Here is a 144,179-nt window from a genome sequence, read left to right on the forward strand (position 1 = left end):
ATTTTAATGTCAGTGTTATCAGTCCAGACTCTTGGTTGCAAGTGACAGAAACCAGACTTGAACCAGCTTATGTAAACACAGGGACGGTTTTGCTCAGGAAGGACTGAGGAACCAAACCCTTGAAGGGGCAGGAGGGACACAGCTTTGTCTCAGGGAGAACTGGAAGCACGGATTGGAGGCCACTGCACAAATGTGAGATTAATGCTTCTCACTTTGAGAAGGAAAGATCTAGACTAAAGATGCTAGTACATCTTCGCCACTCTTGGGAAAAGCAGCAAGTCAGTGTGCTGGTAGTGTTCTTGAAACTTGAGATGGAAAAATAGACGTGATCTTGAATAAAATATGTTAAATACATATTTATGGAAGGAACCCTGAGATTAAGAATGAAACATCTTGTAAATTGACACATGTCACAGAGTCCACGGTTGCTTCAAGTTCCCTAGGTGTGAGTTGAGAGAAACAAATTGCCTCAAGCTAATTAATGCACATGATATTGTTTGAAACAAAAACCTTACGGAAGATACAGGTTATAACCTGGGGTATTCTTTCTTGTCTTTTTCTTTGTAGGAGGTGTCAGTGAAAAAAAAGGTCCAGAATGATTACTAACCTATGACTCCCAACAGTATGACAGGTATCTCTTTTTTAAAATTCTCTTTGCATGTCTCCATTTTTGTTCCACCTGAAGAGAAATACAGGGTTTCTAGAAGACCAACCTAAGAGTCTTCACAACATTATTTTCCAAACCATCAACTAAGACTAAATGCAGATATATCCTAGGAATACATCCCTACCAGTGAGTTTTGCTCTTCTTCAGAAACTATGAGATGCAGAAACCTATCGTGAAGAAATGATAATTCACAGTGAAAGGCTTGGTTTTAGCCATCCTAAGATAACCCTTGCACATGAGACACATTGACTCTTTATATTCATTCAGGTCAATATAAGAAATGGCTCTACATACTTCTCCAAAATGGGCTGTTTATTCCAGTTAGCAGTACAGTCGGGATGGAATATGATTAGATCGCATCAGGTGAATGAGGTAGAAACTCTTAGCAAGGGACAAAGGAGACAGAATGACCCCCAAGGAACATGAGGTTGCAACAGTGTGAGTTCTTTGTGCAACACACAGAGCAGGGGTTGCAAACTCAAAGGCCCCAGGGGCCAGGCAGAGGACACCAATGTGGGAACAGGTTGGGTGTAAGAGAAAACAACAAACAAAACTGGAGTACTCAGGTTCTCTGAAGAGAAGCCATTCTTCCACTCTAGGTGATCACTGACATACAGTAGGGAAGAAGCCCAGAATGCCCAAAGACTTCAACTTTTCAAAAGAAGCTGGAAATCCACATTTTAAATGAAGTATTGCCACTCATAAATATTAACAATTAACTTAATAGAATCCCAAAGACTCACAGGCCAGTCAAAATATGTCTGCTGACTGGAATCAACCCCGTGGGCTACCAATTTATAATCTCTGCTGTCTACCTTCCAGCCTAGCACCGAGCCCACACGTGTTCTTGTGGTTACCGCGACAGCAAGGCAGATACTCCTAGACCTCTGGGAGTCATGGGTACAGCTTGACCTTTGATAGTCCATTCATGTCACCTCACCTAGTGACAAACTAAACATACAGGACAAGTACTCCAAGAAACCATTCCCCAGTAGACCTGAGAAACTGAGGCGACTTAAAGTTGCCAGTCAGCCTTCTGTAAGTTTGGGGACCTCCTAATTACCATGACACTGCCTCCCTCAGCATCACTGCCCTCCCTTTATACCCACCTACCCTGGAGCTCCTGGGGCAGCAAAAAGATGGAGTGCCTGAACAGACCAGAACGATTCACACCAGTAAGAAGGGAGGGCCTCAGAACCACATCTCACCTTTTCCTATTTTTTTTTTCCTCACTAACAGTCATCAGAACATATCCACTCCATTTTTATTCCACTTCCAACCAGGCAAAATTCTTTCCCACTTCAATTGCACCTGTTCTGTGTGATAAACTCGGTCATTCGGTGGAAAATTGGCACACATCAACCTTAGCGATCTCCTTTGTGTTTACCTATGTGTGGGAATTTCAACTGGAAGGAATGAAGTATAAATCTTTGCAGGCACAGGCATGTGTGAACACGTAGATATCAAGCAACAGGTAGCCACACTGCAAAGCCTAGGGAAAGTGTCCCCCTCTGATACAGGATAGTGCAAGATCAAGTGTGACACAAGAGTGGCTCTATACTCCATGATAACTTGCCCACTAGAAAAATACTCCAAAGATAGTCTCAAAGATAGTCTCATGTAACCTTTTGAGACATGAAAATGGCAAAACTTGGTAGAAAACTGGGTAATTTAGTGGATGTCCATTGCTATGAGGTTGGTTCCAGATAGAGTCCAGAAGTGGCCATCCATCCCAGGTTTCTATAGAGCAGGGCTAGCATTTTTTTTTAAAGAGCCAGATGGTAAATATCTCTGGCATTGCAGACTACTCAGTTCTGCCATTGTAGCACGAAAAGCCATGGAGTATACATAAACAGGCAGAATATGTTTCAACACAACTTTATTTACTAAACAGGCAGCAGGCCAGCTTTGGCCCAAGGACTGTAGTTTGTGAACTCTTGGTCTAGAGTCCAATAGAGTCCAGACCATCTTATTGTTGAGCAGAACCCCCAAGGTCAACTCAGGTCATCTCCAGGACAGAGTGATGAATCTAGGCTCACTCCAGGACAATTCTAGATTGAGCCAGCTTTTCAGCTGATCTTGAAGTCAAGATGCTTTTCTTGCAGACTGAGCTGGAACCCCAGGTGCCTCCCAGTGGAGGAGGGAGTTTTTGCTTCCTGGCATTTGTTTCATAGTGTAGAAACTAACAGTACTATTTGCAAAAGAAATCTACTCCATACACACGTTTAGTGCATGTTAATGGACTCAGCTGAGAGAATTACCACTTTAGACTCCCTTGTTTGTGGACGAAATAAAAAAGTATCCTTTCCCCTCGCTTTTTTTGCTATGGTCTCAGGCTATGTGTTTATTTTAAAAAATCTAAAGAGTTTTATTGTGGGAGACCATAGTAAAGTTGTATGTAAGTCATCGGAGTTAAGTGCTTGCTTTAGGAGCATAATTTAAAGGGCAAATATATATTATTTTCTTCTTTGCAAAACATAATAGGCAATATTACTGTTATGCAGTACAGGAAATCAATTAATCTCTTTGAAAATAAAACCATTCTTTAAATGAAAAGGAATAAGAACATTGAATTTATTTCCCTAAAAGCAAGAAGACCAACATTTTCAGATAAGAGTCATGTTGATGGTATGCAATCTCTATTTTTGCATTAGCTTGCATGGAAATTTGTTTATTTTCTAGGGTTATTTAATATCAGCTACAGTGGAGACCAGTCTTGCCAAAATTTTCTGGTTGCTTTACCTAATTTGAAATTAGGACTATATGAAATCACTCATTGAAAGATACTGACTCTTAATGGAGATAGTCAGAAAGTGCCTTAATATGGTATTTTGTTAATCTGGCATTAAGCACTGCTTCCTAAGTAATCTGAGGGGAATTCCGCTAACATTTATGGCATTATAATGAGCTCTATTTTGCATAAAACCATGATTCACAGCAAAGTTTGTTCCAAAATGTGAATGAATACCTAAAAGTTCAAATACCAAAGTTAGAGGCTTTTGGCCTTGGTCAAAAAGAAACATCCTTGTGATGTTTGCCCTTTTCTTTTTCTTTCTCAAACTATTACTCTTGAGTGTATCCCAGGCACGAGGGGAGGGATGTTAGCAAGGATAGGACAGCTCTCAGTTGTTGCTCCAATGTTCCACTGTATGATATTCAGATTGTTTGCATGTTTGGGGATAGGGTCATTTGTTTAAAAAAAAAAAAAACCTATGTAATTCTTCATTTTGCTTAATTTACATTTCTCATTACTGCTCAGGTTGACCTTTTTTTTTACATGCTTCTTGGCCACTTGTATTTCTTCATCCGTAACTCACTTCATATTTATGGTCCACTTGCTCATTGTGGATTTTATGTTTTTCTCGAGGTTTATAGAAGTTTATTATATATTAAGGATAGTAACCAAGCATGTCACCTAATGTCCCTAGATCTTTAATTCCTTATTAAATGAGAAAAGGAGACTAGTTCATCTCTAATTCTGCTTCTGCATTTACAATTAGGTTATACTTCACATGTAAACATTTATAAATCACATTTTCATGAAGTAGAGCATGGGTACATTGATGGTTGGAAGAAAAAGGGATCCCCGGAGCAGTGTTTTCTGTGTTTTGAGACTATCCTAATGAACAGGTTTTTCAGAGTCAAACCAAACATTTAAGCTGGCAAAACTCAGTAATTTATTGTGAGCCCATGGCATTTTCCAGGGGTGGCTCTCCACGTGTTCCTTAGGCTTTTCAAATGATCCTTATAACTGTTTCATTCCTTTAGAAAGAGAATCACCATTGTGTTTATGTCCCACAGCCTAAGTAGACCATCATCACGGAATCAGGAGGTTGTTGACAGCAAAATTAGGACACTATCCAAAGATAATGTTAACAGTGTTACTGTCAACATATCCCGCTGTCAATACTCTTCTGAAATAGGATTTTGGTCATGGTTTCCTAGTAATCATTCACTGATACGGCCCTTGATGTTATACTTTTAAAAAACAAAAAGGTCTATTTTGAGAGAAACAGCAGGTGCACAAGCAGGGGAGGAGCAGAGAGAAGGAGAGCGAGAATTCCAAGCACGCTCCACACCATCAGTGCAGAGCCTCACACCAGGCTCGATGTCAGGAACTGTGCGACATCGTGACCTGGGCCGAAATCCAGAGTCAGATGCTTAATGACCAAGTCACCCAAATGCCCCTAGACTTTTAATATAATTTGACTTAAGTAATGTTAGAACCAACTGTGCTGTATATGCCTTCACAGCTCTAATAGTAGAGTTTAATCTCAAGGAAACAAAAGGAAATGCTAAGTTAAAGGGACTGAATATCTTTAAAAACCTTTTCTGTTGCCAAATTGTCACCAGATTATTAGACGGATTGAGATACCGATCAGCAGTACAGCACCCATTTAATCATAAATCCTCCAAGTTTGGAGCTTTTTGGTAATTAATTTTTGAGTATTAGACAAAATTTTATCACAGCTTTTTAAAACTTTATATTTTTCTTACTGATAATTTGGCTACACACACACACACACCGACCACTTAAAAGACTTTTATAACTTACCTGCTCATTTAACTTTCCTGTTGTGTCATTTATCTTTTTCTTATGATTCACACATTAAGAAAATAATTCATTGTCAATGATTGATGTTATAATCATTTTCCAATTTTGTTTTATTCTTTTTAAAAACTGATTTAAACTCAAGTTGGTTAATATACGGTGTGGCATTGGTTTCAAGAGAATTTAGTGATTCATCGCTTACATAGAACATCCAGTGCCCATCCCAATAATTGCCCTCCTTAATGCCCGTCACCCATCTAGCCCATCCCCCCCATCCCCTCCCCTCCAGCAACCCTCACAGTTTGGTCTCTGTATTTAAGAGTCTCTTATGGGTTGCCTTCCTCTCTGTTTTTATCTTATTTTCCAATTTTAGTATATGTCTCTTTTCATTTGGCAATATTTGACCGTTTTTAATTTCTCTTTTTCTTCTTTTGAAATAATTCCATACTAACAGAAAAGTCTGCAAGATTGGTTCCAAGAAGCCCTAGCTACCCTCGATTCAGAGTCCTCAAATGTCAACACTTTATCACATTTGCTTAATTCTTTTCCCCACTCTCTCTGTCCCTGTCGCTATGTCTCTATGTAATTTTTATCTTGAACCATTTACAAATAAGTTGTATACGTCAACAAATACCATGCCATCACGTTTACAAGTTTTTAGGTTCTACACAGTGAGCTCTATTGAGGTGTCATTTTGTGATTTATGCCTTTGCTCGTCTAAGCTTGATTTTGTCAAGCTTAGAAATGTCCTCTGGTAAAGACTGAGGGACACACAGCTCAAGGAGTTCTTTGCAATGAGTTAGCATTACTATTTCAACATGTAGTTCTTGTTAAGGAGACAAGGATGACTGGTCACAGTTGAGAATTCTCTCAACAAACACCCTCTCTTATTTATCCCTTATGCACCAACCATCCACCCAAAGTACCAGAGCCTTTGATGGCAGGGAGGGAGAGCCTGCCAGTGCTGGAGGCCCTTCTGTCCCTTCTTCCCCAAGCCAGTCCTGCCAAACCCCAAGTCTTTGTACTGGTTACCCCTGCAAAGGACACAACCGTAGAAGCCAGACACGATGCTCTGCATCCTTCCCCATGTTGCTACAGGAGCTGGGAGAGGTTATATTGATTTATGCACTCCTGGCATAATTCTTCCGAAAGAGCATCTAGAGGCTTCTTTCACATTCTTCCAAGTTCCTGTTTCCCTGGTGGTGGCCAAAAATAAAACATGGCCTGGGATTTCATGGAGCCAGCTATGCACATGACAAACGTTGCCACAAATAGTTCTGGAGAAGGAAAAATACCAACTCTCCCAAATAGCTAGCTCTCCCGTTGGTGGAGCCAGTTACAAAAAGGACCTTTGGTTTTATTTCTTGGGCATTTAACCACATGAAACAATGGGGGCCGTTTTGCTCCCTCCTCGGCTTGGTGTCACTTCTACAAGAAACAAAAATCTCACTGAAAGGCTAGAAAGGAAACATCAGTCTTCTCTGAAATGCCTTGAGGGCAGAAGGGAGGCTGCTGTACCCACATCACACAGAAAATCTTTCAACTCCTCCACAGACAGCTCTCCCACCGACCACTACTAATGGTAACTGCTGAAATGTCTTGTCCTCTTCTCGCTCTCCCCGCTAAGGCCAAAAATCCTGGTGTGGTGGCTCTAAACACACTGCTTCCCCTCCCCCAGGTCAGTCAGGATTCTCTTCCCTCTTCTCCTCCCTCCTCCCTCCTCCCTAGCCCGTAACTCCACCTGCTCTTTTCCTCTGAAGGTTGTGGGTCCCTTCTCTCTCCTCTCCCACTTACATCCCCTTTTAAGGCCCCACTCAGCAGAATAAATAGATCTTCCTTTCTAAGGAACTCACCTTAGAAGGCAGGAGAGGGGAAAGCCGAAAATGCTTATAATTTTATACCCCCCCCAACCCCCATCACACACAAATTGGTAGAAGCGAGTCACTCCATAGTGTCCTGTCTGGGGAAGAAAGGAACCCAGAACCTCAATTCAAGATTTTCTCCCGTTTCCACCAGAACAAGGGAGAAGTCAAGAAAACCACAAAAAGGGAGCGCAAATTCCTGTGCAAATAACACATCACCCTTTGACACAAAAGAAAATACTTTTTTCTCAGTAAACAGAACGCACAGTGACCTTTTGCACAATACAAATGGGTAAAGGGGGCCGGACCTTGCCACATATCCTAGCTAAAGAAAACCTGGCCCTGTTGTAATCTGATGGCCTCTGTCCTCCCATCTCTCACCTCTTTAACATCCTGAACTTCTCCTGGAAGATAGATTTCCTACTGAAAAGTGTGGAACTTTCTGAAAGAGAGTAGACTAATGAAATCTCACCAAATCCAGCCAGATTAGTGAAAAATTTTCCCCAAAATTCTAGAACAACTTCACCTTCCAAGTTTGAGCTGCAGCCAAGTGATCAAGAAGTTGAAATGTCAAAGAGACAGGGCTTTACAGAGAATGAATGATGGAAGTACAAGACAAAGAAAAAAATTTCTTTATCACTAACCCCTGTATTCTTTCAAGAAGAATTCCTTTACACTCTTTGGCTTTTTCTAGAGGTCTGCCCTAACCCCCAGCCCCACTGTCCCTGCTCCCCACTCTGCGCCCATTCTCAGCATCACCATCATCATCATTTCTTCAACCACCCCAATCAAGCCGTCATCAGTCTGATAAACACATCTCTACCTCCTTCAAGGTTGCCATAACCAAGAATCACCCCACACATCTTTACTTGGCTCCTGCTAACAAACAACATAATAACAAATAACAAACGTAACCTAGCAGGGTTCTGCTGTGTTGGGACTATCCTCCTCTCTATTCCCCCAAATGCCACTGAAGGTCCGGTGCAGTGGCACATTGGCAGGTGCAAGACCCTTCAAAAGAATTGAAAATAACTTTTCCGAACAAAAATGGAGTCCCTAATGAATATGTGATGTTATTTTGTTTGCAGTGAGTCAAGAGTTTTCTTTTGGGGATGCCTGAAGGGCTCAGTTGGTTAAGGGTCTGACTCTGGATTTCAGCTCAGGTCGTGATCTCATGGTTTGTGGGCTAAGTGACTTTAAGTAGTGATAGGTCTCATTTTTTTTTTGTTAGTCTTCCTCATGCTCACCACCAAGGGAGGTAAGGTGAGCAGTCTTTCCTCAACTGATTAAAGCAGAACCCCCTCTTTGATGGATGACCTAGCCTTCACCTGCTCAAACTTGCCAGTACATTAGAATCATCTTGTGAGGTTTTTAATTTTTGTTTTGTTTAGAGAGCACAGGCGCACACGCACATGTGCACAGGCACAGAAGTTGGGGAGGGGGAGAGGGAGAGAGAATCTTAAGCTCCACACCCAGCACAGGGATCAATCCCATGACCCTGGGGATCATGACTTGAGCTGAAGAGTCAGATGCTCAGTCAACTGAGCCACCCAGAAGCCTTTATCCTCTTTTTAATGTTTATTTTTTGAGAGAGCACGTGAGCAGGGCAGGGTAGAGAGAGAGGGAGACACAGAATCCAATGCAGACTCCAGGCTCTGAGCTGTCAGCACAGAGCCCAATGCAGGGCTTAAACCCACAAACTGTGAGATCATGACCTGAGCCAAAGTCAGCCACTTAACCGACTGAGCCACCCAGGTGCCTCTATCCTGGGGGCTTTTAAAATCCTGATTATGCCCATGTCACCCCAGACCAGTTAAATCAGAATCTCTAGGTAGACACAAGACTCAGCATTCTTGTAAAACTGTCTAGGTGATTCCATAGTACAACCCATTCTGAAAGCCATAAGGTGGACACAGATTCTCAGCCCAGGCTGCCCAATACAGTCAAACTAGGGAACTATTTAAAAATATCAGTGTCGGTGACCCACTCTGGAAGATTCCAATTGGCTTGGTCTAGGGTGGAGCCTCTTTTTTTTTTTTTTTTTAAACCACTCTACTTGGGCAAGTGGTTTTGTTTTGTTTTTTTGTTTTTTGTTTTTGGGGTTTTTCTTGGTTTTTGGGGGTTTTTTGTTTGCTTTAACTCCTCAAGCGATTCTGATGTGCATCTAGTGTTGAGAAAAGAGCAGTTGTCTCTCAACTTGGTGGTGAGGTATCCAAATCACTGGAAATTTTGGCTTAAAAAAAAAAAAGGCCAAACAAGCTCTATACTACCATCCAACCTAACAGCATGTACCTGAGCTTCTGGATTCTCTATGAGCTCTCCAAATGATTCTGATACACACAAGTTTAAGAACCACTGATCTAGAGGGGTTTTGTCTTCCATATTGGAAATGTTTTGGGAAATGTTTATTTTCTAACATTCATTCTAACACTTCATCTGAGTACCTACAAAAGACATCTAAAATATCACCAGTTAAGGGGCACTCGGGTGGCACACTTGGTTGAGTGTCTGACTTCACCTCAGGTCATGATCTCATGGCTCATGGGGTCGGCCCCATGTTGGGCTCAGCGCTGACAGCTCAGAGCCTGGAGCCTGCTTCAGATTCTCTCTCTCTCTCTCTCTCAAAAACAAACATTTTTAATAAATAAATGCATACACACACACACACACACACACACACACACACAGATGTCACCAGTGAATCTAGGCCTAACCTGGCCGCGATGACAAACAGAAATGTAAAGATGCTTTACTCCCAATGGCTACCTGGGTGTGCTCCGTTACTGTCGCCCATGAACAACAGACCCACGTCCCTGCAACCATGCATTTGGCTGGTGGGTGCCATCATTGGCATTTATCTAAAAAGCCCATTAGGGTAGCAACCTCTCCAGTTTAAATGATCACAATGTCCTTCAGGAGTGCACTCCTAGGGCAGCATTTTTCATAAAAAAAGAAAAATGGAACTTTACTGGACATTCTTCTTTAGTGGGTCGTTTAAAAGTTCTCAGGTGCATTCGGTTAAGAAAGGAGTTTCTTCCTGGGAGGGTGGTGGTGGTGGTGGTGGTGGTTGTTTAAAGAAAATTAAAGGACTTCCATGTGGGCCCTCAGAAGAACGTAGCTTTCTGGTGAGCAGTATCTATGGGTTATGGTGCTCAGTCTGGACTGCTCACTGGGAGAGCTTAAAAAAATCCCCATGCTGAAAACACTGAACTTTTCTCAAAAGATTGTGGTGAGGGTATTAGATTTATAGAAATCATTTAACACAGGGTGTGGCACATTGGGACACAACATAGACATTCTGAGGGAGAACCAGGTACATAATAGGCATCGCTAATGTTAATTGTGAAAAATGGCCCATATAATTAACTACAATGGGGGGAAAAACAGATGTAAACAAATGTTTTCAGTTTTTTTTGTTTGTTTTTCAGGTAAGCTTACGTGTTATCACTTTGTTTAGCTCACTCCCATAATTCATGTTTTCTCTTTAGTGTCTCATTCAAATTCAGCATCCTATTTAGGATTTCCTGAAAGACTTCTCTGTACAACAGGCCTTTCTTTTTTTAAAACAGGAGAGACAAGAAATGCCTCTGTCATTCCTTATTTAATGGAAAGACATTTTTAATGAAGCAATAATCTAAACATAACATTTGAAGCAAACAATTCACACAAAAGGAAGTACATAGTTTTTAATACAAGCTCTTCCTTTCTATAATCCTTGATAAAATAAGCATCTTAAAACACTTGCTGGTATTATTACTTCATTGTCTTAATAGGCATAGGTTCCTATGCCACCCAAGACCAAGGGGCCATACTAATACAGTATCTTCCTGCATGCTTCGCGTTCCCCAGGATGTAGAACATAAGCACATGAGGAGGAAGTGACAGCAGAAAACAAGAGGGGGAGACACATACCCTTGCAGCTGCCAATACAAAGAAAGAGCAAATGAAGATGGGTTTCCCATCATTATATTTCTTTCCACATTTATAGTGTCAAATTGTGGTTCCCGCTTTTCTGCCAAGACCCTCTTGTGACTTCCCCACACATATCTCCCTTGAACCCTATGCTTCCAAATATTTTACCTGCCAAACAGCATTTATTAAATAGAATTCATTGCGTGTTTTTAATAATCAAAACGTATGTTATAGAATATTGTTGATGAGAATAAAATGAATAATGATCCCACACTACACAGATACAAAAAAAAAATTGTGAAAAACCAGAAGGCGTAAAATTTTTCATGACAGTAGCATAGGCTGTTTCATATTGTATCATCTCCCTTGGGCCTTTCTGAACTTTAGAAATTGTTCATACTTTCCCAATACTACTTTTGTGGACCTCAAGTTAAGTGACTATTCTGCACTCCAATTTTCTCAACTCTAAGTAGGAATTATACTCCTATATTATTTAGCTAAATAGAACTATAAATGAAGCCATCAGAATACCAATTACTGCTGGCACTAACTTTAATCAAAAAAGTCTTTCAGTATTATTATAAAATCATTCTTCAAAGATTAAGTCTATGTAAATGAATATGAAATAGCCTACCATACTCAGTAATGCATAATGAAAATATTCATGAGAATTTCAATCATTTGATACTGTGCTCCAAATTAGATCAAGAAATCATTGCCATAAATCAGAACATTAGCAAAGTCTGAGTTTTTTCAATAGAAAATTCTAATTAAATTTAACATTACAGCATCTAAGATATTAGACTCTAGACATAGAAACAGAAGAAATAGTTCTTACCTTCGAGAAAATCACAGTCAAGAGATCACAGTTTCTGAACACATCAATACCGATTTTTTAACAGCTCAAAAGACTTACAGAGGTTTAGAACTAGAAGGAATCTTACAGACCATCTGTTCCAACCTCCTGAAATTACAGGTGGGGAAACAAAGCCCATGAACTCAAAGTAATGTGCTTACAGCCATGCAGCAATGTACCGTGCAGGTGTCTCAGATCTTCTCATAAATGATTCTTCACACCTCTCCTCCTTTGAGCTTCCATCAGCTCTGATTGCATTTGTAAAAGTTTTAGGAGAAGATTAAAAAACGATTTGGAATCCTATGAAGTGTAAAATGATGCTCTCTACTACAAGGAGAACACCAAAATCTCAGTGACTTCAAACAACAAAATTTTATATCTGATTCATGTTAAATCCAGTGCCACACATTGTTGGTGGATGGATAACATTCCCCACAGTCATTTGAGGGCCCAGCCTCCTTCCTTCTTACATGCCCATTCACTTCTAGGACTTCATAATTTTCTCTGTTCAACAGGAGAGGGAGAAAAGAAAATGAAAGAATATATGGACTTGCTTTAGGGGCCGGGCCAGGCCTGGAAGTGGTGCCCAATGTTCTTATTCACTCCACTGGCTTGAACTCCGTCACATGGCCACGTGTGACTAGAAGGGAGGCTGAGGAACGCAGCCTAGCATGTGCCCAGGAAGTAGAGAGCACACAGATTTCGATGATGAGTCTGTGCCACAAAGGGCTATACAAATGCATGAAAATGTTATGGAAGTAGGTGAGGTCAGGTAAGACCGGATTTTTATATTGAAGTCATTTTTGTTAATGTTTATTTCTGAGAGAGAGAGAGAGAGAGAGAGAGAGAGAGAGACAGACAGAGCACAAGCAGGGGAGAGGCAGCGGGGTGGGGGGAAGAGACACAGAACCTGAAGCAGCTCCAGGCTCCAAGCTGTCAGCAGAGAGCCCAACCCAAGGCTTGAACCCATGAACCGTGGGATCATGACCGGAGCTGAAGTCGGACCCTTAACTGACTGAGCCACCCAGGCACCCCTGAAGTCATCTTTTTGTTTAAAGATGTCTGGTACAGTCCTCTAAACCTTTCCCAGGTAATATCAGCATCTCCAGACAGGGCTAGGATGATCTATCTTGACCACCACTTCTAGATGCTTTTGGAGTTTGCATGATGATATAGTGAAAAGAACATAGACTTTGGAGTCATGTGTCCTTGGTTCAAAACCTCAGTTTTCCAGTTATTGACCTGGTGAATTTGAGCAAGTTGCTTAAAAAGACGGCAGAAAGGATCCTGGAGTTGTATCAATGACCTAGTTAAATCGGTCAGCAAACATCTATTGAGAGCCCCCTGTGTGACAAGTCTTGTGGGTATACTCTAAGGAAACAGCAGCGATTAAGGGGAGAGCACGGAGTCTAGATCAATAAGTAGTATGTGCACAGTCATTGTCACCAGCAGGCACTCCATGAACGTTAAGTGATCTGGCTTCGGACCCTTCTCGGCACACTCTGCAAATTTGTTATGATTTGTTTTTGGCCCTGTGCATCTAAGCTATGAAGACAGGTTTATCCCTCAAAATTCCAGATAGAATACATTAATGAATAATAATGCATCTGAGAGATGGAGAGGTCAAGTGGAAAGTGTTTCACTTGTTCCTGTCGTTTGGAAGTGAATTGACAGGGTGAGAATTCTAGGAAGCATGTTACAAAGCAAGGGCTTAAAATATGATTTGGGCTACGAATATTTGTTCAGTTTCAACAGGTTTCCTCAAACAGAGAGCCCTCTTCAAAGGCTGGTGGCCTTTACGTTGCAAAGCATCTTTTACAAGCCAGAGGAGGAGGGTCTTCTGGGGAGGTGACCAGGTCCCTGAGGGCACATAGTGGTAGGCTATAGCGGCCCCTCCCGCTGGCTGACAGGTCAGGAAGAGTGTGCAAGGCCCCCCAAGAGAAGGAAGAGGACAGTATCTGCACAGTCATGGCCAAGGGCTTCGTCTTCTTGCTGAGGCTCTCTCCAGACACCCAACCTGGGGGGAAGCCTCCCCCTCTGGCCCTCCTGGACTCCTGGTCTCTCAGTTCTTGTTTTGCTTCTATTTGCTTTTATCTCTTTAAGTGCAGAATAGGATGGGGGGAGCAGGCAAATAATGAGGACAATAGGTCTCTAACCCAGGAAAGTATATACCATCTTGCCCCAAACCATATGTGTATGGCTGACCCATTAAAACGCAACAGCGGGGTCAAGCGCACAGGCCTGTGGGCAAATCCACCTAGGATCCAGTGTGCCTTTGCCTCTTCCGCTGTGACCTAGGGCAAGTTGTTTTCCCTTTCTCAATACTCAGTTTCTTCATCTGTGAAATGGAGAGGATCATTATTTATCTCAATATTAGTGTTAAGGGTCAAAAATAAATCATGTCACATGCTTAGCACGACGGAAACATCATGAGCCTCAAGTAATAAATGACAGATACCGTCACCACCACCAGTAGTTATCTCCACTATCTACTACCAGTCACTATCTCCAAGCCAAATACACCACTCCTGCCAGGAAGGCTTAGGGGGGATGCAACTGTCCTATTATCTTGCTTCAAACACATTAGAGGATGGATCAGATACATCCCATAACCAAATGCCATCCAGCTCTCTTGAACAGCCCTTTCCACAGTCCAAGAAGTAAAAAAAATCATAGGTGGGAGTCAGAAATGGGTCCCCCAGTCCTTTCCAGCAGCGATCCAGAAACATCCTGAAGGGATATTTTAAATGAATGGACAGTTTTCAAGGAACGAGACACCACTGAAAATCTATTCCTAAATATTCTAGCATCCTTTTGCTGCTGGCCTGCCTCTAGAATACATCCAACTGCCTTGTTCCCTACTTTCCAGACGAGGATTTCCTAAAGATCCTTTTGTGCATGGTTCTTATGCAATCCCTGGCCTTAAAGGAACCCAGGAAATATTGACCAGGCTTGGGATGAGCCTAATTGTTTCCAGGCAGGGGCAGTTATAGCCATGGTAGATTCCCTCTCCTTGCAAACTAACAGTCCGGAGCAAGTTGAATTACTAGAGACCGGCTTTAAGATTCAATATTTCCAAGATGAAGAATACACTGTGCTTCCTGACCCTATCAGGCCCCAACCCTTCACAGGAATTTTCCGTGTGCCACAGATTCATTGAAGAAACGCCTTTGATCTCCACATGCACCAGCCAAAAGGACAGGAGTTGAATTGGCCAGAGTATGGAGCTCCTGGGCCTGGGACAGGTTGGCCCAGGGCCGGTGATAATTTTACCATACTTCATCCGAAACTCTCTCTCTTCACCACCACCACCACCACCCCCCTCCTCCCCCCGGCTTCTCTCCCAGGAACTCTTGCCATCTACGGGTCTGGTCTGTTTGGCACTCTTAAAGCTTCTCACCACTGTCCCCACCCACTTTGTGCACATCACATCACATTGCCAGAGTTGCCCCCGCCCTATAGAATACTATCGTTTGCCAGTCCCTAGGGGTGCACTGGTTGACAAAGTCAACCAGTTACCTTGACACAAGGAGCCACCTGAATGCATCAGCCGGTATGATGTCATCCTAAATAATCAACAGCTGCCCTAATCCTGAGTCTGGGTTAGAACTATGGAAGACAGGGCCTGCTAGTCCTAGAAACAAGGAGGTTGCTTCATTTGCATGAGGGCCCTCTGCCTTCACCCAGTTTCGCCCCAGACGGTCTCAGCGCTGCCCACATCACATGCACACTTTGGAGGGGGAAGGGCAGCAGTCAGGCATGGTTTTGTTGTAACTGTCCAGAGGTTTTTGGGCTGGTGTGAGCTCCAAGGTCCCTTCAAACCCCAACTATTCTCTGAATTTTGCTGCTCTGAGCCCACTGGATAAAGACCAGGTGAGTCAGTTAATTTGCCTGGAACTCGGCAAATTGCTGCACATCAACCTACCATACATGGCCCTGGCTGATGTTCAGGAGAACAGAGTAAAGCAATTCATGGAGTCACCCCAGTTTGCCAAGGTAGGATCACTTTGGCACAAAGTGATACACTCATACACTGGCATAAAGAAAAGTAAAACCTTCCATTTCTAAGCCTTCCAATAAGAAGGGACTCTGAAGCTCATCCCTACTGCTAATTATTTTACTCATGTTGGCGTCTGCTTCACTAGCTTTAAATACAAGCCTATGCAGCATGCCCTCCAAATATAGATCCACAGCAGCCCAGAGAGAAGACAGCCTGGGATTTATGGGAACAGGGACATTTCAAATACCTAACAAAAATGGGCTCTATCATATCAAAACCCACAGGTCAATATTAGCCGTGAAGAGAAAGTAAATAAGGTTTGTTTGGGGGCACAGCAAGTTTCTTCTAGTGTTTCTTCCCTTGCTGGAAAGGTGATCAATACTAAGTGCAAATAGTTGCTTGTAATAAAGTATTCATGACTATATTCCAGTGGCATCGCATCACAGGTTTGCTTATGTGTATATGACTTCAGAAGGTGAGCGGCGCTTTATAGATTTCACCATCTTCCCCATCCACTAACAATAAGTGTCCATGTTATTAAGGCACCCTCGCTAAAATTTTGCAGATTGGAGGTACATTTAGATTAAATTCATGCCACTTAAAACACAGGTGTTTCAGGGTGCCTGGGTGGTTCTGTCAGTTAAGCATCTGACTTCAGCTCAGGTCATGAGCTCGTGCCTCGTGAGTTCAAGCCCCACGTCAGGCTATGTGCTAAGCGCTCAGAGCCTAGAGCCTGCTTCAGAGTCTGTCTCCCTCTGCCCCACCCTCCGGGCTCCATTCCTGTGCTCTCAAAAATTGACACCCACAAAAAAATAAAAACAGAGGTGTTCCTGCTAGTGCTATCAGTCAGTCATACCTTAGCGTGTATTAACTCAATCAGACTTTTCCTCCTCCTGGAGTCAGTGAACGGATTGGTGGGGAGGAGACAACGGCAGGGCCAGTGTAAGAGCACCCTGAATCAGAGGCTACCAAGAAAACACTCACTTTGCAGTTTTGCGGGCAGGGTTTCATGGCCTCAGCACTGTCGACGTTAGAGGTGGATAATTCTTGCTGCGGAAGGCTATCCTGGGATTGTAAAAACTGGAGCGGCATCCCTGGCCTAGATCCACGAGATGCTGGCAGTGTGCACACTCCCCCAAGTTGTGACTGCTGAAAGGGTCTCCAGACATTGACCACTGTCCTCGGGGAAGCAAAAAGCCCAGGTGAGGACCGCCAGCCTAGGGGCAGCCTCTAAGCACTCACGGTAACTTCCAGCTCTCTCTGAGTCCGAATATGGATCCACCTAATAACCCTCAGACAACCGTCATGTGCAAGGCATGTGGGATTTTTGTTCCAGAACAGCTTCCTCACTTCGGCAATTTCTTCCTCTTCCCCACTGTGCTCATCTTCCCAGGCAAACTTATTTCTAGAATTAAGGCAGGAAGTAAAGTGCCCATTTTGCTTGAGGTAGCAATTGAATCATTTTGTGACACCTGCCACTTAATGTGCCAGCCACAGTGTCTTAAATGTAACAGTGAGAATACCCAAGAGAACATTCCCATGTGTAGGTTGTGGAGTGCTGTGACACTGCCATTTTGGTAGAACCGTTGTCTCTTCGAGAAGCTGTCACCTCTAGACAGATGCCAAACAGGATAATTGCCTACAGATTATTTTCTCTCCTTTTGGTTATTATTTGGTCAGAAAGTATCACAAGAAGCCAGACTTTCATAAAGCTGGAGATGTTTGTATCTCAAACTGACTTTTTCCCCCCAAAATCATGCCTTTCAAGTTCCCAAGCATCAGCGTTCTCCGGCACTGTTGTTCCACGGCTGAAATCAGACAAGCCTGTTCATTTGAACATATTGTCCTTCCTACACTTAAGAAATATGCCTTTTGGCTCCATCCTTTTTGAGGAAAGATTTCGTTTCCTAAAGCAGATGAACCTCTCTCGAAGGAATATTCATGCTAAGAGATGAAGGTCCACAGTAATTCCATAGGATTTCTCACCTGTCATCAGGCCAGCTTGGCCCATCCTGAGCAGGATTCCAGGCACAGCTTTGTGACTGTGGGCCAAGGTTCTACTTCTCTGGCCTGTACTGGCCTTATCTGTGAAATGTAGCATCGAGGTTATGAGTACAGCTTCCATTCACGTTCTGCAACTGCGGGCAACATCTTTAGTTCTCTCAGCCACAGATTCCTCATCTGTGAAACGGGGCTGATAAACCCCAGCTCCCGACTGCATCACTGTAAAGAGTAAATCAAACACAGCATGTACCTTCCCCTGGCATGTAGCAGGCCTTCTCCCAGGGTTAGCTCTCAAGGTCATAAACTCAAAGTGAAATTATCCTTTTGTCAGTTCTCAGTTATTTGGTGGCCTTTTAGCTTTCCAGACGGGCAGCTAGGAAACAAACCAGTTCTTCCTTATCTTGGTCATTTCGCTTGGTTGGTTGCTTGGTTTTTGCCTTCTATGTTTTTTGGCCACTTGGAGGAACAGCCCACAGCATCATAAACACGAACTTTTTGAACAGTCAGCAGCAGCAAGAGAAACAGAATCCCTTAGTGCACAGCTGTCTCTTATTTGGTAGATTTACTGGAAAAAAATTTTTTTAATTAGAAAAACAGCTCTTAATGGTTGAGGTATAGAGTGAAAATGTCAGAATTCAAAACAGCATGGAGATTGAGCAATAAATCGTTGTTGTATACTTAAAAACATGTTTTCAACTAAAAGATCATGGGAGGAAGAATCAGAAGACCCATCCTAGTTCTTCCCCCATTTGGGGGACCTTGAACAAGTCTGAGCTTTAGTTTATTTCATACTTCTAACTGTGTATATTTTAGTGGACAGAATTGAGTCCTTTGGCCTGTGGTGATCATCTAAAGCATTTGGTGCTGGCTTGCCATGAACAGGTGGAAGTGTGGCTGAGTCAGCTAGACCTGCTGGCTGGGTGTGGATCCTGACTTTTATTCTTTACGACTGTGTGACCTTGGGCAAGTTGTTTAACCTCTCTGTGCCCCAGTTTCCTCACCTGAAAAATGAGGATATTTTTATCTCCTCGAGTTAAAGAATAAATGTAAAATTCTCAGAAGAGGTGCCCGGCGTATAGGTTAGCTATTACTTTTATTATTTTGTTGGCGGTCTCTAGGAAAGAAACCTGACAAAGGTGAAATTATAACTGGGAATCTTGGTGTCTGGATTTTTCCACCTCATGTACTACATTTACCAACCAACCATTTAGGAAATAAAGACATTAGACACACTTCGCTTTAATTTCCCTAACCTGTAACCAAATATATCTTCCCCCTCTGATTCGTGAATAGGAAACCTCATCTCTACATAGTAAATATTAAGTCTTACCAAAGTTTAAATTGGGTAACCACACATTTAACAAATTCTATGTACTTTACATGGGGACTGTGCCCCTAAAACAGAGCGTCTCAAACATCAGTGTGGTTGGGAATCGCACGAGGATCTTGTTAATATGCAGATTGATTCATCAATTCTGGGGCCAGAATCCCACATTTCTAACGAGCTCCTGAGCGATGCAGATGCGGTGTGATCCTCGGTCACACTTAGAGATATTCACAAGCCACCTGAGGACGGAAGGGTCGTGGTGGCACACGTGGCCCTCACTGGGGGCACACAGGCTGGAGAGGGACGGGCCTGCAGACCCTCATTGCCCCACACCCTCTCCAGCTCTATTTTAAGCAACTGAAAAGCTTAAGAAAAACCAAAAAGGTGTGAGGAAGACATTAGAAATCCCACCCACTTCTCTTGGTTTTCCTGCACTATACAAAAAACCTTGTAGAACAGATTGCACCAAGCGGTTTGACCCATCTGCAGTGCTAAATTATCTTCCACAAGACAGGCAGGTAGAAAGCCATTTAATTCTCCCCTCCATTTCCACTCAGGAAGAACAGGTGCTCAGCCAGACCCTCCCAGGGAACATTACGTACCCTGCAGAGTTGTGTCATACCACTGGGGCCCATTTAATGAAACGGATTTAAGTATTTAACAGTGGTCAGAGAGCCTGAAAACATCCCCAAAGCATCTGCTTTCAAGGAGTCCTCACTATCTAAAACATCTCGCCTGCTAACATAACCAAGAGTAAGGAAGGGGCAAGTACCACGGCAGGGCCTCGATCCCTGAACAAAAGGGAAAACCAAAGTTCTCCAGGTTGAAATGCTTCCCCCTAAATAAGGGAAAGATCTACATTGATCTCGATCCTAGTTGATTTTCACAGAGAAATATGGACAATGATAGATTCTATGAAAACCCAGAGAAGGATGGATCCATAGCTCTATGTGTTATTCTACTTAAGCCCAGCATCTATTTTGCTGATTACCCAAGAGACACATTTTACCTTTTTATTTGAGAAGTTGTAAATCTTGGTTTGCTCTTTATCCACAAATTATACCCCAGCCCTAGCTTGCAAAGTTAGAAAGGATTCACGGGTATTTCGAGTTTGGAAACATAAAATGGGGACAGCCTTACAGACTACCTTATGTTTTTTTCAGCAATGTGGGTTCGGACTGGCAACGAGAATAAACATTATGATCTGAACTTTCATACAGGGGAAATCTAATCCTGGCAGTAAACATCTGTTCCCTTTTATGTGCATTTGTGGCTCTTTAATAGGAATGTTTTTGCAACAGCTGTAGCTTTTCTAATATCCTAAATGGAATCTCTGTAGCCTTTAGAGTAATTACACCTCAAAGTTTAAGTCATCCGACCTGAGGATTCTGATTAAATCCAGGATGAATTATGGAAAAATCAAATGACCGTTCCTAGGGGAGGATTCCACTATGTCCTCTGGAAAGTACCTTCCAAGTCTCTCGGGCCTCTGGCCAGTGCTCCAGAGGGCGGCTTGTTCCTATGTGGTTAAATAATTGTGAGATGGCCGCTGACACGTTTCCATGCAGTTAAACTTCACGTGGAGATTCCACTGTGGTCTTTGAACACACCTCGTTTTGTTGTGCTGTTTTTAACTTGGTTTCAGCTAAACTTCCAAATGGATTCATGTGAACCCCATTTAAAAGGTTCTAAACACACTTTAAAAAAAATTTAATGGTTTTAACTCATTATCAAGAGGTTATCATTGTAGTTTCTGGTTTCAGAATAACTATGTGAGGTTTCTATAGCTATGATGATTGTTTTTCATTTGGATAATGATGGCCTAATGAAATATACAGGAAAACTGGAGAAGCAGAAGCAGCCAGATAAGAAAAAGATTTGTTTCTCTCTTAGCAGCTCCCAGATCTCACTCGCTTAATGGACTGAGAATCCCTGCCAATGAAACACGAGAAACCCACGGTGATAGCAAACTTCAATTCACCTGCACACAGGGGCAGAGAAGTCCAGTCTCAACACAAAGAAAAATCAATAGGCAGGTGCTCCGTAAATGAAAGACAAAACCATATAGCAATGGAAGGCGGCCTATCTGAACAAAGAGCCTGATTTTGCAAGACTTTGCCTACAAGATGATATTCCCGAGGATGCATTTCATGTAACCAAAGGCTAAGCAACAGCCTCAGCAGATCCTCATTTATAAAGTTTCAGGAGTGAAGCACCAGATATTGTCCAGATTGAGTACACCCTAGTTGGAATATTTGAGCACATTTCATGGTCCTGTGTCTTGCATTCTATACATGCATAGATACAATGTTAACATTTCACTTCCTTTAAAAATTTTTCAAAGAAAGTATAAGTGAAAGGTCATCATTGTCTTAAACCCCAGAGTCTTTCCCTTCTGACCTCTGCTCCAGATCTTGAAATATCCATAGACACCTAGCACTTGGAAAGGGTGGAAGTGAAGGAAGAGAAGTTCTGAAGAAACAGTCTAGGGATCAAGAAAAAGATAATGAGAAATAGCACTTAGCTAAGCAGGAGAAGGGTGAGAAAGCACAAAGGGGAGAAGGATTCTCTCATTTCGTATTCCCCACTGGCCTGTGGAGGAGCAGGAGGGAGCCAAAGAGAGCGGATGAGTTTAGTTCAATTCCACACAAGGTAATGAGCATTCATGAATGTGCCAGGCCCCGTGCTACATGTTGGGGCACAAATCAAACAAGCCATGGTCCCCACTATCAAGGATCTCATCAGTCTAAACAAATGAACTCATAATTGCATTACTATAATGCCTTCGAAATAGAAACACAGGATTCTGGTAACTTCCCTCCATGCTGATTTCCTCATTGGTTAACGTGGCAGACAATACCCATCTCTCCGCATCGGAATGCAAGTTAGATACTGTAGGAAAAATGCTTGAAATGCTACCTGGCACATAGGTACTCAGCTAATAGTAATTTTATTTGTGGTGCCTACTCTCGTAGCCTGGCATATAGTAAGTCCTCAGTGAATTTTATGACTATTATCATACACATAAAGTACCCTGTAGATAATAAATGTGGTTTCCTCCCTTTCTAATCCTCCTTAGTCACAATTCCTGTAGAAGCCAGTGGCCTGGAAACTATCCCGCAAGCTGTAACCCATGCCCCCATGTGTCCTACAATGACCAGAATATTCCACTCCATTTTGCAGGTATAAGTTGTGGAGAATACCAAAGGGTAGCTGGTCACAATGTCAAGGGCCATTCCTCATACTGGGAATGCTAACATGCACCGAGGAGATCTCAGAAGCAACACATGATTACACGTTACTAGAACAAGTAACAAATGTGTTTCAAAGGAAGAGGAACTCACCACTGACTGGAATAGCAGTCCCAGAGGAGGGGAAGGGGATGACTTATAATGTTTTTGTGGGTTAAGAGAAGGAGGGAGGAGAATGGAGCCTCCAGGTTCCTTCCCACCCACTGAGAATTATGGACTTGTTCTCTGTAGTTATCAGTGTAAAATAGGAAGGCAACACTTCAAAAACTGATTATATTTCTGCTCAATGGTAGACCTTGTACATATGTTAGCTCGTTAGCTCGTGTAATCGTAACACCAATGCCGAGGGATTCTCACCCAGTTTCCTAATGAGACTCAGCAGTCATGTAACCCTTTCCTCACAACTCTTGAAAGGAGTAATGGTGAATTTCCCTTAAAAACTGTCAACAATTTGGGGGCGCCTGGGTGGCTCAGTCAGTTGAGCGTCCGACTTCGGCTCAGGTCACGATCTTGCGGTTTGGGAGTTTGAGCCCTATGTCGGGCTCTGTGCTGACAGCTCAAAGCTCGGAGCCTCCTTCGGATTGTGTGTGTGTGTCTCTCTCTGCCCCTCCCCCACTCACACTGTCTCCTTCAAAAATAGGCATTAAAAATTCAGAAAAAAAAACAACAATTTGACTTTTCTCCCATTTCGGGGAAATCTCCCTCCCTTGCCCAAATACTCCGAATACACAAGTCTTACAGATTCCGCTGACGAAGCACTGCCCCCAAAGCCCTTCATAAAAAGTGGTGAGCCAGGCACTACAGCTTAGGCTACTCGTTGAGATTTCCAGGCCAAGCAAAGCCACCCTAGATGGATCCAAGGACACTGGCAGACAAGCCAGCAGCCTGCCCTCTGGTAACTGGCCCACCCACCCCAGATGAGACGATAGTCCTAGGTCAGAGGTCCTGATAAGATAGCACTGACACCTGCAGCCGTGCTCTGGTGTCCCTTGTGAAGCTCTCCACCAGACACTTATCTGGGCAGCAAACAAGCTACACCTGTCTTAAGCAAATTCCAAAGTAAAAACAGGAAGTTCACCCAGTCTGAGGACCGGGACAAGCAGAGTCTAGATTCCCTTTCTGTCTTCTCCGTGCACAGAATGAATCAAAGGCTGACATGCATCTGATTATGGCCAAGCTACCTTTTGTTGCAGAACATTGATGCGAACCAGCTCTGGCTGACTAGCTCTCACACAGAGCGCGTGATGGCTCAGTGCAGAAGATCCCTGGATAGAATCAAGTCTTTGTGTGCTCTGTAAGGCTTCTGAAGTATCTGGACCTGTCTCTATTAGGTTAGATTATTTCCAAATAATATTCATTCTGGTCCTGTCGTGTTAAAGCCCTGTGCTTGGTGCTGTAGGAGCTGAGAGATGAAGTTGATCAGAGTCCAATAGAGGGGGGAGGGGAAGTACGGATCCCATTGACGTAATACAGGGAAAACATGGTAAGTTCTTGCCTTACGGAGGAGAGACAGACAAGGATTATAGACATTCAAGAGAGATCCAAAAGGTAGAGCAATTGGCCCAAAGTCACACGGCTGATAAATGCCAAAGCCAGAATTTGAACCTTAATCAGCAGAGTGCAGATTCTTAACCACTATTAAACCCCGCTTCTAAAAACCAACTTTTTTTTTTTTTACATTTTTGAGAGAAAGAGACAGAGACAGAATGTGAGTGAGGGAGAAACAGAATCTGAAGCGGGCTCCAGGCTCTGAATGGTCAGCACAGAGCCCGATGCAGGGCTCAAACCCACAAACCGTAAGACCATGACCTGAGCCGAAGTCAGACGCTTAACCGACTGAGCCACCCAAGCACCCCACCGCTAAAAAGACAGTTTTCATTTTCTCAGCAGTCTGGAGAAGACAGTATTGGCAGTAGAAAATCTGCATTGAAGTTGTTTTCATAGTTTTGAGTCCTCCTTGGGACTTATCAGTGACTTAGATAAGAAAACAGGCAAGAAGTCTGTGCCTAGGAAATCGTTTTCTCTTTGCAAAGTTACCAGATTGTTAGGATGGTAATTAAGGCATCGTGCTAGGCACCGTGTTCAACAAATTCTTTTAAAAAAGGAAATGATTAAATCATTGTCCCAGACTATGAGTCTGGAGTTTTCACTTTGGCCAGCAAGAAAACAGAGAATTCAGTATAAAAAAACGCTAACATCCCGGAGGAGACCAGAGCCCGAACTGCCCTTTCATCTCCATATTTATTGAGCTCACAAGATATTACCCACGTGGTGAACGTGAAGAAAACAAGATCTTACACACGTGAACGTGGAGAAAACAATCAGACAGTAATTATTAACTTGTGTGTTGAAGAACCAAAGGGGGGCAAGTGGAGTTTGTGATCAAAATACAATAGTACATTGGCGTCAGATGGAAAGTAAGTTCCTGCAGGTGATATAACAAGTTACTCGTGATTCCATTACACTATCTCGCTAGCTAACCTCGGGCGCTTTTGCCCCGTGGTCACAGCTTTCTGCCCTAAGCTTCTTTCTAACCCATTTATGTAAGTAGAACCTATTTCCCCACAAATCATGAGTTATGAAGTAGCACATGGACAGAGAAAGATACATGGAAAGTGTTAATGAAGTTTGGAGGGTGGATGGGATGGTTCAAGAAAACCTAAGTAGATCTAGGCTTTGAAGGCTGAGAACAGATCAAATCCTATGAGCAACCTTATATGGTCAGTTTACAAATGGAAAGAACTGAGGCTTAGAAAGTGGCCGTGATTTCCAAAATTGGACCCTTCAGCCACCAAAAGAGTGGGACTCAGATTTCCAACTTCCCTCTCTCCTCTGTTCACTAAAACAGAGTCGCCTCCAGGTCGATATGGGGATCCAACCTTTAGGGTTTTGTTTGTTTGTTTGTTTTGAGAAAGAGTGGGGGAGGGGCAGAGAGAGGGAGAGACAGAATCCCAAGCAAGCTCTAGGCCATCAGTGCAGAGTCCCATGTGGGGCTCGAGCTCACTAACCGTGAGATCATGACCTGAGCTGAGATCAAGAGTCAGATTCTTAACAAACTGAACCACCCAGGCACCCCCAAACCATTAGGTTTTACTTTCGATTATCTTCCTTGAGAAATGCAACCCTGATAGGTTCTTTAAAAGGGAAAATCCAGGGGCGCCTGGGTGGCGCAGTCGGTTAAGCGTCCGACTTCAGCCAGGTCACGATCTCGCGGTCCGTGAGTTCGAGCCCCGCGTCGGGCTCTGGGCTGATGGCTCGGAGCCTGGAGCCTGTTTCCGATTCTGTGTCTCCCTCTCTCTCTGCCCCTCCCCCGTTCATGCTCTGTCTCTCTCTGTCCCAAAAATAAATAAAAAACATTGAAAAAAAAATAAAATAAAAGGGAAAATCCAACCTTCATGTAAAAGGGGCAGGGGTTGGTGATCCCAGTAATTGTTCTCAATACATCAAGAGGAGGTGATGTATGGAGTTGGAAAGGGCACTCCAGGATTAAGGAGCTGACTCTGTGGTGGGAGCAAGCATCACATGTTAGAAAAAGCCCACACAGCCAGAAGACAAAAGGCAAGGGGCCAACGCCACAGGGGAGCAGCTCGGTGGGATAGGCAAGGGTAAATCTCTTGGAGTCTTTCTGGCTGTAGTAATGTATATTTTTGAAAGCTCACTCTGCCTGCTCTGTGAACAGTGGGCTGTAGGTGGCTTAGAATGAAAGCAGGCAGACCAGTTGTGAATATAAATAAGTAACTGAGGGACGCCTGGGTGGCTCAGTCAGTTAAGCATCTGACTTCAGCTCAGGTCATGATATCGGGGTCCGTGGGTTCAAGCCCCATGTTGGGCTGTGTGCTGACAACTCAGAGCCTGGAGCCTGCTTCAGATTCTGGGTCTCCCTCTCTCTCTGCCCCTCCTCAACTCTTGCTCTCTCTCTCTCAAAAATAAAAAAACATTAAAAAAAATTAAAATGAGTAACTGAGAAAATTGAATAATAAACATAGTTGATAAGGAACTTTGAAAGAATAAAATGACAACTATTAGGGCACCTGGGTGGCTCAGTGGGTAAAGCATCTGACTTCAGCTCAGGTCATGATCTCACAGTTCGTAAGTTCAAGCTCCATTTAGTGAGTTCAAGCCCCATTTCATGTGAGCCCCACTTGTCTCTCTCCCTCTCTCTGCTCTTCATGGGATTCTCTCTCTGTCTCCCTCTCTCTGCTCCTCTCTCACTTGTGTCCTCTCTCAAAAAAAATTTTTTTTAAATAAAATAAATTACTCTTATTAAAAAAAGATAACTATTAATAGGCTAATGGCTACTCATCAAACTAAGGCAAATAATGATAATATTATCTGTTAACAGCACAAAGGTATGAAAGAGCAGATGAAGTGCTTCTCTGAATGTAACGTTCCTCTTAAATCAAGCAGTGTCACTGTGTACCTCCCTGGATGTTCATGAAGATGAGTAAGAATGTCTAGTTCCATACTTGGCCCTTAGTAAATGCTCAGCCAAACATTAGTCTCCTGTTCTACCGGACTCCACAAATAAAAGTCAGTTGATATGTACATAGTATGAGAATTAGGCAAAGCTAAAGCTTAATGGGCTCGAGTAAAAAATTGAAATGGAAATTAGAGACATCATACTTAATATCCTGAGCTATACGTGATAATTCAACACACTCCCTGGGTTTGCAAAGCACACTGTATACACATTCCCCTACCACAGAGTATGGGTTGGGGTCTCAATGCCTAATACTGATGGCCTTTAATGCAAACTAAACACTCTTATAATGAGTGCCATGAAATCCCAGCCTACTCAGCTGACCCTCACTGACCAGGTTGTCATAATCCTATTTCCTTTGCCTTAGTGCTTTTCTAATGTATCAGCTTGATTTTGTGTCCTGAAATACTTGAATATTTCCATGTAATTCTCCCTTTTTTGATGGACAGATTTATTTCCGATCCTATTTAATGAAATTTCCTGAGATAGGCTGTAGGTAGTTATAATAATGAGATGTAGGTTTGTTTCTTTTTACAAAATAACTTTTTAGACTGGTGTTGTGTCATTCAAAGTCACAAGAATTGTAGACATCTAACACAAATTCAGCCACTGGATCTATACGCTCTTGAGAAACACAGGCCAATGTGTGCCTGGTTATTTCAGTAGCAGTTCACATGCTCCTATCTACTTATTTTCTCCAATTCTTCTTGGATAAATTAAATTGGTTAATTGTCTTGATGTCTAGAATATGAAGTATTAAAAGCCAGGTATTAGCTAGAATCCATTAAAGAGCAAAGGATTCACACTGCATGTGAATAACAAGATATGGTCATTCCTAGAATCCTCCTTTAAAAAAAAAATGTGGGGCTCCTGGGTGGCTCAGTTGGTTAAGCGTCCGACTTCAGCTCAGGGCATGATCTCACGGTTCTTGAGTTCGAGCCCCACATCAGGCTCTGTGCTGACAGCTCAGAGCCTGGAGCCTGCTTTGGATTCTGTGTCTCCCTCTCTCTCTCTGCCCCTCCCCTGCTCTTGCTCTGTCTCTGTCTCAAAAATAAATAAAGACATTAACAAAAAAAAATTTTTTTAAATGTATTTCGGGGCAGCTGAGTGGCTCAGTTGATTAAGCATCTGACTTCAGCTCAGGTCATGACCTGATGGTTTGTGGGTTCGAACCCCACATTGGGCTCTCTGCTGACAGCAGAGAGCCTGCTTTGGATCTTCTGTCCCCCTTTCTCTCTGCCCCTCCCCTGCTTGCTCTCTCTCTCTCTCTCTCAAAAATAAATAAACATTAGAAAATTTTTAGTGTATTGCTACTATTGTTCACATCATGTCCCAGATAATTAATGCCCAGAGCAACAGACTTTTTAGGGGAATACTTACTTACATCCGCACCCACCATCTATAAGATAATATCCAATTAATATCTGACCTTTTATTGAAATATAGTTGACACACAATGTTACATTAGTTTCAGGTGTACAAATAGTGATTTTACAAGTTTATACAATATGCTGTGCTCACCACAGGTAGCTACCATCTGTCACCATACGTTATTATTATACCATTGACTGTATTCCCTGTGGTGTACCTTTTATCCCCATGACTTCTTCATTCATATCTGGAAGCCTGTGTCTCCCACTTCCCTTCACCCATTTTACCCACCCTGTACCCTCCTCTCCTCTGGCAACCATCAGTTTGTTCTTTGTATTTATCTATCTGCTTCTGCTTTTTGTTTGTTCATTCATTTTGTTTTTCAGATTTTACCTACATATAAGTGAAATCAGATAGGATTTCTTTCTCAGTCTGATTTATTTCACTTAGCATAATACTCTTTAGGTCCATCTACGTTGTTGCAAATGGCAACATCTCATCCTTTTTTATGGTTGTGTAATTTTTCTGTGTGTGTGTGTGTGTGTGTGTGTGTGTGTGTGTGTTTGTAGAGCACCTCTTTATCCATTCATCTATCAATGAACACTTATGTTACTTCCCTACCTTGCCTATTGTAAGTCATATATTATACATATATCTTTTTAAATCAGTGTTTCTGTTTTGTTTGGTAAGTACCCAGTAGTGGAATTAGAGAATCATAGGGTAGTTCTATTTTTAAATTTTGGAGGAGTCTCCATATTGTTTTCCACAGTGGCTGCACCAATTTAAATTCTCACCAGTGGTGCCCCAGGGTTCCTATTTCTCCACATCCACACCAACACTTATTGTTTCTTGTGTTTTTGATTCTAGCCCTTCTGACAAGTGTGAGGTGATATCTCATTGTGCTTTTGATTTGCATTTCCCTGATGATTATGGCACTGAGAATATTTTCATAACATCTGACTTTTAAAGCTTCACACAGCTGATCCCAAAACAGTTGATGAATTGTTTAATTATAAAGCAAATTTACTTCAAGGCTGTGTAAAAACATCAGGGTGTGAGATGGAGACTATGTCCTTACCTGGAACCTGCCAGTAATTTGTTTTCCTGCCTTCGGTTTTCTGAACTCTGTGGATCTCAAACTCTTTTGGGTGTCAGAATCATCTGGAGAACTTAGTAAATAAACAAACGCCCTGGCCCCATCCCACTTCAATAGGCCTGGTCTTCTGTGTTCTTTAGTAGTGCCTCAGGTGATTGTCACTCGCTAAGGTTTGAGAATGGTTGACTTAATCTGTTGCTATTTCAGTCCCTCTACGAAGATATGGCTCATTGATTTGAGTTTGGGGGGAAGCAAAGGATACGAGCATTAGACATAGAAATAGCAGGGTACCCCTGAACACCAGCACTGCCAAGCAAACACACGTGAGGTAACTTATGGGCAGAATTTAAGGAGCGCGGTGTAGTGGGTATCTTATCCCTCCTTTGGAATGGAATAGGACTTGTATGTGTTGCCCTGTTCATGGAAGGATAAGAATCAAGAATCCTCCTTAAATAGAATCCTCTCAAATTTTCCCATGACCCAACCAAGAGTTCTCAGTCCCCAGGTTTCCCAGCAGGTGCCCCAACCAATAAACTTGCCAATTAAGTGGCTGAATATCATTATCATGAATGTAATTACAGACAGTAATTTACGAGCCCATAAATGCCTCCCATGAATGAAGCCCTTTCCCCCAACCATCTCAACTTCTTTTCTTAGGAAAATGGATGGCAATCTTATCCCTTGCCTCACCCCAAACATAACCTCCCTTGCTTAGAAGAAATCCCTGCTCTTGCTGGCCCAGGGGACACGCTGAGCAAGCTTTAATAGGCTGTGCTTAAGGAGGAATGTCCCCTTGGGTGGAGTCCCTTTCAGCATCTCTCATCCAAGCGTGGTCACTAGCTCCCTTCACTAGGGAGCAGTAACTACTCACTTTGGCTGAATTTCTTAATTTCTGTTTGATCAGGGAAATTGATACCAAATTTTAAGAATTTCTGCAGAAAAATCAAATGTTGGAGGCTTTACAAAATAGTGTGATAACTTTAGCATTACTTAACATGGAGCTTTACAGGATGCAATTTACCAAGGATTTAGAGAGTCCCTGAAAACAAAGAAGACATATAGAAACATGCATTGGTCAGAAACCTTTTTATGTATGTAGAAATAAAATCAATCTCTTTAGGCCCAGAATTAACCCTTGCATTCAGTAGCTTTATATTTAGCTCATGAAAACCTCAAACCCTCGCGGATAATAAACTTGAATGGATTCTACATAGATATGTTTAATTTGAATGCAATACAATCTCTCACGATTTTAATCTGTTGTTTTCTTTTAATGGATAGTGAGAATAGGTACCTGTAATTGCACAGTAGCTGGCTGTGGTTGAGTCCAGATTTCTTGATTCACCATGCATTGAATAAGGCCACGTAATCTCCAAAGAGAAAGGACCCATGACCTCACACAATGCCTAGCACGGCCGTTTGCATACAGTGAATTTTCAGGGCTCTTCTCTGAATAAGATCAAATGTTGTATCCAAAAGCTGTCACAGTAGAATTTTTTTTTTTTTTTTTTGCAAGGACTTATTGCTTACTGGCCTTGTTATTTCAAGCCACACAAAGAAATCATGTGTTGATTATTCGTTGTCAATGTTCACAGTCGCCTCCTGGAGTAGAAAGAGAGTGTATGTGTGTTAGAATTTCCACATAGTAACCTGAAATCTCACAGGGTAAATGTGGCCTCCAAAGTGACTGAGAGTAGGTCACACTTTTAGAGACACCGTCCTAACTAACAACAACTGAAAACGTTTAGTCCTTTAGAGAGGGTGCTTACGAAAACCTAAAGCATTTTTAACCCTTGCGTTAAATAATTTAAAAGTCGTTTTAAATGTTAGAAAGGCAGCTTACTTAATACTCCCAATACTGGGGAGCCTCAGTGGGTTAAATGTCCGACTTTGGCTCAGGCCATGATCTCACGGTCTGTGAGTTCGAGCCCCGTGTCAGGCTCTGTGCTGACAGCTCAGAGCCTGGAGCTTGCTTCGGATTCTGTGTCTCCCTCTCTCTCTGCCCTTCCCCTGCTCACACTCTGTCTCCCTCTCTGTATCTCAAAAATAAATAAACATTAAAAAAAAGAAAAAAACCTTCCAATACTATGCACAGATCAGGATGGACTCTTCTCTCTAATATGGATATCTTTGCTCCTTTGGTAATTTCTGCATAAAGGAAAAATTCACTTATAAATTACAGTCTTTCAATCACTGTATATGATCAATTTAAAAGTATAACTCTATATTGTATTTTTCTCATTTTGACAGTAGCCTAAGAATTTCTAGAAATATGGATGACCAGATGGATTTTGTTTTTAATTTTTTGTATATACAAATACATACATTAGCCTGTTCATTTTCACTACCTTATATCCATGTACAGTAAAGATATTCAAGGAGGTAAAGTTTGCCACCGGGGAAGATCAGTGTGAGAAAGTTTTCATTATGTTATTCCACTTCTTCCTATTTTCTAGAGGGTAGATTTTCAAGTCCCTATAAATTAAATAGGAAGAACAACACCATATACATAAGTAATTCACTGCCTCTACCTCAGCCAAAGAGATCCGGAGCTTATTCTATCATTAGGGCTGCTCATCGGCCCCACAACTAAAGCACTGTCTGCTTTCCTTCATTGGATCTCATTGCCTATTTGGGACTACATTTACAAATATCCATTTGAAGATCCAGTCCCTTTTATCAGGCTGTTAGGGAAGAAGGTGGTAGGGAGGACTGAGTCGTCACTCTTTGAGGAACCACGTGAGCATGTCCCACTTAAGTAACAAGGGTGCCCCTCAGGTCAGCCTGTGATGAAACCAAAGTCAAACAAGGCTGAATCCTGGATGTTTTATGTCCTAAGGATCTGAAAAGTGTACATGGCCAGCCCTGACCCTCAAGACCTCAAACGATCGTCTAAGCAGTAACATAAATTGGCGTAAACTTGCTCTTGGGCTATTGCTGTGGAAGCCTGGCTGGCGAAAGCACAGCCTTTCCATGGAGGAACTAATGTCTTTCTAGGCACTAAAAATAAGGGGGAATGTGTTGATTACTCCGACAGGCAATCCAACTGCGGTGGCTAAATGCCCAAGGCTGACAAATTCTGCATCTTATCACTGCCGTCAAGTGGAGGTGCATGTGAATACTGTCAGCCCCAAAGAATTGAGAAACAACTTGCCTTCCAAAACTGCATCTCAACAAAATCTTGACAATGCCAACAGCTCGTCATCTCGTGTTTTTCAACCCTCCAGAAAATGGCCTTCCAGCCTGGGACAAACCAAAGCACTGTCCAGACCGAGAACACGACTGGAAGCTAGTAGGAATGTCTGAAGCCTGCCTACATAGGAAGAGCCATGCGGAGAGGCGCAGCGCATTGAAAAATGAACAGACATCACCACATCTCATCCAGGCCACTTGGACTAGCTCAATATTCCATCTGGACCATGACGATGTGACTGATCAGAGTGTCCCAAGTGCCCAGACCTTCCAAACAGAAGAGAAGAAATGTAAAGGTAACCCGATTTTTATTAGACCCTACCAAGTTGTTTCTTCAACAAGCAGAAAAAAATCTCTGTTGTAAATGTGTGCTCAGCTCCATTTATTCCAATGCACAGTGTCCATGTGTTTTCCCCAACTGTTCCGTTGCAGGGTTTCTTTATCCCCAAATCTTCTTTTGAACATAAATAAATGAGTCCCAAAGGAAAGCAGTTAATTTCAGTTTCATGTTGTGTTGGACACTTGAGGAGAAGACATTTTTATTTCTCTAATTAGCAGATGGGTTGTTAGCTTTGGCTTTAACTCTGCTTTTGAATCTGAGTAGAAATAGACATTGCTATCGTTCTATAACTACTTGCCTTTGATACGCGCGCGCGCGTGTGTGTGTGTGTGTGTTTCTTTTCCCAATGGCTAATGGGATCTCAAAGACTACCTTTAACCAAAATAGACAATTCATGCTCAAAAGAGAGGTTTTAAGTTGTTTTCTTTTACTCATTAAATCCTTGTGTCATCTTCCTGAAAGGCAAGATTATGGTGTTAGGAGGTTGTCACCTCATAAAAAAAGTGTTAAACTGGCCTTAAGTTCCTGATTGCATTAGATTTAACTGGTCTTTACCTCAGGTTGCCTCCACCCTGACAGATGTCTTTGTGCTGATCGCTTTATTGTCTTAGGGCTCCCCAAAATGTGTGCTTTGTAAATTCATTTGTGCTTTTAAATGTCCACGTTCATGTGACTTTCCATTCTTTTTCAATTTAGCATGTAGGGGGAGAAGAGATCTTTTTGGTTCTTCTTTAAGGACTTTGACTCATGACTAAGTTTTAGATTGTGTTTTTGGAAATCTGGCAATCACTCAGCAAGATATATTAACAAAAGTCTGTAAAGTCTTTTCTATATGAGCCATGAAAGACTTTTACATACCGTTTTAACTTGAAGATAAACACATGATCATTCTATCAAAAAACGGCTGGTCTTTTAGCTTTTCAGAGAACACATGATAATCTCCTTAGAACTACCAGTTGACCTGGGAAGTTGAGTGTGTACATTGTTTCAACTGAAAATAGAATTATCTAAGAATAATAAAATAGTGGTATGAGCTCTGATTTGAGTGTAGTCAAAACTATACATGTTCTGAATGGGAAGATTTGTGTTTGAACTGCCTCTCTATTATTTGGGGATTTGAGAAACTGAACGGGTATTTAGAAAAAGAACAAATTAAGGTTTTTTTGAAAGAGCATATAGGACAAGAATGTGTGCCTGTGTGTGTGCATGGGCACACAAATTTGTTTGAGAAACAATTGAGATTTAGTCTTAGAATTTGCAACCAGAGTGTGTCTTCAGAATTTATGAGCTGGCATCAAAACCATGTCACTCCTTGGTTTACAGTGAAATGCCAACATGAAATTGTAGTATCCTCGTCATCTAAGAACCTCACAAACTAATTTGATTCATTCACAGTTGGTACCCATACTCATTCATTCAGTCAGTCACTCATTTATTCATTCATAGGCTCCATCTATGTCTCCATCATTGACAAAAAATCTTGGCCTTGGGTACCCAGAGTTCCCAATACTGTAGTTTTCAGTTTGTAGTTATACCTTAAAAGCAAAAGGAAACAGTCTCTATTTGGATCCAAGGCAGTAACTATGGTACAGTGGTTAAAGTCACAAGTTTGGGCTAGAATCCTAGCCCTTCCGCTCTGTCCTTGAGCAAGTTTATACGATTGTTGATAGAATTAAATAAGATAATATATTTAAGCATTTAGCATAGTACCTCTCATAAGTGCTCTCTAAATGGCAGCTATCATTATTACTGTGATCAGTATTATTAGCTATGCACCATTAAATCGCATAAATTCCTTGTGCTCCACTGTGTGCCTAGTAAGGTATGGAGAAGGAGAATAGGACAGATGAGTGTGGGGTAAGGCATGACGTATCGGGGGGATTAGAGTTGATAACCCATTTTGCATTCATTAAGCTCTCCTTTGCTGAAAGAGAACTATTTAATAAGAAAATATAATTAAATTATTACATTAAAGTCCTTCCTCAAGATTCTAGTATTAAAAGGAAAACAGCTACTAGCAACGTGGATGGAACTGGAGAGTGTTATGCTAAGTGAAATAAGTCATATAGAGAAAGACAGATATCCTATGTTTTTCACTCTTATGTGGATCCTGACAAACTTAACAGAAGACCATGGGGGAGGGGAAGGAAAAAAAAAAGAGAGGGAGGGAGCCAAAGCATAAGAGACTCTTAAAAACTGAGAATAAACTGAGGGTTGATGGGGAGTGGGAGTGGGGGGAGGGTGGGCAATGGGCATTGAGGAGGGCACCTGTTGGGATGAGCACTGGGTGTTGTATGGAAACCAATTTGACAATAAATTTCATATTAAAAAATAAAAAAATAAAAATAAAAAATAAGAAATAAAAAAAAAAAAAGGAAAACAACTAAGGAAAAATCTCTGGTAGTTTCTACAGTAACCAGCAGGGTTCACCTTGGCATGAACATGAGTCAATGGCTTGGCTGAGCATGAAAATGCCACAGGAAGCCCAATGTTGTCATGGCCCATGAACCGTATAAAGTGAATTTTACTCATTCACAGTGGACAACTCTATTTAGGGAGGCACCTGTGAGGCCAGAGAAACAACTTGATTAGTCGCTCTTTTCTTCTTGGAGTTGGTTCTTGTTCATCTGCTCTGCCCGTCTGCCACCTGTATAAAATCACTGTGAGGAGAGTTCTGTTTTAATATCCATTTATGCTGGATATTTATTTCCTGGCTATCTCTTTCCAGCCCCCAAGCATGCTTGATACCTCAGTCCTGGGCTACAATTCCATGCGTTTATCCCATCAGTGTTTATTAAGTGCCTGCTATATGTAGGACATTACCCTTGATGTCTGAGTATGAAAAATAGCATCAAGGCCAAAAGTATATCCAAAGAGCCCCATTTCAAGGAACCAAAATGGAATTAACAAGAACTAAATGGTCCCGAAGGATACAAAAAGTTAAGGATCTACAGTGCAAGAGCCAAAAGAACAAATTGCCTGCTTGAGTTACACAATAGGCCTGTCTCTCAAGTCAGTAAGTAGCCCATCTAGATCAGTGCATCTCCAAGGGCGGTTTGTGGATGAGTACCCTTCTACAAATTGTCATCGTTACTCTCTATTGATGCAAATACAGACTAACAGTAAGCATTAGAAACTTTTCTAGCAATTTGACATTACCACTGACTTTCAAATGCATGATCAGTGGATTCACATCACTGAACAGAGACTGGACCAGTCAGGAATTGTCAAACTTGCCTGGTCAGCCATGCATGGCCACAGCTATGTCACAGTCGTGTGCAGTATAACCACACATTGAGCTATAATGGACCAGATATTTTTTAAATGGTCCTTCGGTTCAAATAATTATGCTTTATAGAATTATTGATGTTTTTCTTGTCGCTTATTTATGGTATATATTCAATGTCTTGGTTTTCATTTTGGGCTGAACACCGGTTTCATTTTAATCTGCATATACCTGTGTTTCTATCCGCTACAGTCCTTCTAAAGAAATTAATTGGTAACACATTTAACTAGAATGAGAACTCTGGCAACCTAACATTCTGCTGCAAAGCCCACAATTCAAACCTGCTCTAGTACCAGGGGCTATTTCCAACCAGAAGCAAGCGACCCCATTCCCTTCCCCAAGCCACCCTTCTGTCTCCACACTACACCTCCCTGGAGTTTTTGTCACAATCTGAACTGATTGCTTAGCCACAAGGACCACATCCTACTCCTGCCCACCTCCTTCCTTCCCAGAGTCTGAGATGATATATTCGGTGGTGCTCAAAGTGCACCAACCAGTGGCACTAACTACACCAGGAGCTTGTCAGAAATGCAGAATCTCAGGCCTCAATCCAGACTGCTGAATTGGAAGCTTTGAAAAGAGGCCCAAGAATCTGTTTTTTAGCCAGCCCTCTGGGTGATTGTTAAAAACAATCAGGAGGAAATGCCTAAGAATGCATACTCTTAAGCTCTTAGTATAGGAGAGGTCCTGCCACCTAGTGGACATTTAGGGAATGTGCATTTTTCTTCCCTCTCTTGACTGGGACTGGAGAGCCACCTACGTCACTGGTTTTGATAATACTTCCTTTAGGCCTGGTTTAGCTTTTTTTTTGTTTTTTTCAAATTTCTTTTAATGTTTATTTTTATTTCTGAGAAAGAGAGAGAGCGTGCACATGCGGGGGAGGGGCAGAGAGAGAGGGAGACACAGAGCAGGCTCCAGGCTCTAAGCTGTCAGTGCAGAGAGAGCCCGACGCAGGGCTAGAACTCATGAACCTCAAGATCATGACCGGAGTCAAAGTCAGTCACCCAACCAACTGAGCCATCCAGGCACCCCGAGGCCTGGTTTGTCTTAATTGCCAACTGGATGTTCTATTTAATCACTCAGCCTGGTAACACATCCCTCTGGGACTTGAACCCTTCAGAGAATCCCACTCTGTTTGGCTGGGGCCCTGATCCTCCTCTAAGTACTTAGAAGGCTTCTTCATGCAGACCTCTCATGCCTTCCTGAACTTCTCTTCAGAACCACAGGGTCTCACCAGTCCCACAAGGATGAGTCCCAGATGGATGTGTGCGCTCCTGTAGCTGGTCCAGCAGGGTTTGGATTCAGACAATCAGACCTCCATCCTTAGATGTTTGTGCTCAACGTCAGTCAGGGACCTCCCAGTAGGAGGAGAGAGGCAAGGACTGACCCACCTCCCCTGCTGCGCCAGAAGAAAGTGAACAGCAATCTGGTGATCTCACTTGAATGTTCTCTGTAGGTCAGTTCTATGCTTAATATCAAAAGAGTTGAGTCTTAGATTGGAGGAAGACAAGGAAAAAAAGAGTTAAAATAATTTTACTAACGAGTTATTTTCTCTCATCATAAAATCCTCCCATGTTCGTGTACAAAGTTGAAAACTTCAACAAAAATAATTTTTATAAATATTTTAATTCCATCTTCCAAAGACAAGCAGTGTTGAAATCTTCAGTATATCTCTTTTTTCTATGCATCTCTATTTTTTCTAAACACGGGATCATACTGGCATACCATTTTTTAACCAGCTTTTAATGTTTAACAACATATCATGAACATTTCCTTTGTCATTAAGTATTGTTCTGAATTCTGACTTTTATTGGCTATAAATTATTCTTGCTTATAGATACACCCTAATTTTTTAAGCCAGTCCCCAAGATTTAGACAAGTTAAAGTAATTTTTAAAATAGTATCTTATGTCAGCAAAGGGCCAGACTATTAACTCATGCTCTTCATAAGGGGAAAAAAATGAATCAAATCAATGATGACAATTTTAAATGATATATAATTCTCATTTACGAAAATAACAAAGTGTTCTAAAAATGAGAGCCATTGTATGCATTATAATCCTTCAAGTTAGACATTCACATTTTCAGCGGGTGATCGCTATCTTTGTCCTTAAGTAAAATACAAGGACATCTTCAGGTAAATGAGTATTTTAGAAGTTAGGGGATGAAAAAGCTTGAGCCCTTCCACTAGTACGACCATCTGTTCCATCCATCTCCACTCTCCACTCTGCCCCTACTCACCATACATCATGTGTGCAGTCCCAGCTGAGAGCACAGTGTGATTCATATACCTCAAGGGCACTCTAGGAGCCTTAGCCATCAGCATGAGAATAAGTGCTCTCTACCAGCTTCTGGTATGTGCAGGGGAGTTGTGGGACTTGATACTTCAAGTGCAGGAAAGAGCACCCCGTAAGTAGATCAGGACAGACAGAAATAGAGGGCAAGAGAAGAAAGGAAAGTCATCAGCTGGAGTGGAGGGGGAAAAAACTGGAAACAGGGCAATAGCAAAGAAGGGAAGCATCAGAAATTCAAGGCTCTTTCATCCAACTTCAGTTTTCATTGAGATACAGCACAGAGCAATGGATAGACCACAGGCTTTCCAAGGCCAATTTAGCAGTGTCTATCACAGCATAAAATGCATACATGGTTTGACCCAGCTGTCCGTCTGACAATACTCTATCCCATAGAAATACTCAAAGCGGACCAAGATCTGTGTTCACCCTGTTTTCTTTGCCCCTCTGTTGTTGTTGTTGTTGTTGTTGTTGTTGAAAATTAATAACAATCCAAATGTCCGTCCACAGGGGAATGCTCAAATAAATTATGTCATATCTAAAGTATCCACTAGAAAAATAAACAGATTTTTTTTAAAAAATTTTTTTAACGTTTATTTATTATTGAGAGATGGAAAGACTCAGAGCGTGAGCAAGGGTTGGGTAGAGAGAGCAGAGACACAGAAGCTGAAGTAGGCTCCAGGCTCTGAGCTGTCAGCACAGAGCCCGGTGCGGGGCTCGAACTCACAAACTGTGAGATCATGACCTGAGCCGAAGTCGGTCACCCAATCAACTGAGCCACTCAGGCGCCCCTAAACAGATTCTTTAAAAGAGGTCCTTTCAGGAATACATAACAGAGAAGCAACCACACATTAAGTATAGTCGGATCCCATTTGGAGTTTTAAAAGTCTGTATCGGGGCGCCTGGGTGGCGCAGTCGGTTAAGCGTCCGACTTCAGCCAGGTCACGATCTCGCGGTCCGTGAGTTCGAGCCCCGCGTCGGGCTCTGGGCTGATGGCTCAGAGCCTGGAGCCTGTTTCTGATTCTGTGTCTCCCTCTCTCTCTGCCCCTCGCCCGTTCATGCTCTGTCTCTCTCTGTCCCAAAAATAAATAAACGTTGAAAAAAAAAAAAATTAAAAAAAAAAAAAAAGTCTGTATTATTGTGAGTGCACAAATGTGCACAGAAAAAGGTCCTGGATACACATCAACCAGTGACACTAGGCACCTTAAAAAGGAAAGAGTAGAGCAAAGGGGGATGCTAAAACTAACTCCACATACAACTGCATTCAAGAGTTTTTTACAGTAGGAATGCATTAATGAATAACTTGTACCGTTTCCTTTAAAAGTTAAGATCATATGCTTATAGTCAGACAGACTTAGGTAAACTTCTTGCTCTTAAATTTACCATCGCAGGGCAGATTTTTTTAACCTCTCTGACCCTCAGTCTACTTAATTTTAAACGGGCTCATAATATCTGGCTTTCAGATTTGTTGTAAAGATGAAAGTTAATGTGTATAAACCACCCAGCATAGCACCTGCCATTTAGTAGAGACTACATAACTGTTCTTGGAACAGAAACATTCTTTCAGCCTCAGGCTCCCCTTTTCCAGTTTTTGTTCCCCTTTCTGACTTTGAAATACATTGACAACCATATAAACATAAATGAAGAGAAGCAAAACAAAACATCACATACACAGCTACAGTAGAGACACAAACAATTGAAAGAAGGGTCTAAGCAACAGCCAAGATATTTTTCAATCTCTTTCAAAAATTAAAAATTCAGGGGTGTCTGGGTGGCTCGATTAGTTAAGCATCTAACCCTTGATCGCAGCTCAGGTCATGATCTCAGGGTCATGAGTTCAAGCCCCACATTGCACTCTGTGCCCAGTGGGAAGTCTACTTAAAAAAATTTTTTTTTTCATTTAAATAAGAAACCAAGAAAAGGGGGCGCCTGGGTGGCGCAGTCGGTTGGGCGTCCGACTTCAGCCAGGTCACGATCTCGTGGTCCGTGAGTTCGAGCCCCGCGTCGGGCTCTGGGCTGATGGCTCGGAGCCTGGAGCCTGTTTCCGATTCTGTGTCTCCCTCTCTCTCTGCCCCTCCCCCGTTCATGCTCTGTCTCTCTCTGTCCCAAAAATAAATAAACATTGAAAAAAAAAAAAAGAAACCAAGAAAAGTATGAAGGAGCTGAACTGGAATTTTAATTCTGGCAGTCCGGCTCCAGTACCAGAGCTCTTCATCATTATACTTCCTTATGACACAAAAAGGCAAAGAAACTGCTGGCAGCCCAAGGAAAGAATCTAAGCCACAGAGAAAACACTGGCCTACATGCAGGGGAAGGTGCAGGGCAGTCAGACCTAGCGTGACAGGAGCAGAGGGGTTCAGCACATATCTAGTCCTACAGTCCAAGGTCAGATTCTGGTGCTACTGTTAATCAGCCACTGAGCCTTGAGCGAATCTCTTAGCCTCAGTCTCCTCATCTGTAAAATGGGGATCCTATCTCCCAGAACTGTGGGATTCTGTGTGTATTATTTTTATAATGAAGCTTAGAAAGACCCGAAGCAGACTGGATGTTAGGGATGTAGAACGCAATGTGAGAACAACCGCTAAGTAGATAATGACAGAATTGAAGTTTCTAATGCTGAGGATACTATGGATACAAGGGGAACAGATACAACAGCCAAATCCCTGGATGCTTCCAACGGGTAGTTTTCAAACAAGATAATGTACAATGTGGATGGTTAACTTGTAGAGCTTGCACTGAAGTTGAAAAGGTGCTGTTGGGAGAGTCAGTCTTACAAAGACATCATAGGTGACCACTGGAATCTCCCTGTGCCAGACATTTCCCACAGGTTGTCCTGAATTCCCTGTGGTCTTTCCAAATGCAAACCTTCTGGCTGGATATCTTATCGAGTCACTAGTGTCTCCAAGTGGATGAACTGGGTAGGATTCCTTTTTCCCTTGACAGGGTCCAATAACGGCAATGGAAGGAATGGACTGGAAGGAGCCATGAAGGGGTGAGGATAGCAGGGAATGGATGAGACAGAGAGAGAATAAGGAGCAGGACTGTCATGTGCATGCTTTCAGGTTGTGTGCTGGGCGGTAGAGGTGGCATTTACCCACGGTTCAGTCTGTGACGCAGTGCTCTAAAGAACCGCATCACCTGTATCACCTCTTGCCAAAAAAGACACTGAACACAGAGGTTCCAGTAAAATTTGGGCAAATGTTTGAATGGCATGTTGATCTGGGGCTATCAAGATATTCCAAGATTGATAGCACTGTAATGTCTAAGGAAATTTGCTAAAAGAGGAGAATTTAAATGTTCTCAACAAGTATATGTGTATCTATACATTGTGTACATTTATATACAATTGCATATAAAAATGTATATAAAATATTTGAGGTGACGGATGTGTTAAATCACCCAGATGGAAGAAATCCTGTCATAATGTATGTGTATAGCAAATCACCACAATGTATACTTTAAATACCTTACAATTTTGTTTGTCAATTGTACCTCAATAACCCTGAAAAAAAACTTATTTCAAGAATCTTCAAATTACTTAGCTGGCCTACTGCATTAAATCTTAGGAATGTTCCCCGGCATTTGGTAGGTGCACAGGGAATAATGAGAACAGAAGACCATGGTTTGGCTCTTAGGCATGACATTTACCAGGTATTTAACCTTGGATAAATCACTAATTCTCTCCAGCAAAGAATATAATCAGAGATTGATTGACCATAAAGAACCAAGGACATTAATCTGCACTCCATTAATCTGCTACTCCAATACAATAACCATATTTCCCCTTGTGGGGAAAACAGGACAAAATACACTAAATCAGTACTAACCCCCAAAACCTAAACTGTGATTACCAGATAAACATAGCAACTCCAGGACAAATTAGGCAATCAGTTGCTTTGCACCGTCTTACCTCCCTCGGAGAGGAGCACAGAAGTGTTCAGTCTGTGTAGACGCCCATTCTCAGTTCCCCAGTAAGCCTGGGCTTTTACCCCGTCAGTTTCTAAAAGACGTACTCATGCTCCATAATAAATCTATTCTCTGAAAGGATTGGTTACCTCTCCAGGGCAGAGGCTTTGGGTTTGAGTACAGCCCCTGGAAATGCAGAGACTCTGCACCAAAGGTAGCCTGCATTATAGTGACACTGCAGACAAAATAGGCAAGAGTGATATTGGGAAACCATTTCACCTGTACTTACGACCCATATTGACACAGGGATGGTTTCTCTCCGTAGTTAGTCTACTCTGTGGCTGATGCTACTGAGGAGTTCTATTTAGAGACCAGTTTTTCAAGTTCTGGACCAATTCATCCTCCTTAACTTGAACAGAAATAAATAGGATCCCGCTTCTCCATCCACACCAGAGAGACACCAGAAATCCAAAATCAACTGGGCTTTGGAAATGAGAATCAGAAATCCTCCATGGTCAAAAGCCATTCTCCATGGCATTGACTGAAACAGAGTTGTTTTTGGTGAACCTCTATCCCCATGACATTTGTCAGTATTGACTTATACAAGGGACTTGACTTTATTGAACTTTACTGCCTCTGAAAACATAGAATGGTACTGCAAGTATGACTATTTAATTCAATTATCTATTCTGTTAGGTTACTTGGCATTTGAGTTAAGAGTGTTGGGGGGGGGGGTTGATGGTCTATTAGTCTAGATGGCAATACTTGATGAGTGGCAAATTTTACCTCAACTACTCATGTTGCAGCTTATACAGGTCCTACTATCATAAGCCCAGCCTCAGAATTAATGAAAAGATATTTATTTGGCTCTTTGTTTGCTTAGATCTGGAAAGAACTTCTTATACTAAGCCTAAGATATAAAACTAAAGGTCAAAAATGTGTCAGTAAAAGATGTTCCTGCCGTTTAAGGGAGAAAAAAAAATACATGTTAATTTTTGCAGGATTTTCAATTGAATGGGTTTCCAGGGAAACAGGTGTCTGCAAGGAGTTCGTCCTATTTAATATTTATGGTCAAACATAGGGAATAGTGCTTTCTTGTTATCCCTTTCTGGTTACACATGATATGCTCATTCTTAACTTTCCTTTGAAGTGATCATTGTATGTCTGAGTCTTATCTCTTCCCCAAACAAAGAAAACAAATGCCCATTCTATGATTTAAAAAAAAAGTTTTGCAATATCAATAATATAAGACTGGCAATCACCACTAATATATATATATATATATATATGTATATATATATATATATACACATATATATATACATATATATGTACATACATACATATATATAATTAATATGACACACTTTTCCTAGATGAATGGAAGGCTATTTGATTGTTTGTTGTTTTATTGCAAATTTGCTTACTTTTTTTAAAGAGTTTTTAAGAGTTTTTTTAAGAGTTCAATTGGAAAAACAAAACTGGTAGAAAATGACCATCTTCAAGTGTGAGTGAGTTGCATGTTTTCTTGGAAGATCTGCTAAGGCAAACCTATAAATTCAATTTTATGTGTGATTTCAAAGTACTCTCAGCTGAAATGTTGGATAATGCAGAGAACTCCCATATAACCTTTATCTGGACTCACCAGTTGTTACCATTATACCACATTTACCTTACCATAGTGTGTGTGTGAGAATATATGTATGTGTTTGTTTGTATTTGTCAGAATCAGGCAAGAGTAACTTGCAGACATCATACCCACCCCTTGAACTCTAAATACTTCAGAGCGCCCCGTAAAATCAAAGAAATTCTCCTGGAAAATTTACATTACAGGGGCACCTGGGGTGGCTCAGTCAGTTGGGCATCTGACTTCGGCTCAGGTCATGATCTCACAGTTCGTGGGTTTGGGCCCCGCGTCGGGCTCTGTGCTGACAGCTCAGAGCCTGGAGCCTGCTTCGGATTCTGTGTCTCCCTCCTCTCTCTGCCCCTCCCCTACTTGCACTCTGTCTTTCTCTCAAAAATAATAAACATTTAAAAAGAATTATTAAAAAAAAAGCTTACATTGCAGTGCTCAAAATCAGGAAATGTAATATTGATGCATACTATTATCTAATCTATAGACTTCATGTAAATTTCATAAAATGTGCCCACGTCTCTTCCCTCCCAGGAGTGGGGGTAGAGACTGAGACCAGGGCTGGAGAAAGGATTGTCTCTGGAGGCTTTCATGGGTTTGCTCTTTTAGCAAACCATGCTACTCTTTTAGCCTCCTGACAGGGCTGATCCAGGCTACGATCAATTGTTCTTTATTCCGGTTTGGTTTCTGGTCCAGGATTCAGGCCAGGATTATGTATTTCATCTAGCTTTTGTGTCTCTTTTACCTGCTTTAATCTGTAATGGTTTAACAGCCTTTCTGTGTTTTTTTGTGGCATTGACATGTTTGAAGTACAGGCCTATGATTTTGTAGGACGTCCCTCAGTTTGAGTTTGACTGATGTTTCCTCATGATTAGAATCAGATTCTGTACTTTTGACCAAAATGCTAAAAAAAAAAAAAACAAAAAAAAACCCTGTATCATGTGATGTTTGTTCCTATAAAAATTTAAGTGTGTGATTCAGAAATAGTTCCCACTTTTCCAAACCTCCTTCATCTTCATGTGAAGAGGTTTCCATCATTATTGATAAGCTTGTACATTATCTCATTGGGTTGGAAGGAAGTGTATTTTCTAGAAGCCCTCTTATTAAGCATCCATTCAATACGCTACAGATGAACTTCTCAAGAGTAAAAGTTATTTGCTTCTCTGTCACTTATGACATTTTTAAAGTTGGCATGACAGTATGATGCCTGGGGGACACGTTTCTTTGTGGTAGGGACAGAAAGCAGATTCTCTGCAGTCTGAAGATCTCTGAAGATAGCAGATACAGATGCTGCCTCTTTATTCTCTTCTCATGCTTTAACTGGACATTCTTTTCCTTCCACAGGCCAATCCTATTACATTACAAAACAATAAGATTGGAATGTATCTTAGGTTAATCTTGATAGCAATTGTGTATCTTTCTAGGCTACTCTGATATTTGAAATAAAATGAAGAACCATTTCTAGATTTGGCTCTCCGTGTACCAACATGAGGTAGATCCAATTTTTGAAAACTCTTCTACAAGTCCTCTTTTATTCACTGCTTCCCTGAAGGCCAGCCCAAATATCACTTCCTTTCTGCTTATTTCTCCATTCCCCCTCGGAACGAATCATTTATTTCCTTGTGCTGCCATGAGATGTTACTAGAGCACTTACAGTGCATGCACCACCTCTTATTACAGCTTCTGAACATGCCTGGGTAATTCACCAGATTGGGATCATCTTGATTGACACCAAAAATGTTCCTAAGCATATTCTGTGTGCCCAGCGCTGTGCCATGTGTTGAGAATAAAAAGTTCACTGAGACCAGCATGGGGTTTCCAATTAGACGTGCTGGGTGAGCTTTGTGTCTAGACTGGAAATGAGCAGCATCTGTGTTGACGACCAAGCTATAATCAATATTCTACTGGATGACTGGCATTTGTCTTAGGGAAGAGGAAGAAAGAGTGTAACCGGTGTTGTTTCAGAATAATTCCACTTCACTCCACGTTCACTTAACACACGAAGCATTCCGTGTATCAGATACTGTTTTCTGCTTGTTGATATGTCTTTTTAGTTGGGTTGCAATTTTCAGAGGAAGGCTACGTCTTCCTCCTACACATGATATTGATATATAAATGGTTCGAACTTTTAACTCTGTTTATTTTGATGATCAGTTTTAATTAGCTCAAGCTATTTGTAACCCCACATCTATTTTTATAAGGCTTTATTGAGATATACTTTACATACCATAAAATTCCTCTGTTTTAAGTGTAGAGTTCCATAATTGGGAGTATATTTGCAGAGTTTTGCAATCATCACCAAAATCTTATTTTAGAACATTTCCATCACCCCAAAGAAACTTTGAACCGATTTACAGTTACTCTTCACTCCTGCACCCAGTCCCTGGCCACAACTCATCTACTTCCTGCCCCTACAGATGTGCCTTTACTGAGCTGCACAGAAATGGAAGCATGCAAACGGACCGGGTCCGCTTCCACTTAGGTCCATCCACACTGTAGCAGGGATCACTACTCCATCTGAACCTTTAAATTATTCTTCATAACATTTTTAAATACAAGTGAAAGAATGGAGCCTTTAACGAACAAAGAATAAATCTTTCGAAAACTACATCAATTGTGGCAGAGCCTAGATTTTGCACTAGCTGTTCTTAAAGATGAAAAAGCAAAGTAAATGCAGGTGACTCGATCATTCCTTATTCATTCATTCATTATTCCTATTATTAGGGAAATTTGTTTTAAAATTAACCTGTGACATGCTATTCTGCAATAAAGAAAGTTTATGATAGCTGTTAAATGTCAAAACCACCCCACTCAAACAACCACTCAACTTTTCAAATCAAGTCCATCTGTGTGAGTTTCAATGAAATCATCATCTCAGCACATTAAGCTAAGTCAAAAGGGATCTACTTTCTTTCATTAATTAAAGAGTACATAATAATAAATGCCTATGTGATATTCATGCTAAGCATAAAGTATATTCATAAAAGTGTGAAATATTGAAGAGGTTTTCTTTCTAGAGATAGAGGAAAACATTGATCAAAATAAATATACGAAGAGGCATTAAATTAGGCTCCTGTATGGAAAAACGGATAAGTCATTTTAGTGACCTTGAATTTATGTTGAAACATATAATTAGTGGCCCAGAACTTTCAAAACATTGAAATAATTTTCTTCTTAGAAAAGCAGTGCGGAGAAGTGGGACAAGCAAGTTCTAAAATAGCAAATCAAGAGCCAAAAGCTACGTAAGGGTGAGAAAACCAACCTCTCAGTTTCCACTCTGTAAAGTGAATGGAAATACTTGCCTACCAGTCTTATTGTTTGGTTATGAAAATAACATGTGGTAGACCTCACCAATAATAGTGAGGCTAAATAATTATGGCTAAATAATAAATTTAGCCAGGGTTCTAATTAAAGTCACACCAAACTGAAGCTTTATTGTATGTTTTCTGGACTATGATGCCCAAGCTTCATCAGACTATATCAGCCATTAAAGGTTTGCTTTTCAATCAAATGTTCATTCGTGGAAAAGAGCAAACATTCCACTGTTGGCTTAGAAGAGAGAAGAATCAATGCTGATAACATTGGTCTAAAATATATTTCAAAAGCTTTTCTTTTCTTTCAACTCCCAGCCTTACAGGTGCTAGTCTGTATTCGCTTCTGCATATATACGTTTTTCATTTGGCCTAGGTCCTGGTTCTCAAACTTTAGCCTGCATTAGAATCCCTGGCCTCACCCCACAAAGTCTCTGTGGGACTGGAGAATTTGCATTTATAAGAAGTTCCAGGAGATACCAATGCTGCTGGTTCAGGAACCACTGGCCTAAGGCCTGACCCAATCTTTGTGGAACTACAAAGGGCTTAACTCACTCAGTCTATAAACTGACACGTTTCATCTAGTAGAAGGCTGTTGTAACCGCGTTTGTGGTATCTTTTGCATGACTACGCTAGGGAAACCGCTCCACCTTAATGAAATAAAACACAATCTCCAGACCTTGGGCTTGGAAAGAGCATCCAAGTTGGGGAGGCCACCAGGACTGCCTTCTGAGAACCTCCATATCCTTGGACAGCTCTCAATTCAGTTACTGGGGCTGCTTTTGACGTCTTGGGCCCCAGGAGTGTGTTGTTCCCACCTCAGTGTTCTCATCAGAGCCCTCTCTCCCATCACACCAGATCGGAATCCATTCCCTTTATGCTAGTAAACCATGTTGTTGCTTTTTCAAGCACATTTTTGCAAAAGCAAATTGTTCTTGGTGATGGATTGCAAACAAAAGCCTCCCCTTAGTATCTTTTAGTAAAGAGCTATAACAAGCTGGAACTATCAAAAAAGTTTTACTCAAATACTAACAGAGAAAAAAAGCAAAATTAGAAACAAAGAGTACAAGTTGTTTTAAAAGAGGAGGGCCTTGAGCTTCTATTCCTGCCAAACAGACTCAATCCCAGAGCCTAAAGGCCCCAGTCTTGTTCTGTGGCCACTTGGGATTTGCATGACCTTGTGTCCTGCCCACCTCTTCTGGCTGGTCGCTTTCCTCCTTTGTAAAAACCAAAAACATGTCTGCCCTCGGTGCAGTCTGGGAAAAAAGACCGCTCTTCCAGGTGATGTATCCTTATAGATGGTCTTGCTTCCAGCAATATATTCATAGAAAAGAATTCTGTGTTTCTCAAAATAGGTTTCATGGAACACTTGTAGCAGATGTTACCAGATACATGGGGTTCTATGATCAGATGTGTTTGGGAAATACTGAGTTACATGAAGTCATACAAAGTTTGGCACTTTTCTTTTCCAAACCTCTAAAAGAGGAATATACAATGCATTATTTCCCAAACTCATTTGACCACAGAACCCCTTGTTACTGCTTTTTCTTCAAAGCATCTCTTGGGACACTGTGTGGTATTGTGGATCACTTTGGGAACATCATCTGACTGTTAATCCAGTGCCATGGTGTCCAGTTAATCAGGATCACACAATTAAAATAACCAAGGAAGGGGCAGCTGGGTGGTTCAGTCAAGTGTCCAACTTCCGCTCAGGTCATGATCTCATGGTTCGTGAGTTTGAGCCCCACGTCCGGTTCTGTGCTGACAGCTCAGAGCCTGGAGCCTGCTTCAGATTCTGTGTCTCCCTCTCTTTCTGCCCCTCCCCTGCTCGTGCTCTCTCTCAAAAATAAATAAACATAAAAAAATTTTTTAAGTAAAAAATATTCAAGGGGAGAGTGATTCATGCTAATTAACGTACCTGGGACTGAGGAAGTAAAAAGTTCCAAAACGGTCGGACTTGGGCATGAACCTATCAACTCCAAGTTTTTTTATAATTCTTGAGGTGGGAATGTCAAATCCCAGGCCTGGAACAAATCCCCTTAATTCTCTCTCTCCCTCCAAGGCAGTATATATTTTGGAGGAAGAAACAATGAACTTGCTCATAGGTTGGATGTAGATAGTGAGGGCAAGTAAGGAGTCAAGGAGGCACCAAGGCTTTGTGCTTAAACCCCCAGGTGGATGGTGGTACCTAGATGGAAAGACTGCAGGAGGAACAGATTTTAGAAAGAATGAAACTGTAGATGCCTATTCGTTGTGCCAAGGGACATGTCAAGCTGACAGCTGGATAGCAGATTCTGGTTTTAGGAGAGACATCTGGGAGGAGACATACATTTGGATGTCATTAGCATTTACCTGTTTTTTAAAAGCCATCAAACCAGATGAGTTCAATCACCTACAGCAGACGATGGCAAACTTTTTCTCTAAAACATACTATATTTTTTTTAATTTTTTTTAACATTTTTATTTTTTATTTTTGAGACAGAGAGAGACAGAGCATGAACGGGGGAGGGGCAGAGAGAGAGGGAGACACAGAATCGGAAGCAGGCTCCAGGCTCTGAGCCATCAGCCCAGAGCCCGACGCGGGGCTCGAACTCACGGACCGTGAGATCGTGACCTGAGCTGAAGTCGGACGCTTAACCGACTGAGCCACCCAGGCGCCCCTAAAACATACTATATTGAGGAGGGCACCTTTTGGGATGAGCACTGGGTGCTGTATGGAAACCAATTTGACAATAAATTTCATATATTGGAAAATAAATAAATAAAATAAAACATACTAAATACTTTTAGCAAGCCATATGGTCTCTGTTACAACTATTCAATTCTGCCACTGTAGCAGAGTAGATATAGAGGCAGCCATAGACAGTATGTAAATGAATGAGTGTGACTGTGTTTCAGTAAAACTTTATTTGCAAAACAGGTAGTGACCCACATTTGGCCCATTGGCCAAAGCTTGCTGACTCCTAACCTACAGTGAAAATGTCAACTGAGAAGAGGAAGTCTAAGACAGAGCCTAAATAACTCCGATAATAATAATTATTATGTATACATAATTCTATCACTTACCATGCCAGTCACTGTTCTAAATGCTTTACTTAGGGGTAGCTCACTCAGTTAAGCAATCAACTCTTGATCTCGGCTCAGGTCACGATCTCACAGTTTGTGAGTTCAAGCCCCGTGTCAGGCTCTGCACTCCTCCCCCACTCACGCTCTCATACTCCCTCTCAAAAATAAATGAAAACTTTTTTTAATTAAAAAAGTTAATGCTTTACTTATATTGACTCTTAATGGTACCCACCTCATCAGTTATTGTGAAGATTATCACTATTTTACAAAGGAGAAAGCAGCTACCTAAATGAAATGTTCACTTCTCTCTCCTGTGGAGAAAAAACAAACAAACAAAAGTCCCGAGGCTCACAATCTAGACTAGTATGGCAGTTCTGTGGAAGTTCTAGGTTCATCAACCTAGATTCCTTCCAATTCATTCTTCTATCACCTGGAGTACAGCTGTCATTCTAATGGGCCAAAATCATGGCTGGGGCTACAGACATCATGTCCACATTCCAATAGTTAGAAGAAGCAAATGAGACGCACCAGTTGTTTCTTAAGTTTCCTAGAAACTGCCTTACAACATTTCTTCTACCACATCTCATTGGCCAGGAGTTATTCCCACAGACACATCGATGTGTGAGGGAGACTAGGAAACAAAAGTTTCTTCCCAAAGGCCGCTGCACAACTAAAATTTAGATATTCTATTACTAAAGCAGAAAGAAAGAAAAATTATTAAGCTAGCATTAACATTGCTTTCAGGTTTATTAATTATCTTCATGTGCTTTTTTGCAAGTGTAGTTGCTAACACTCTCCCTAAGACATTTCTCCTCAGCTGTCTTGTATTTCTGGCGTCTATTGTTGAAATCCTGTGTACTCTTCAAAAGCCAGTTCACAGGTCACCTCTTCATAACGTTCTGCCCAACTCGCTAGGCAGATTGTTCCCTCATTCCCATGTAACAGCTATCACATTTCCTTGGATTTAGTTCTTTCTTGGTATGTCTCCTTGGCCTGTGGCCCCTGCTTGTCCAGGGAACTCAAGGACAGGTGGAGCCAGGTCGAGGTGTGGACGGTCAATTTTTAAGAACTAAGGGAAATATGTAGCAAAACTGCAGCTGCGCAAAAAGAAGTTTGAAGGATGCTCTGGCACGTGGTAAAGGGGCTATGGTTGAACACCCAGTAGAACAGCAGTTCTCAAATTTTGCTGCCTGTGAAAATAACCTGAGGAACTTTAAAAAATCTTGATGCTCGGGCGCCTGGGCGGTTCAGTCAGTGGAGCATCCGACTCTTGATTTCAGCCCAGGGCATGATCTCACACTTCGTGAGTTCGAGCCCCGCACCAGGCTCTGCACTGACAGTGTGGAGTCTATGTGGGATTCTCTCTTCCCCTCCCCTGCTCTCTCTCTCTCTCTCTCTCAAAATATATAAATAAGCTTAAAACAAACCTTGATGCTCACGTTTCACCCCACACTGATCAAATCAGAATTTCTGAGCGTGGCACATAGGCATCAATGTTTTTTAGTGTTTGGGTGATGCCAATGTGCAGCCTTATTTGAGAATCAACACAGCTGACAACAGAGGAAAAGAGACTGAAAGAAGCAGCTTTCCTCCTTCAGAGACCTTGAGGGTTTGTTGTTTACCTACGAGGTTTTCCAAGCAATATTATTAGTCTTTTCCTTTTAGGTTATTTCCTTCCAGCTGAAGACAGAGATGTATTTACATAATAAATTATTATTGATTGAAACACTTCTAATGAGAATTATTAAAGCCCTCCCAAGTTTATTTCAGGCAGTTTGATGCACTATGGGTCAAATAAGTCTTATTTAAGCTTCCCTTTAAGTAACTAAATTAGAGTAGTCAGCCTGGGAAATAAGAAAACAATCTTACCAAAGCTCACCTCATTTGTGACACATAATATGTTTAAATTGCTTTATCGACTTCACAAAGAAGCATGCCAGATCGATCACAAGTGACAGCACTGTGATTGCTTTCCTCAGGGTGTGAGGGGCCATATTTCAAATTCAGCGTGAGCGCTGGACTCCATTTTCAACTCACGGGAATGAGAGTTTCGTGCACCTATTACACGTAAAGAATATCCCCCGCTTGGAGCAAGGAGTGCATTCAAGAAAATTTTGTACTGTGTTCTCCAAAAGATAACAGTTAGTGAGAAAGTGAGTTCTCTTAAATATGGTCTGGAACTTTCACTTCCTATTCAGAGATTTCTGAGGCAACTCAGGATTGTTTTGATTCAGTAAAAATGCCATTGACTCTCGGAAGTCTTCTACGTGTCTTGTAAAACTTGAGGAAGAAAACGTTGCCAGAACCATTCCTTCCTTTTTCTCTGCAGTATGTGTATCCAGTTCTGGGGCAGAGTACCACCCATTTGTCTAAGCACATTTGGAGACTTCTGGAAGGTGTTTTTAAGTGTTCCTTTGAAATGAGAGTTGAGGCTCTGGCTTTGGTTGATACCGTTACTGGTGAAAAGCAAGAAATTGCTTGGATTTGTGCCTTCGGTGAAATAGAAAGGGAGCCAGGAAATGTAGTGGGCAAAACTGTAGAATTGGATGGATCCGACATGCGGCTCCTTACCAGAAAAGAGAGGACTCAGAACATGCACGTTTGCCAGGAAAGAAAACTGCTTTACTGAAAGGTTAATTTTCAGATCAGTGTGGGGAAATTTGAGATAAATAAATGAAATCAGACAAAACACATAAGGCCCGGATCCTTTTTCCTGGGGTTTTCGGAAAACAGTCACTGCTTCCAATGAAATGTTTTGACATTTTCAGTAGGGGGAAAATGTTAATTGTAATGTTATGTGTATGTGTTCTTAAAAACACTTGCAAATAAGTCTTTTATTCGTTTTAAGAGTAATCAGAGAGTAAAAACACTATTAAAATGTTAGCTATGTTTGTTATTCCTTATGGTAATTTTCCTGCTGTCTAGGACACTGCAGTTCACTTTCCTGACTCAAACGTATCAATTTGGAGAAAATTCCTTTGCTTGTCTTATAGTTCAGTTGCAGTTTCTCTCCAGGAGTGTTACTAGGAAACATCCATGAGGTCTGCCTGGGTTTCTTCCCTTGTTCTGTCTCACCTTTTGCTTATTCTCTTCCCTTGAATCAATGGTTCCTTCACTTTGTTTATAAAATCACCAGCGCTTAAAGACTCTCTTGAGTATCAGTCTGTATATTGAATACATGTGCTACTAAGCTACTTAGTGGCTGGGGTGGGATCAAATTTGGGGACAACCATCTCTGCTCTCCCCCCGCCCCCGCCACAGCCACCTCCCTGCTGTGCACTTAACAGACACCCCATAGGTGTTTGCTGAATGGCTGTCACACAGCCCTGTCCCAGAATCCCATGTTGCAGTTGACTAGAACTTCATGTCCAAAGAGGAGGTCTCACTATTGAGTATTACAATATTACAGTGTCTGTGGTCCCTTAGGAGGGAAATACCAACAAGGTCATAAAACAAGGTGTAAATGTCACCACCTGAGTCCCAGCCCTGCACACTGAGTCTCTGGAAGGAAGAGAAAAGAAAGCAGCTTTGGCCCTTACTGAATCATGACCTAGAACACACACATATGGTGGGCATACACATGCTTATCCACCTGGAGAAAAACCCTTAGTAATCATCTCAGCAAGCATTTAGGGTGTAATTCGATATTTGTTAGCATCTCAGTTAAAAGATGTGGTGATTCTTATAGAAAATGCTTTTTCTCTTTTGATCGCTGTCTTTAAACCTCAAGCACGTGAATACGACTTAAATCACAATTAAGCTCGAAAATAATCTCAAAAGCAGATTTGACTGGAATAAAATGATAGATGTACACAGCTATCCACACACTACTTCCAAGACTGCTGTTGTACAAACAGGGGAGGGAACGGGGGTGGGGGGCGGTGGTGGGGACAGTGCTATTAGAGTAGAGGCTCTTCATTTAAGGGCACCGGCACAGACTCTCCCTCGTGCTCATAAACAAAACATAAAAGCAGAATGAGCAAAGCTAATTTAAGCTTTAGGTCTCATGTAGATTAGTGCTAATGATGTAGAAAATCATCAGCTGCAAGGAACAAAACAGAACTCATTCACAGACACCCGTGAAAAGCATTTGCAGAAGTGGCTTTCCTTGGCATGTTTCTACAACCTGTAGGGCCTGCGTGTCATTAGGAAGATGGTTGGATCCTGCTATTAAAAGCCCATCCGTTACATCCAACAGATTTAACCAGTAGCACTTGCATGACTAGATTAATGTTTTGGAGTCAGTCATCTCGTTACTACTGGGATTTTCTCTGGGTCGTGCTAATAAACTGGATTATTGATTTTAGGATTTTGTGCGTATCCAAGGATATTCTCTAAGATGTCTTTATGATGTTTCATGCTTAAGTTGTCAACCAAAATGACATCACAATGAGTAATCATTTTCTAATCGCGTTAAAAGCGGTTAAAAACAAGCATATAAAATGGATCTTCCCAGCTTCGGAATAACAGGAGCGTTCTTGCTGTCACTCTTCCAGCTGAGTGACGGTCATCCCTACCTGTGTGCCATCTTCCCCAGGAATTAGCTGCATTCTCTGCTTAAGACCTTTGACAGTCAGAAAGCTGCTTTCCAATATGTTTGAATGGCAGGAGCGCTCAAAAGACACCTCAACCTAAATAGGATTTTAGCACATCAGGTGCTATTCCAAAGTAAAGCAAGCTGAGTTGCTGTGTTGGTGGTGGTGTTTATTCATCTTCCCTTCTCATTTCATGCGTATGGATGGACGCTTCTCGGTGTATATGCCCGGCTCTCAGGGTGTATGGGGCTGGTGAATGCATGCGTAGAGTGTGTGTCTATGTAAAGTAGAAACTGAAGCGGGGTAACAAAATGAACTACTGCATGCAAGAGGTATATGAAGTGCACTCGGCTGCCGGCAGCAACTGCTACATGCAGGCCACTGATTATTACACGTATTTCGAAGATAGTCCGGGTTACAGTGGTTGCAACGCTCAGGCTGTGCCCAGTAACAACATATATATGGAACAGGCCTGGGCAGTGAATCAGCCTTATACCTGTAGTTACCCTGGAAACATGCTGAAAAGCAAGGACTCTGACTTGGACATGGCCCTGAATCAATACAGCCAACCTGAATATTTCACTGAAGAAAAGCCTACTTTTTCTCAAGTGCAGTCGCCATCGTACTCTCAAAAAAAAGGTAGGGACCGTTTTACTTGAATTTGTTAAAAGTTTCCACGTCGGTTTCCGTTGTGTTTTAAAGTTACAGTTTGCATCAGCTCTGTCAAATCTTTGACTCTGAACGCTGAATGTTCGAAATTAAAAACAGCAGTAAAGAGAGAGGTTGCTAGGTGATTTGAGAGGGGTCTGTGAGCAACAAAGATTTCCAAGCACTTTTTTTCCAAGCATATATGAAAGCTGGGTCGAGCTGATTTTTTAAGCTGTGTGTGTGTGTCTGTGTATAGTGTGTGTGTGTGTGTGTGTGTGTGTGTGTGTGTGTGTGTATATCTCAAAATGAATATGGTCAGTTTCTTTGCTAAAGAGAATATGTAAAAGGCTTCCCCTTGGTGGATAATAGGCACTCTGGCTTTTGAAGTAGGCTAATTCTCCCCAGTTCAGGTTCAGATTAAAAGCTCATTTGATTTTTTTTCTTGATATTTCATATTCAAAGTTTATTATAGTTAACTAATAAAATAGTTTAGTGACTTTTGATAATAGTATAACATTGATGTGTTGGGATTTATAAATGTTCATCTTAATATATTTACTTACCCATGTTAAGCTAGAAAGAACCCACTTGTGACCACAGTAAGCCATAAGAACATAAAACTCAGAAAGGAACTAATACACTTTCTATTGCCACTTTGTCCCTAAAGTTTCACAGGTCTGGAATCATGTCAAATGAATTCTCTATATGAAAGCAAGTGTAATATCCTTCAAAATATCCAAAGTTAAGACAAGTGCAATATCTAGTTATTTTAATAGACACTGTGGCTTTACAATGCTGCTTAATTTTCTATCAATAGAACATTTCTTGCACTCCAAAAAATAAAATAAAAGAAGCAAACAGGTAGTACTCAGGGAAAGTAGTAGCCTCTGCCAGATATTTTGGAAATATCTTAAATTCTAGCACAAATATGCCAGAAACTGTTTTTTCCCTGTGTATGACCTACAGGATATTGCATAGGAAATCAAATTTACAGGTTTCTGTAATTAGCAAAAATATGATGCCCATTGATCCTCAAAGGTGAATTTCTTTGCAAAATTATCTTAGAACAGAATATGGCTTAGTTGATTATGGCTACTACAAAAATTATCATTTGCTTTTCTTAATGTGACTCCGTAATTAAAAGTGGACTGTTTTGAAAACAAAATCTAAAAAACATAAAGCTCAAACTCAAACCCCTGTTTAGTTTTTACCATACACTGAGTTCGGATTTTCTGTGCTGTTCTCTAACTTCCAAATATGAAATATAAAGGGAATTACAACATAAAACATTTTCAGAGTAATTGTCTGCATTTTCATTTAATTTCAAGGATATCCTTAATCTCCCCTGTAAGGATGCCCAAATTTCTCACCGATTACAAGGGGCACACCACGTAAGTCCCCTAATGGGAACATTTGAGATAGATTGATTGTGTGCTTTCTATTTCATTTGGTATTACACTTATAAGTAACTTATCTTTGAAAAGAAGTTAACACTGCCTCATTAGACATGCCTGGAAATGCCTCTCATAAGGTTGTAGGAGCGCAAGACAATAGGGTGCCTGCCCCTCTATTTGGGCATTCTGCTATTCTTAAAAATTCCTGCAAAACTTTTCAGGCTCTTTTACTCTGTTTTCTTTTGTCTTTTCACAGTGTGTTCTTCAAGCAGTGCTGGAGAATATTTGCTCATAAAACGTTAAACCAGAGATTCTTTGCTAATTAATTTGATGCTTGAACTAGAGGCTAAGACACATTGTATGCATATATTGATGTAATTTCCCAAAGCCATATGCCATTGAAAGGCCACTGCCACCTGCCAAACTCACTAAATCAAAGCAGGCAAATATTCTTAAATGCGCCATTATTTACTGTTACAAGTCTTTAAGTAAATCCCAGTAAAACTGAACCCAGCTGTTAACTGTCTCTTAGGACAAAAGGTCGTGCCCAACATGTTTATCCATATTGATCCATTATTGATTTTTGTTGTTGTTGGAGGACATCAGTAGTATCTCCTTAAGGCAAAATTAAGAGTATAAACAGGTGTTCAGTGGGGCACAGCTCATTATTCCAATTGGATTTTTATCTATTTTCATGAAATTCATAATTGTTTCATCTGGGTTTCTTTCTGTCACTACAGCACTACAAACTCAATAGCACAGCTGTCTTAACTTTTTCATTTTTTTTTAAGGATGGCTTATTCTTTAGCCTTTAATTGTGTTTCTAGTATATAGAAAAGGATCATAATCTTGTAAAAAAAAAATTTACCATAAGTACCCATACATGAAATAAAGGAAGGCTACAGAACCCAATGTCAAGACTAGTTATCTTAGTGGTACACTTCAGAATGACTTTTAGTTCTTTTTGTGTTGTTTTTGTTTTTACATTTATAGCCAAGAGGGGGAAACGTTATCAAGCTCCTGAAGCATGGAAGACATGAACTAAGGAAGAGTCAGAATTCAGTTCCTTGAATGAAATTTAAAATAAAACTTTCAGAATTGGGGCGGGGGGCAGAGCCATATCATTTTCACATTGAGGAAGGCTGAAATGCAGAATGTAATGTCTGTCTTATTTTTCGTAAAGAATATGAGAAAATACATTTTTACTTTTTAAAAGTTAGAGACAAATAAAAAGAACCCTAGCAATCACAGAAGATACCAGCTCCTTTTTTTCTTTTTTTTGTCTTTAGAGTAACATAGCCTTGATTTGTTATGTTAAAATCAGCCTTCACGGCCAGTTCTGATCACACACTTCACCCTAGCCCCTAGCCCAAGAGGAAGAGAAAAGTAGGTTTGGAAATCAGCCAGAGGGGAAGGGAACTGGCAACCAGGGTGTTGTGCCTTCTCCTTTGTGACCAGGGTTTCAGCATAATTAAAAGTCAATATCTTTTCTTGTCTTTTGGGGGAAGGGGGTGTGGGTCGCTGGCTGTTTCCACCAGAAATTCCACTTACATTCCTAAGTACCCAAACAGCTTGAGTTTGGGTGCCCTGTGGGGAGCACAGTCAGACTCTGGGTCTGTTTAAATAGAGTCATTCCCTGGAGTGTCTGTCCTGTGCAACCCCCTTCCACAGGATTCTTTGCTTGACATTCTATGTGCCATCTTTATAGGCATTGTATGTCCGAAATTTGCCGGTGTGTTTGCATCAGAGTTGGTTATCATGTCCAAGAGGATAAGAAATTCCTGGTTTTGAGCCAGGATCAAAGAGATGGAGTATTTTTGTCCTGTTCAGTTTTGCTTTTGATTGCACATGCTCTTGTTCTAAAGTCATAATATTGGTGTTGCAGAAAAAAATATTAATAACTGAAGCAGAAACTGTACATAGAACTGTCCTTTCTGAATCTGTTTTCATAGCCCCTCTGTCTCAGGGATAGGAATCTAAACCTTTTTTCATGTCCTGTAGTTCTTCTGACTTCATGTGAATAATTGTGTAGACATTAGAAATGGAAATTAAATGGTAAGGTGGGGGATGTTTGAAGTGACCCACATCAAGAGGACTGGATTAAAAAGAAGAGTTAAGCCCCAAAGAAATATGATCTCTAATTAGAATTTCCTTGGCCTCTTTTAAAGTTAGAGAAGGATTGCTATACAGTAGAGTGGACATGGGGAGATTCCAAAGTCTGCCCAGAAAAAAAAAATGTTCCATGAGAAACAGGTACCCTTAAGCCCTAGAATCACACTCAGTCTCTGGAAAGGCAAGCAGGAAAGGAAACCAAACAAGGGGAAGATTCATGAGTCTCCCAACCACATCATCACTCCCAACCACAAACCTGAATGTGAGATGATCACACACTATTTCCATGTCTTTCTCAACATTTCCCTCTCCTTCCCTTCCTGCCCCTCTACCTCCTCTCTGTCTCCCCTGCTCCCAACTTCCCCTTTACCTCTCCCTCACTCTCTTTTGCTGCCCCTCTCTCTCCTCCCTTCTCTCCCCCACTAGTTTAATTTGTTTAATTTAAACACATATGATTAGTCCACCCTGTGCAACAAGTGTTGTAGATATCATGTCTTTAAAACATATTACTTAAGAAGTTAATGCTTCAGATTTTTCTATAATGCTTATGTAATGTAGGGGTGCTGACATAAGGTTAGCATTTCAAATTAGGCACTGCTACCTGTATACTATTAAGAGACACCACCAGTCTAGAAAACAATAGAACTACTATTTTTTTTTTAATGCAAAGCACATTTGCTGTTAAAAAGGTCAAATAAAAGTGCCTCTTCTCAGTGTCTAGAACTGGAAGCAAAGTAAAGAAGAATAGTAATTTCTAGACCTAGTCCAAGTGCAGACAAAAGCATGAGCTGACTCTTCTTTCCCTTCTTTGCCAAGAATTAGAGAACTGTCTTGTCAAAAGCATGTCCTTCAGAAGTTTCACCGGATGCCCTAACCTCATCCTACAGCAACCAGTGTGATTGCTCACGATGAAAGCTAATAGCAGGAATCCAAGGCATTATGAGAAACTGATGTCAGATGATGGACAGGCTTGTGAGAAACTATTGGTGCTGTTTATTTCCTGCATATGGAAATGTCCACCACCTTGCATCCCTCTATAAATACTTTCCTACAAACTCAAAGTTTTTTTTCTCAGCTCTTGGCATTCAGGTGCATTGAGCCTGAGTTCCCGTTGCTTTCTACTCTACCACCTGCTCTGGTCTAGCTTGTATGATATGACCCCTCATCTTCTTATACTGATACTAAGTACCAGTGCTCACTTAGTGTCTATATTCTTCCTTTTCCAGATCTTCATGACTGCTGAGCTTCCGTGCGCTGTCCTTGGTACTACCCTCATCTCCGCTCCCTCTGTACTGTACTGGCTGCTTTAGAGAATTGCCTGTTCTCCTGGAGACATGTGCTTTTGAGTGGTCACCCCACCCTCCCCCCATTTCTTCATCTGCAGATACTTCCTGCCATGTTGCCCTGTCATCTTCTCTCCACGTTCACCGGCCTTCTCAAAGCCTTCTGCTTCCAGCCACTCACTGGCACTGATTCCCTGCTCTCTACAACCACCAAGAGGCTCCTCCTCAGAGTTCCAAACCCTTTTCCGTGCCTTATTAGATCAACACTAACTCCACCAACTCCTCCCTCCCCACAGGGAAGATTCTGGCTTCCCTGCCCTAAAGGGAAATTTTGATTCTGGCTTTTGCCCTCTTTTCCAGAAATCTTGGCCAGTTTCTCCATGGATCCTTCTCTCTGCCATACTTCCCCAAACCAATGATGCTCTTTTCCCAGCTACCAGCCACTGTCACCCATACCCCAGTATGTGCCCTGCCATTCTCAGCCTGCACCACTTCAGGTCACTAACTCAGCTCACAGCCCATAAGCTTCTTCTACTTAACCAGCATCACATTTCTTCAAAACCCCAGCTCCCAACTGGCCCTGGCTTCAAAGGCAGGTATCCCTTGTTTTATACAATAGTGCTGAATCATTTGTGTAAACCACCTTTAAATTTTTTTTTATATAGGTGCACCTGGGTGGCTCAGTCAGTTAAGCATCTGACTTTGGCTCAGGTCATGATCTCATGGTTCATGGGTTCAAGCCCTGCATGAGGCTCTGGGCTGAAAGCACAGATCCCGCTTCGGATCCACTGTCCCTATCTCTACCCCTCCCCTGCTCATGCTCTCTCTCTTAAAAATAAGTAACTTTTTTTAAAATTACATAATGCATATTAGACCAGAGTGTCTCAACCTTGGCACTATGGACATTTGGCATTCAATCATTGTTGTAGGGCTGACCCGTGCCTTGTAGGATGTTTAGCAGCATTCCTGCCTCTATATATGACATTCCAGTAGCATACAACTGTTCACGCCTTGTTGTGACAACCAACAGTGTGTCCAGATATTGCCAAATGTCCCTCTGGGGCAAAATCACTCCTGGTTGAGAACCACTGCATTAAAGGACATAACATTTAGAGAATATCTGCAGTAAAAGGATCTTTTTGTAATGTAAAAATCTCTCCTCAGTTTTCATATTGAAAAGTCTAGATTTTTGTACACCGAGTTGTTTCAAAATGGACTACACTTGAACATATATACATATATATGCATATATATACATATATATATGCAACATGCTACTTACATATATGTGTTAAAGATCATTCCTATAGTCTGGATTTGGGTTCTCTTCATCATATACGCTTGTTTATGTCAACTCTATCTAGATCATTAGCACCATGAGGGCAATAACCTCCTTTACTTCACACTCTGTGAAGTACACATCTATCATGACTACGAGGCATACCTGCAGGGAGACCAGTAGAGTTTACACAACAATGATGTTATCCTGATGACAAATGCAACCACTCATTCCTCTTCATTAAACATCAGTCTGAAGAGCTGATAGTCCACATTTTTAGAGCCACTTGAATCTCATTCTGAATCAATTTCTAGATGAAGAAAAGGCGCCCATTTTTCTCAAACATGCAGGACCTGAAATAACTGTGGAAGCCCAATGCCATAGATTAATTCTCAGTATAAAATCAGAGGCAACTAGTGCCCATTTCTGGTGACCCTTTCTGCTCTCCTCCCCTCCCACTCTTCTAATACAATATACCTTCCTGTTTTCTAACCCATCCCCTCTTTTAAAATGGGAAAAGACCACATTAGTATCGGAGTTCTAAAACTCCAGTGCCTACAAGTGCCAGAGTTGATATTAATGAGAGAAAGGCACAGTTGTTTTATAAAAACTGCTGAACTTAAATTTTTAACCAATATACATATTGTGTATATGTTATATGATAAAAATATTTTTAAATTTCACAAAGAAATATATTCTCTCTCCTTTTCCTTGAATTACTTTTGTCTTCCCATTTTTGACAAAAATTAAAATTGTGTGAAATATTTCTTTACCTATAAAAAGATACAATAAACACAAATGGCATTTATAAACATAAATAGCCTCAGGGTTGGGGTGTAACAGGAAGTGGTGTGGACTGTGATGAACTAGAAAGTATATCTCTTTCTTCAGAGATGGACTGCCCTTCTCAGTTTAGTTGATCATCACCCTGTGCGAATTTGGACTCAGTATTGCCAGAGCTTCTGATTTTGCACATGAAGCAGGAAATCTGGATGTCATCTTAAATATTCTGGTTTTAAAAATTAGCTGAGATTTTTGAACGCTCCACAATCCAAACACTGTGGACTGCCAGTGTGTGTGCCCCTTTGATTAAAATCTTGACCGAAACTCATTATACCAATCTATTCCCTTTCCTAGTGATTTGCATCTTCAAGTGTTTTAGCTCTGATTATGGATCAAAAGGTTATGTCAGCTACTTTACTTGAGTCTACAGAGACAGGGACAAGAAAGTTTAGCTAGAGACTTGTACATGAAACTGGACTATGAAACTTAGTCCTAAAAATGGATATATTTTAGTTTCAGGAATTTTTGAGTCAGAAGAAATAATCTGAAACTTGCGTTGCCCCTTTTCTGTGCTAAGATTTCCAGATGGTGGGATCCCAGAGTCCCTTGTCATCATGTCTTCTCCCCTTTTCTGAATCAACAACTTCTATCTGGTCCTCCTCCTGCTTCCTTTTCCCTTCTTTCCCCACGGTGGTTTAGAGTTGGAAGACTTAGGACTCTATGTTATCCATCCCCCAGTAGCAAGGGCCTAGCCAGCCAGAGGGCAAGGAGGAAAGCAAAGATGTTCAAGGATCCCATCAGGGTAGTGGGGAACATGGAAAGGTGGTTGCTGTTCTGGGGAAAGATTTGGTGAAACGGGAATTTCTGGGGCAACTCTGCTGGAAATGTGCAGACTGCAATGAAAGAATATCTTTAAAGTTAATGCCATTTCATGTTTGTACCAAGTGTCTTACCCACTAGGCCCATGCATGTTTGTTAAATAAATAAATGGCTGGCTGGCTGGAGAGATGGATTAATATTGTGTTTATCAGAGAGTAAAAATAAACATGATGCAAAACTTGGTGCTTAATACTAAAAATTAAATGTAAAAGGAATCAGCATTAGTATGTTGGGAAAAGACGAAGAGATAAGCCATTCAAGATTTTTTACATATATAAAGAAATGACATGGGGAAGAAGGTGCTAGTGGGGGAAAAAGCTTAAATCAGAAGGATCTGAGCTATGGGATGAAGTGAGAAGGTTCAATATAAAATTGAAAGAATTAGGGGCTCCTGGGTGGCTCAGTCAGTTAAGCATCCAACTCTTGATTTCAACTCAGGTCATGATCTCATGAGATGGAGCCTGCTTGAGATTCTCTCTCTCTCTCCCTCTCTCCTTCTGCCCTTCCCCCCTCTCTAAAATAAATAACTAAAATAAAATAAAATAAAATTTAAATAATGACTCAGCTTGCCAAAGACTTAGCTTCCTTCGGGGTGTTAATATATAGTCTCATTTGATAACCTGACCCAAACTAGTTAGAATCTTTCGATGGTTTTAAGTTGATAGTTCCACAAGATGAATCAGCAACATGGACCTCTCTAAACTGTCCAAAGTATTTCCCACCACCAATGATAACCACTGCTCCTTTTAGACAGTTTTGCTTGGCAAAGGGTCCCATACCAAAGGTAAAATTGGCCAGATGGGGAATGGTTTCTGAACTCTGCTCCTCTCCCTTCTGTGAGATCTACCTTCCCAGGCAGCACCTTCTGCCATTAAGATTAATCTGCCTTATGTTCTATTCCCTAAGGGTTGTGTGTTTCTCCTCCAAGGACCTGAGATGCTATAATTTACTCAAGAGAATTAAACTAGACAGCCTTCTGATTTTACTCATACATGGGAAAGGCTTGAATCTAGTGCAAACCAAGAAGCCAGGCTTACTGCCTGTTGCATGATTTCCAGCATAAATATACACAACTTTGCCTTTTCACACACCAGGTCCCTCTGAGAATCAAGTTTTTGAAATTAATGTTAGCTACAACATGGTTAAACCTTGAAAACCTTATGCTAAGTTAAAAGCCAGTCACACAAGCCACAAAATGTATCATTTCACTTGTAAAAAATATCTAGAAGAGGGACATCTGTAGAAACAGAACATAGATTTGCAGTTGCTTAGAGTAGAGGGGGTGAAAGGGATAGGAGGAACGGAGGTGACATCTAAAGGTACAGGGTTTCTTTGGGGGATGAGGAAATTGTTCTAAAGCTGATTGTGGAGATGATTTCACAACTCTATGAATATATAAAAAGCCATTGAATTATATGGTATGTGAATTAGATCTTAATGAAGCTGCTAACAAAATAGGTTGAAAATGTTAGTAATATTTTACCATGTCAACCTATTCTACATGCAGGATAATATTTGGCAATTAAGCAGACATTGCCAAGTGTCAACTAAAAAAAAAAATATCTAAGTCTTTGTTGAACAAACAGATGGAGTTTGCTTTCATAATAATACGCTTGATAAAGTGGCAGCATAGTTTATTAGTCTAAAATATAATACATCTGAGCATGTAAGAGCTGAGGAAAACATATCACCCTTGGATTACCACATATTGGTCTTGTTTTATGGGGTGTTTGGTAACCATTTTTTTTCAACAGTCACTTGGGATAATGTGCAGATGCAGTTCTCAAATGAGCAGCATGGCTTCCAGGGTTCAGTTTCTCATATTTGTTTCTAGACGGAACCAAATACGGACATCTATTTAGTGTCCATTCCTGGTGACAAAACTTGCACTACATGTGCATTTTCCTTAGCAGGGCATAGTGGCCAGCATGCAGCTTATTTGATAAGCATGGAAAAGTAAAAAGATGGGAACATAGAAATAGGAGAGCAAGAAATGGTAAGTTCCCTGGGAGAATTAGTTAGCATGTGATGTTGTCAACTATACTCTAATCTTAAGAGAACCTCCCTGGGAGAATTAGTTAGCATGTGATGTTGTCAACTATACTCTAATCTTAAGAGAACCTCACCTACCTATTAATTATGTGTGGGATGTTACTCCCTGATGGAAGTTATCTAATCATGAACAATGGACTTATGCATAATAATTGATGTATCATTGCCTGTGGTGGCTGTTTTGGGTAAAGATTATGGTTCTGAGTTATATTTTAGAGAAAAGAAAGAGACGGGTGGGGTACACGGGTATGACCATGTGAACAACTGCTACCAACTTAATTTCTGTAAAAGTCGTGATGATTTTACTAAAGACATACTCAATCACCTATTCATCTACCCACCAAAAACATAATCTAGGAGAAATAAGAGAACAAATCAAATCATCTATCAGAATAGAGTCAGAAAATGGAAGACGCCCATTCCACTCACAGATTGAATTATCATTGGATTCCAGGATTCACAAAAACCTAAAGGCCAAACAGTTCAACCATGTACATAAATTGCTGAACGATAATTCAACAATTTATAGGGAGGGAGAAGTTCTCAGTATCCTACTGCCAACACCAGAAGACAGAGCAGGCAAATCATGAGGTAGAGTGAGAAATGGTGAGGGACCTACATCTTAACTCTGGTTAATATTCCCTGCCCCACCCCAAGGCATGTCCCACAAGCAACACAGAGTCCAACTGTATTACAGTTGGTTCCTGAACATGAGAAGCAAGTGGCCTGTGCCTCTTTCTCCTTTATCTCTACCATGTGCACCTGATACCAAGAACTGCAAAGTCTTCATTCTGATCAACTGTACATAACCTCTACTATAAGAGAACAGGAGATAGCTTTCCTAACGTGGATATACTTACTCCATCCACCTTTTCCAGGAAGCTGTGTGTTTTATTTTTTTTATGATTTTCTCATTTATTTGCTTATTTATCTTTATGTGTTTATTTCCATAAATTTGTGATTCTAAAGCTATGGTCTTGGACTTACATATTAGTAATAACACACATATTGGGTTTTTTTTTGTTTTTTTAATATGAAATTTATTGACAAAATGGTTTCCATACAATACCCAGTGCTCATCCCAACAGGTGCCCTCCTCAATACCCATCACCCACCCATCCCTCCTTCCCACCCCCCATCAACCCTCAGTATTTAAGAGTCTCTTATGGTTTGCTTCCTTCCCTCTCTGTAACTTTTTTTCCACCCTTATTCTCCCCCCTGGTCTTCTGTTGAGTTTCTCAGGATCCACATATAAGTGAAAACATATGGTATCTGTCTTTCTCTGCCTGACTTATTTCACGTGGCATAACACTCTCCAGTTCCATCCATGTTGCTACAAATGGCCAGATTTCTTTCTTTCTCATTGCCAAGTAGTATTCCATTGTATATATAAACCACATCTTCTTTATCCATTCGTCAGTTGATGGACATTTAGGCTCTTTCCATAATTTGGCTATTGTTGAAAGTGCTGCTATAAACATTGGGGTACAAGTGCCCCTATGCATCAGCACTCCTATATCCCTTGAGTAAATTCCTAGCAGTGCTATTGCTGGGTCATAAGGTAGATCTATTATTAATTTTTTGAGGAATCTCCACACTGTTTTCCAGAGTGGCTGCACCAGTTGGCATTCCCACCAACAGTGCAAGAGGGTTCCCGTTTTTCCACATCCTCTCCAGCATCTATAGTCTCCTGATTTGTTCATTTTAGCCACTCTGACTGGTGTGAGGTGATATCTCAGTGTGGTGTTGATTTGTACTTCCCTGATGAGGAGTGACATTGAACATCTTTTCATGTACCTGTTGGCCATCTGGATGTCTTCTGTAGAAAAGTGTCTATTCATGTCTTCTGCCCATTTCTTCACTGGATTGTTTGTTTTTTGGGTGTGGAGTCTGGCGAGTTCTTTATAGATTTTGGATACTAGCCCTTTGTCCAATATGTCATTTGCAAATATCTTTTCCCATTCCGTCGGTTGCCTTTTAGTTTTGTTGATTGTTTCCTTTGCTGTGCAGAAGCTTTTTATCTTCATGAGGTCCCAATAGTTCATTTTTGCTTTTAATTCCCTTGCCTTTGGAGACGTGTCAAGTAAGAAATTGCTGCGGCTGAGGTCAGAGAGGTTTTTTCCTGCTTTCTCCTCTAGGGTTTTGATGGTTTCCTGTCTCACGTTCAGGTCCTTTATCCGTTTTGAGTTTATTTTTGTGAATGGTGTAAGAAAGTGGTCTAGTTTCATTCTTCTGCATGTTGCTGTCCAGTTCTCCCAGCACCATTTGTTAAAGAGACTGTGTGTTTTAATAATTGGGTTACTTTGTTGTTTAAACATTACTTTGTGTTTTAGAAGTTTGTGTTTCTGTGCACACACAAGCACATGCCACACACTGTCACACATACTAGTCCAAGATGAAGAAATATCAAAATGCTACAGTTCTTATCACTGTGGTGGAGAGTTGATAGGTAAATTTGCTTTTTGTTCATTTTTGTCTTTTACTTTTTCTATCATGAACTGCACTACTTGTATAATTTTTATGTAAAAAGAAAATTTATGAGAAACTAATACACACGTTGCTTTTGATTCCTAAAGAGTGACCATTGAATTCCATTGGTGTTAGTTAAGTCCAGACTATCTCTAGCCATTTTCCCTAGGACTCTCCCCCTCCCACATTTGGTAACTAGTTATTTCTCTGGGCACAGAGCTCTGTTGGAATATTTTGTGTTATTTCTTTCTATGGAGGGACTCCCAAAACTGTGTTTGGAATAAATCAACACCTAGTGAGTCTTCCTGTAGATTTTGTTAGGTTTCTTATTAAATTTGAGCCACTGCACCATCAGTTACCTAGCAGACAGTGGTATATACAACCTTGGGACTTAAGGTTAATGATTGTGTAAAGGGGAAGGGGAAACTTACCCAGAAGCAAAATGCTCTTGAGTTAATGGATAGTGGTTTATATAGCCCCATGTAGAAAGTAGAGCACATCATATAAAATTCAGACTGCAAATCTCTTCTTTTGGTGATGGCATCTTAATGCCTGGTCATAGTGATTTTCATTTCTCTATTGTGAGAAAATGGTATTGCCCTTAAGCTCTCTTTAGTCCTGTCTCACTGTATGGAACCTAGTGATCAGAGCAAAGAAAGCAGGACAAAGTCCAGTTGATTAGTGAGCATGCATCCCCCAGATCACTAAGTGTTGGATGAGTATCAATCTGGATGTCTTAGTTTTAATGAGTGGAATCTCATTTTCTTTACCAAAAATCAGACTTTCTAATGAACTTTTCATTAGGCCTGATATTTGGGCTCCTGCCTCTGCATTATCACCTCTTTGAGAAATCTTTTCTGAGATCTTTTAGCTTTCTCGGGCATACCTCCAGGCTTCAAGTCTGCTCATCTGCAAATTCCAGATGCATCCCTCCTCCTTACTTTCTCCGCCATTGGTCAATGGCAGAGATCTTGAAAGCCATGATGCCATCTGTCAGAGGAAGCAGGTGCTAGATAGACAGTGGGGTTTCAGCATGAATGTTCTGATCCCTGCCCTCTAGCTGGAACTGTACAAACGTATAGTGAATCAAGGATTGTGGTCAAAGAGAAGAAAAAACTCAAAGGTAGTTATAATGTAGATTATAAAGGACTACTATCGGGGAAGCACAAGGAGTTTATGGGAGCACCAAGTTTGACGTGAGCTGGGGGTAGACAGGAAGGCTCCTCAAAGAGTTTCCCCTTTGTGATTCTGGACATAGCCCTAACCCAGTGCCTACGACATTATATGCAGATGATCTGTTATTGATCTGAAAGAATGAAAATTTAGCCTATCTTTAGACCCTTAGCACATTGCCTACCACATTGTATACCCACATAAATATTTGTCAAATGGAACTGTTCTCTTTTACTTCATTTCTTTGTTTTTGTAATAACAGCTTTATTGAAACACATTTCACATACCAATAAAATTCACACATTTAAAGTGTACAAAACATATCCATGAAAAACCATTGTTTCTAGTGGTTTTTAGTATATTCAGAGTTGTGGAACCAACAACACTATACAATTCTAGAACATTTTCATCACCCTGAAAAGAAACTCTGTACCCATTAGCAGGTAACTTCCCATTCTCCCTCCAGGCCTTCTTCCTGACTATGACTTGCCTGCTTTAGACATTTCATGTAAATGAAATCATACAATATGTGGCCTTTCATGTCTGGCTTCTTTCCTATAGCATAATGTTTTCACGTTCCATCCATGTTGTAGCATGTATCAGTACTTTAGTCTTTCTTCCAGCTGAATAATATTCCACTGTATGAATATACTACCTTTTGTTTATCCACTCACCATTTGATGGACATTTGGGTTGTTTCCAACCTTTGGATATTATAAATAATGCTACTTTGAACATTCATGAATAGGTTTGTGTGTGGACACCTATTATCAGTTCTCTTGGGTATATATGCAGGAGTGGAATTGCTGGGTCATATGTAACGTTATGTTTCACCTTTTCAGGAACTGCCAAACTCTTCTAAAGCACATTTTACATTCCTACCAGCAACATAGAAGGGTTCAAATTTCTCCATATCCTCATCAACATTTGTTATTGTCTGTCATTTTTATTATGACCATCCTCAAGGATGTTACATGGTGTCTCGTTGTGGTTTGGGCTCTGTATTCCTGTACGGTGATGTTCAGCGTCTTTCATGTTCTTTCCTTCATTTTCACCTTTTCTGTTCGCATTGAAGAATGACCAGGACTGGAAATTTAACACAGTCTCTTACACTTATGCTTACCAAAGGAAGAAACCATGTCTTAATTTGTTTTTATATTCTTAGCACCAACCATTGTGCTAAGCACCTAGTAGATGGTAAATAACTGTTTTCTGAATTAATGAATAGATGAATGATTGAATAAACACATCCCTCATTCCAGCCCCTTTTTTTCTGCGCAGATCCCTCCCAGAATTCTCTTTTTAGAAATGTCTGATGTGGGGCGCCTGGGTGGCGCAGTCGGTTAAGCGTCCGACTTCAGCCAGGTCACGATCTCGCAGTCCGTGAGTTCGAGCCCCGCGTCAGGCTCTGGGCTGATGGCTCAGAGCCTGGAGCCTGTTTCCGATTCTGTGTCTCCCTCTCTCTCTGCCCCTCCCCCATTCATGCTCTGTCTCTCTCTGTCCCAAAAATAAATAAACGTTGAAAAAAAAATTAAAAAAAAAAAAAGAAATGTCTGATGAGATTTTTCAAACTCTTGAAGTGAATTCAACAGATGACTCATGGTTGGCATGATGTAAAAGTAAACTAAGAAAAGCTGTGATATTTAAGAAGATAATCCTGTACATTACCAGATTACTCTGAAGTCATTTGTCTCCTTCCCAAGAGGGACCATCTTTCTAAAATAAAATCTGAGCAAAGTAATTTCTATGAAATTGTGAAAAGGACTCATTTTCTTCTGTTTTCTTTATGGATATTTTTTTCTGAAAAGTAAGCCCTCTGTGACCTAGTTTAATAAAGAATCTATGAAATGTCATGGTAAAACATACAGTAAGTCATCTGTCATTTCAACCTGGCTAATCTTTATTGAAACCAATAAGAGTTTACCAAGTCAAAGAACTTCACAAGGTGCCGTGATCAAAGGAAGGAATTATTTTGTTATCTCAGCCCCTCCCTTCTCCACGTCCCAACAAAGCAGACCTTATTTTGACTTTTTGCACTTATCTAAAGCTGTGTGCGTCTGTGGTAAACCACTGATACCAAACGAAACTGAATTTGCACTTCAGAATCAGTTTCTTGTGTTTGGACACTGTCTACAAGTGAAGGGGAAGAGGCGAAGACCAGTGGGAAGTGGGCTGCTTCTGTCTTTGTTTTTAAACTTTAGTTTCCTGGGCCACGGAATTTAAACTAATAAACCAACAGGACACTAACAAAGAGAGTTACCATAATTGGACTTTATTTTTTTTCTTTTTATTTTTTTTAACTTTTTTTTAACGTTTCTTTATTATTAAGAGACAGAGAGAGAGACAGCATGAGCATGGGAGGGGCAAAGAGAGGAGGAGACACAGAATCCGAAGCAGGCTCCAGGTTCTGAGCTGTCAGTACAGACGCGGGTCTCCAAGTCACAAACTGCTCATGACCTGAGCAGAAGTCAGAGGATTAACTGACTGAGCCACCCAGGCGCCCCATGGACTTTCTTTTTTTCTTAATAAATAGAGCTTCTATTATTTCACACTACCCAGTGTTGTTGGGTTTTGTGTCATAATGTCACAAGTTTAACCAAAAATAAAAATTTTAGATGGCTTGTTCATTCTACTTAAAGTTAACTGTCTATTTTTAGAAAAAGATCATCATCACTTGTACTAGAAGTTAGGCGATCTGGCTAGAAGATCTATGCTTTAATTTCTAGTGTGACCCCTAGGAAGGCCAAGCAAACCTCTGAAAACCTGTTCACCTCAAGAGTACTTGATGATCTCCAAGCTATGAAGTTTTCTGAATTTACTGCATGGTACCTTGAGTCCAAAGTCGATCCAGTCTTCTAAGAAAAAGTTCTGAAATAAGCCTTACAAAAGAGATTGTGTTCTCCAGAACCCAGAGCATTCCAGACATCTCAAATCTTGCCCTCTCTGCATGATTTATTGGCTCCAACAGACTTCAGATATATTCCTACCTGCACAGCAAGAGTGGTCACACCTATTTCTAAGGCATTCGGAAATCCTGGGCCTAGTATCAACTCTGTACGTGTGAGATAAGATAGTGGATAAGTATAAGATACTGAGCAAGTATATTACATCAGGGAAAGGCTTTAAATTTTTTCTCATTAAATGTTTTATTTACCTTTTACATTTAAAACTAAATGAGCACAAGATATAAACCCCAATACAAAAGTTGTATTCAAATGTATGAAACAGTTTGATCCTGCCTCCTCCCTGCTGCACCTTACCTCCTGTCCTCTTTTTATCCTCCTCCACTCCTCCAAGCTAGGGTGTGTCTTTGACTTTAACATGATATTGTTTTCTCACGTTCCTTTTTTCTCCTTGTCACAGGGTACATCCCCAGTTACTTAGACAAGGACGAGCTATGTGTAGTGTGTGGTGACAAAGCCACGGGGTATCACTACCGCTGCATCACGTGTGAAGGCTGCAAGGTAACTGCCCTTGGACCAGTGAGCTCAGCGCCCAGCCCAGCTCCTGTCCCCTCCCAGGATTCCAACAGAATGCAACAAGAAGTTTAAGTTGAAATTAGAACCAAATTCCAACATTCACAGCCTGTTACCATCCAAGTGTCTGGTTGTCCTCCTCATTTTTTGGCATTTTCAAGAAACGAATTTATTTTTTTTTTTTCAAATCAAAAATAACTAAATAAAGTTTTGCAAGAGTATAGTGTCTGGCTTTGAAGACAGGGAGAGAACTCATAAGATGAAAAGAAATTAGAGGCGCCTGGGTGGCTCAGTCGGTTGAGTGTCCAACTTGGGCTCAGGTCATGATCTCCCAGTCTGTGGGTTCAAGCCCCATGTCAGGCTCTGGGCTGACAGCTCAAAGCCTGGGGTCTGCTTCAGATTCTATGTCTCCCTCTCTCTCTGCCCCTCCCCCACTTGTGCTCACTCTCTCCCTCTCTCTCTCTCTGAAAAATAAACATTAAAAAATTTTTTAAAGATGAAAAGAAATTAATAATATTCTCACTTTGAGTTTAAAAATGCATAGATATTTTATAATATATTTTCCCAAGAAATGACCATTTCTCCTCCTGTTTTATCAGCAGTAGTTGAAGAGACAGGATTTGCTCTACTCCAGGCTGTTAATCTGAGTAAATATGTTCACTTTTAAGGGTTCCATTAAGGAATATCTTTGAGGCTACTTACAGTCAATTGTGTTCTGAAATTACTCACATTGGCTTTCTGCACAGCCTTCAGCCAATAAGTAAATTCTGGGCATCCATCAGCTAATTTTATGCTCTACAGTCCCATCTTCAGGAGATACCTGACAAGAATACACCAGTGATGAACACTTCACTTCCCGAAAGTGAGCCTAAATTTGCCTACTTATACTCTTCGTCATCAAAATTAAGATGAGCTTTTTGGCAAATATCTTTTGGTCCAACAACCTAGCCTCGAAAATAAAATCCACTATAAAATAAATAAAGCTTAACCCAGGGCTACATCCAACGTTCAGCTAATGTTTTATAAATGAGGAAGTATAATAAGTCAGGGAAAGACTTCTTAAATTTTTTCTTGTAGAATGTTTTATTTACTTTTGTGTTTAAAACCAGATGATCACAGGATGTAAACCCTAAGGCAAAGATTGTATTAAACTGTCTAAAATAATTCGGTCCTCCCTCCTATGTTGCCCACCTCCCCTCTTCTCCTCTCTTCCCTTCCTCCAACTAACCCCCCCTTTTCTCCTAACCTTTGACCCAAAACCCCTAAAATCAGCATGTTAGCTTGGTTTCAAGATAAGGTGCCCCAGTTCCCTAGTGGAAGATCTTCCATGAAAATTCCCTATTTTTTATCCATAAAATTAGGAAGCCCTTAGCAGAAGCCTGCTTAAAGTGATGAAATGATATATCCAGTGGAATCAGGCATTTCTAAGTTCCCAAGGCCTTATATCTGCAAGGCTGTTTTTTGTAATGTGATGTAGTGTGCTTTCATTCATTCAGACCCCTTTGATCTAGAATGTGTACCTTTTAACAAAGACAATGCTAAAGATTGCTATTACATCTATGAAAATAATGTCTTAAGGAGTTAACGGAACTGATTACAAATAAGTCCTGACTATTTATTAATTTGGGGAACTTGCAGACTGTCTCTTGAAAGCACACTTTTATTGGCTTGATTTGAAAGTAATAAAACTGCATTAGTCTAGATATATTCTCTCATTCTGAAAGCTCAGTAATTCAAACAGGCCTTTTTTCTAAATTAGCCCCAATTCATAAACCTTTGCCTATCTGATTATGCAGCATTGAGACTCTTTCAAAAATCAGTTACTAATGGTAAATTCTGAATTCTGGAAGAGACTCTAATGAAAATTCCATTTAATACTCAACTCCCAAAGTGACTCTAAATGTGCCTTGCAGAGAACTTAATGCTTATTAGTGATTGACTTAAACAAAGGGAGAATCAAGCCTATTAACCTGTGTCCCTGCTTTATGTATGTCTTCATGATGATCAAGAAATCCACTAGCCTCTTTTCCCAAGATCACAGGATGTTTAGAGCCTGATTCAACTGAGGTTTACTTAAAAGAAATCATGTAGCAAAAAGCTAGATTTTTTAGCTTCTATGCCTTTATCTCAGATCAGAATCCTGTTTCTAGGATGGCCTCCATCATAAAACCAGAAAGCAGCTCTCCTGGGGTGATCATGCATTTAATGTAAGGACAAAGTATCTTGGAAAAAGGCAACAGTTTTTTGAATGAAACAGTTTTTAAGAGTGGCCAAAGATGAAAAAGGTCATGCTTCACATTCTGTTTATTCAAACCTACAACTTTAAAATATTTCTACCCCATCCTTGCAGTGTATATGGGGAGAAACTTTTTTTGCCCATTTTTCCCCTGAAGACGGTAAAAATCTTTTGGAGCTGTTTTGTCTGTCTTGATGAACCAGTTTTTATGAATCTCTTACAGAAGGAATGGTGATACTTCCCCACAACAAATTATTTTTCTGAGGAAGATTCACAGCTATTATAAGTTGCCCAAATATTGAACCAGCAGAATGACACTTAGCTCCTTATCACACTAATTAGTGCATCATATCAGACCACTAATAAGAGGATCTAGTCCTTCTCAAAATGCAGAGAAACACGTCTGATGTTGACTTATAAAAGCAAAACCCCATCTCGCCAACAAATCATCAATGACATATATGTCCTTATCTAGTCCCTGGGGCACGTCTTTTGTTAGTTCACCTCTAAAAAGATTTTTTACAGGTAGACTACATTAAACATTCTGTATTCAGTTCACTTGCAGAAGTTAATTTTTGTCCCTTTTTAAAATTAAAGGACCGAGTACCTTTACATTTACATTTGCTCCACTCCAGTGGCCCTTCATCCTGTGTCAAATATGCTTTTATTATAGCTTAGGGGTCTTAAAGGGATCTGGTCTACGAAGAGCCCAAGAAAAGCCATCAGAGATAAGCCACAGGGAAGATGTCACTAGGAAAAGCAGAGCCTGCTACCCCAACACTTTTCCCAAAATAAGCAAAGTATAAATTATTTCACTCGCTCCATTTAAAAGTTCACAAAGTAGCTTTTTTGGGAAAAATGAATGTCACCCCTGTGTCTGGGACACCACACCTGATCCTTTCCTTAGCATTGTCTGACTCCTCAGTATGCTGTCCTCCCTCTAAAACACGAGACAATGTCACAGTATGTGAGAAAAGGGTCTCCCTAACTTCAGAGTACCAACTTTCCTATCTTCAGAGCATCATTCTCCCCAGATGCCCTGGACTTTGGTGCTGCCACCTCTGGGGAGACCTTGCCTCCTCCAGAAGGAGGTATGCCACCCAATCCCTCTCCTCCCTGTCTGTGACGCATGTCTTCTTTCCAGGAATCTCCAGGTCTCTTTTGCTCTCCAGGCAGGCGTAACCCTTGAATGGTGGATTGGACAGAGGGTAGCAGAGGTGGAATAGGGAGGTTCACAGGGGAGGTGGTTTTTCAGTTCTGTGACATGCCCAGGGAATTCATGCTTTCGCAGAATTTGCCCACCTTGAATACCCAGGGAGATACTGCTGACATGTCAAACAGCTGCCCATGTGTGATTGAGTGAATCTTATATAAGATAAGAGTGTATCAGTGTATATCAACATCATTCAAACTAATGGATTCAAGTGTTTAAGGATACAAAACCCAACTATGTGACAGTTTTCCTGTTGAAACTTGAGCAATAGAAATGATAAGGGATTTTGCACACATACCCCAAAATCAAGTCCATTAGTTTCGGTTATTGTTGTCATTTTTCCATTGTATTCTGTTTCGTCCGATTTAAAATTCTACCTTTGACCTTTTCATTACAAGGAAGGGCTCTTATGTCTGAATAATGAATATGCAAGGAGTATGTATACATAATCAAAGCCAAGGAAAGTTAACCAGGATAATTCAAATTTGGGCTTAATCTAGGTCAGCTGGTATTTCAGTCCCACTATTTACGTAACAAAATTAGAGGTCCCTTTAAGCTTTAGTAGATAATATCCTTCAAAATGTGTTTCTGCTTTGCTAGTCTACTAAAACAGATAAAATGAAGGCAAGGGGGGTACTATTTATAATCTGTTCATCTGTTCATTTAAATAATACAGTAAAATTGAACTCAGTTTATATCATATAAGCAGTTAAGTAAATAAGACTTGGAGTCTGACTCCTGAGCTCTAGGCCAAGTTCCACAACGTACTTACCACATGATTTGGGGCAAGTGATTTAACCTATTCGAGGCTTAGTTTTTTAATCCCTACCATGGAGATATTAAGAGTACCTACTTCACAAGGTTGTTAGAAGAGACAGAAGGATATGGAAGGTGTCTACAGCCCTTTGCAATGTACCCCTCACGATAAGTGCTCTCCACCACCATTAATGCCTACAATACAGAAACTCCATTGCCAAGACTGGAGTATCATGTCCAGGAAGGTTCTACTATAACGCGTCTTGAGGATATTTGTGTCACCTAAACCTGGACTAAATGGCATGCTCAGCAGCCTTTATGGTGGCACTCTCCCATATCTTAAGAAAGGAAGACACCTACTGATCTTCAGGGTATATGTCTACTGATACTGGAGAAAAAGAGCACTATGAAAGGAAAAACCCCAATGCATTAAGCTCTGAGAAAATCTGGGTAGAGAATCTGGAATTTTCTATTCCCCAAGTACTGTTATTTTAAGGGTTATCTGAGCTGGTAATGGACATTGCAAGAGTCAAAAACAAGAATTAAACTAAATCTCTGAAGGTCATTTAATGCATCCATTTAATCACCAAATGATTAAATTATTAATTAATAGAGTATAACAAGTATCCAGCTCTTTTATTCTCCAGCACAAAGTGTAGCAAGGTTCTTCACAGCTTAATTTAACAACATAATTATGACACTCTATGAAAGGAAAGAATATGATTTATTTTTATTACTCAATGTTTAGAAAGAATAAAAATGAACACTAGATTTCCCCATTAACCTCTTTTCCTTACTAAATGCCAAAAAGATATTGACTCTATAGTCCTGGACATTTCCTTCAGCTCAGATATAGAATTCTTTAGATTCAGTTTGGGCTAACTGTCCTATATGTGAATAGGTAAAGGTACAAGCCCATGCATAGGAAAGGTCAAAAAGAATCCATCACAGTTATGTGGACACAAAATTCTGGAGTCATTTATTTCTAGGAAATATGAAACTGTTGTCTTTGGTCTTTCTTTTTCATGTAGGGTTTCTTTAGAAGAACCATTCAGAAAAATCTCCATCCATCCTATTCCTGTAAATATGAAGGAAAATGTGTCATAGACAAAGTTACGCGAAATCAGTGCCAGGAATGTCGCTTTAAAAAATGCATCTATGTTGGCATGGCAACAGATTGTAAGTAATCTTTTTCCTCTTTTTCGTATTCAAGGAGTGTTGATTGGGGAAAGGTTTGGTTCAAGGAGATCAACTGGGCAGAAAAGAAACAGAGGCTCATGTGGACAGAGGGAAGACCTGTAGCACTCCCAGCGACCCCTCACTCCCAGTCATTGCTGGGTGCTTTCCATCCTACCCCTTCCCTATCAACTCCTAACTCTCAAAGTATCTAGACGACAGGTAAGGGAAAGTGAGTAAATTATCCCTAGCACATCTGCAGGACTATTAGCAATACTCGGTTTGCAAGAGAGTATGAATGAGCGGTCTTGTCCATTCACCTGGATGAGGTGTGGTTTTACACACAACATTCATGTGGTGAGAGCCTTGTGGACTAGTCCTAATATTTTTCAAAAGAAGAGACAAGAATTTATTTTGTGGACATTTTTGGAGACGGGGCACTGGCAGAAAACATTGTGTTCAGTAATTTCTGAAGAATGTGAGGTTGAGTGCTATATAGCATGAGTCATCCTGCAGTTGGGTGTTTGTTATATTTTTAGCCATAAAAACATTCTAAGCTCCAGTCCTCCTACCCAGTTTTCAAAGTGCCACAGCATATGGCAGTGAGATTAGCCATTGGAGTCTCTTCTTCTCGCACTGTGCAAGGGATTTACACCAGTTCTTTTCATTAATCTAATAATAAAATAAGAATTGTGTCACTCAGAGTGTGTGGCCTCCATTTTGCCAGGCGTCAGGGTTAATGATTTCTATTGGCATAAATGTTTGCACCTCAATGAAAGTCTCTAACTTTTAGTTTTAAAAAAGAGAAGAAAACCAAAAAAAAAAAAAAAGGAGAGAAAGAAAAAAGAATGCAGTGAGGATTTTCCTCATGAAAGAGGAAATAATCATGGCTCACATTTATGCGATTAAAAGGGTTCCCTCCACTAGAACAAAAAAATCTGTGAAATGTCCTGGTTTGCCCATTAGAGAAGACACAATGGGGAATCTTTAAAAAGGAGGAGGGTTGTGTGACGGCTTTAGGCTGGAAATCCTGGGTTAATCCCCACCTCCGGCTGAGTGTGTTCTTTGTCTTTATCTTTTAAAGACTTTAGCCACGGCCAACAATATGCCTGATAGGGATATGTGAAATGATTGACCTAGAACCAAATATTTAGATGTGCCACTATAAGGAACTGTTACTATTGAGTATCCATTTCATTGTTTTATTCAGAAGTTAAAGATATGAATATTTATAAGGTTAAAAAAAAGCTCAGTGTTAATCTGGACTGGGTGGAAATTAATTTTGAATGCACCCTATGAAGCATTATAAGAGCTCAGGCTTTATAATCAGAAAAACTGTTGGAGTCCCATATCTGCCACTTACTAGCTGTGTGACCATCAGAGTTAACCTCAGGTTTCCCTTCTGTGAAATTATTGCCTACCTTGCAAGTTGTTTTCAGGATTAAATTAGATAATGCATGTTAAATGCAACAATCCCCAGCACAGAGGAAGCATTTGGGAAATGGGGCTATGACTACATCCCATTTATTAAAGGGAACAATCCCTTTAATAAGGGAACCTAAATGACTAAACAGGGCTCATTCCCATTTCCCACATTTTGCCATTGCTCACCTGACTTTGACGATCCAATCAAGTCTAGATGATCTGGGATTCATTATTCTGTTTGTGGATTAGCTGAGTACTTTTGGTTCTCTTCTTCCTGCTATGTTTGCTTTTTTTCTTTTCCTACCAGGTCACACCTTCATCAAGAAATGGCTCTAGGACAGTGATGTTGTAGAACTGGAATCAGGAGTCCTGGGTCTTGCCTTGGCTCTGCCATGAACTTGCTCTGTGACTTTAGGCAAGTCATGATCTCTCTGGATCAACTTCCTCCTCTGTGACAGGAGGGAGTTGGGCTAGATAATACCTAAGGTTCTTTCCAGTTCTAAATACTATGACTCTGTAGCATAAAACCTGAGCCTTTCCATTCTACTGATAGTTACTAAGAGTCTGGTGAAATGGCTTTGTTTTGGAAATTAACCCCAGAAGTATAGGCTTCTTTTTCCTGCCCTTCTTATTTCCCCGTTGCACAAATGGCAAACGTCATGGCTATATTTACTGACCACATGTAGTGCATTATCACACTGAACACCCTCTGAAGTGGGAATTATTGAGCCTGTTTTACACAGGAAGAAATGAAAAAGCTCCAAGAGCCTGAGCAACTTGCCAGAGGTCACACAGCTAGAATGTGGTAGTCTCAGGATTCAGACCCAGCTCTTTCTAGATTCCAAAGCCTGGGCTCTTTAACCACCATTGAGGATAGACCAGGTAGAGACTAGAGCAAAGTGAGTACCTGTGCAGCCTCAGATAGGTTGAGCCACATTTCAATTAGCACTTAAGAGAGCTAACAAAGAGGGGTGCCTGGGTGGCTCAGTCAGTTAAGCGTCTGACCTTGGCTCAGGCCATGATCTCACAACCTGTGGGTTTGAGCCCCGCATCGGGCTTCTGTGCTGACAGCTCAGAGCCTGGAGCCTGCTTTGGACTCTGTCTCCCTCTCTTTCTGCCTCTCCCCTGCTCACACTCTGTCTTTCTCTCCTTCAAAAATAAATAAACACTAAAAAAAATATTTTTAAGAAAGCCCTATTTATCTGAGGAAGGGGATCATTAGCCTCCTGTTTACTGCTCCAGAACTTTTCTTTAATCGGAAGTTCTTTTTACTGAGAGCCATTTGAGGCAAAGAAAGGAGGAACAGAGAGACCCTAAGAGTGAATTCAGATAAATGGCTAGACGGACTTATCTGTGAAGCCGTGGATAGAACAGATTTTACCTCCCTCTGCTTCATTCTTATTTAGGCTCACCTTCTGTGGAGTTGGGATGCCCAGTGTCCAACTCCCCCCAGAGCTTTTTTCTGAAAAGCTGGCCAGCCATTGGGAGTTTGGCCCTAGGTCTCGTGTCAGAGACAAGCTAGTTGATGGCAGTTTGCTGCTGGGGGGAGAAAATACCCCAGCATGACCCACTCTGCAGGACCCGCTAAGCCATCTATGCATGAGTGGTCCCCGCCCCTGAGGCTCCTGGGTGTACACACAGTCTTCCATGTGTCTGGGAGTGTCCGTGTGTTTTGTCTCATCTTTCCTCCTCTCCCAGTGGTACTGGATGACAGCAAGAGGCTGGCGAAGAGGAAACTGATTGAGGAGAACCGGGAGAAGAGACGACGGGAAGAGCTGCAGAAATCCATCGGGCACAAGCCAGAGCCCACAGACGAGGAGTGGGAGCTCATCAAAACTGTCACGGAAGCCCACGTGGCCACCAATGCCCAAGGCAGCCACTGGAAGCAGAAACGGAAATTCCTGGTAAGGCTCCCCCACACAGCTAAATATCAGCCTCGTGCTTGGCGTTTTCTACTCAACTCAGTCCTCATTATGGGATGCTGGTGCTATTACTCCCAGTTTACCGATAGGGAAACTGCAGTTCCAAGAAGTCACGTGACTTGCAGAGTCAGAATTGGAACCCAGGTCTGTCTGAGAACAAAGGTCATTCCTATGATCGATGGCTTGTGAGTCACTAAATTCTAAAGCAGTTTCTTAGTGCACATTATCTGTTTGCTTTTGCTGGTAATAAGGCCAGCCTTGAATCAACTCATCAGTAACCATTCTTTACCTGCCAGCTTTCCCTTTTTATACCCATTTCTTCTCTCAGATGCCCATGTAATACATTTAGTCCCCTAAACTCACCCTTTAGAATATCCCCTTTAGAATAACCCCTAGAATGAAGTGTCCTATATCTCAAGTATATGTGTATGGCAGTAGAAGTCAAGATGTTTAGCTTAAAATAAAAGAACTCAAGTCCAGGAAGAGAAAGGGAATGGGGGTAGGGAGAGGGTTTGGCAGTGGGGATATAGAGAGAAAACAGGCATTTCCAGACCCTTGGAAGATCAGTGTTTGATGTTTTTATAAAAACTAACCATTGTGAAAGTCCTTCTCATTCATTTCTCCTTTGGACCTCAAAATGCTTTGGGTTGGGCTAGAATTACTATCCCCATTTTAGAGATGTGCAAACCAAGCCAAAGGCCTTATTTGGTTCACCCAAGATCACACTACTAGGAAGTGGCAGCCAGGCCCAGAAGTCCAAGCTGTCCACCCACCTCACCAAATGGACTGTCCCCACCACCACCATCAGCTGGTGTTTGACCATCTCAGAGTCTGACCTTGCCCTTAATTTATAATGTGAACCCTTTATGAGCACCTCACTGAGCCGGGCAGCAGATATTCGGTGGGTCTACTTGTATCTCCAGGTTATATTAGCATTCCTTCCCATCTGAACAAGAAGGTATAGTGTATAATTGTCCTCATACCTCAACATCACCATTATAAGGAGACAGTCTTTTTCATGAAAACAGTATAAAAATAACTTAAAAGAAAAATCTTCCCCATAAGCTACCTGCCCTCAATTACTTTCAATGTTGTCATGAGCAGGTTCTCACATACTCTGTTGATGGCATCCATGAACAGTAATGTTAGCAAACACTTAGATGGCTCTTACCAAGTGCCAGGCACGATTCTAACTGCTTGCTCTACATTAACCTATGCCAACCATGTAGGTAAATGTGGGTACAATCTCCATTTTCCCAAGCAGAGAACTGAGGCAGGAAAATTAAAAGGAAACTTACAAAGCTCCTTTTAAGGTAAGTAGTGGTGATGGATACTGCCCAGCTCCAGGATCCACGCTCTTAATCACCACACTGTACAACTTGGTCACCTATCCAAACCCAAAGAGCCTTTGAAAGAGACATGTCTTTGGAGGGGCCGCCTCTTGGTGCCTTGATCTTAAATCCTCAGGACTACTCTGGTATATCTGCCAGGAAGGAGAAAATATGAATTCTGGATAGATAGATCAATTCTAATCCAATATATTTAGGGCATTACAAGAGATAGTCCTGCCTACTCCAATCCTAAATCTGTCATCTCCCCAAACGTGTCAGCCATAAAAGGAGATTGTGAAAACCACTTCCAGGCCTGATTTCAGAGTAGTGACTAAGTAAATTTAGTGGAAGATTTGGGGCACATCTGGACTTCTGGGGAATTTTGCATTTCAATTTTCTCTACTCCAAAAAGAGAATGAATACCAGCCTAATTAAACCGTTTCCATGGTCACTAGGGCGCTTTTTCCAGACTCTACAGATCTGTTCTTTTACTTTAAAAAACATTTATTGAGCAGCTACTGTGTGCCAGGAAGTGAATAAGTCCGCTCTATTCCGATGGAGGGAGAAAGACGGTAAGGATTAACCAGAAAGATAAATGCAGGTGGTGGTATGTGCAATGAGGGAAATAAACATCCTGATGGGACAGAGTGATTGAGAATTGGAAGTGGAGAGAGACTTCACTTCTCTCAACAGGGTGGTCAGAAAGATCTCTCTGAGGAGGTCACACAAGCTGCATCTGAAAGCCAAGAAACAAACTGTAGGGGCACCTGGGTGGCTCAGTCAGTTAAGTGTCTGATTTGGGCTCAGGTCATGATCTCATGGTCGGTGAGTTTGAGTCCCTCGTCAGGTTCCCTGCTGTCAGCGTGGAGCCCACTTTGGATCCTCTGTCTCCCTTTCTCTCTGCCCCTCTCTCATGCTCTCTCTCTCAAAAATAAACATTAAAAAAAGAAACAAACTCTGTAGGGTAAAATACACTCAGATCTCTTCATGTCTCATGGTCTCTTTAGCAAAGATGGCATGACTGCTAATGATTAAAAACAGTGAGGTCTGCACTTTTAGCTCAAAGGCTCCTTATGCTTTTCATCAGTCTACAGAAGGAACCAAAGAAAGTATGGCACGAAATGATTTGCCACTAGTTTTTTGTCAGGGCCATGAGGTTATCCAGGAACAAGAGTTTTCTTCAGGAAGTTAACATTTACAGAGCAACTGTTTTACCCAACAATCTCCCTCCTGCTGTGGAGCTGACATGAAATGTATATTTTATAGATCCTTGTTCTGTTCAAGAAATTGCCCTTCTTGGTCCAAATATGAAGAACTGCTTCTCTAGGCCTTTTTTTTTTTCACAGCGGTGCTGGGGTAGATCAGAACACCTCCACAGTCCCATTTGTCTCTACAATGAGCTTCATTTCTTTAAAATTTTTTTTTTCAACATTTATTTATTTTTGGGACAGAGAGAGACAGAGCATGAACGGGGGAGGGGCAGAGAGAGAGGGAGACACAGAATCGGAAACAGGCTCCAGGCTCCGAGCCATCAGCCCAGAGCCCGACGCAGGGCTCGAACTCACAGACTGCGAGATCGTGACCTGGCTGAAGTCGGACGCTTAACCGACTGCGCCACCCAGGCGCCCCCATTTCTATCATCCAATCCTCTTCTGTGCCTGGGATCACCCCCACATCTCCTCAGCGGAAGGACCACCTTCCATTCAGGACTGTGACTTCAGGGTCTATCACACGTGTGGTTGAGATGTATGGTAGCTTTTCTTAAAGATGGCTGCCATTAGAGTCTTTCTTGACTATATATACAGCTCATTCTCTCCCATGGAGATGTGGAGTCCATTCTTCTCTCTCATTGAATGGGGGCTGGTGTGTGATTCCTTTAAGCAACGGTATTTAGGGGCACCTGGGTGGCTCAGTCAGTTAAGCGTCCAACTCTTGGTTTTGGCTCAGGTCATGATCTCATGGTTTTGTGAGTTTGAGCCCCACATCGGGCTCCATGCTGATGGTGCACAGCCTGCTTGGGATTGTCTCTCTCTCCCTCTCTCTTTGTCCCTCCCCCACTTGTGCTGTCTCTGTCTCTCTCAAAATAAAAAAATAAACTTAAAAAAAAAAATATATATATATATATATTTTTTTTTTTTTAAAGGGGGCAACAGATTTTAGCACAGTGACTTTTAAGGCCAAATCCAGTGCCAAACCAGACACCAGAAACATGAGTAAAAAAGCCAGTAGATGACACCAGCCTCTGCTGCCATCTGAGGACAACTGTATGAGGGACCCCAAGTGAGAACCACCCAGCTGAGCCCATCAACTTTGAGCATCAGTAAAAATTTGTTGTTTTAAGCCAGTAAGTTTTAGGGTAGTTTGTTACACAGCGTAGATAACCAGAACAGAACTCAATAAATATTTGTTAAACAGAATGTACAGTTCCACTGGCCCATCCTCAGAGACAGAACAGTTAAGCCCTGTGTCTCAGCCAGTTTACATATTTACACATACCTCTTGCAGAAGAGTGCCTCCAATTGAGTATTTATGCTCAGGAAAAAAAAAATTCACTGAGTGGTAAATTATTCCTGCAAGGACATTACGAATCCTTCATTAAAGACATTAAATGATATCCATGTCTGAATAGGCTTCTACATATTAGGATTTATGTCTTCTGTGTGGCTGATGGCCTTTATTCTGCTTACAACACTGCTACATATACTATTTCACTTATTTGTATGTGATGATGGCCCATCTTATTTTGAAAAAGAATTTGAGGAGACTATTAAATGGTATATAGTAATATATCATAAGGGACTAAAAATTATATGTTGTCATAAAAGCTGGAAGTATTCATTTATCTGGAGCAGGAAAGTAATTTATTCCCCAAAAAAACCTTCTTCATCATTTTTTACCCTGACACCAGGACTCAAGTCAGAAATAGAGACTGGTGGTTTGACCTGGGTTTCAAATCTATATTTATGCCTGTGAAAATGACAGTCACTGGCAAATAAGAAACTTTTTAAATAGCCATGCATATTTTCATAATAATTCAAAGCCATTCTTTAAAACTACTTCCAAAAGCATTTAAATCATAATTTTCTGGTTTTCTCCAATCCACTTAAATCCCGAATGGTACAAAAGTGCCCAAAGTAATAACCCTTCGGGTGTGATGACAATAATGATGAAATATAGAAGTGCACTGCGTGGGGGCACCCGGGAGACTCAGTTGAGCATCCAACTTTGGCTCTGGTCATGATCTCGCGGTTCGTGAGTTCAAGCCCTACATCAGGCTCGCTGCTGTCAACACAGAGCCCACTTCAGATCCTCTGTTCCCCTCTCTCTCTGCTTCTCCCTCTGCTTGTGCTCTCTCTCTCTCAAAAATAAATAAACATTAAAAAAAAAGTGCACTGAAAAGGGAACAAGGGGCATCTTATGACAAACAAGGGAAGCAGTGTCTCTCCACCAAGGGTAATTCACTTCTACACCTCCCAAGAGTGGGAAGACACTTGGTTTGGAGCAAACCCCATACCAGCAACAATATTTTCTGTTGACATTGTGTTATTATTCTGCTCCCTTCATTCACATGCAAAGATGTGACTTTGGATGGATTTTCCACACAAGTATAAAGTGTGACCATCACAACCAGGGCAGGCCTGCCCTATTTTTCCCTGGCAGAGCTGCTCTCTGATTTCACACATGCTTGACTGGGAAAGCCTTAGAAAAGTGGCATAAGCGGAAGGGTCAGGCAAGATGAGTGATTTGGCCACATGTGGTCTGTGTAGACAGGTCATAACACAAGAGCACTCAAGTCAGAAAGGCTTCTGTCACACCTGAGATTATGATAACTACATCAGAAGAAGGCAGGGTTGTCTAGTAATGTGCATGGAGATTGGAACCAGACAGCCTGAGTTCAGTGCTTGCCTCTGTTGCTTTATATGTATATGGTTGTTGCTTTTTAATTATGTGACTTCGGGCAAGTTACTTCACCTCTATGGCTCAAGTGACTTTATACTACATGGTATAAAAGTTATAGATGTAAGTGCTTGGCATATCATAAACAACCACATTAGTGGTGCCTATGTGCATTATCCCTACCACCCCCATCCTCACATCCCATCCCTGCTCATCCCAGGAAAATGGAGAGCCTGTAGTAATATCTCAAAGCCCAGGGACCTTTAATCACCATTTGTCTGGGTCTTCCTGCCCCTCCCTACAAAGGTGCAAGAGACATGCTGTGATCAGCAGAGAAAGGGGAGAGTCTTGTCTGGCCCCATCCCACTCTGCATGTGCCAGAGAGTTTGCAGGTTCAAGCCAAGAAGTCCTCAGCTCTGGCCAGCCATTGCAAAGAGGTCAACTGGCAGCATCTGCCACTCACCTGAACAATACTGATGAACAGTCCAAGCAGAAAGGCACTTAGTCTCCATTTGGGCATCACCACCCTGCTCTAGCTGAGCTAGTTGAAGCTCACCCCTGCACACCCCTGAATCTCTCTCTTTGGGCCCCCCACCTCCTCCACTGCCCAAGAAGAGACACTCTGGATTCCTCATTGTCTCACACCCCACATCCAGTCCATCAGAAATTCCTGTGTCCGGCTTCCAGAAGAGGTTGGAGTTCTTCTGCTTCTCTCCATCTCTACTGCTGCCCTGTAGTCCAGCCCACTTCATCTCCTACCCAAAAGGCTGTTGCTGCCAGCCCATTTCTTCCTCTGGCTTCCCGTATCCCTATTCTGCATCATAACCCAAACTCTCATCCCACTGCACCCCTACTCGAAGCCTTTCAGTGGAGCTGCACTACACAACCCTGTCTCCTCCCTACAGCCCACAAGGCCCAGCATCACAGGACCCTTACCTGCCTCTGTCCTTCATCTTGTGCAGTCTCTGAGCACACAGGCCTCCTTTCTGGCCTTGGGACTTGGCACTGGTTTTCCTTTTGCCTTAAATGCTCTTCCCCTGGATCTGTGGAGGGCTGTCTTCCAGTTAAAGCTCACACATCACTTCTCACCCTGGGCTGCCCATCTGCTTCCTGACCCCTACATACCATCATGTCACCTTCCGTCTAATCACAGACAGAAATTCTTCTGTGAGAGTACTGTTTTTGTTTATTGCCTGTCTTCCCTCAATTACAGGGAAAGTTCCTTAAGGATGCATTGCTTACTGATGTAACTTAGCATCTAGAACTAGGCCTGGCTGCATAGTTGAACGAGTATACACCTACATTTATTCACTCAACCAACCAACAAGCATTCTGTCCTCCACCTTTTAGCCCAATGCTTTCCACAAAGTAGACAAAGATACTTAAGGGCTTATGCCCCCCACCCAAGAAATCCATATCTTAGCTGTGAGCCTATATAACTGCAATATAATAGTAATAAATGCCTAAATGCTATATGAGTGATGTACATGAGCTACCGTATGTGTTCCAGTGAGGAAGGCATCATTTCACACAGGTGATCTGGGAAGACTTTAAGGAGAAAATAGAATTTGAGTGGGGTGGGATTTGGAATTGGCCAAGATAAGATGGAAGCAGGGACTTCAGAGAAAGTACAAGTCAGAGGAAAGGCAGCTCCAAACCACAGCAGTGCAAAGCCACCTGGGGAGCAGATGGCGAGAGGTGGGCTCAGCTGGCACAGGAGGTCCATGAGGGCAGGCGAGGAGGAAGAAAGTCAGAAGGAGAACTGGCAACAACCCTATGAGCAAGCTAAGGCAGTGTGTGCCACACGGGCAAAAACCAGGCTTTGCCCACAGCCTACGCTGGTGAAGCTGCAAGCCCGAGGCTTATCATCAGTACCTGAGTTTGCTCTCAGTGCAGACATGTGTGTGCTTGTGAGCAAATGTAACTCACGTCATGGATTACAAGGCTACCAGCTATATTAACATATCTGATTAGATACAGCTGATGTCGAATATTTGTACTCCTGTTTTTAACATCTCCCAAATATTGCAGCAAATGATCTGTTGTCCATATGGGTGAAAAACCTTTAGGGATGTCACAGACAAATTTACATTGCTCAACCTTAATTTTTCGTACCTGATGGGTGAACTCAGGTCAATTCATAGACTATGTCTGTCGGTCTATTTATCTATCCATCTATCCATGTATATTTTCCGGTATCCAAGATCCATTATGGGGATAACCCTTGATAATAATAAAAAGCTTTTACTTTGTATATGATTTTACTTCTAGCAATTGTATTTTCCATTAAATACCCAAAGACTTAAAAATACATTTTTTTTCCTACCCTGATATTTATTTTTCAACAGAAAAGCTTGTGACGTGGTTACATTTGGGGGGTTAATTTTAATTAAAATTGCTGTATTTCCTTGTATAATTTCCCCCCTTTTTTCAAACCTTTAGAGGTATCACAGGCATGATTCAAATACCCCATGAACTCACAGATAAAATGGAAATTTTTAACATCAGTATTGACTCACACCTTTCAAAGGACACTGAATGCCATTCAATAAAATCAGATTAGATCTATCATGTTCAATGACAAGACATTTGGAATCAACCAGGCCAAACTATTAAAAATATTAACATATTTTTATTGTTATTTCTAAAAAACTTCACCCTATGTGTGTATGTGTATAAAACGCCCTTTCTTTTTTCATGTGTGACCATGTCCCTCTTATCAGTCGATCTTCATGACAGAGTCATAAGACAGACAAAGCAGGTGAGATGAGCCTCATTTCTGGGGTGGGAGAAATTATAAAGACCGACGAGGTGAAGAATATGAGGAACAGCAGTGCCCAAATGTGCCTTTTCCCTTAGCTCAGTCTATGTGAGAAACACAGAGAGAGAGAAAGAGAGAGAGAAGCTGTACATGTGGTTATTCCATCAATTCTGTCTGCATCCAGAAAGCCAGCAGAACAGCCCCTCCCATGGGCTCCCCATGCCAACAGTTGCCCCAAAACATCATTACCGACTGTGATAACATGACAGACTAGGTCCCTTTCCCACCCACTTGCTGCCTGCAAAGCAAACCACCCTCCCCCCAAAAAAAGTAAAATAAAATAAACAGAGAACCTACTGGATAACCCAAAAAGGGTCAATGCTGCCAGAGTTTGCTATGTAATAAATTTTAAAATCCTTCCCTAGGCTGTAACCACAGCTCCTACCACACCCCTAGAGGGCCTGGGCTGCTCCTGTTGACACTTGTGCCCTGGAAACAAGTCAGTAAAAGAATCATCCTTTACTTTTCTTTGTGCTAAAAATTAGATGTGAGCAATGATGGGGGACGTGTGAAAAGAAAATGGTAACTGGATTACTCTGAGCTGGATGCAGTTACTGCCAGCCCAGTGGTTCTCAAAGTATGGTCCCAGACCAGCACCATTGCTCCAGGAAGTTGCTAGAAATTCAGGTTGTTCCCAGACTCTACCCCTGATCTACTGCATCAGAAACTCTGGACACAGGAACCCAACCCAATGATTCTGATACAGGGATGTTTGGGGACCACGGCGGTAGGTAGGCCACAGTCTTGTCACAAGTGATGTGCCCCCACCACTCTGCAAGTGAGGGATTCAGCTTTGCTTGACTCACTCATAGTGCCCATGCCTCCTGCCCACCTCTGCCCACTGTCTCACACCTCCCAACCTTGGGTGACTGGTTCTAGTCTGTTCACTGTGGCTCTAGACAGAGATGGTCGTGGAGCAGGCATGAGTCTCTGATCCCTTTGATGACCTTCACAACTTCCAGGAAGGCAATGGGAGAGGCTAGTAAGGGGAATATTAAGAGGAGTAGAATTTTGCCCTCTGGTGTCAAAAGTGTACAGGTTATTAAAACTTCAAAGTAGGGGGTAGATGTGGGGCTCCTGGCAGATTGCTGTGTGGAGTCTGGGTGACCGATATCCCAGTCCTGGCCTCAGGGGATTGTTCTTAACCTCCTTGAGCCCTTTGTTTGCTCATCTGCCAATCAGGATTGTGTAAGGACTGCTTGAGATAATGCGCTCCCTCAAAGGGGCTGGCTTGCTTGGCCACAGAAAATTGTGGTCATGATTATCACAAGAGAAGACAACAGAGAGGACTATTACTGGCAGGAAACACAGGTGACAAGAGCAGATACATGAGACCGGGATGGTCTTTGAGCGCCCTGCTAAGGAGCTAGGGGGTGCCAGTGGACAACTGGGTGGCTAACACAAGCACAACCACCTGGGAGGCTTGCTAAAATGCTGATTCTGCACCATTAGGTCTGGGGAGGGGGGGTTTCTAACAAGTGTCCAGGTGACACCCAACCTGCCACACCACCCTTTGAGTAGCAAGGCTACGGATTGTTCTTGGGCAAGTCAATGACACAGAAGTGCTCCAGAGACACTAGACACTGGCAAATGACCCACTCTGCCCAAAAGTTTGCCAAGTTTACACAATTCAGTTCCTGTAGGCGACTTAGAGGTCTTTCCCCTCAGCCCACTGAGACTTCCTCCTACTGGAGTCTGTAGAGCAGACAGGAACTTTGAGCCCCAGCAGCTGGGTCAAAAGCAAGAATGAATCCACAGGGTGCTACTTGCCAGGACATCCCATCTCATCCCATCCCATTCATCACGGTCTACACACGCCAGAATGTTCAGTGCTCTGAAAATGCTACCCCAGAGCCCCAAGTACATATGTCACCCAGCATCCTTTGCGCATTCAGAAGCAGAACCCAAATTCCTGTTGTTTCTCTCTGGCTCCCTTCTTCTCTCACTTGTTTTCTCTCTCTTTATTTCTGCGGCAACAATCCTGTCAACATTATCACTGGCGGCTATCAAAGCAATGGCCAACACCTATATCTTTGCTCAGAGAACTGAACCATGTGAAACTGCATAGTTTGTTAATAAGCAAAGTGAAAACTAGAAATTGTATAGTATGTCAACTCAGAAGAGATTTTCTGCCACACAAGAACTATGATAAATAAAGATCCTCCACGTTTTTCATTTAAATCTTTCTTGTTTCTCCTCCTTAGCCAGAAGATATTGGACAAGCACCAATAGTAAATGCCCCAGAAGGTGGAAAGGTTGACTTGGAAGCCTTCAGCCATTTTACAAAAATCATCACACCAGCAATTACCAGAGTGGTGGATTTTGCCAAAAAGTTGCCTATGTTTTGTGAGGTGAGGAAACTGTTTTTCCTTCTGCATTATTTTTCGTTATAGTTCCATCAGTTTCCAGGAATACTGAGTATTATTTATAATTTAATATTAATTAGTAGGGACTTAGGTCACGTGAAAGCAATGTCAGTACAAAATGAAAATGCACTCTGTTTCATTTTTTATTTCCCTACCTTCTCTATTCAGTCATCATTCATTAGCTTGTCCACATGAGGCTGAAGATTCTCTCCTTCCACTGACTCCAGGCATAGGGAAATAGGACAGCAATAACTTCTATCCATTCAGCACCTATGATGTCCCAGTTACCATGCCCAAGTCTGCCCACATTACATCCAAACCTTGTAACCGATTTGCAGGGTAGCTTTAATTAAGCCCATTTTATGATTGGGGAAAACTAAGATCAAAGAGATGAGATGAAGTTACGCAAACAGCGATGGCTTGAGTCGAAGTCGATATGCTTTCCATTACACATCACAGCAAAAACAGTTGTGTGGTTGTTTCCTCCTCAACAACAAGGAGCTCCCTCACAGAGCAAGGATCTTAATAACTCCTTAAGTCTCCTCCCTTTTCCTATAATCTCACCCTTTCTTGCCCCATGTTCAGGGCACCCTGAAGAGCACACCCAACAGAGCTCACAGGCTTTCCCTTTTGCGCACCTCATCTTTAGCAGTCTTACTATGTGGTACCTGGGGGCATGGGACCTGCAGTCAGCTGAATGGGTGAGAACCCTACATAAGTTATTTGGTGTCTTCAACTCTTGCTTATCTCATCTTTAAAATGGGAATCATAATAGTATTTACCTCTCAGAGCTGTTGCAAGGTTTAAATGGGATCATATATATAAAGTGTTTGGATAGTGCCTGGTCCTAAGTATATCCATAAATTTTAGCTGTTAATGCTGTTGCTACTTCCTCTATCACATTACCATCCTGTCTCTAGCCTTCCTTTTTTAAATCAAGTGGAAAATTTTGCCCTTTGAAAAGCCCCATCAGGTGTCAATCTATTGCTCTTCCCACCTCCAAGGGGACCCAGAGAGATATCAAATAGAGAAGTCCACACACTGCTGTGAGCCTCTGGGATAAGCTACCCAAGTGATAAGTGAATCTAGCCTCACCTAGAAAGAAGCCGTCTCCTCGCATGGAATGATTCCATCATGCCTTGGCTTCCAGCTCATTTGTGCCTTTGAGTTTGCAATAGTGGGAGCCCAGCTGGGAGACCTCAGACACTGATGCGGATGCTTCTCATTGCCTATTTTGAGCCTCCACAAGAGCCATATCTAGAAGGACAGAGCAGTGGGCTTCAGGAGGCAGGTATCTGATCCCCAGACTTAGCTGAGAAAGAGTGCGTGCCTCCCTCTTCTCCCTCCCCTTTATCCCCCCACTGTTGATGGGGCCAGGGTACCTGACATGCTGGCTGGTAGCCCTGCAGTGGGAGCTATTCATACTCAGAGGAGCTGGTGAGTCCTAGAGAAGGGATTTTGACTTCTGTCTGTGTTGGTATGGAGCTTTCCACGTCTCTGACCATCTTTTTAAAAAATTAGTTATTAAAGTTTGGAAGGTTATTAACAATAACATATTCAAGACATTGATTCATAATAACACCACTTAAAGATAAGCTGCTGCCATTCTGGAGCCTATTTGAGTCTTTTTTCAGTTACGTGTGTGTGTGTGTGTGTGTGTGTGTGTGTGTGTGTGTGTGTGTGTACATGTACCCACATATATTTTTTTTTTTTAACATTTATTTATTTTTGAGACAGAGACAGACAGAGCATGAACGGGGGAGGGGCAGAGAGAGAGGGAGACACAGAATCGGAAGCAGGCTCCAGGCTCTGAGCCATCAGCCCAGAGCCTGACGCGGGGCTCGAACTCACAGACCGCGAGATCATGACCTGGCTGAAGTCGGACGCTTAACCGACTGCGCCACCCAGGCGCCCTCCTTACTGGCCAAATATGAAGTATGAAACATATTTATCTACCTTATTGTACTTCCTACTTATGAAACTATGTTTTTACTTTTTGTTAAAGAGTAAAAGGCAGGGGCGCCTGGGTGGCGCAGTCGGTTAAGCGTCCGACTTCAGCCAGGTCACGATCTTGCGGTCCGTGAGTTCGAGCCCCGCGTCAGGCTCTGGGCTGATGATGGCCCAGAGCCTGGAGCCTGCTTCCGATTCTGTGTCTCCCTCTCTCTTTGCCCCTCCCCCGTTCATGCTCTGTCTCTCTCTGTCCCAAAAATAAATAAACGTTGAAAAAAAAAATTAAAAAAAAATAAATAAATAAAGAGTAAAAGGCACATATAAAGGTGCAGCCCAATGAATTTTCACATACTCAACACACCCATGTAATTAACACTGAAATAAAGAGACAGAACGTTATAGGGGCACCTGGGTGGCTCAGTCGGGTAAGCGTCCAACTTCAGCTCAGGTCATGATCTCGCAGTTCATAAGTTCAAGCCCCGCCTCGGGCTGTGTGCTCACAGCTCAGAGCCTGGAACCTGCTTCAGATTCTGTGTCTCCCTCTCTCTCTGCCCCTCCCCTGCTCGCACTCTGTGTCTCTCTCAAAAATAAATAAACATTAAAAAAAAAGAAAAAAGAAAAAAAAAAAAGAAAGAAGTGTTGCCATCACCCTGTTAAACCAAACATTTTACCCTCAGCCACAGAACACATCATTTAAGTGTTTTTTCACAGACGAAGTTTTAATGACCACAAACTAAAGAAGAGATCTACAGAATTTAGGTCACCTGTTTTGACTGATCTTCAGCTCATTTCCCATTCTTCACTGATATAAACATTCTACAATAAGCATCCCGGTGCCTATGCCCCGCTCACTGCACTGTTTCCTAAGGGCAAATCTTAGAAGTAGAGTCTAAGGAGTAGGGTATATACACCTTTTAAGGCTTGTGATATGTGTTGCCAAATTGCTCTCAAGAAGGGTGTAGAGCTGTTCCAAGGCTGCTGGGTTCCTCTGACTCTGCGCGTCATCTTTCTTTTTTGCTCATGGGGTTGAGTTCGTTTTCCTTTCTTGGTCCTCTCTCTCTCTCTGGGCTGTGTCCTTTGTCTCCCATCCTAGGTGTGTGAAGAAAAACCCTATTGAGTACACTACCCCTACAACTCGAGCTAGCTTGTTAGTCACATGTTCCCTTTTGAATACCCACCAAAAATGTTTCTTAGAAAAATGTAAAACTGACATACACCAACCATGGAGAGATATTTCAGTGAAAGAAGAAGGGAAAGAAGCCATCTCCACCACTAGTAACAAACACACTTGTGTCCATGGCAAGAGTGAGGGGTCCACATGGAACTTTTCAAGCACAGCTGTGGCAAGCTTCTCCAAGTTCCTTCAGAAGCTTAATCCTGCTTCAAAGTCATGATTCCATCTCTCCTCCAACCCTGAATTTTGTAGTCTCCAAATTGCAGAAAAAAAAAAAAAATGGTGGGGAGGGGCTACTTTAACAGCCGACACACATCTGTTTCTGGTGTTGGTGGCCTCCTGAGGACTTTTAGCCCTTTCTCATTCTCTTTAGAACCCCAAAGAAGGAAATGAACTGTGTGGGCCCGTTAGCTTCCTGTGGAGTGGGCTGGAGATCCCAGGTGGTCTGGAGAGCCAGAGCTTTCCTGCCAGAGGCATTTTGGTGCATGTGCTGTTCAAATTGTGCGCACAGTAATTCTGTGCTAAGATCCGTGCCAATCCACCAGCAAGGTTGGTGGACACCCAGGGCTTCAAAAGATCTAAAATCATTGCTGACAAAGCTGACAAAACACACACTAAGAATCACTTCTGAGGGTCCTGCGTGGCTAAGTCTGTTAAACATCCGACTCTTGATTTTGGCCCAGGTCATGATCTCAGCGTTCGTGGGATCAAGCCCTGCACTGGGCTCTGAGTTGACAATACGGAGCCTGCTTGGGATTTTCTCTCCTCTCTCTCTGCCCCTCCCCTACTCACAATCTTTCTCTCTCTCTAAATAAATAAATAAACATAAAAAAGAAAAGAATTACTTCTGGAATGCAGGGCACAGACATCTTTGCCAATCAGCCCGAGTGCTGCTCTCCTAAGGTGACAGAGAGTCTGTGGGAATGCCCCTGCAACTCTGCCTGCCATGCCCTCTTGCAGCTGCCTCTCAATGAAAGTATTGGGGCAGGTGACTGAGGTTATTTGCCCACATGTTGAAACAAATCTTACCATCATCCTACAAACCCTTCTTTTTTTTGAGAGAGAGAGAGCACGCAAGAGTACAAGCGGGGAAGGGACAGAGGTAGACAGACAGACAGAATCTTAAGCAGACTCCACACCCAGCAAAGAGCCCAACACAGGGCTCTCGATCTCACGACCCTGAGATCGTGACCTAAGCCAAATTCAAGAGTCGGACACTTAACAGACTCAGCCACCCAGGCGCCCAACCTACAGACGTTTCTAAAAGGAAAAGGCATCTGGCCTAGTTTCTAAACCGTTGGTTGATTCTTAACAAATACTTATTCAACTTTTATTTAAATCTGAACCAATTAACAGGAAGTTATAAAAAGAAATCTACTTCATCTAGATTCAGACTTGGCTACAAAGACGCGGCCTGCCCAAGTTTGCATTCTTTATGACAGATTAAAAAAATAAGTGGTTTGATCTGATCAGCAATTTCTCTTTGCCATTCTATGCCAGTGGTTCTCAAGAGCGGGGCCCCTGAACCAGCAGCATGAGCATCCTCTGGGAGCTTGGAGAATGCAGAAACTCGGAGGGTGGAACCAGCAATGTATTTAACAAGCCCTCAGGTGACCCTGATGAGGCTGACATTTCCCATGGGCATTAAAGCCAGCCTGTGCCCACTTGGACCAATTCTCCATCTTACTGGTGGAGGGTCTATCCAAGCTCAGGGTTTCCCATTGCCTACCATGATCTTGGGCCTGGAATACAAATTAGAACCTAAATAAAAGTAAATCACAGTCATTTTTTTTAAATTTTTTTTTTTAATGTTTATTTATTTTTGAGACAGAGAGAGACAGAGCATGAACGAGGGAGGGTCAGAGAGAGAGGGAGACACAGAATCTGAAGCAGGCTCCAGGCTCTGAGCTGTCAGCACAGAACCTGACGCGGGGCCCGAACTCACGGACTGTGAGATCATGACCTGAGCCGAAGTCGGCCGCTTAACCGACTGAGCCACCCAGGCGCCCCCAGTCATTTTTTTTTTAATGAGTGGAAGGAGAGAATTCCCATGTACATATATTCCAGAACCAAATATGAAATGACTTTTATTCTGTAGAAAAAGCTAAGTAATTTGAAGTTAAATGGTAAGGTGGCTAGGCTGACTTAGCGAAAAATATGAAATGCCCAACATTTTAAATATAATTCAGTAGTATTACCTTCAGTTTTATGTAACAACCTAAACTGAACTAGTCAAGTGTTGCCAAGAGTATTGCCCCAAAAGAGTTTGTACCTGATTTAATGAAAAGATAAAAATTATGTGTGATTTACACATTCATTGCTTATGATAGCTTAGTCATATCCCAAGTATTTCGAAAGAGTGTGTTCTCTTCTTTCTTTGCACTGGATTCTGAAAGATCTAGCTTCAAGTCCTAGCCTCACCCACAAAATACTCATGTGACCCCTTAGCATGTTACTCAACCTCTCGGTGCCTGGATTTCCACTTTTATGAATGAAATTGAAATTAGAATATTCACTTCGCGGTATTGCTGTGACGATTAAATAAGATGACACCTGTAAATCTTAGCATGATGCCCAGTGCATCAAAAATATCCATTAACTAATAGCCTTTCAAGCTATTTTGATGGTGGCTTTTAATCCAACATTCTCTCCTGCCAGAAAGTAAAATTCTGATTTTTTGTTATTTTGCTAACAAAGTTCTTCTTCTTTTTAAGTTTGTTATAAATGCTATCACATCATCACAAATCCTAATTAACAAGACAACCAAATATGCTTAAAATGAGATTACAGAACTGGCAGGGAACTCCAGTGTGTGGAGTAACTCCAGTGCCTGAGGTACTGAGAATACAACCCTGGGAGCCATGAGGTCTGAATTCTAGTTCCACCTCTACCCCTAATTCACTGGGTGACTTTGGGCAAAACTTTTTTTTTTCAATATATGAAGTTTATTGTCAAATTGGTTTCCATACAACACCCAGTGCTCATCCCAAAAGGTGGCCTCCTGAATACTCATCACCCACCCTCCCTTCCCTCCCACCCCCCATCAACCCTCAGTTTGTTCTCAGTTTTTAAGAGTCTCTTATGTTTTGGCTCTCTTCCACTCTAAACTCTTTTTTTTTCCTTCCCCTCCCCCATGGGTTTCTGTTAAGTTTCTCAGGATCCACATAAGAGTGAAACCATATGGTATCTATCTTTCTCTGTATGGCTTATTTCACTTAGCATCACACTCTCCAGTTCCATCCATGTTGCTACAAAGGGCCATATTTCATTCTTTCTCATTGCCACGTAGTACTCCATTGTGTACATAAACCACAATTTCTTTATCCATTCATCAGTTGATGGACATTTAGGCTCTTTCTATCATTTGTTTATTGTTGAGAGTGCTGCTATAAACATTGGGGTACAAGTGCCCCTATGCATCAGTACTCCTGTATCCCTTGGGTAAATTCCTAGCAGTGATATTGCTGGGTCATAGGGTAGATCTATTTTTAATTTTTTGAGGAACCTCTGCACTGTTTTCCAGAGCGGCTGCACCAATTTGCATTCCCACCAACAGTGCAAGAGGGTTCCTGTTTCTCCACATCCTCTCCAGCATCTATAGTCTCCTGATTTGTTCATTTTGGCCACTCTGACTGGCGTGAGGTGATATCTGAGTGTGGTTTTGATTTGTATTTCCCTGATGAGGAGCAACATTGAGCATCTTTTCATGTGCCTGTTGGCCATCTGGATGTCTTCTTTAGAGAAGTGTCTATTCGTGTCTTCTGCCCATTTCTTCACTGGGTTACTTGTTTTTCGGGTGTGGAGTTTGGTGAGCTCTTTATAGATTTTGGATACTAGCCCTTTGTCCGATACGTCATTTGCAAATATCTTTTCCCATTCTGTTGGTTGCCTTTTAGTTTTGTTGGTTGCTTCCTTTGCTGTGCAGAAGCTTTTTATCTTCATGAGGTCCCATTAGTTCATTTTTGCTTTTAATTCCCTTGCCTTTGGGGATGTGTCAAGTAAGAAATTGGGCAAAGCTTTTACATCTCTGGGCCTCAGGGGTAACATGCATCTATAAGCAACCTTTCCCTTTTGTGCCTTTTGAGAGACCTACAAGGAGCAAACTTGCTTCAAAAATCAAATCCAGCTAAAGAGTAGAGTCTGCTGTTGGCTTGTTAGAACTATGAGAAAATTAGGTAAGTTTAACATAAACCGTGTTCTCAAGCAGTTATCAGTTGGTGTTACGATACAAACCTCCAGAGTAAGGGATTATGAGCACAATCTCGCACTTGACCGTAATCCCAGTTAGAGATCTATATCCATCACAAAAGAAATGCAAACTACTGAGGTTAAAGTTGGTGACCAATTTGGAGTGTGAAGAATGGTTGTTGAAAGTCTGCAGCCAAGTAGGAAGGGAAAAGCCATAGCCTCAAAGAGTACAGGAGCGACATTGATCGCAGGATGTTGTCCCTGTTGCTATTAAAATACTGCATGTTATTCCTTACTGACATTTGTGCACTTGTTCTTGCTGACGTGGGCTGATTTTTTTCAGCTGCCATGTGAAGACCAGATAATCCTCCTCAAAGGCTGCTGCATGGAGATCATGTCCCTTCGCGCTGCTGTGCGCTATGACCCAGAAAGTGAGACTTTAACCTTGAATGGGGAAATGGCAGTGACGCGGGGCCAGCTGAAGAATGGGGGTCTTGGGGTGGTGTCAGACGCCATCTTTGACCTGGGCATGTCACTGTCTTCTTTCAACCTGGATGACACAGAAGTAGCTCTCCTTCAGGCTGTCCTCCTGATGTCTTCAGGTGAGTACTCCCAGACTCATTATTGGGCAACAAAAGAGCTTTTGCTTATCTGGTGCTAATTCAAATCACTTGATGAGTTTCCAGTCCATCCCCCCCCCCCCCCGTCCCCACCGCTGCTTTAGCTGCAAAATCATAGCTTATTCTCTTTCAGCAATTAGGGATTTGCCAATGAACTGGGAACTGAAGGAGGGTGTCAGGTATCTGATGCTTCCTGCAATCTCCCAGCGTAGTAGAAGGACCCAAATGAGTCCTTTTAAAGACTCTATGAGATGATCCACCTTCAACAGACACTACCCAGCCTGACCTATGGTAGTTGTCCAACTCTGCCTCCTTCTGGCTTATTACACAGGGTATGGGTATGAGTGACTACACCATTCTGTATTAAGTTCCGGTTGAGGAAAATTGGTTTATGGCTTAGCTACAGCTTAAGTTTATTGCTATATAGCATATTACCCGAAAATTTAGTGGCTTAAAGCATCCAAGATGGCAGAGGCTGGGGCTGAGACATCAAACACAGCTGTAGGCCGCCATGCATCCTCTCTACTGGCAGGCTAGCTGAACTCCTACGTGGCTAGAGGATTCCAAGGAGAGCTCCAAGCACACGAAGGCAGAAAGTGCAGACGTCTTAAGTCCCAGGTTTAAGTCATATAGCATCACTTCTGCCGCGTTGTGTTGGTCCAAACAAGGCCCAGCACCAGTCCAGAGTCAAGAGCCCACCTCTAGATGGGAGGAACGGCAAAGAACCTACAACCAGCTCTAACCTGCCTAGAGCTCATGATCAAGGCCTCAGACTCCTTCCACAAAGAGTAGATGATAATGCTGAGACTTTTTTTTTTTCTTCAGAGATCGTGTCATAATAAATACGAAATGCAAAATACATCAAACTCTTCAAAGGAAGCTAGTCTTTAAATAGAAGGCAGTTTCAGAGGCACCCTGTGCATTTTCAGAGCACCCTCAGTTAAGCTGAGGGTCACTCTGCACGACAGCTGTCAGCTTAACTTATCCATATCTCCCTCTGGACTGTTTATTTCTTGGAGACAGAAATATGTCTAATTACAATTAGGCCAGTGTTCAGAATTTGAAAAATGTTTATGGGATAAATGACTAAATAGATGGGTAAATTATCAGTCACAAGTACCATGAGAACCCTTAATAGAGTCCATGCTTCCTAGTTAACTCAGTACAATTCCTTTTTTCTTTTTTGAAGCTCATCTTGAAATTTATTTGCTACAAAAAATTTAGGTATGGCAGACTTTTTTTAAAAAAATCTTTTAATTATGGAAAGTCTCAAACATAAACATAAGTATAGAATAGCATAATGGGGGCACCTGGGTGGCTCAGTAGGTTAAGCATCCAACTCTTGACTTTGGCTCCAGTCATGATCTCACAGTTCATTGGATTGAGCCCCGCATCAGGATTCCCAAGCCCCTCTTGGGATTCTCTGTCTCCTTCTCTCTCTGCCTCTCTCTCTCTCAAATAAATAAATAAACATTAAAAAAAAAAACAAACAGGAAAAGAATAGCATAACGAACCCTGCTGTATGCTGTGGTGGACAAGCTCTAGGGTGCCCCCCATGACCCCCACCTTCTGATGTTTACACCCTTGTACAATCCCCTCCCACTGAGTGTGCACAGAACCTGTGACTTGCTTCAACAGAATACAATGAATTCACTGTCACCCCCATGCAATTCGGTTACATTATGTTATAAAAGATTCCCTCTGGCTAACAGGCTTGCCCTAGAGACTCTCCTTGCTGCCTAGATGAAGTAAGCTGCCATGCTGGGAAAGCTCACATGACAGGGATCTGCTTGTGGCCTCTCGGAGCTGAGGGAAGTCTCTAGTCAACAGCCAGTGAGAAGCCCAGGCCCTTCGTCCTAAAGAAATAAAATGGATGGGGCACCTGGGTGTCTCAGTCAGTTAAGCATCCGACTCTTGATTTTGACTCATGATCTCGAGGTTTGTGAGTCGAGCCCCACACTGAGCTCCATACTGACAGTTCAGAGCCTGCTTGGGATTCTTTCTCTCTCCCTCTCTCTCTTTCCCTCCCCGACTTGCTCGCAGATGCTCTCTCTCTCTCTCTCTCTCTCTCTCTCTCTCTCCCTCTCTCCCCCTCTCTCTCTCAAAATAAGTCAACAAAAAAAAAATTTTTTTTAAAGAAAGAAAATGGGTAACCCCTTTCCTTTGGGTTTCAGTGTCTCTTAAAATAAGGAAATTGAACTAAATAAGTGGGAATTATATTCTGGAGGGGGATTCAAGGTAATTGTTAGTGAAATTGTAGTGGTACAAAGAATTTTAAATAACATTGAGCCACATAGTGAGAAAGCTATTTCTTTTACAGTTTTCTTTCTAGTTATATCTCCTTCTAAATAAGGCAAGGAGAGAGATTCATTTTGGTGCCAGTCTATCCCGAATGCCTAACACTTACTGACCTCCCTGTATAACAGAGCGGATCTCAGTCTTCAGCAAGAATCTTTAGCTAAAGTTTAATAAAGGTGGGGCACCTGCACTGATAGCTCAAAACCTGGAGCCTGCTTCGGATTCTGTGTCTCCCTCTCTCTCTGCCCCTCCCCTGCTCATGCTCTGTCTCTCTCAAAAATAAATAAACATTAAAAAAATAATTAATAAATAAGTTTAATAAAGGTTTCTGTCACACACCCTGTTTTTATGGCTATCTTCTAAGTACGGCAAATGGATTTTTATTTACTGAATAATATGTTTCCCCTGTAATGAGTTAATTTTAACAGATTGTTAAACAAATAATCTCAGTAAAGTAAATAAAGGGAGTATTTGAGAAGGCAAAAATTGTGATACCAAACCCTGTCAAACACTTAACTGGGCGATTCTTCCCCATCCTCTGATTCTGATGATGCTGTCACTGCTGGAGAGCCACGTGACATACTTAAAAACCTTTTAAAAATCTTCTCCACCCTAATGGCCTGGGAACTTTTCATTAATACTGCCAACACCAGAAAAATATTACAAGACACTTTACAGTTGGCAAATGATAGCTACATATCTGTGCTCCACGGCTCCAGCCGTCCTCAGTATTGTCTTCTAAGCCTCATTGTTTTGTCTGGCATTACAATGACACAGTATCTTAGGGCTTTTCCACAAAGCCTTCTCCAGGAGCTGCTACCACTAATTTCTTTGGTCCTGCAGTGATGAGCGGAGAGCTAAAATGGACATGATCCCAAGGACACAGCTTTGAGAAATTCTGTCTTAAAGAGTTAAAGACACTCTTTGACCTTTAAAATATTCCTTCATAAACATGCTTAATACCACTTGAACATGATCAAAATGTCCATTCATTTTCTCTGTGTCAATTACATGACCACCTTATCTTTATCTCTTATCAAAGGACAGAATTTTAAGGCCACAAAACCCGGGTTATTTTTTTCCCTTTGAAGGAGTACATCCAGAGCAGTATTATGTTGCTTTTCTACTTGGATCAAAAGGCGAAGGATCCTGTGGAGAATTCTTCTGGCATACTCAAAGAAAGAGAGAAGACAGGGGTGAGAGAGAGAGAGAGAGAGAGAGAGAGAGAGAGAGAGATTGAGGAGATCCACAAAACAGCAGCATCAAATACAAAAGACACAAAATAAAAATGCACAAATTGCATTTCAAGCCAAATAGGGGATTCCAAAAGCCCATGTATTTTGTTTAAACACAGAAGTGGATTGAGACACTAGTGCTGAGCCTTCCTTTCAGATTAAGCAGAATCCTGTTTTGATTTTTACTAATACAAATACTTCAATAACTGGACACTTAAAGTGTGAACTTACTCGATCAGAGCCACAAAGAGAAAACTGGAAAGAACTGGGCAGCAGGGCGGTAGGGCTCCCTGGAGCTATATGAGGAATCCATCCTGGTTTATAAATTATTTTTTAACATTTTTTATTGAGTTATAATTGACATATAACATTGTCCTAGTTTCAGATGTACAACAGAATGATTTGATATTTGTATACATTGCCAAATGATCACAATAAGTCTGGATAACATCTGTCCCCATATATGGTGACAAAATTTTTTCCACTGTGATGAAGGCTTTTTTTTTAATAGTTTTTTTTAAGATTATTTATTTATTTTGAGAGAGAGGGAGTGTGTGTGAGCAGGGAAGGGGCAGAGATAGAGGAAGAGAAAGAATAGCAAGTAGGCTCCATACCAACAGCACAGAGCCCAACATGGGGCTCGATCCCATGAACTGTGAGATCATGACCTGAGCCAAAGTCAATAGTTGAACACTCAACTGACTGAACTATCCAGGCACCCCTCTCCTGTGATTAGGACTTTTAAGATCTACTCTCTAAGCAACTTTTAAGTATGCAATAGAGTATCATTAACTATAGTCATCATACTGTACATTACACTTCCATGACTTATCTTATAACTAGAAGTTTATAGTTTAGACTCCCTTCACCCATTAAGCCCAGCCCAGCCCACACCCTCTGGCAACCTCCAATCTGTGCTCTGTTTCTACGAGCTTGGTTTTGTTTGTTTGTTTGTTTGTTTTTAGACTTCACATATAAGATGATACGGTATTTGTCTTTCTCTAACTTACTTCCCTTAGCATAATGTCCTCAGGGTCCATCAATGTTGTTGCAAATGGCAAGATTTCATTCATTTTTTATGGCTGAATTCCATTAGATGTGAGATATAGATAGATAGATAGATAGATAGATAGAGCTATATCTATGCCTATACCTATACCTATATCTATATCTATATCTATATCTATATCTATATCTATATCTATATCCATATCTATATCACATCTTTTATATCCATTTGTCCACCAATGGACACTTAGGTTCTTTCCATATCTTGGCTATTGTAAATAATGCTACAATGAACATGAGGTACATATATCTTTCCAAGTTCGTGCTTTTGTTTTCTTTGGATAAATACCCAGTAGTGGAATTACTGGATCATATGGTAATTCTATTTTTAATTTTTTTTTTTTTTTGAGGAAACTCCATACCGTTTTCCAGACTGGCTGCACCAATTTGCTTTCCTAGCAATAGTGCACAACATTTGTTATCTCTCGTCTTTTTGATAAATGGCTATTCTAACAGGTGTGAAGTGATATGTCATTGCAATTTTGATTTGCATTTCCCTGATGATTAGTGATCTTGAACAACTTTAGATTTGCCTGTTGGCCATCTGTATGTCTTCTTCAGAAAAATGTCTCTTCAGATCCTCTGCCCAGTTTTTAATCAATTGTGGGGTTTTTTGCTATTGAGTTGTAGGGGTTCTTTTTATATTTTGGATATTAACCCCTTATCATATATATGGTTTGAAAATACTTTCTCCCATTCCATAGGTTCCTTTTCATTTTGTTGATGGTTTCCTTTGCTCTGCAGGTTTTTCATTTGATGTAGTCCCACTTTATTTTTGCTTTTGTTGCCTTTGCTGTTGGAGTCAGATCCAAAACAATCATCACCAAGACTAATGTAAAGCAGCTTACCATCTATGTTTTCCTCCAGGAATTTTATCATTTTAGGTCTTACATTCAAGTCTTTATTCTGTTTTGAGTTAATTTTTGTATACGGTGTAAGATAGGAGTCTAGTTTCATTCTTTTGCTTATGGCTATCTACTCTTCTTACTTCTTACTCATTTACTAAAGAGACTATGCTTTCTTCATTGTGTATTCTTGGTTCCTTTGTCATAAATTAATTGGCCATATATTAATGAGTGTATTTCTGGGCTATCTATTCCATTCCATTGAACTTTGTGTCTGTTTTTATACCAATACCATACTGTTTTGATTACTATAGCTTTGTAATATAGTTTGAAATCAGACAGCATGATGCCTCCAGCTTTGTTCTTTTTTCTCAACAATGCTTTGGTTTTTCTGGGTCTTTTATGTCTCCATACAAATTTTAGGATTGTTTGTCCTATTTCTGTGAAATAGGAATTGAAAAATGTCATTGAAATTTTGATAGGGATTGCACTGAATCTATAGACAGCTTTGGGTAGTATGGACATTTTAACAATATTAATTATTCCAATCCATGCATACAGAATATCTTTCCATTTATTTGTGTCTCCTTCCATTTCTTTTATCAATGTCTTACAGTATTCACAGTATAGGTATTTTACTTCCTTGGTTAACTTTATTGCTATGTATTTCATTCTTTTTGACGCTATTGTAAATGGGTTTGTGTTCCTTCATTTCTCTTCCTGATAATTCATTATTAGCTTATAGAAAGAAAACAGATTTTTGTATATTGATCTTGTATCCTGCAACTTTACTGAATTTATTTATAATTCTAACAGTTTTTTGGTGAACTCTTAGTTTTCTCTATATAATATCATGTCATCTGCAAATAGTGACAGTTTTACTTCTTCCTTTCCAATTTGGATGCCTTTTATCTCTTTTTCTTGCTTACTTGTTCTGACTAGAACTTCCAATACCATGTGGAATATAGAGGTGAGGGTGGGAATCCTTGCTTGTTCCTGATCTTAGAGGAAAAGCTTTAAGCCTTTCACTGTTGAATATGATGTTAGCTGTGGGCTTGTCATACATGGCCTCTAGTATGTTAAGGTACCTTCCCTCTGTACCCACTTTTGTAACCTAAGTGTTTATAGCCTGGATGTTCCCCAGTCATCTAGCCTTCTCATGACATCCCTTTATCTTTTGTGTGAAATTGCCTTGAGTCCCCTCCCCACATATTATGGAAGGCCAGCAGTCCTCCCAAGACTTGGGAAGATTTCTTGGTCATTACATGGTCATGGTCTCCTCTAGCTCCAACTTCCCAATGTAATTCTTCCTTACTCCGCACGGGGCAATGCTAGCTTCTTTTCTTTTCATTTAATTCCCCAAAACACCCCAACACAAGGCTGCTACAGGTAGCAGTTTTATTAACTGTATTAGAGAAGGGAAGGAGTGCTTCATTACAGGAGGTAAACAACTAAAATTGGAGATTGTACTTCTTTGTCTTCATGAGAATTTATTATCTGACACTCTTCCTTTGGCATTCAGGCCTCCTGCAATGTTTCCAATCTCTTCTCACATCTCCCCTTCTCTGCATGTCCATGCTTGTCTTCCCCTTTCTGCCAGAAAGCCAGTGGAAACTCAAAATCTTTCCCTTATTATGCACAATATTTCAACTCTGTAGGTGAGGCTTCTCCTATGAGGGAGGCATAGCCATTTCCAACCAAGGAGGTGATATGGCTAACCCAGAGATATTTATCTGAACAAAGCATCAACTCCTTTTATGTAAATTATGACACTTTCCTGGTACCATTGGTTCTTAATGCCCCAGAGTTCATGTTATATCCATGCTCATTCCTAGGAGTTGACAGGTCCCCAGATCTGTCCATTTCACACTAAAGGGCTTAAAATGGACAAAGCAAACCTTCTCCTTTCCATTTCTGAATTAACATCCATCTTCTTGCTTCCCCTCAGACCGCCCAGGGCTTGCCTGTGTTGAAAGAATAGAAAAATACCAAGATAGTTTCCTGCTGGCCTTTGAACACTATATCAATTACCGAAAACATCATGTGACACACTTTTGGCCAAAGCTCCTGATGAAGGTGACAGACCTGAGGATGATTGGAGCCTGCCATGCCAGCCGCTTCCTGCACATGAAGGTGGAATGCCCCACGGAACTCTTTCCCCCATTGTTCTTGGAAGTGTTCGAGGATTAGACTGACTGACTTCATTCTCATAATTCCTACAGCACTACTGGGTGTCATTTCATTCCATTGCCTAGCTCTTTTTTGTTTGTTCCTTTGTTTCTTTGTGTTGGGAGAGACTGGGGGTAAAGGGAGGTAGTCCTTAGCATAGACATGGATGAAATTGCCCCTTGAATGCGGGTACTTGTAACTATTGCATTTTGTTCTCCAGTCCTTTGATGTGAATGCTTTGAAGGTTTTACAGTTGTGGAGGTGGGGTGGGGACAATCATTAATTCACCAGCACCAAGCCATCACCAGCTCCCATCTGTCCCTGGTCAGAGACTCAAGCAAGCAAAATGGCGTGGCAGAAGACTAATGAAGCCTTAAAACCAAGATAATATGGTCATCTTGATCCAGCCCTGATTTTTGCAGGGCTCAAATTAGCACGGCACAGACCAACTTTGGTTAGATGTGGCTTTCAGCTTTCTAGGGAAAGATCTGAACTTATTTTTATCTATTCAAGAGCACGCTGTTTTCCTCACCCTTCATTCTCTCCTGGCAGCATAACCTGGAATGTATAGGAATATTTGTTCCTGAAAAATCAGCTGTCCTTTCACTATAATTTTTATAATCCTATGATTTAATTCAAGTTATACAAGGGTGTGACTCAAAGATATGCAGGTATTTGACTGACTGAGGCCAACAAGGGAAACGATTTTCCTCAGTGAGCCCAAAGAAATTAGAAAACTTTACTTAACTAATGTCAGTGACTCAACAGTTTCCAAAAATTCACATAGTCTTACCTCATGGTAAGGAAGGCTTCTTTACAGTTTAGGCTCAGAGAAAATTTCCACAGAAATCAAACCTATTTACAGAGTGTTGTCACTTTTCAATGACATCTGATCTGTCATCTCCCAAACTCCTGAAGTTATTTAATCCTGATTGCATCTTTGCTGAGCTGACAACAGATTTCCCTACGGATTAAATCTTCTAATCAAGGAGAGATAACAAGCTGAATTTTGAGCCTTGTTCTGGAGGAATTCTGAGGCAAGATTAGTGTGGTACATTCTGAGTTGAAGGAAGTGCAGTGTTCTGAGAGTCTCTTCATGTACTGATGGTTCCTTTTGGTCTTAGATCCTCAAGCTCTTTGCTCTACACACAAATGTTTCCAAGTCCCCTTTTCCCTCTCTCAGGCCTGACTATCACTGATCAAAGCCTGGTCTGGACACCGACCCACTCTGCCTCTCTTACAGCATTGCCCTGACAGATAACTCACAGAAAATACCTGCAGCCCACATACACGAACCTCACTCACCTTCCCTACCTAGCCCTCCTCCCTGATGACAAATGCTGGAGTAGGTTGTGCCCAGAAAACCCATGGTGATCCCCGATCATTTCAACTTCAAAAAATGGGCAAAGAATGTACCCAGGCAACTGAATGTATCTTGTTCTTCACTGGCATAGTAGACACAAACTATTCCTTTACCTGCCTTGAACTGCCTTATCCTGGAAATATTGGGGAAAATAAGCCATATCAGTGAGATTTACCTAAAAAAACAAAGGAATGCAAGTCACTGTGAAAACCAAGTGGACTAATTCTTTTTTAACTTGCCCAGAAGTCAGGACACCTGAGTTCTAGTTTGTGCTCTGTCAAACTGGTGGTTTTGTAACCTTGGGTCTTGGTTTTCTCAGCTGAGAGAAAGTCATGAACTTTAAAATCCTTCCCATCCTTACTAGTGTACTGATTTCTGGGGGGAAAAATCTATTCCTTTTTGATGGTTTCTTTCATAATTCAAATTTTTAGCTTTATTAGCAATTACAGTTAGGGAATGCATATTTGGTATTGAGTCAAAATACAAATTTGACATACTACTCATCAAGTATGTAGAGAAAAGCAGGATGGCCTTGGAAAAAGGAGAGGAACAGCACTGAAAAACCTTAGTGTGACTGGGAATAATCTGGAAGGAAAAATATATGTTTAATGTGTGAAAGCTACTGGCTTCCCAGGAAGAGGAAACAAGACTATCACTATGGAACTAGCTAAGCAAAGAAAGGAAGTAGGGGAAGATAAAGTTTGTCTTTATCTACAGACGGTTTTGTTTTGTTTTGTTTTGTTTTCTCTAAGCCAGTCTCTAGCCAGTCTCCTGAAGCCCTCGCTGTGTTAGCAATTCAGCTCCCTCTGTTGACTCTCCTTGGAGAAGTACTCTTTGAAACAATGCTGAGTCACCTTCTACGCTCCAGGGTAACTCTGAGAAGCTCTGTGGTGAGGGGCAAGTTTTCTCTCAGAAGGGAATGGGAGGAAGGCAAGTAGGAAGGGTACTGGAGGGTTCACAGACCCCTTGGGCATCAAGCCCTCCGGGGACAGCTTCCTCAATTTGTTTGACAGAGATTCTGAAGTATATGAGATACACCCAGACTCAAATACAAGTACAGAGCCAGGTCTAAGGCTAAATCTGAATGCTTTGGGGATTAACCATGGCTGGGCATTGGCCAAATGGGACAGTGTATCTACAGTAATCCAGCTAGCTCCAAGTAAATTTATGTTTGATCCTCAGTTCCTAAAATGATTGCCTTAAAAAGGCAAACTACTGATCTGAAACTCTTGTTGAAGGCTGAATACTTTATGTTGAGCAGGACGCTCCTTAAAGTACTTCAGTTTGAAGGGAAAGGCTGTAAGGACTCTAAGGATCATGACCCTGGGGTCAAAATGATTCATTTCTTCTGTAACTGGTTGAGGTACTTAGTGCATCTCAAGACTCCATCTCATAAAACTCAATCAGGAGGGATTTACTCTGGATTTTTTTTTAAACATTTTTTCTTATATTGTCCGGGCTTTCAAATCAAGTGTGAACCTGATTGGAACCCCTCACGGAGGGGAGACATCCCAGTGAAGGAGAACATATCTGTACAACTGGGATTCTTATTTATGAATCATTTAATTTCGGGGGGATGAGTGGTGTGGGGTGTGTGTGTGGGTGGGTGGTCGTGTGTGTGTGTTTGTAATCCTCAAGTGTACTTTACTCTTCAATTTAGATGTGCAGTATTTCCAGAAATAGTGAAAAAAAAAATAAGATCTTTTCTTCTTTATGATTCTGCTGAACACACTACGTGCTGCCTCAGAGCTTTTTCTAGTCAAATGAGCCTCGGTCCTCAATGACGTGCTTGCCGTGTTGATGCCTCAGCCCAGTGATACCCCCCTTCACCCGTGCCCTACACGACACCTCTTCCGTTGGCAGTGCGGTCGTCAGTCATCGGAGTGGACCGCCAGGCTCGGCTCTGCTCCAGCAACGCCATTCTCAATTGCTCTTCTGTGGACAGGTGCCTAAGTCTTGGCCCCTCCACCACACTAAGCCCCCAACAGACTCAGCCTCCATGGAACTGCTGAGCACCCTCAAAGCATGTCATTGTCAGTGATACACTTTTCTTCTATGGAACTCTAACCTATTCGTGTCATATTGACCTTCTGATGCATGAGTCATAAGTTATGAAATCGGTCTTATGGTTTTTGAAATGTAGCCAGCGTTTGTAAGGCTAAACCTTTTTCACAAACGGAATTTAAGTGAATAACCAAGCCGCAGTTATTCTCCAGAAGGAGAGTGCTTACAGACATTTGAATCTCTTTGCCCTTTCCAACAGCTACGGCATCAGGTTCTAAAATAAGCTTGTAATTTTTCCTGTTATTTTAATAATATGGAAATATTAGCATAGTGTTTCTTTTGATAGTGATAGACTATAATCCATATTTAAATTTTATAGAGAAGAAATTTTATTGTACTGTGATGTAGATATTTATTATCCAGGTAAGGATTTGCCCGGTGTGTATTTTTTACAATTGAAACATTTTACTTTAATCTTTAAAAAAAAAAAAAAAAAACATTAAAAACACACACACACACAAAAAAAAAACCAGACTAGGGGGAAAAAAGGTTTGGCCTTATCACAGAATTTTTACTGTGCTGTATAAATGTTTGCAAACGCAAAAAGTGTGCATTTCTAGTGTGTTTCCACATTAATTAATGCCGCCTTCAAGAGCAGTATCGTGCAGGTAAAACGCTGTTTGTGGCTTTCTGTTGCACAGTTAAAGCTGACCCACCTTATGCACAAGACAATCAAATATAAATCTGTCCTCCTCAGGATGCAGACAATACTCATGTAAATTACAGAGCACAATGTAAGACAAAAGACACTTTATTTAATTACACAGGTATTATTGATATAAAAGATATAAGGGCATAAATGAACTGACATTACTCCTTTATTTTGGTTCTTCCTAATTAACTTGGCATTTTTCATTTGATTATACAGCCAAGTTATTTCTCTATGCTTTCTCCAGAGAAAACACATTTCCTGCCCCCCCCATAATGTTTTCATGCCCTGAGAATCAGAAAAATGCTACAGAATAGGAAAAGATTTACAGTCATTGGAAGATAATGTGTTTTGCAAACAGTGTTAAGTGATATTGCTAGGTTGGTAATATTTTTTTCAGCCTAAAACTCTGTTAAAATCTGTGATCAAAAATGTTTTAAACTATCCAAAAAGAAAATTTGTATATTTGGGAAAAATGAATTTTTACATAGCTTTTGTATGCAGATATTAAATTGTAATTATGAATATAGTGGGCATAGATAAACTCATAAGCTTCAATTCTAAAAAAGAAAAAAAGAAAAAGCTTACAACGATATACGTGCCTGTCTCTTTCTTTAAATATTATTTTCTAAATAGACACAGGGTTGCCTGCTCTCCTCACCTCAGCTGCTTCCAAAGGGAGGAAAACAGGGATATAAGGGCATTTATTTCATAAACATCTACTAGAAGAAACAAATTTCCTTGGGAGGAGGGCATGGAGGTAGGAGGGAGAAGACGGGGGAGTGCCTTTTCTGAAGGGGCCACAAAGATGGTGTAAGGAGGGAAGAAATAAATTTTTGCAGCTCAAGGACTATATTCATTCATCTTACCTCAAAATGTTCCAAAGTATTATTAATGGAATTATACTAATCTCAGCTATCAACATAGATCTCTATCCCCATTACTCTGAACACATGTTAATTAGGACTATTTCTATGATGAGTACCAAAAAGCTAAATCAAACTGACTTAAGCATAAATGGAATTTATTTACTGTATCTGAAAACTTCAGGCTTCAGGCATGGCTGGATCTGAGTGCTCAATCAGTATTGTCAGGAGATACCCCTTTTCATATCTCTGTGTAGATTTTCCTCTATAGAAATATCCTCCATGTAGATTTCCTGCTCACACAGCCTTTTATCTTATGGTGGCCTGCATTACCTCCAAGGTTAGCCATAAATCTTCAAACCAACAGAAATAGTGTTTCTTTTCCCTAGCAGTTCCAGTAAAAATCCTGAGCCTGACCCTCATTGTCCCAAATCCAATCAAATGCCATTCCTGAGCCAATCACTGTGCTGAGGAGGACATATATGCTAATTAGCTTTGTCCTCTAAAATCCTGAAAGTGGGTGGGGGAAAAGATAATCAGTCCTGTCTACAATATGGACTGACAGCTGGGTCAAGGATGATGCCTCAAAGAAAATTCTGTCTTGCTACTATAAAAAGTGGGAAGGAACAGCAAGGAAGAAAAGCAGCAAAATGCTCACACCAATAGTTAAGACTTAAAGTAAGTACATGCATTTTCAGTAGGACAATGGAGTCTCCTTAACACAGAGGAAGCTCAGCACAATTTGGCCAGGACATAAACCAAATAAACAGTTTCCAAACAAAGTGTCTGATTATATCCTAGCTGGCTCATGAAGGAGGCCAGTCCAGGTAAGATGGAGCAAGCATTTATTATTTCCCTGGGCTAGATCAGTTCAGAGTACCATTTCCTGAGTCCCACCAGCTCTATTCAAATGACTGTATACCTCTTATATTTCTCTCTTTTCTACATTATGTACCTTTCAACTCCACCCTAGTGAACACATTTCCCTCCCCCCAAAAATTACTTTATTCCTTTTCTTTTGGGGAGTTCTTTACATGTATATTCCAGCTAGGTTCAGCTCTTAACCCCTTTACACAGGCAAAGCTAATGTGATATCGAATAGTGATATTAATGTGATATCTAATAGTTTGATTTGGGCTATGGAGCTGGTGTCATGTCAAAAACCTGGAGCATTCTAATAATCTAGAATGAAGAGAAGACAGAGTACGACGTTAGTTCGCTTCCCTACCTCAAGATGACAGATCATTCTGGTTTCATATTTAGCTTCTTGGGGCATGAAAGCTTTGTAAATAAGTGGAATTGTCACTGGGTTCACGTACACAAGATCTGACTCATTAAGTGTTATTCAAACCAAAGCAAAAGTCAGTAAAACTACTGAAATGTCAAGTGTTACAGATATCCTTTGAGTGTGTATCTCTGAAAATACATGGGCTACCTAACAAAAAATGTTCTATGTCTTGAAGGGCAGAATCCATTTACACCATATACAGATGAGTAAGTGAAGTCTGTGGGTAAAATGGCATTGCCTGAATTTTATATTAAAAGAAGAAAGCTGTGTTAGCTAGTTCCCCAGAAAGCAGAGTTTATGTGCTACAATTCTGTTGGAGATCGTAGCCCCACAGGAAACAAGAGTGGAGAAGAAAAAGCATGAGGCAGGGTAGGGAAGAGAGTAAATACACGGGCGCATTGCTGCGCTGGCCACACCAAGCACAACAGAATACTCAGTCGCGCAAGACTAGTTTCTAAGGGGGCAGATGAACTACGGGATCTCAGGACAGTTCATCTGAGAGTGGGGAAATAAGAAATGATCTACTGGTACTCATCTCCCGTTATCAAAATTGGCACTGACACCCCTCTCCTTCTGCATTGTATATGCCTGGCCACAGAGCAGGTCCTGTGGTCTCTCATGCTGGAGGAGCAAAAGCAATCCCCCAAGTGGGGAAAAGTAGTGTCCGCTCCAACAGCTGGGCAGAGCCCAGGGTGGTAGACCAGGTGGTGAATGGGGTAGAAGAAGTCATCCTGGCCCTGGAAAGATAAATGGAGCTTAGAGGATCGTCAGTGATCTGACACGGGTGCCTCCAGCCAGTGAGTTCTGATTCTCTGGAGAAACAGCATAGCCTTTCAAGTTCCAAAGAAAATCATGAAGCTCAACCAACAAATTGAAGCTGTATTTCACTATATCATGAACTTGTGTGTATAGAGGCTTTTAATAAGAACTGGCGCGTAAATTGTCTACTTGGCTCTATTTTCTTACAGAGGTTGAAAAACGTGTAGAGACTGCTCTTCTCATTACACTCTATCAGTTGTTGTTGGTTTTTTTGTTTGTTTGTTTTACAGGTGGCTCATTCCAGGGGCAAATTTTCTTCTGTATAAATATCTAGCTGAGGGGCACCCGGAGGGCTCAGTCAGTTCAGCAACCAACTCTTGATTTCAGCTCAGATCATGATCTCACAGTTGTGCCATTGAGCCCCACATCAGACTCTGTGCTGAGCATGGAGCCTGCTTGGAATTCTCTCTCTCCCTCTCCTTCTGCCCCTCCCCTGCTCGCAGATGCGCACAAGTACACACACTCCCTATCAAAATAAATAAATAAACTTTTAAAATAAATATCTACCTGGGGCGCCTGGGTGGCGCAGTCGGTTAAGCGTCCGACTTCAGCCAGGTCACGATCTCGCGGTCCGTGAGTTCGAGCCCCGCGTCGGGCTCTGGGCTGATGGCTCAGAGCCTGGAGCCTGTTTCCGATTCTGTGTCTCCCTCTCTCTCTGCCCCTCCCCCGTTCATGCTCTGTCTCTCTCTGTCCCAAAAATAAATAAACGTTGAAAAAAAAAATTTTTTTTTAAATAAAAAAAAAATAAATATCTACCTGAAAATTTTATAGAAGCCAATGGAATTTTTTAATTTTTTTCATATAGAACGTCACTCAGATGAAGTTGCAATGGATACTCTTCTTCAGTTTCAAGACAGAGTGATAATATCCTCTATTTTCTTTTAACTTTCTGGCATATAACACTAATAGCAATGAGGGAGGCAAATGCATATAGAATAAACCTTCACGTTTAGCAAATTTGAATATTCTTATGCCCACAAATCCCAAAGGATATGGAGATTTGAAAAACACTCCTCAGGGCACCTGGGTGGCTCAGTTGGTTAAGCGTCCAACTTTTGATATCAGCTCAAGTCATGATCTCTCAGGTGTGAAACTGAGCCCCACGGCAGGTTAAGCACTGAGCGTGGAGCCTGCTTGGGATTCTCCCTCTCTCTCTCTCTCTCTCTCTGCCCTTCCCCCACTTGAGTGCTCTCTCTCTCTCTCTCTCTCTCAAAATAAATATTTAAAAAAGGAAGGAAGGAAGAAAGAAAAGAAGGAGGGAAGAAAGAAAGAAAGAAAGAAAGAAAGAAAGAAAGAAAGAAAGAAGAAAGTTTACTCCTCAGTTTTACCCTGAGTCCTAGAAGGATACTGCAATCTTATTTGTCACAGATATTCAGATATCTCTGAATTCTAAGGATTTTATGATTTTTCCTGTAGGCATGTTTAACCTTTAACAGAGCTTTTATTTTTTTTTTAATTTTTTTTTAACGTGTATTTATTTTTGAGACAGAGAGAGCCAGAGCATGAACGGGGGAGGGTCAGAGAGAGAGGGAGACACAGAATCCGAAACAGGCTCCAGGCTCTGAGCGGTCAGCACAGATCCTGACGCGGGGCTCGAACTCACGGACCGTGAGATCATGACCTGAGCCGAAGTCGGCCGCTCAACCGACTGAGCCACCCAGGCACCCCTAACAGAGCTTTTAGAATGTCTTGAGCACTACCTAAAGTGAAAGCCAAATAGAATCTTTGTAACAATAAATTATATGAGAAGATAAAGAACCCAAGACCACAAAGGATCATTCATTGGTAAGTAAGCTTGTGAGAATCCAATTGAACATTTCAGAAAATTCACTTTCATTTTCCCCAGCACTCTGACAAAAGCACCACTCCTCAGTTACCTGGCACTCAAGAGTCCCAGCAGCCATCCCAAAGGATGTACCAGTTTGTGCTGTTGTCCAGACTCCTTCACTGTCACACTGGAGTGTGTAGTTATGGCCCACTTTGTAATGAACACCTACTCTGTGCCAGGAATCATATTAGTCCCTCTACATTACCTCTAACCCTCCAAACAAACCTGTAAAGTAAGTATTAATTTCGTCTGACAATGGGAGAAAGGATGCTCAGTGTGAATAAGCAACTTCTCCAACATTTAACAGTTGACAAATGTCAGAGCACATAGGGTCCCAAGATCCATGTTCTTTTTACAAGCTGCACTACTAAGACAAACTTTTAGGCCCTGAAGAAAAAGAAATGGCAACTCCACTCTGGAAATGTTTACCATTCCCCTCCCCAAAAGGCTCACCTGCCCTAATGCCAAAAAATTGTGCCTGCTGAAGAAAGGCTACCTCACCTATCATTAGGTTGTATCTGTTGCAAAACCACTTGTTGGTGTTGCAGTATTGAAGAGTAATTTCTCTTTACAGGACCTATTTATAACCCAACTGGCAGGTGGAAATTTTTGTTTTGCTAACATTTCAGGGTGTAAGCAGTTAAGTTTGGGGAGAGCCAAACTGCTCTGCACAACAGAAGGAAAAGAATTTACAGCAACAGAGGTTGGGAGAGGAAGTGTGGGGAAAGGACAAGGAAACAAAGTAACAGAGGCACTTAACTTTCAAGATGTGACACTGTCACTATCACTCCCTCAACGCCGGATAATCGACTTAAAGTTGACAAATGTACAGTAAGACAAATTTCTTGTGGAAACAAATAAAAAGGGACATTCAACATACCATGTTGCCATGAAGCAGGAGAGCCCCAAAGCAAAGAGGATCTTGATAATATAATTATTCAACAATTCATAGAATTCTGAGTCTTACTTTATCTGGTTTCAAAAAATTGAGAGAAGGGTTTTTTTAAAGCAATTTCACCTAGCTCTGAGGAGGGGGCTTTAGCTGACATCCGGTAGACACATTTACTTAAGACTGCACATAGGCATGGGGATAAATTAGTAAACTGAAGGTCCCTGTGGAACTTTCCACAGGAAGGCAATAAGAGCCTCTCTTACCCAACTTTTTTTCTTTTTTTTTTTTTTTTTTTTTTTTTTTTAGTTTTTGGTTGTTTTTTTTTTTGGTAATCTCTACATCCAATGTGGGGCTTGAACCCACAACCCAAGATCAACAGCTGCACGTTCTTCCAAGTGAGCCAGCCAGGCTCCCCTCTCTTACCCAACCTTCACTCTCACTTATAGTTAAAGGAAGACAGCAAACATCTTAAAACATTACCAACCAAACCCAGATATATTAGATAGAAATTTTTTTACCATATTTGCAATGTCTGAAATGTCACAGGATTCATATGAGGACTATACAGCTAGTCTTTCCAAATCAACAAGGAAAGGACAAGAAATCCAATTAAAAAGTAGACTATTGGGGCGCCTGGGTGGCGCAGTCGGTTAAGCGTCCGACTTCAGCCAGGTCACGATCTCGCGGTCCGTGAGTTCGAGCCCCGCGTCAGGCTCTGGGCTGATGGCTCAGAGCCTGGAGCCTGTTTCCGATTCTGTGTCTCCCTCTCTCTCTGCCCCTCCCCCGTTCATGCTCTGTCTCTCTCTGTCCCAAAAATAAATAAACGTTGAAAAAAAAATTAAAAAAAAAAAAAGTAGACTATTCACAGGAGAAGCCCAAATGGCTGACAAGTACGTAAAGAGATGCCCCACCTCGCTTATAATCAGAAATGGGAAAAGTGATACCACTTCATACTCAAAAATTAGGCAGCCAGAAAAGAACAAGTGTTAGCAAAAATGTAAGGAGACAAGTACCTCATTTCCTGCTAATTAGGGTGCAAACTGGTTCACAGCATCTCTCCTATACCTGATGACTCTACACAACCAGGATTCCATTCCCAGGAACACCCCCAAACTCACACAGATCTACAGGCATGCTCATCCTACAAAGAGTTGAGTTCAGGCTAGGAAAGAGGAGAAGAATATTGGGTGGAGGGCTGCCCATCATGGGATCACTGCAGCATCGGAAACACTGGACTAGATTTACATACCGAAACACTTAAGAAACAAAACAAGGCCTGTAACACCATACTATGTATGTAAACTCCAAACACACATAAAGGAAACACTGTATGTCTTACATGGGGTCACACATAACCAAGGACCCATATCACCCACACGTATCAAGCACATTTGATTGGGTGCCCATGTAGAAAAGATGAGGAAGCAAAACTGAAATAAAACAGGAGAACGGCCATGACAGGCTGATGATTTTAACCATCATGAAATGAGGAGCTTACTTCAAGCCCCTCTACCTGAGGTCCTCATAAAACCTGACAGGTTTTAATCATCTTTTTATTATCTCTTCTCTGAGTCACCCCTACGTGATAATGGGCCTTCTATGATCAGATAATGGAATTCTGGTGAGGGACATAATCTACCGCCTCAGAACCAGAAAGATGAAATTTTAAAAAGGCTTGAAGATGACGAGGGGAAGAAAAGAAAGAGGTAGACCATCCTGGTTGGTAAAAAAGTCTTCCAGTTGCAGAAGTATTTTTCCAATCAGTAATATCAAATGTGAAACTCCAACATGTTAAGAAAGGAGAGAAAAGGCTCGGGCTGAATTGGTCTACCCACACACCCACCCCAAAGTCCCCAAGCAAATCCTTGTCTCAATAGATTGACAGATCACTAAACCTCCATCAGAGTTCTGGAAACCTCTCCTCTAGAAATGTTTGCATTTATAAGCCTAGCCTGGAGTGATAAATGGGTGGGTCAACTTCAATTAAAAGGTCAGGATAGAACCACTGAGACTCCTGAGTATTAGTCAAGTTCTGCAGAGACGGGCCCCAGACCTAAGGCTGTGCTGCCTGTGACAAGAAGGGGGAGATGGCCTTTTGCTGCCCCACTCCTTCTTTATCCTTTAAAACCAAGTTAACAAGACTCTTATTTTTATCAGCCTGGTATTGAATATTCAATATGTTTGTGCCATGTAAGTGGGTTAAGCAAATTTAAACTCAACTATTTCTGTCTCTTCCAAGTTCCTCTAATTCAGAGGGCTTATGAGCCAGGACCCAATCATTTGATATGGGGAATGATCCAAGGAACATTTAGCTTGTAGAAGACATGTCATTCTAGCTCAGATTCAAGATACTTGCCAGGTAGAACAGGAAATCAATTTGTTCTCTGTTATTTCCAAAGAGCCTAGCCAGGATTAATGAATGAAATTACTCAGAAGTCAATATCAGCTCAAAAGAAGGAAGAATTATGTCACGGTTACACTGTCTACAAGTAGAAATAGAGAGTTCCCTATCACCTAAGGTGTTTAAGCAAAGACTAAACTCTTCTCTGACGACAAGGTAGCAAGAAGGCTAGATGTGTCAAAGCAAATGACCTCTCAGATCCACTTCAGCCCCACGTCACATCATGAACATGTCCTCGGGGGTCTATTCCCCCTACCTGCTCTGGTTTTAGGCTGTCCCTCATGCTGTATTTTAAGTTCCCCACAGGGAAATATGGGAGATGAACCTCAGTTAGATGTGACTTCTGGTGCTGCTTACTTTTAATGTGTAATCCTTCTCCACAAAAGTAGATAAGCCAGTAAAATAAAGTCTACCATCTGTCTCTCCGTGTTTTTTTTCAGCTATCATCCTACTAGCTCCTGAGAAAACCTTCTCTGTGCTGCCATGAATCAGACAGGCTGATCTGAAACCATTACCAGGGAGAATGATGTGTCAGAATCAAAGAGCAACTCTAAAGTGAGATAAAATATAGCAAATAAATTCTAGGATGGTCTGACACACTGGGAACATTATGTTGCCATTGGTTCATCAAAATTATGTCAAATACTGCAGCTGTTATTATTAAGTCTCCATCATAACATGAATCTCACTTTAATTGCCTCTGGTTGAGACTCTGCACATTGGTTGTCTGCCCAGGCATGAATTTATTTTAACCAAAATTAGTCTTAATCAGCTTGGCTTGAGTAATGATGTAGCCAAAACACACACACACACACACACACACACACACACACACACACCCCATAGCCAGGAGACAGTCTGAGAAGCTTCTCCAACAATTCATAGATTAGAAAAGAACAGAACTTTTAAAAAATATTTTGCAAGGAATTAATCCCTCTCCTACATTTCAAAACACTTTTAATCAGCTTTCATGCTAGCGAAAGTCCTGGTTGTCCACTGTGGAAATGTATCTGGAGAATAAAAAGTACACTACGGGGCAGTCCGGTGCCTTATGACAGAACGAGGACTTGTATTTTGAGGTTTTGCTGTACGTTCCCAGCTCCTTCTACGTGGGGGCCTCATGAGGCTTGAGAGCTAAGAAGATGCCTTATTTTGAAAGTCTATCAGAAGTGGACATGATTAGATTCTGACCACTCCAAATTACCATGGATTACAGCAAGACTAAAAATGAGCTGGTGTAACTTTTTCCTCCAAAATAGTGATTACAAATCACATATTTACAAGGATTAATGACATCCAGCTTGTCATAAAAAGCTTTCAACTGCAATCAGCCTCATCCTCCCTAGGAACCCTTTCATTTCACATCCAAGTACAAGCTCCTTTCCTTCCAGAAATAAGACTATACTCTCCCCCTGGAAAAAAAATGCACAAATACGTTTCATACAGACAGGAAAAATGGGGTGGGAGGAGGGGCAGGCAGTGCCACAGCTCTAGAGAATGTGGTTCCGTGGCACATAAAAACAAAACTACTGAGGGGCTCCTGGGTGGCTCAGTCGGTTAAGCATCCGACTTCAGCTCAGGTCATGATTTTGACGTTCGTGAGTTTGAGCCCTGCGTCTGGTTCTGTGCTGACAGCTCAGAGCCTGGAGCCTGCTTGGGATTCTGTGTCTCCCTCTCTCTCTGCCCCTCCCCACTCACACTCTGTCTCTCTCTCTCTAAGATTAACATTAAAAAAAATTTTTTTTTAATAAAACTACTGGCCCCAGAAATTCAAAGTAAATTCTTTTTTTAAATTTTTTTAAATGTTTATCTTATTTTGGAGACAGAGAGAGACAAAGCATGAGTGGGGAGAGGGGCAGAGAGAGAGGGAGACAGAATCCAGAGCAGGCTCCAGGCTCTGAGCTGTCAGCACAGGGCCCCACACGGGGCTGGAACTCGTCAACCACAAGATCATAATCTGAGCCAAAGTTGGACGCTCAACCAACTGAGCCACCCAGGTGCCCCAAGGAAAAATAAATTCTTAAGTTGATCCCAAGAATCCCTTGAGGGTTCTGAAATTTATTCTCAGAAGGAAACAAAATTTTTATTATTTTTTTTTTAATTTTTGGCTTCATTGCAAAGTTAATTTTAAAACTTATCATAAATCATTTTTGATCATCCAGATCAGCTCAAAACAAAATACAAAATTTCATTCATTCATTTGCATTCATGTTTTTTTTTTATATGAAGTTTATTGACAAATTGGTTTCCATACAACACTCAGTGCTCATCCCAAAAGGTGCCCTCCTCAATACCCATCACCCACCCGCCCCTCCCTCCCACCCCCCATCAACCCTCAGTTTGTTCTCAGTTTTTAACAGTCTCTTATGCTTTGGCTCTCTCCCACTCTAACGTCCTTTTTTTTTTTTTTTTTTTTCCTTCCCCTCCCCCATGGGTTCCTGTTAAGTTTCTCAGGATCCACATAAGAGTGAAACCATATGGTATCTGTCTTTCTCTGTATGGCTTATTTCACTTAGCATCACACTCTCCAGTTCCATCCACGTTGCTACAAAAGGCCATATTTCATTTTTTCTCATTGCCACGTAGTATTCCATTGTGTATATAAACCACAATTTCTTTATCCATTCATCAGTTGATGGACATTTAGGCTCTTTCCATAATTTGGCTATTGTTGAGAGTGCTGCTATGAACATTGGGGTACAAGTGCCCCTATGCATCAGTACTCCTGTATCCCTTGGGTAGATTCCTAGCAGTGCTATTGCTGGGTCATAGGGTAGGTCTATTTTTAATTTTCTGAGGAACCTCCACACTGCTTTCCAGAGCGGCTGCACCAATTTGCATTCCCACCAACAGTGCAAGAGGGTTCCCGTTTCTCCACATCCTCTCCAGCATCTATAGTCTCCTGATTTGTTCATTTTGGCCACTCTGACTGGCGTGAGGTGATACCTGAGTGTGGTTTTGATTTGTATTTCCCTGATAAGGAGCGACGCTGAACATCTTTTCATGTGCCTGTTGGCCATCTGGATGTCTTCTTTAGAGAAGTGTCTATTCATGTTTTCTGCCCATTTCTTCACTGGGTTATTTGTTTTTCGTGTGTGGAGTTTGGTGAGCTCTTTATAGATTTTAGATACTAGCCCTTTGTCCGATATGTCATTTGCGAATATCTTTTCCCATTCCGTTGGTTGCCTTTTAGTTTTGTTGGTTGTTTCCTTTGCTGTGCAGAAGCTTTTTATCTTCATAAGGTCCCAGTAATTCACTTTTGCTTTTAATTCCCTTGCCTTTGGGGATGTGTCGAGTAAGAGATTGCTACGGCTGAGGTCAGAGAGGTCTTTTCCTGCTTTCTCCTCTAAGGTTCTGATGGTTTCCTGTCTCACATTTAGGTCCTTTATCCATTTTGAGTTTATTTTTGTAAATGGTGTGAGAAAGTGGTCTAGTTTCAACCTTCTGCATGTTGCTGTCCAGTTCTCCCAGCACCATTTGTTAAAGAGGCTGTCTTTTTTCCATTGGATGTTCTTTCCTGCTTTGTCAAAGATGAGTTGGCCATATGTTTGTGGGTCTAGTTCTGGGGTTTCTATTCTATTCCATTGGTCTGTGTGTCTGTTTTTGTGCCATGCATTCATGTTAACAAGGCCTTTATACTTACAATGCCTAATATACTTTAACTGTTGCAAACTAATGAGGACCCCAAAAAAGCAGACTTACTATATAAATGATGGGATTCCTGGGGCACCTGGATGGCTTAGTCAGTTGAAGATCCAACTTTGTCTCAGGACATGATCTCACAGTCCATGAGTTCGAACCCCGCGTCAGGCTCTGTGCTGACACCTCAGAGCCTGGGACCTGCTTCAGATTCTGTGTCTGGGACCTGCTTCAGATTCTGTGTCTCCCTCTCTCTCTGCCCCTCCCCCACTCACAGGTGCACACTCACTCTCTCTCTCTCTCTCTCTCTCTCTCAGAAATAAATGAACATTTTAAAAAATTTATAATAAATAAATAAATAAACAAAGCAGTCAGAACACAAAGGGCAGCATCATGGTTCACTGGACCCGTGAAGATGGGGAGAAAATCCTGTTTGCAATCTTTTCCTAAAGTCCCTTTTTCTTTAAAAAAAATTTTTTTTTAATGTTCATTTATTTTTGAGAGAGAGAGACAGAGTGTGAGCAGGAGAGGTGCAGAGAGAGAAGGAGACACAGAATCCGAAGCAAGGTCCAGGCTCCGAGCTGTCAGCACAGAGCCCGACACAGGGTTCGAACTCATAGACCGTGAGATCATGACCTGAGCTAAAGTCAGACGCTCAACCGGTTGAGCCACCCAGGCGCCCCCCAAAGTCTCTTTTTCTACTTTGATGATGGATGGCCTGTACTATAGGTGAGTTACTTTTTTTTTTTAATTTTCATTTATTTATTTTTGAGAAAGAGTGAAAGAGCAGGGGAGGGGAAGAGAAAGACAGAGAATCCCAAGCAGGCTCTGCACAGTCAACACAGAGCCCGATGTGGGGCTCCAACTCACGAACCATGAGATCATGACCTAAGCCAAAATCAAGAGTCAGATGCTTAACCGACTGAACCACCCAGGAGCTCCTAGGTGAGTTACTTCTAAAGCAAGCAAATTTTCTTGCCTGAACCTATGAAGCATTTCCTCAACTACTAAGGGGAGATGGCAAGTGAAATGAGCTCAGACACTAGTGGATCCTGAGACGAAATCCTGAAGGTGTCCCATCTAGGAGCCCACTGCAGGAACACAAAATTCAGCTAAGTTTGGGCAATCTGAGAATAGAGAAAACTTGGACTCCCCTTCTTGGGCTGAGGCTATGAAAACACCAAGACTCCTTAAGAAAAATGGACATGTGGGGACCAGTTCCCCAAGACACAAAGTAAAAAGGGAGTGGCAGGATAATTTTGTGAAGATGAGAGGCCCCTAAGTAGCCTGAGTTTCAATAACACCACGAAATTTCCCATAGCCAAATTTGAGGTAGCAGCAGTAGAATCCTTGCAGGCAGTGTACCTAAGAACGGCACAGAAATTAGCAGAGAGAGAGGAAGAACTTGATTGGAAAGAGCGTGAGGTCAGGAAGGAATGAGGGACAAAGCTGGGCCCCACGTGCATCCACAACAGAACACCAGAGGGCTCAGTGATGCCACTGTGGACTGATGACAACACAGACCAGAAGCCCTACCCATGACGTGACAACATAATGGGGTTATTCTCAAATTTTCACGTGCATTAGAGTTCCCTTGGAAAGCCTGCTAGCATACAGATTCGGGTTCAGCAACTCTGGGGTGGGGACTAAGAATCTACATTTCTAACAAGTACTCAGGTGATGTTGATATCACTGCTCTGGCGACCACACTCAGAGAATCGCTGCTACGATGCATCCTAACCCTCTAACTTATGTGAGACCCAGATATAAAAGGAAACTCCCAGCATAAAGGAGATCATACTAGGAGTATGTTTATCATATACTTAAAGGAAAATAGTTACCTTTCCCACACACCTGTACTCGGAACAAAGATTTGTGTCCATCAGTTAGATAAGGGTCAATGGCCTCCTTCATCTCTCTGGTTATTTTCTGCTTCGGAAAGCATCACTTCCTGATGTATTGCAACACTGAATATAATTCTCAAATACACCCAGTAACATATTAAAGATGTATTTCTTCAACACTTAATGAAAAAGAGGTCATTAAGTGTTGGAACTCACTGTCTAGCATATTCAAATAAATTGTAATAGACAAGATAGCAAATGGTTCTTCTAAAGTGTATCAGGTCACTTCCCCCACCCCACCTCGGAAAATTCCTCAGTGGCTTTCTTTGTCACTCAAGTAAAATCTATAGATCACCACACTGTGGCCAGCAAGGCTGCACGTGGCCTGAGACCCAGACACCACTCCGTCCTCTTCGACACTGCCCAGCACACTCACTCTACCCTGATACATCAACATATCTTCTGCTCCTTAAAGAGCCAAGGGACACACACACCTTGCGACCTTGTATGCTGTTCCCTCAGCCTGGAATAGCAGCTCCTTCCCTTGTTTCCTTCGGGTCTTTACTCAACCCCTCATCAGAGAGGCTCTTCCTCTTCACTGATAGAAAGCAGCTCCTTCACCTTCACCTCCCCTCACTTTCCATCTGCTTCACCCCATTTTATTTTTCTTCCCCATCATTTATCATAATGTGGCATATCATATTTTAGGGTTTTAAATTTTTCGATTGTCTGCTAGAACGTAAACTCCATGAAAGAAGGAAATTTGCTTTGTTTGCTGCTAGATCCCTAGTACCTAGGAAGTACTTGGCACATGAGATCACTCAGTAAATTACTGTCAAATGAATTAACAGAAAGAAAGGCCTGCAGGCCAAAAGAAATGACAGCCCTATGCCTTCAAACACCCTAAGAGATGTAAGGGAAGGTCACCTGCCCAGGCTGGCACCCCCAGTTGCTTTTACATGCCCACCTTTCCCTTCCTCTCTCACCACCAAACACCCACACATCAGCACTGAGGAAGAGGCGCTCATGTGCTGTATGTGGGACGAAAGAACACAACACAGGGTGAAGCAAACTGCAAAATGGAAAGCCAGAGGCAAGGAGAAAAGTCCTTCTCCATGGCAGGCAACCCAACCTCAGCTGAGGACACTGAGAATGCCTGTGACCCCACGACTCAGTGACAACCTAGAGCTAACATTTGGGTAGATAAATATCCTTGTAGACATTTGTATACACACAGATACACAAGCATATTATTTGCTTTTTTGACTTTCAATGTAGACTGGATTCCAGACAAAGATCTCTAGGAGTTAAGCCTAAAGGAATATAAAATCAAAAGATGAGGTCAATAGAAAAGACAGGAACCGGATAGGCAGAAGACGTCACACTTACCATTTTCCCTAGGCTTTCCAAAAGCTGAGAATTTCTCTGCTCCAATGTCTACAACCATAAGTGTTTATAATAATAATGTGTTCAGATAAGTGATGTCAAAGGATCAAATAGTTTTTACATTCTCAGCTTTTAACAGAAACCTGGAAGTGCCACAGTTTAGCGCTCAATTATCACCATCTTCCTTGGAGACTTTTGAGAACTTAATGAGTTTGTCCTTTTGCATGAGTACAGAGTTCAAATGGAAAGAATCCTTCCAACGACTCACATTAAAATTTATTCTAAGCGTCTTTTAACATTTGGACTTTAAAAAGAAGATTCGGTATTTCTGAATCAAATGTATCTTCTTGTTTAATGCCGTGATAAATTTCCACAGACACTCCCCAGGTTACACTTCAATGAAGCCAAAGATCCAGAGAAGCCACAGGAAGGAGACTGAAGTGACTTTCAATTTAAAGTGATTAGGAGTTCAGAAAAAGCAACCTTTCTGGATGTCAAAGTTCTACAGTCTCGAGTTTTGAGTTCAGCAATTCAGAACACTATTGTGCAAAGTGGTGCTGAGGCATTCCACTTACCAGAACATTCCTTTTTCCTCATTTTTCTCCTGCTTTCTCTTCATGCTCTCCATCATTTCCTACCACAGAGAAAATACACAGAAAGTTTTTAGTAATGTTTGTAAAAGAATGAATAAATTTATTTACATGTCCAGCAAAAATCCTACTACCTTGTAGTCTTTTTTTTTAAATATTGTTTGCTTTTGTTATCTTATTAATTCATGATTAAAACATATTGTGGTGTGGGGTGCCTGGGTGGCTCACTCGGTTAAGCATCCAACTTTGGCTCAGGTCATGATCTCGTGGTCCATGAGTTCAAGTCCCGCATTGGGCTCTGTGCTGAGAGCTCAGAGCCTGGAGCCTGCTTTGGATTCTGTATGTGTGTCTCTCTCTGCCTCTCCCCTGCTTTCTCTCTCTCTCTCTCTCTCTCTCTCTGAAAATTAAGTAAACATTTTTTTAATTATTTAAAAAATATTGTGGTGTAATTATTTTTCCGGTAGTCTTCCCAGTGGACAGCAGCATATAATGGGAAGATCATGGGTTTTTGACTCTAGATATGAATTTGAATCTTGTCCTCACTACATCTTGTGTCCTTAGACAAGTTATTCAACTTTCTTTCACCTCAAATGTCTTGTTTGTGAGATGGGGATAATAATACAAATTTTGTGTTGCGAAAGACAATTCTCCACGAGTCTCTCGTGCTCACAGCTGGCATGAAGGGTATACCAAAAATGCTAGGCCCTAACTGTTGTTTCTTCACCCAGGCAATTTCTCACGGTTGTATTTGCAGCAAGCACCTTTGAGGGATGAGGTGGTGTCTCCCTCAGGAACAAAGAGCATGATTACTCACTCACTACTTCCTATAAAAGTGGTAGATTCCTAGAGCTCAGGGTTCCCCAGCTATGACAAAAAAATACTGTGGGCATAGTATCCATCTGGACCCCTACTGGCTTGCCCCACTGGACCTTGGGTCGCAAAGGGATCTGGCACAAAATGCTGGTGCTCATGCTGTTTGCTGCAATGTGAGTAATAAAATCCTTTGTCTCTCACCTAGAGGTCTCATCTACCAGCATCTGAAATAAGAGACTAAAACTCACTGGAAAATCTAGTTTCAACATTAATAGATTAACTTACTGACTTGCAAATTGGGTAAAATAAAACCCCACATGTGACAGTTCACAGGGTTGTTGAAAGATTAAATGAGATCACCGAAATAAAGCACACGGCACAGGGTGGGCACTAAATAAATATGCACAAAAACATTTTCCCTTTAGCATCTCATTTAAATTTCCTTAACTATTTTAGGTAAATAACTCTTGACAAAATTGTGATGATAGTGAGGTTGCTCCTTTACCTCTCTTCACTATTCCCACATAATCTATCACTCCCACATGTAGTGATAAAGTCATCATATTCTCCCAGAAGAGTTTACAGCTGGTACCTCTCTGGAGGTCTAAGTGCTTGGAACAGAAGGGAACACATGAAAACTGAAGAAGATGTAAGCCACGGGTCTCTAATAATGGAAATTTGAGACCTGGATTAGCAGTAGGTGTTTGAGGACATGGGACCGCATCTAACCTCTTCCAATCTTCTGAACTTCACATTAGGGGAGGGGAAGGAAGGAATTTTAGAAATAGAGTTTATGCCAAAATATAAAAGTATTTTCTGATAACTGGGAAGATTTAGATGACACAGAGGAATGTAACAGACTCTTTATTACATGCCTGTACCCTGGTCTGTACCTCCTAACATACCTAGAAATGAAAAGAGTGTCTTACTCTTTGTATTAGTTTCCTATTTCTGCTGTAACAAGTTACCATGAATTTGGTACCTTAAAAACAAAACTTGCTATCATATAGCTCTGTGGGTCAAATGTCCAGCACTGGTCTCAGCAGGCTAAAATCAAGGTGTCAGCAGGTCTGCGTCCCTTTCTGGAGGTTCCAGGAGAGGATGTGTTTCCTTACTTTTCCAGCTTCTAGAGACCACCTGCATTTCTTGGCTCATGGCCCCATTTTTTCATTTTTGGATGGTCAAGTTCTTACACTGCTATCTCTCTAGTTCCTTGTAGCCAGAAGGTTGCGGGCTTTTAAAGACTCATGTGATCACATTCAGTTCTCTGGGATGAGTCGGGATTATCTCCCCATCTTAAGGTCTTTAATCATATCTGCAAAGACCCTTTTACCACGTAAAGGAACATATTCACGTGTTTACACAGGTGGGGATTATGACCTAGACCAGTTAGGACTTTGGAGTGGGGCATTATTCTCCTACCACACTCTACTTGGAGAAACCTCCCAGGATTTGGTAATTCTTAAAGTTGTTCAGTGTGACCATTTCCCAGGTTAAAATTTTTCTAAATGTGAAATCTCTGCCAAGATAAGGAGAATGAACAGTGCCAAGTGATAAATTATCTTTAAATTTGTTTCAAGTTCCACACATTATCAGAAAAAGTGATCAGAGGAGCACTCCTGAAATTCTAAGGGAAGACTCTCAGTACATGTAACTGTGTGCAGTTATGGGAATTCCAAGAAGAATGAATGTTAGTTTATGTGAGAGCAAAGGTTCACTTTGGCCCACAAAGTGAACCTCTGGGTCACAATGTGTGGAGTCTGTGTGGAAGCATCCCAGTTGCTTTTTCTTAAAGCTTCAGGAATGTCTGAAATAACTCCTGCCCATGAGGTTTTTCTTAATACTATGATATTTGGGGGCAATTAAAATGATATGACAATGTGAGGGCCCTTATCTGAGAGGTGGGCAAAAGCATACCCAGTAGTAGAAAGAGTGTGGTTGCACTTTGTAGATGAGAAGGGGTGTCAAATTCCAACAAAAGGAAAATTCATTTATTCAAAAGTATTTATTGAGCAGCTCCATGTGCAAAACAAAAACAAAAACAAAACAAAAAAACCCACTATGCTAGGTACTCTGGGCTGAGGATGAATTAGCCAAGAAGCCAACCCTTAGGGAACTTGCATTCCACCTTCAGAGATAAGAAACAAATTATTCCATGAGCATCAAAGATGAACAGTAGTTCTCTAGAGCAGTGCTTCTCAATCTTTAATGTGTCTACATGTATCTTATCAAAATGCAAATTTTGTAGGTCCAAGGGGAGGAATGAGGTTCTGCATTCCTAACAAGCTCCCAAGTGATGATGATGCCAGTGCTACTGGTCCCAAGCTCAGAGCAGCAAAGGTCTAGAGTAGTATTTCTCACACCTCACTGTGCTTAATCAGCTGGGGAAATTTTACAAACAAAAGACACCCTGGCTCTTCCCATGGAATTTCAGTTGTGATTAGAGAGTAAGACTCAGGCATCAGTATTTTGATTTAATGTGCAGCTAACTACTGAGTACTGTTAATACACAACTTCTCATCATAGCTGTTACAAAAATCTTGGGCAATGGTCCTCAGAGTGGGGGCCCCAGACCGGCAGGGTCAGTATCACGTGGGAACTGGTCAAAAACCTAATTCCTGGGCTCCACCTCAGGTCTGTTGAAATTCTGGGGGTGGAGCCCCAAAATCTGTGGTTTAACAAACCTACCGGGTGATTCTGATGCAAAACCAAGTTTGAGAACCATGGATCTAGGGCAGCTGTTGCCAATCAGACATGAACATTAGAATCACCTGGAGACCATTTCAAAACTGCAGAGGCCGTAGGCCCACCCAGTTTCTCAATCAATTGGTCTGGACTGGAGTCCTGACCTGCTCATGACTGAAAACATCCACAGGTTGAACCACCTATGTGTCCTCAGACCAAGAACCCCTGATTGTAGGGTAGTGGCCAGCAAAATCCTCTCCTCTTCTCATTTATTTACTCATTTTTTTCTACACATGTTAAATGCAACCACCATCAGAGAGCTTGGAAGCAGCACAAAATAAGGAGTAAATCAAGTAGACACAAAGATGAGAGCCCATGAGCGAGAAGAAGAGCCAGCAGGATAGATCAGAAGCCAGGCAACAGCTCAGGACTCCCTCCCCCATTTCTGAACTTAACCTACATTAAGTGAGGAGACAAGAAAAGAAAATCAGAATACTTTTCTACCACAAAAACCCTGACCAATTACTGTCATCCATGAGCTTGCCACCTTCACTGGCATCCCCTTCTGCACGTAATCATTATGTTCCTGTTTAACCATGTCACCCCACATTCCAGAGTATCCTATGGATTAGTACTCGTTAGTTTTAGAATTTTGGGGTCCTGTAATCTCATCATCCACATACTGACAACCAGACAAAGGAGGGATCACAGAGAAGCTTTGTACCAATTAAGCCCTTGTGTTGAGTACCCCTGAAGAACAGTCAAAAGTTAGTGGCTCCAGGGGCGCCTGGATGGCTCAGTCAGTTAAGGGCCGACTTTGGCTCAGGTCATGATCTCATGGTCTGTGAGTTCGAACCCCACGTCGGGCTCTGTGCTGACAGCTCAGAGCCTGGAGCCTGCTTCAGATTCTGTGTCTCCCTCTCTCTCTGCCCCTCCCCTGCTCATGCCCTGTCTCTCTCTGTCTCAAAAATAAATAAAAACATTTTAAAAACTTTTTAAAAAAGTTAGTGGCTCCTAAGTCTCTTCTCTAATGACAAAAATGAACTGTATGTGGCCCATTCTTTCTCAAGCACTCCTGACAAGCAATTAATCCAGTCTCCACCCCACAAACTGAGTGGACTTTTTTGCTTACCACAGTTCCCATCAGTTAGCAAGGCTTCACAGAACTTGTGCCAACGAAGGCTTCTATCCTATCTTGAAGCAAACAAAGTAGAGGCCTAAGAATGTTCTTCCAACAGACCTCTTAACTAAGCTTAAAATACACAGTACCCTATGGAAGAAAACTGCTTTAAATCAGAGAAGCTAAAGGAGCAATTGTAATGTTTTCTGTGAGATGTCATTGCAGGATCAGCAACCAAAGGAAACACATACCAACTCAGGCAGGGACTGTGGGCCACATATGCATGTCATGTATTCAGAGTAGATTCTATAAGAAAAATCCCCTCAAGAAAGTGTCCCATTCAAATTCATCCACATGTAGCCTAAAAGCAACCCGGGTTGCCATATCACTTACAATGATGATTCACATGCACTGTAGCCAACAGAGCATATCATATGTTGAATGTCAGAAAAGATTCCCAACAATACAGAAAGGGTGCATTCTGGGGAGCACTGGGAATACCATGCAAATACATAGGATGAGGGGGCACCTGGATGGCTCAGTCAGTTAAGCCTCTGACTCTTAGTATCCGCTCAGGTCATGATCTCACAGTTCATGGGATCTGGCACCACACTGCCAGCGTGGAGCCTGCTTGAGGTTCTCTCTTTCCGTCCTCCCCCACCCACGCTCACTTGCTCTTGCTCGCTCTCTCAAAATAAGTAAACTTTAAAAAAATATATGTGCTGGGGCGCCTGGGTGGCTCAGTCGGTTAAACATCCAACTTCAGCTCAGGTCACGATCTCGTGGTCTGTGGGTTTGAGCCCCACGACAGGCTCTGTGCTAACAGCTCAGAGCCTGGAGCCTGCTTTGCATTCTGTGTCTCCCTCTCTCTCTGCCCCTTCCCTGCTTGCTCTCTGTCTCTCTCTATCTCAAAACTAATAAACATTAATAAATAAATAAATAAATAAATAAATAAATAAATAAATAAAAATATATGTGGGATGAAGCCAAATTATAAAGTTGTTTTGAAGGGCTTTCAAATGCTATATAGGATGAAGTGCCAGCATCCTGAGGAATTATAAATAGAGCTTCACATTTTTGTGCAAATGATATATATTCATTTCAAAAACCGTTTCTTATATTATCAATGCCTGTCAGCACAGCATAATGTTAAAGAGTATGGACGCTGCAGTCAAACTATCTGAGTTTGATTCCTAACTGCTGTGTAAAAGAAATAGGGCCCTGTGCAAGGTCCTTACTTTCCTCATCTTGAAAATGGGTATAATATACTATCTTCATCATAGGGTTATCAAGATTATTGAGACAATGGATACATAGTTATTAGTGCTTTATCTGGGATATTGTTGATGTTAAATAAACTCTGGCTATTATAATCATTTCTAGGAGTCTAAGTTTCTCAGCATATTCACTGAGGAGGCTTACATGGATCAGGCTAATACTAAAGGCAATCCACTGAGACCTGGTAAAAACTATAAATGCACAGTAAATTGTTGACTTAAAGCTATACCACAGCACCTGGGTGGCGCAGTCGGTTAAGCGTCCGACTTCAGCCAGGTCACGATCTCGCGGTCCGTGAGTTCGAGCCCCGCGTCAGGCTCTGGGCTGATGGCTCGGAGCCTGGAGCCTGTTTCCGATTCTGTGTCTCCCTCTCTCTCTGCCCCTCCCCCGTTCATGCTCTGTCTCTCTCTGTCCCAAAAATAAATAAAAAACGTTGAAAAAAAAAATTAAAAAAAAAAAAAAGCTATACCAAAAGTCAGTGCCTGATCACAATTCCTTCCTCTTTTAGCTAGGGGACTGCATTCTAATGATATTTGATCATGGTATCAGAGAAGAATAAATTCACGAAAAGACTGAGAAATTCTCCTTGTTCATAAAATGGAATAACCAAATTAAAAATTAAAAATATACTTCAATTTAAAAAATACTCTTATTACCCAATTTTCACTTCACACTAGTCCAGTAATCCTCACTTTAGTGGTGAGGAAAATGTATAAGTAACCTGCCCCAGGCAATTTCTTTAGTGTGGAAGTCCTATTTGGAGATTTAAAAAAAAAAAAGAAAAAAGAAAGAAAGAAAGAAAGAAAGAAAGAAAGAAAGAAAGAACGAACTAAAGAAAAGGAAAGAAAAGAAAAGAAAAAAAGCATAAAATTGAGAAATCTAAACAGACTTCCACATCAACTCTACCCTATCCTCCAAAAAAGTCTTTTGGTCTCATTGTTGCAAAACTTAAATTTACTAAGGAAGATAATTTCAGTAGTTATATCAATTAACAAGTGTTAGAGCCATAGTATTAGACAGTTACCTTAACACTGTCTATGTTGTCAAAATCATTAGACTAAAGCTTTCTTTTTATTTGTTCCATTAGCCTAGTTAATTTATAAGGACACCCATGACAATTGCCTATAGCCTTCTTGCCTATAGATTTTATGGACCTAAAAGAGCTGGATGCCAATTTATATGCAAAAATTAAAAAACTGGGGATTTCAGAGGCAACATAATAATCAATACCCATATAACAGGAGTTGCAGATATGAAAAATATTGAATTAGAAAGAGAATTGACTTCAAGAAATAAACAGAATAAGGTTTCCAAGAATACATGGGGTTTTTTTTCAATATATGAAATTTATTGTCAAATAGGTTTCCGTACAACACCCAGTGCTCATCCCAAAAGGTGCCCTCCTCAATACCCATCACCCACTCTCCCCTCCCTCCCACCCCCCATCAACCCTCAGTTTGTTCTCAGTTTTTAAGAGTCTCTTATGCTTTGGCTCTAAGGGTTTTTTAATTGAAAGGAGACACAAAGTGTCAGAAGGGAATTTTTTTAAAAATTTCAAATATATAAATAAATAAATACATAAATAAAATAAATTTTTTAAAGACCAACACCTAGAATATTGTGGTGACATTTAAGAAAACCAAAGATAAAAAGAAAATCTTAAAACTTTCAAAGAAAATAAATAGATAAGTCAGTACATATCAATCAGATAGTATTGCATCCCTCACTGTAATACTGGGTGCAGAAGACAATGGAACAATATTTTGAAATTATTTTTGACCTGTAATAATTATCTAGTCTTTTAAGAATGAGGGGACCCGAAGCAGACCACCGAAGGCAAAGCGAGCTGAGCCTGCCCCTCCCGACTCTGTGCACCTTGCGGATCCACCCCAGCTAATACACCAGATCCCATCGAAGCAGCACCACAAGCCTGGCAGTGTGCAAGAAGCACAGACAGAGGCCACACCACTCCACAGTGAGTCCTGCCCCTGGGAGAGGGGAAGATAAGGTACACACCAGTCTGACTGTGGCCCCAGCGGTGGGCTGGGGCAGACATCAGGTCTGACCGCGGCCCCGCCCACCAACACAAGTTACTCCAGACAGCACAGAGGAAGAGCCCTGCAGTTCCGCGTCACTCCAGGGACTATCCAAAATGAAGAAATGGAAGAATTCTCCTCAAAAGAAACTCCAGGAAGTAGCGACAGCTAACGAACTGATCAAAAATGATTTTGCAATGTAACAGAAAATGAATTTAAAATAATAGTCATAAAATTAATCGCTGGGCTTGAAAAAAGTATAGAGAACAGCAGAGAATCTATTACTACAGAGATCAAGGGACTAAGAAACAGTCAGGAGGAGCTAAAAAATGCTATAAATGAGTTACAAAATAAAATGGAGGTGACCACAGCTTGGATTGAAGAGGCAAGGGAGAGAATAGGTGAATTAGAAGATAAAATTATGGAAAAAGAGGCAGCTGAGAAAGAAAAAAAAAATCCGGCAGTATGAGGGAAGAATTAGAGAACTAAGTGACACAATTAAACATAGTAACATACGCATAATTGGGATTCCAGAAGAGGAAGAGAGAGGGAAAGGTGCTGAAGGTGTACTTGAAGAAATAATAGCTGAGAACTTCCCTGATCTGGGGAAGGAAAAAGGCATTGAAATCCAAGAGGCACAGAGAACTCCCTTCAGACGTAACTTGAATCAATCTTCTGCACGACATATCGTAATCAAACTGGCAAAATACAAGGATAAAGAGAAAATTCTGAAAGTAGCTAGGGATAAACATGCTCTAACATATAAAGGGAGACTGATAAGACTAGTGATGGATTAATCTACTGAAACTTGGCAGGCCAGAAAGGAATGGCAGGAAATCTTCAATGTGATGAACAGAACAAATATGCAGCCGAGGATCCTTTATCCAGCAAGTCTGTCATTTAGAATAGAAGGAGAGATAAAGGTCTTCCCAAACAAACAAAAACTGAAGGAATTCATCACCACTAAACCAGCCCTACAAGAGATCCTAAGGGGGATCCTGTGAGACAAGGTACCAGAGACATCACTACAAGCATGAAACCTACAGACATCACAATGACTCTAAACCCATATCTTTCTATAGTAACACTGAATGTAAATGGACTAAATGTGCCAACCAAAAGACATAGGGTATCAGAATGGATAAAAAAAACAAGACCCATCTATTTGCTGTCTACAAGAGACTCATTTTAGACCTAAGGACACCTTCAGATTGAAAGTGAGGGGATAGAGAACTATCTATCATGCTACTGGAAGTCAAAAGAAAGCTGGAGTAGCCATACTTATATCAGACAAACTAGACTTTAAAGGCTGTAACAAGAGATGAAGAAGGGCATTATATAATAATTACAGGGTCTATCCATCAGGAAGAGCTAACAGTTATAAATGTCTATGAGCCAAATACAGAAGCCCCCGAATATATAAAACAATTAATCACAAACATAAGCAACCTTATTGATAAAAATGTGGTAATTGCAAGGGACTTTAATACTCCACTTACAACAATGGATAGATCATCTAGACACGGGATCAATAAAGAAACAAGGGCCCTGAATGATACATTGGATCAGATGGACTTGACAGATATATTTAGAACTCTGAATCCCAAAGCAACAGAATATACTTTCTTCTCGAGTGCACATGGAACATTCTCCAAGATAGATCACATACTGGGTCACAAAACAGCCCTTCATAAGTATACAAGAATTGAGATCATACCATGCATACTTTCAGACCACAATGCTATGAAGCTTGAAATCAACCACAGGAAAAAGTCTGGAAAACCTCCAAAAGCATGGAGGTTAAAGAACACCCTACTAAAGAATGAATGGGTCGACCAGGCAATTAGAGAAGAAATTAAGAAATATATGGAAACAAATGAAAATGAAAATACAACAATCCAAATGCTTTGGGATACAGCGAGGGCAGTCCTTAGAGGAAAATATATTGCAGTCCAGGCCTATCTCAAGAGACAAGAAAAATCCCAAATACAAAATCTAACAGCACACCTAAAGGAAATAGAAGCAGAGCAGCAAAGACACCCCAAACCCAGCAGAAGGAGAGAAATAATAAAGATCAGAGCAGAAATAAACAATATAGAATCTAAAAAAACAGTAGAGCAGATCAATGAAACCAAGAGTTGGTTTTTTGAAAAAATAAACAAAATTGATAAACCTCTAGCCAGGCTTCTCAAAAAGAAAAGGGAGATGACCCAAATAGATAAAATCATGAATGAAAATGGAATTATTACAACCAATCCCTCAGAGATACAAGCAATTATCAGTGAATACTATGAAAAATTATATGCCAACAAACTAGACAACCTGGAAGAAATGGACAAATTCCTAAACACTCACACGCTCCCAAAACTCAAACAGGAAGAAATAGAAAGCTTGAACAGACCCATAACCAGTGAAGAAATTGAATCAGTTATCAAAAATCTCCCAACAAATAAGAGTCCAGGACCAGATGGCTTCCCAGGGGAATTCTACCAGACATTTAAAGCAGAAATAATACCTATCCTTTGCAAGCTATTCCAAAAAATAGAAAGGGAAGGAAAACTTCCAGACTCATTCAATGAAGCCAGCATTACTTTTATTCCTAAACCAGACAGAGACCCAGTAAAAAAAGAGAACTACAGGCCAATATCCCTGATGAATATGGATGCAAAAATTCTCAGTAAGATACTAGCAAATCAAACTCAACAGCATATAAAAAGAATTATTCACCATGATCAAGTGGGATTCATTCCTGGGATGCAGGGCTGGTTCAACTTTCGCAAATCAATCAATGTGACACATCACATTAATAAAAGAAAAGATAAGAACCATATGATCCTGTCAATCGATGCGGAAAAAGCATTTGACAAAATTCAGCACCCTTTCTTAATAAAAATGCTCGAGAAAGTTGGGATAGAAGGAACATACTTAAACATCATAAAAGCCATTTATGAAAAGCCCACAGCTAATATCATCCTCAATGGGGAAAAACTGAGAGCTTTCTCCCTGCGATCAGGAACACGACAGGGATGTCCACTCTCACCGCTGTTGTTTAACATAGTGTTGGAAGTTCTAGCATCAGCAATCAGACAACAAAAGGAAATCAAAGGCATCAAAATTGGCAAAGATGAAGTCAAGCTTTCACTTTTTGCAGATGAGATGATATTATACATGGAAAATCCGATAGACTCCACCAAAAGTCTGCTAGAACTGATACATGAATTCAGCAAAGTCGCAGGATACAAAATCAATGTACAGGAATCAGTTGCATTCTTATACACTAATAATGAAGCAACAGAAAGACAAATAAAGAAACTGATCCCATTCACAATTGCACCAAGAAGCATAAAATACCTAGGAATAAACCTAACCAAAGATGTAAAAGATCTGTATTCTGAAAACTATAGAAAGCTTATGAAGGAAATTGAAGAAGATATAAAGAAATGGAAAAACATTCCGTGCTCATGGGTTGGAAGAGTAAATATTGTTAAAATGTCAATACTACCCAAAGCTATCTACACATTCAATGCAATCCCAATCAAAATTGCACAAGCATTCTTCTCGAAGCTAGAACAAGCAATCCTAAAACTTGTATGGAACCACAAAAGGCCCTGAATAGCCAAAGTAATTTTGAGGAAGAACACCAAAGCAGGAGGCATCACAATCCCAGACTTTACCCTCTGCTACAAAGCTGTCATCATCAAGACAGCATGGTATTGGCACAAAAACAGACACACAGACCAATGGAATAGAATAGAAACCCCAGAACTAGACCCACAAACATATGGCCAACTCATCTTTCACAAATCAGGAAAGAATATCCATTGGAAAAAAGACAGTCTCTTTAACAAATGGTGCTGGGAAAACTGGACGGCAACATGCAGAAGGATGAAACTAGACCACTTTCTTACACCATTCACAAAAATAAACTCAAAATGGATAAAGGACCTGAATGTGAGACAGGAAACCATCAAAACCCTAGAGGAGAAAGCAGGAAAAAACCTCTCTGACCTCAGCCGCAGCAAATTCTTACTTGACACATCCCCAAGGGCAAGGGAATTAAAAGCAAAAATGAACTAATGGGACCTCATGAAGATAAAAAGCTTCTGCACAGCAAAGGAAACAATCAACAAAACTAAAAGGCAACCAACAGAATGGGAAAAGATATTTGCAAATGACATATTGGACAAAGGGCTAGTATCCAAAATCTATAAAGAGCTCACCAAACTCCACACCCGAAAAACAAATAATCCAGTGAAGAAATGGGCAGAAGACATGAATAGACACTTCTCTAAAGAAGACATCCAGATGGCCAACAGGCACATGAAAAGATGCTCAACGTCGCTCCTCATCAGGGAAATACAAATCAAAACCACACTGAGATATCACCTCATGTCAGTCAGAGTGGCTAAAATGAACAAATCAGGAAACTATAGATGCTGGAGAGGATGTGGAGAAACCAGAACCCTCTTGCACTGTTGGTGGGAATGCAAACTGGTGCAGCCGCTCTGGAAAACAGTGTGGAATTTCCTCAAAAAATTAAAAATAGACCTACCGATGAACCAGCAATAGCACTGCTAGGAATTCACCCAAGGGATACAGGAGTACTGATGCATAGGGGCACTTGTACCCCAATGTTTATAGCAGCACTCTCAACAGGAGCCAAATTATGGAAAGAGCCTAAATGTCCATCAACTGACGGATGGATAAAGAAACTGTGGTTTATATACACAATGGAATACTATATGGCAATAAGAAAGAATGAAATTTGGCCCTTTGTAGAAAGTGGATGGAACTGGAGAGTGTGATGCTAAGTGAAATAAGTCATACAGAGAAAGACAAATACCATATGTTTTCACTCTTATGTGGATCCTGAGAAACTTAACAGAAGTCTATGGGGGAGGGGAAGAAAAAAAAAGAAGTTAGAGAGGAAGAGAGCCAAAGCATAAGAGACTCTTCAAAACTGAGCACAAACTGAGGGTTGATGGGGGATGGGAGGGAGAGGAGGGTGGGTGATGGGTATTGAGGAGGGCACCTTTTGGGATGAGCACTGGGTGTTGTATGGAAACCAATTTGACAATAAATTTCATATTCAAAAAAATAATAAAATAAATAAAATTTTAAAAAAAGAGTGAGGGAGAAAAATTTTGTAATATTCAAGAACTCAGAAAGTTTGTAACCTATGAACTCTCCCAGGAAAAAAATATCTAGACAACATGCCTCAAGGAAAATAAAAACAAGAACCAAAAATGAACCTAAAAGATGATATGAGATAGCAGTCTGGAATTACCTCACAACATGAGGAAAGGAGAGAAAGCAGTGAAGACATGCTAAGTTATTTCAGTTTTTGAGAGAAAGGAGCAGATATCAGATAGGAAAAATGTAGAATTTAATACGTACATTGATGGTTTTTAATATTATTTTTCCAAGGGTAGAAAGGAAAGTGGATGTAACTTCAATAATCCTTCTTAAGAAATACACTAACAAGAGATATTAAAAAAACAGACTGACAATTTGTATAAATAAAAGTTTAAAACTCTTGTGCACAAATAAACCATGAACAGTGTTAAAATAGCAAGAATCAGACAAGCTTCACCCTAGGAGAAAATATTTGCAAATCATACGTCCAACAAACAATTTATATCAAGAATATATAAAGAACCCTCAGAAATCAACAGTAAGAAACCAAACAACCCAAATTTTAATGAACAAATTACCGGGGCACCTGGCTGGCTCAATCAAGAGAGCACGTGACTCTTGATCTCCAGAGTGACTCTTGTAAGTTTGAGCCCCATTTTGGGTGCAGAGATTACTTAAAAACAAAATCTTTTTTAAAAAAGTGGAAAAATGGGGGTGCCTGGGTGGCTCAGTCTGTTGAATGTCCAACTTCGGCTCAGGTCATGATCTTACAGTTCATGGGTTCAAGCCCCACATCAGGCTCTGTGCTGACAGCTTGGAGCTTGGAGCCTGCTTCAGATTCTGTGTCTCCTTCTCTGCCCCTCCTCTGCTCACACTCTGTCTCTGTCTCTCTCGCTCTCAAAAATACATAAACATTAAAAAAAATTTTAAGTGGAAAAAAAAGTACATTACTTAACTGACACTTTAACAAAGAGGCTATGCAGAAGGCAAACAGGTACATGTAAAGATATTCTACTTTTTTAGGCATTAAGAAATGAAAATTAAAATCACAAGATACCACAGCATACTTACTAGCGTAGATGAAATTTAAAAGTACAATAGCAAATGCTGAACAGATGCAGCTCATACAATGATGATGGGGATGCAAATAGTAAAGACTCCTTGGAAAACAATTTGCTGGTTCTTTATAAAGTTAAACACACACTTACCGTTCGATCCAGCAATCTCACTGGTAAGCAGTTACCCAAAAGAAATGAAGAAGTTCACCTAAAACCTGTGTGTCAGTGTTTACTGCAGCACTGGTCATAATAGGGGACATAACCCAACTGTCCACCAACAGCAGTATGGATAAGTAAATTTTGGTACATTCATACTGTGGCATACTAGACTATAATGAGCAAGAATGATCTGCAACTACGTTCAATAATGTGGGAGAATCCCTTAAACCGTGTTGAGCAAAAGAAGCCAGACACTACAGGGTACATACTGTTTGATGTCATTTATGTAAAGTACAAAAGAAGCAATGCATGATGGGGATGTTGACTAGGAGTGTGCACAAGCCAGATGCTGGTAAATATTTTACTTCTTAATCTGGGTGATGGTTTGGGGGGTGTGTTCAGTTGTTGAAATGTTATCAAGTGGCACATTTATGATCTATGCCCCTTCCCATCATAAATTACACTTGAAAAAAATTTTAATGCATACTACAGGCCCCCAAATAGCCAGTAAACATGGAAAAGGACCTATTTACTAATATTTAGGGGAATACAAACTAAAGCAATGATGACATATCAGTTTTTACCCATCAGATTAGAAAATCATAAAAATAGAAAAAATAAATATTTTAGGATCGTGTGGGAATTGCGTACTCTCATGTGCATATTAGTGTTTGCACCAATGGGTTCAGCCTTCTTGAAGAGTAATTGGCAGTATCATTGTGTTTACATGTGCACACCACTTTACCAATCATTTCCACTTGTAGGTACCTGTTCTTCCTGCATAAAGAGGCAGGCGCAAGGCTGTCTACAGAGTCTAATCTGTAATACCAGAAAATTGGAAACAATGCCAATTCCCAACCAAACAAAATAAACTTGGTAACATTCCTATTATGAAATTCTGCATACCAGGGCACCTGGGTAGCTCAGTTCGTTGGGCATCCAACTTTGGCTCATGTCATGATCACGTGGTCCATGGGATGGAGCCCACATCAGGCTCTGTGCTGACAACTCAGAGCCTGGAGCCTGCTTCGGATTCTATGTCTCCCTCTCTCTCTGTCCCTCCCCTGCTTGCGCACGTGCACTCTCTCTCTCTCTCTCTCAAAAATAAATAAACATTAAAAGTTAAAAAAAATCTGCATACCTTCTAAAACATAATGGGCTGTATAACAATATAAGACATAGTTTTAAGTATTTTTTAAAAGGCTATCATAGCACAGTATAAAATATATAATTTATTTTTAAATATTTATATATATAGGTGTAGTTATATAGAGAAATGTTTTAAAACGTATAGGACAGAGGAGCAGAGATATGGCTCTAGACTACTGACAGTGATTTTCTCTAGGGAAGGGAGTGAGAATGGTGGAGGAAAGGATATGATGGAGATTTGCATATGTTTCAGGCTCTAGGCTTCTTACAATTTTCTGTACAGAATCTTTTGCAATGGTAATATATCCTTGTATTATTTGTACAATTTTAAAAAATGTCCCTAACACATAGATTTAAAAAAAAAATACACTGCAAAAAACACATAAAGTAGAAGTAAAACTAGATACTAACAACAGTTAAGCTAAACTTAGTGACAACTGACTTATACTACAAAAGGGTTAATTATAACAATAAATATAAACAAGCACACTCCTACATGTAGGCTGCATGAAATAATAAATTCAACAGATGGCTATTTAAAACACACATGACTAAAAAATATTTTAATTGACAGGCAACACTCAGGGGGAAGATCTGAGGCAGGTGTGCAGAGATTGGTCAGGTTGTGACAGATGCAGACTGTGGACTATGGGCACATTGCTTAAAAGGCAGTGCAGCAAGTCAGGTGATGTGCTTGGAATCAAGGCAAGTAGCTGAGCACTGACAGCCTTATTCTTGGTCTACATCCCATAAGTACACTGTATGTGGGGTCTCTGTAGGCATTTGATTTGGAGGATACTTAACCCTGTGAGAACATCATAAGGGCAGCAATTACAAAAGCATAATGGTAACACTAAAGAATATAATCATAATCACAAAAAGTACTTAGTTAATATCAGTATCATAGTAAAAAGCTTCAAGAGAGGAGCTAGTCATTAAATGAAAATAGTAAACTATAAATTAAAGAATAAAAATCCAACAGTACTGAATTTATATGTCCCTAACAACAGCTGAACATAGCAATAAAAAATGTAAATTTAAGAAAAGTCATTAAATAAATTGAAATTAGAGAGCTAATTATTCCACTATAAAAATAGCAAAACCTACCACTTACTGACTTTTTCTAAGTGTCCAGGATTCTGTGCTGAGCACTCTGCATACATTATCTCACTTAATTCTCACATGAATTAATTCCATGAGGTAGGTGGTATTTTAGTTCTCCCTATTTTATAGATGAGGAAAGTGGGACTTAATGAAGTTGAGTGTCTTTGCCAAGAAAACCCAGCTATTTAATAAGAGGTGAAGCTGCAACTCAGACTTGAGTCTATCTAGCTCCAGAGCTCATATTCTAATGTACTCCTAGTTATGTTGTCTCTCAATCTGAAATAATCAGAAGATGAATAATCAGTAAATAACAAATTAATAAAAGAAACTGCATAACTGATCAACAGCATCAATTAGATAGACAATGGAGAGACGCAAAAGATAAAAGAATAAATTATTTTATATAAAGATCTCATAAAAATGCATTATATGAAGACAAAAAGAAACCAGAATATCTGATATTCCACAATATTAAAAATATGAAATTAGAAGTGCAAGCAAAATTCTTATCAGCTTTATTCATGAAAGCTAGAAACTAAAAACCCAAATGTCACTAACTGGCGAACAGATAAGCAAACCGTGGTGCATCCACATAATGAAGGACCGCTCAACAATAGAAATGAGCATTCTGGGGGAATGCAAGCTGGTGCAGCCACTCTGGAAAATGGTATGGAGGTTCCTCAAAAAACTAAAAATAGAACTACCCTACAACCCAGCAATTGCACTACTAGGCATTTTTATCCAAGGGATACATGTGTGCTGTTCCGAAGGGACACACGCACCCCCATGTTTATAGCAGCACTATCAACAATAGCCACAGTATGGAAAGAGCCCAAA

At 41.2% G+C, this 144,179-nt stretch overlaps 1 protein-coding gene across 2 annotated transcripts; it reads left to right on the forward strand.

Annotated features, from left to right (window-relative positions):
• Nucleotides 1–32,610: 32,610 nt before the first annotated feature.
• THRB (thyroid hormone receptor beta) lies at nt 32,611–110,104 on the forward strand. 2 transcript variants are annotated; one of them, XM_047099614.1, is made up of 7 exons: nt 32,611–32,866; nt 72,373–72,473; nt 77,722–77,869; nt 80,990–81,195; nt 91,467–91,613; nt 99,284–99,542; nt 106,955–110,104. In XM_047099614.1, the coding sequence occupies exons 1-7, from the start codon at nt 32,677–32,679 to the stop codon at nt 107,194–107,196; spliced, it is 1,293 nt and encodes a 430-aa protein (XP_046955570.1). In that variant the 5' UTR covers nt 32,611–32,676; the 3' UTR covers nt 107,197–110,104. The 2 variants fall into 2 exon arrangements, with proteins under 2 accessions (XP_046955570.1, XP_046955571.1); XM_047099615.1 differs by having other exon boundaries at nt 99,284–99,371.
• The last annotated feature ends 34,075 nt before the right edge of the window (nt 110,105–144,179 follow it).

This window comes from Lynx rufus, unplaced genomic scaffold (assembly GCF_022079265.1).
Source record: "Lynx rufus isolate CCGP_SWC_20201006 ecotype Redwood Valley unplaced genomic scaffold, mLynRuf1.p SCAF_5, whole genome shotgun sequence".
Lineage (NCBI taxonomy): Eukaryota > Metazoa > Chordata > Mammalia > Carnivora > Felidae > Lynx > Lynx rufus.

Bases quoted from the DNA above. Each gene is read 5' to 3' on its own strand.
- THRB (XM_047099614.1), top strand. From the start codon at position 32,677: ATGTCTGAAGCCTGCCTACATAGGAAGAGCCATGCGGAGAGGCGCAGC. The intron at 32,867-72,372 runs GTAACCCGATTT...TCCTTGTCACAG, and splicing joins AGAAGAGAAGAAATGTAAAG to GGTACATCCCCAGTTACTTA. The intron at 91,614-99,283 runs GTGAGGAAACTG...GATTTTTTTCAG, and splicing joins AGTTGCCTATGTTTTGTGAG to CTGCCATGTGAAGACCAGAT.